Raw genomic sequence first — 102,158 nt, 5'->3', positions numbered from 1 at the left:
CGATAACCGTGAAAGGGGCGGGCCCAACAAGGTCCCCTTCATGGGCACTATCACTGCTTGCTGTCAGGGAGGCTGCCAGACAATTTTCCATGCACACTCTGGGCTGGGGGGCAGTCAACCACCAGTACACACAGCAGAACCTAAACCCATACCATTATTGCTAAGCAGCAAGACAGGGGCCCATTGCACTCCCACGGGGCCTTTTTAAATGCAATCCATAACCCGGATTTGCCAGGAACCCTTCTTACTCCTCCTACTTGCATGTGACACTGGGCTTAGGATCTGCATAGGAAACACACACACAAGCACACACCTACCTTTGTTGCCTGCAGATGCCTCCTTGGCTGTCCCCAAACGGTATCAAACCAACACCCACGGGAAGCTGTAAGCATAGAGGACATGCCTGCACCCCATTGGACTTACCTGTGTGGGTTAAATCCGGGTTATTTGACAACCTATGGCGGTGATGGTTCTGCTCAGGCAGAGCAGTGCTGATGCTCCTCATAAAGCTGTCGCTGCTGTGAAGGTTCTAGGTGACATCACAAATCCCTTTGGTTACATACACAACAAAGCTGGGTTGTTGTTGTTTACACTCTGCAAGGCCTGTGGAAGTGAGTGACATCATAGCACTGTAGTTCTGAGGGTTCAAGATGGATGCAACAATCTCCTGTTGCTTCTATGAAGGCCGTAATAGACGACATCACCAAACAGCTCCATAGTCACATACACAGCAAAGGAGAGATGTTGTTTACACCTAGTGATGTCAGTGGTATTGAGTGACATCACAGCACAGTGCTAAGGCTCCTGGGCCTGGACACAGCAGCGGCTGCAATATCTCAACGGAGAATACGTTTATATCTATGTGTGTGTGTGCGCATATATATATATATATATATATATATATATATATATATATATATATTCTCCGCCGAAATCACTTTTAAACCCATTTCCACCTTTTTTTCCCTTCTCTTCCTCTTACTTTTTTTTCACGTTTTTTTACGTTTTTCTCCTTTTCGCCTCTTTTCTGGGCGTATTATTCTTCTTTTTCTTCTTTTTTTTCGTCTAATGCATACCCCATCAGTGCAGCAATGCTTATTCAATACCGCCAGCAGATGGAGACACTGGGGGATAATTTTCTAAGGATTTATACTGATTTTTCCTGTCTGAATTTGTCGCACAGAAAGTTGCAGGCCAAATATGTGTGACATTTCTGCGACTTTAGCTTCTAGAGCATTTTTACAACATTATACATAGGTGCTGAATACATAAAAAGCGACTGTTCAGCGACAGACAAGTCGCATCGGCTGAAAGTAGGCCAGAATGTCAGTCCATGTTGGAGCAGGTTTAGATACAGTCTAAAGCATAGATCTCAAAGTCTGTGCACAGAATTTAGCAAGGGCCTCGCACCTTCTGATGCATCAGGTAGGTGCACAATAGCATAGCCTAACCCTCTGTACTTTGGTCTATATTGATGCGGGACATAGACAGCCAGCTGATGACCAATCCATTAGTGCAATGGATGGCTGGAAGCATTTGTCTTTGCCTTTGCAATACCACAGAAGCAATGCATGGTCAATGTACAGCAATGACACACCTGTGTGAACAGCCAGGAGACCCCCCCCCCCCCCATGTTATGTTACATAGTTACATAGTTAGTACGGTCGAAAAAAGACATATGTCCATCACGTTCAACCAGGGAATTAAGGGGTAGGGGTGTGGCGCGATATTGGGGAAGGGATGAGATTTTATATTTCTTCATAAGCATTAATCTTATTTTGTCAATTAGGAACATTCAGCACCCACCCGCTATCAAGGCAGCTGCCTATCATGTCATGCCCTACCTGCACAGGTGTGCTGGCTACTCAAATGATCCAATTAAGGAGGCCATTTAGTCAGCAGCAGCAGAAGTCCTGTGCCTGGACGCTCCAACAGGGGCCAGACACAAGCAGAAGCAGAAGCAGCAGAAGCAGCAGCAGCACCACCTTTTGTTTATTGGCTGCAGCAGCAGCAAGGCCCACAGGGCTGGCTAGCTGGCTAGCCAGCAAGCAGGTAGCAATGAAAGTAGGAATCTTTCTTTTTAACCCTGTAAGGGGGTGGTGCACTGTACCCGAAGATACTGCCATATCGGGTCAATGCATAGGGCGACGGAAGCAAGCTTCGAAATCGGCCCCCGTTCTCAAAAATCCATTTAATATATGGTCCCCAGATAGGGGACGTATCAGATATTAAACTGATAAGAACAGATACTACACTTGATCTTAGCCAAAAGGCCGAGAAGCGATAACCGTGAAAGGGGCGGGCCCAACAAGGTCCCCTTCATGGGCACTATCACTGCTTGCTGTCAGGGAGGCTGCCAGACAATTTTCCATGCACACTCTGGGCTGGGGGGCAGTCAACCACCAGTACACACAGCAGAACCTAAACCCATACCATTATTGCTAAGCAGCAAGACAGGGGCCCATTGCACTCCCACGGGGCCTTTTTAAATGCAATCCATAACCCGGATTTGCCAGGAACCCTTCTTACTCCTCCTACTTGCATGTGACACTGGGCTTAGGATCTGCATAGGAAACACACACACAAGCACACACCTACCTTTGTTGCCTGCAGATGCCTCCTTGGCTGTCCCCAAACGGTATCAAACCAACACCCACGGGAAGCTGTAAGCATAGAGGACATGCCTGCACCCCATTGGACTTACCTGTGTGGGTTAAATCCGGGTTATTTGACAACCTATGGCGGTGATGGTTCTGCTCAGGCAGAGCAGTGCTGATGCTCCTCATAAAGCTGTCGCTGCTGTGAAGGTTCTAGGTGACATCACAAATCCCTTTGGTTACATACACAACAAAGCTGGGTTGTTGTTGTTTACACTCTGCAAGGCCTGTGGAAGTGAGTGACATCATAGCACTGTAGTTCTGAGGGTTCAAGATGGATGCAACAATCTCCTGTTGCTTCTATGAAGGCCGTAATAGACGACATCACCAAACAGCTCCATAGTCACATACACAGCAAAGGAGAGATGTTGTTTACACCTAGTGATGTCAGTGGTATTGAGTGACATCACAGCACAGTGCTAAGGCTCCTGGGCCTGGACACAGCAGCGGCTGCAATATCTCAACGGAGAATACGTTTATATCTATGTGTGTGTGTGCGCATATATATATATATATATATATATATATATATATATATATATATATATATATTTCTCCGCCGAAATCACTTTTAAACCCATTTCCACCTTTTTTTCCCTTCTCTTCCTCTTACTTTTTTTTCACGTTTTTTTACGTTTTTCTCCTTTTCGCCTCTTTTCTGGGCGTATTATTCTTCTTTTTCTTCTTTTTTTTCGTCTAATGCATACCCCATCAGTGCAGCAATGCTTATTCAATACCGCCAGCAGATGGAGACACTGGGGGATAATTTTCTAAGGATTTATACTGATTTTTCCTGTCTGAATTTGTCGCACAGAAAGTTGCAGGCCAAATATGTGTGACATTTCTGCGACTTTAGCTTCTAGAGCATTTTTACAACATTATACATAGGTGCTGAATACATAAAAAGCGACTGTTCAGCGACAGACAAGTCGCATCGGCTGAAAGTAGGCCAGAATGTCAGTCCATGTTGGAGCAGGTTTAGATACAGTCTAAAGCATAGATCTCAAAGTCTGTGCACAGAATTTAGCAAGGGCCTCGCACCTTCTGATGCATCAGGTAGGTGCACAATAGCATAGCCTAACCCTCTGTACTTTGGTCTATATTGATGCGGGACATAGACAGCCAGCTGATGACCAATCCATTAGTGCAATGGATGGCTGGAAGCATTTGTCTTTGCCTTTGCAATACCACAGAAGCAATGCATGGTCAATGTACAGCAATGACACACCTGTGTGAACAGCCAGGAGACCCCCCCCCCCCCATGTTATGTTACATAGTTACATAGTTAGTACGGTCGAAAAAAGACATATGTCCATCACGTTCAACCAGGGAATTAAGGGGTAGGGGTGTGGCGCGATATTGGGGAAGGGATGAGATTTTATATTTCTTCATAAGCATTAATCTTATTTTGTCAATTAGGAACATTCAGCACCCACCCGCTATCAAGGCAGCTGCCTATCATGTCATGCCCTACCTGCACAGGTGTGCTGGCTACTCAAATGATCCAATTAAGGAGGCCATTTAGTCAGCAGCAGCAGAAGTCCTGTGCCTGGACGCTCCAACAGGGGCCAGACACAAGCAGAAGCAGAAGCAGCAGAAGCAGCAGCAGCACCACCTTTTGTTTATTGGCTGCAGCAGCAGCAAGGCCCACAGGGCTGGCTAGCTGGCTAGCCAGCAAGCAGGTAGCAATGAAAGTAGGAATCTTTCTTTTTAACCCTGTAAGGGGGTGGTGCACTGTACCCGAAGATACTGCCATATCGGGTCAATGCATAGGGCGACGGAAGCAAGCTTCGAAATCGGCCCCCGTTCTCAAAAATCCATTTAATATATGGTCCCCAGATAGGGGACGTATCAGATATTAAACTGATAAGAACAGATTTTTTTTTTAAGTTTCCCTCAGAACTAAATCATAGTTCTAAGATCTTATGTGAACTAGATTTTTGTGCTCATCATCAGGTAACTTTTTTATTTATTTCCAAAATAAAACAAATTAAAACAACATAACTAACAACAAAAACTCAAATAAACCTTATTCCAAAATCAAACCCTTTCTCCAAGCAAAAACTCCCAAATAATCAATTAATCCGAATTGAAGAGCTCCACTCTTCAAAGCTTTTTTAACTGGAACTGCCAACCATGGCGACACTTGGTAGGTCGCCATGAAGCGTCCCACATCAGGCTTTAAGGACTGCAATACTTTTTCCCTCGCAGTTTCAAGTCGAGTGTTCACTTTTATTTTAAATTTTAGTAAATCTTGCACAAATACTTCTCTTTCTTCCTTTGGGGCTTGGTCCAGCACCTCGCCCAAAAAACCAACAAAATATTCACCAAGAAATCTTTTCTTCAATTCCTCTGTTGGCTCCCCTTCAGAAGCCTCACTCCCACTTTCTTCTTCTTTTTTCTTCCTCTTCAACTTTACTTCACTTTCAAACTCCATAGCCACAGATTTTTCTGGGCAGTTTTTAGAGTAATGCCCAGTCTTCTTATTAATTTCTGGTTCATCTTGCAGCAAACCCACATCTTCTCTCTTCTTTTTCTTCTTTGGACAATTTGCGTACAAATGTCCACTTTGGTTACACAAATTACATTTACCCCTCAGGGTACACGACTCTGTTCCATGTCCTTCCTTCTGGCATTTATAACACCATAGATACGTACATTCATCTTTCAGGTGTCCATATTGTCTGCACTTACGGCAGAAATTCTGCATTCCAGCAAAAAACAGGTCCCCATTTATGGAACCTATCTTGAAACGGGAAGGAGGAAACACTGTTCCCCCTCCCGCCTCCTCCCTAAATTTTACTTTAAACTTCCATTTTGTTGTCCAAACCCCATACTGGTTAAATACTTTACCCAAAGGCACAATCTCTTCACAAAACTGGTCCAAAAAAACAACTATGTCCTCCTCAGGGATATATGGACTATACATTCTTACAGTCAATATTTTTTCTTTCCCTGGAAAATGGGGAATAACTTCCACGCCTTCCCAGATTACATGAGTCTTAGAGGCATCCACTTTCTTACAAAATGAATCACAATCTTCATCAGAGACAAAGATTATGTCATAACACCCCCTCTTGGGGAATTCCAGCATAGACAGAATCTGTACCTTGGATACGTGCAGAAGTCCAAACAGCATGTCCTCCACTACAAAAGAAAGTCCTCTTCCTCTCTTAGCAGAGTCCTTCAGCAGGATGCGAACGCCATTTTTAATCCTCCCGAAAAAGGGCATCTCCTCTTCTCTGGTTCCAGGCATCTCCGGTTCTTCTGCCATCTTGTAGAAAATCACGTCCAACAGGAACAAAAGACACTCCCCCACAGAATGTGGGCAGTGAAAGGGGATCGCTCCCCGTTGTCCGGGGACTAGGCCGGCTCCCCAATTGCAGCAAGGGGGTGAAGTCCCTCCGTTAGGAAGGACGATCCCCCAAGGCCAAGGAGCCGGGTACCCCAGACACCCTCTGGCCAGACCAAGTGAGCCGAAACTACACTTGATCTTAGCCAAAAGGCCGAGAAGCGATAACCGTGAAAGGGGCGGGCCCAACAAGGTCCCCTTCATGGGCACTATCACTGCTTGCTGTCAGGGAGGCTGCCAGACAATTTTCCATGCACACTCTGGGCTGGGGGGCAGTCAACCACCAGTACACACAGCAGAACCTAAACCCATACCATTATTGCTAAGCAGCAAGACAGGGGCCCATTGCACTCCCACGGGGCCTTTTTAAATGCAATCCATAACCCGGATTTGCCAGGAACCCTTCTTACTCCTCCTACTTGCATGTGACACTGGGCTTAGGATCTGCATAGGAAACACACACACAAGCACACACCTACCTTTGTTGCCTGCAGATGCCTCCTTGGCTGTCCCCAAACGGTATCAAACCAACACCCACGGGAAGCTGTAAGCATAGAGGACATGCCTGCACCCCATTGGACTTACCTGTGTGGGTTAAATCCGGGTTATTTGACAACCTATGGCGGTGATGGTTCTGCTCAGGCAGAGCAGTGCTGATGCTCCTCATAAAGCTGTCGCTGCTGTGAAGGTTCTAGGTGACATCACAAATCCCTTTGGTTACATACACAACAAAGCTGGGTTGTTGTTGTTTACACTCTGCAAGGCCTGTGGAAGTGAGTGACATCATAGCACTGTAGTTCTGAGGGTTCAAGATGGATGCAACAATCTCCTGTTGCTTCTATGAAGGCCGTAATAGACGACATCACCAAACAGCTCCATAGTCACATACACAGCAAAGGAGAGATGTTGTTTACACCTAGTGATGTCAGTGGTATTGAGTGACATCACAGCACAGTGCTAAGGCTCCTGGGCCTGGACACAGCAGCGGCTGCAATATCTCAACGGAGAATACGTTTATATCTATGTGTGTGTGTGCGCATATATATATATATATATATATATATATATATATATATATATATATATTCTCCGCCGAAATCACTTTTAAACCCATTTCCACCTTTTTTTCCCTTCTCTTCCTCTTACTTTTTTTTCACGTTTTTTTACGTTTTTCTCCTTTTCGCCTCTTTTCTGGGCGTATTATTCTTCTTTTTCTTCTTTTTTTTCGTCTAATGCATACCCCATCAGTGCAGCAATGCTTATTCAATACCGCCAGCAGATGGAGACACTGGGGGATAATTTTCTAAGGATTTATACTGATTTTTCCTGTCTGAATTTGTCGCACAGAAAGTTGCAGGCCAAATATGTGTGACATTTCTGCGACTTTAGCTTCTAGAGCATTTTTACAACATTATACATAGGTGCTGAATACATAAAAAGCGACTGTTCAGCGACAGACAAGTCGCATCGGCTGAAAGTAGGCCAGAATGTCAGTCCATGTTGGAGCAGGTTTAGATACAGTCTAAAGCATAGATCTCAAAGTCTGTGCACAGAATTTAGCAAGGGCCTCGCACCTTCTGATGCATCAGGTAGGTGCACAATAGCATAGCCTAACCCTCTGTACTTTGGTCTATATTGATGCGGGACATAGACAGCCAGCTGATGACCAATCCATTAGTGCAATGGATGGCTGGAAGCATTTGTCTTTGCCTTTGCAATACCACAGAAGCAATGCATGGTCAATGTACAGCAATGACACACCTGTGTGAACAGCCAGGAGACCCCCCCCCCCCCATGTTATGTTACATAGTTACATAGTTAGTACGGTCGAAAAAAGACATATGTCCATCACGTTCAACCAGGGAATTAAGGGGTAGGGGTGTGGCGCGATATTGGGGAAGGGATGAGATTTTATATTTCTTCATAAGCATTAATCTTATTTTGTCAATTAGGAACATTCAGCACCCACCCGCTATCAAGGCAGCTGCCTATCATGTCATGCCCTACCTGCACAGGTGTGCTGGCTACTCAAATGATCCAATTAAGGAGGCCATTTAGTCAGCAGCAGCAGAAGTCCTGTGCCTGGACGCTCCAACAGGGGCCAGACACAAGCAGAAGCAGAAGCAGCAGAAGCAGCAGCAGCACCACCTTTTGTTTATTGGCTGCAGCAGCAGCAAGGCCCACAGGGCTGGCTAGCTGGCTAGCCAGCAAGCAGGTAGCAATGAAAGTAGGAATCTTTCTTTTTAACCCTGTAAGGGGGTGGTGCACTGTACCCGAAGATACTGCCATATCGGGTCAATGCATAGGGCGACGGAAGCAAGCTTCGAAATCGGCCCCCGTTCTCAAAAATCCATTTAATATATGGTCCCCAGATAGGGGACGTATCAGATATTAAACTGATAAGAACAGATACTACACTTGATCTTAGCCAAAAGGCCGAGAAGCGATAACCGTGAAAGGGGCGGGCCCAACAAGGTCCCCTTCATGGGCACTATCACTGCTTGCTGTCAGGGAGGCTGCCAGACAATTTTCCATGCACACTCTGGGCTGGGGGGCAGTCAACCACCAGTACACACAGCAGAACCTAAACCCATACCATTATTGCTAAGCAGCAAGACAGGGGCCCATTGCACTCCCACGGGGCCTTTTTAAATGCAATCCATAACCCGGATTTGCCAGGAACCCTTCTTACTCCTCCTACTTGCATGTGACACTGGGCTTAGGATCTGCATAGGAAACACACACACAAGCACACACCTACCTTTGTTGCCTGCAGATGCCTCCTTGGCTGTCCCCAAACGGTATCAAACCAACACCCACGGGAAGCTGTAAGCATAGAGGACATGCCTGCACCCCATTGGACTTACCTGTGTGGGTTAAATCCGGGTTATTTGACAACCTATGGCGGTGATGGTTCTGCTCAGGCAGAGCAGTGCTGATGCTCCTCATAAAGCTGTCGCTGCTGTGAAGGTTCTAGGTGACATCACAAATCCCTTTGGTTACATACACAACAAAGCTGGGTTGTTGTTGTTTACACTCTGCAAGGCCTGTGGAAGTGAGTGACATCATAGCACTGTAGTTCTGAGGGTTCAAGATGGATGCAACAATCTCCTGTTGCTTCTATGAAGGCCGTAATAGACGACATCACCAAACAGCTCCATAGTCACATACACAGCAAAGGAGAGATGTTGTTTACACCTAGTGATGTCAGTGGTATTGAGTGACATCACAGCACAGTGCTAAGGCTCCTGGGCCTGGACACAGCAGCGGCTGCAATATCTCAACGGAGAATACGTTTATATCTATGTGTGTGTGTGCGCATATATATATATATATATATATATATATATATATATATATATATATTTCTCCGCCGAAATCACTTTTAAACCCATTTCCACCTTTTTTTCCCTTCTCTTCCTCTTACTTTTTTTTCACGTTTTTTTACGTTTTTCTCCTTTTCGCCTCTTTTCTGGGCGTATTATTCTTCTTTTTCTTCTTTTTTTTCGTCTAATGCATACCCCATCAGTGCAGCAATGCTTATTCAATACCGCCAGCAGATGGAGACACTGGGGGATAATTTTCTAAGGATTTATACTGATTTTTCCTGTCTGAATTTGTCGCACAGAAAGTTGCAGGCCAAATATGTGTGACATTTCTGCGACTTTAGCTTCTAGAGCATTTTTACAACATTATACATAGGTGCTGAATACATAAAAAGCGACTGTTCAGCGACAGACAAGTCGCATCGGCTGAAAGTAGGCCAGAATGTCAGTCCATGTTGGAGCAGGTTTAGATACAGTCTAAAGCATAGATCTCAAAGTCTGTGCACAGAATTTAGCAAGGGCCTCGCACCTTCTGATGCATCAGGTAGGTGCACAATAGCATAGCCTAACCCTCTGTACTTTGGTCTATATTGATGCGGGACATAGACAGCCAGCTGATGACCAATCCATTAGTGCAATGGATGGCTGGAAGCATTTGTCTTTGCCTTTGCAATACCACAGAAGCAATGCATGGTCAATGTACAGCAATGACACACCTGTGTGAACAGCCAGGAGACCCCCCCCCCCCCATGTTATGTTACATAGTTACATAGTTAGTACGGTCGAAAAAAGACATATGTCCATCACGTTCAACCAGGGAATTAAGGGGTAGGGGTGTGGCGCGATATTGGGGAAGGGATGAGATTTTATATTTCTTCATAAGCATTAATCTTTTTTTGTCAATTAGGAACATTCAGCACCCACCCGCTATCAAGGCAGCTGCCTATCATGTCATGCCCTACCTGCACAGGTGTGCTGGCTACTCAAATGATCCAATTAAGGAGGCCATTTAGTCAGCAGCAGCAGAAGTCCTGTGCCTGGACGCTCCAACAGGGGCCAGACACAAGCAGAAGCAGAAGCAGCAGAAGCACCACCTTTTGTTTATTGGCTGCAGCAGCAGCAAGGCCCACAGGGCTGGCTAGCTGGCTAGCCAGCAAGCAGGTAGCAATGAAAGTAGGAATCTTTCTTTTTAACCCTGTAAGGGGGTGGTGCACTGTACCCGAATATACTGCCATATCGGGTCAATGCATAGGGCGACGGAAGCAAGCTTCGAAATCGGCCCCCGTTCTCAAAAATCCATTTAATATATGGTCCCCAGATAGGGGACGTATCAGATATTAAACTGATAAGAACAGATACTACACTTGATCTTAGCCAAAAGGCCGAGAAGCGATAACCGTGAAAGGGGCGGGCCCAACAAGGTCCCCTTCATGGGCACTATCACTGCTTGCTGTCAGGGAGGCTGCCAGACAATTTTCCATGCACACTCTGGGCTGGGGGGCAGTCAACCACCAGTACACACAGCAGAACCTAAACCCATACCATTATTGCTAAGCAGCAAGACAGGGGCCCATTGCACTCCCACGGGGCCTTTTTAAATGCAATCCATAACCCGGATTTGCCAGGAACCCTTCTTACTCCTCCTACTTGCATGTGACACTGGGCTTAGGATCTGCATAGGAAACACACACACAAGCACACACCTACCTTTGTTGCCTGCAGATGCCTCCTTGGCTGTCCCCAAACGGTATCAAACCAACACCCACGGGAAGCTGTAAGCATAGAGGACATGCCTGCACCCCATTGGACTTACCTGTGTGGGTTAAATCCGGGTTATTTGACAACCTATGGCGGTGATGGTTCTGCTCAGGCAGAGCAGTGCTGATGCTCCTCATAAAGCTGTCGCTGCTGTGAAGGTTCTAGGTGACATCACAAATCCCTTTGGTTACATACACAACAAAGCTGGGTTGTTGTTGTTTACACTCTGCAAGGCCTGTGGAAGTGAGTGACATCATAGCACTGTAGTTCTGAGGGTTCAAGATGGATGCAACAATCTCCTGTTGCTTCTATGAAGGCCGTAATAGACGACATCACCAAACAGCTCCATAGTCACATACACAGCAAAGGAGAGATGTTGTTTACACCTAGTGATGTCAGTGGTATTGAGTGACATCACAGCACAGTGCTAAGGCTCCTGGGCCTGGACACAGCAGCGGCTGCAATATCTCAACGGAGAATACGTTTATATCTATGTGTGTGTGTGCGCATATATATATATATATATATATATATATATATATATATATATATTTCTCCGCCGAAATCACTTTTAAACCCATTTCCACCTTTTTTTCCCTTCTCTTCCTCTTACTTTTTTTTCACGTTTTTTTACGTTTTTCTCCTTTTCGCCTCTTTTCTGGGCGTATTATTCTTCTTTTTCTTCTTTTTTTTCGTCTAATGCATACCCCATCAGTGCAGCAATGCTTATTCAATACCGCCAGCAGATGGAGACACTGGGGGATAATTTTCTAAGGATTTATACTGATTTTTCCTGTCTGAATTTGTCGCACAGAAAGTTGCAGGCCAAATATGTGTGACATTTCTGCGACTTTAGCTTCTAGAGCATTTTTACAACATTATACATAGGTGCTGAATACATAAAAAGCGACTGTTCAGCGACAGACAAGTCGCATCGGCTGAAAGTAGGCCAGAATGTCAGTCCATGTTGGAGCAGGTTTAGATACAGTCTAAAGCATAGATCTCAAAGTCTGTGCACAGAATTTAGCAAGGGCCTCGCACCTTCTGATGCATCAGGTAGGTGCACAATAGCATAGCCTAACCCTCTGTACTTTGGTCTATATTGATGCGGGACATAGACAGCCAGCTGATGACCAATCCATTAGTGCAATGGATGGCTGGAAGCATTTGTCTTTGCCTTTGCAATACCACAGAAGCAATGCATGGTCAATGTACAGCAATGACACACCTGTGTGAACAGCCAGGAGACCCCCCCCCCCCATGTTATGTTACATAGTTACATAGTTAGTACGGTCGAAAAAAGACATATGTCCATCACGTTCAACCAGGGAATTAAGGGGTAGGGGTGTGGCGCGATATTGGGGAAGGGATGAGATTTTATATTTCTTCATAAGCATTAATCTTATTTTGTCAATTAGGAACATTCAGCACCCACCCGCTATCAAGGCAGCTGCCTATCATGTCATGCCCTACCTGCACAGGTGTGCTGGCTACTCAAATGATCCAATTAAGGAGGCCATTTAGTCAGCAGCAGCAGAAGTCCTGTGCCTGGACGCTCCAACAGGGGCCAGACACAAGCAGAAGCAGAAGCAGCAGAAGCAGCAGCAGCACCACCTTTTGTTTATTGGCTGCAGCAGCAGCAAGGCCCACAGGGCTGGCTAGCTGGCTAGCCAGCAAGCAGGTAGCAATGAAAGTAGGAATCTTTCTTTTTAACCCTGTAAGGGGGTGGTGCACTGTACCCGAAGATACTGCCATATCGGGTCAATGCATAGGGCGACGGAAGCAAGCTTCGAAATCGGCCCCCGTTCTCAAAAATCCATTTAATATATGGTCCCCAGATAGGGGACGTATCAGATATTAAACTGATAAGAACAGATACTACACTTGATCTTAGCCAAAAGGCCGAGAAGCGATAACCGTGAAAGGGGCGGGCCCAACAAGGTCCCCTTCATGGGCACTATCACTGCTTGCTGTCAGGGAGGCTGCCAGACAATTTTCCATGCACACTCTGGGCTGGGGGGCAGTCAACCACCAGTACACACAGCAGAACCTAAACCCATACCATTATTGCTAAGCAGCAAGACAGGGGCCCATTGCACTCCCACGGGGCCTTTTTAAATGCAATCCATAACCCGGATTTGCCAGGAACCCTTCTTACTCCTCCTACTTGCATGTGACACTGGGCTTAGGATCTGCATAGGAAACACACACACAAGCACACACCTACCTTTGTTGCCTGCAGATGCCTCCTTGGCTGTCCCCAAACGGTATCAAACCAACACCCACGGGAAGCTGTAAGCATAGAGGACATGCCTGCACCCCATTGGACTTACCTGTGTGGGTTAAATCCGGGTTATTTGACAACCTATGGCGGTGATGGTTCTGCTCAGGCAGAGCAGTGCTGATGCTCCTCATAAAGCTGTCGCTGCTGTGAAGGTTCTAGGTGACATCACAAATCCCTTTGGTTACATACACAACAAAGCTGGGTTGTTGTTGTTTACACTCTGCAAGGCCTGTGGAAGTGAGTGACATCATAGCACTGTAGTTCTGAGGGTTCAAGATGGATGCAACAATCTCCTGTTGCTTCTATGAAGGCCGTAATAGACGACATCACCAAACAGCTCCATAGTCACATACACAGCAAAGGAGAGATGTTGTTTACACCTAGTGATGTCAGTGGTATTGAGTGACATCACAGCACAGTGCTAAGGCTCCTGGGCCTGGACACAGCAGCGGCTGCAATATCTCAACGGAGAATACGTTTATATCTATGTGTGTGTGTGCGCATATATATATATATATATATATATATATATATATATATATATATATATTTCTCCGCCGAAATCACTTTTAAACCCATTTCCACCTTTTTTTCCCTTCTCTTCCTCTTACTTTTTTTTCACGTTTTTTTACGTTTTTCTCCTTTTCGCCTCTTTTCTGGGCGTATTATTCTTCTTTTTCTTCTTTTTTTTCGTCTAATGCATACCCCATCAGTGCAGCAATGCTTATTCAATACCGCCAGCAGATGGAGACACTGGGGGATAATTTTCTAAGGATTTATACTGATTTTTCCTGTCTGAATTTGTCGCACAGAAAGTTGCAGGCCAAATATGTGTGACATTTCTGCGACTTTAGCTTCTAGAGCATTTTTACAACATTATACATAGGTGCTGAATACATAAAAAGCGACTGTTCAGCGACAGACAAGTCGCATCGGCTGAAAGTAGGCCAGAATGTCAGTCCATGTTGGAGCAGGTTTAGATACAGTCTAAAGCATAGATCTCAAAGTCTGTGCACAGAATTTAGCAAGGGCCTCGCACCTTCTGATGCATCAGGTAGGTGCACAATAGCATAGCCTAACCCTCTGTACTTTGGTCTATATTGATGCGGGACATAGACAGCCAGCTGATGACCAATCCATTAGTGCAATGGATGGCTGGAAGCATTTGTCTTTGCCTTTGCAATACCACAGAAGCAATGCATGGTCAATGTACAGCAATGACACACCTGTGTGAACAGCCAGGAGACCCCCCCCCCCCCCATGTTATGTTACATAGTTACATAGTTAGTACGGTCGAAAAAAGACATATGTCCATCACGTTCAACCAGGGAATTAAGGGGTAGGGGTGTGGCGCGATATTGGGGAAGGGATGAGATTTTATATTTCTTCATAAGCATTAATCTTATTTTGTCAATTAGGAACATTCAGCACCCACCCGCTATCAAGGCAGCTGCCTATCATGTCATGCCCTACCTGCACAGGTGTGCTGGCTACTCAAATGATCCAATTAAGGAGGCCATTTAGTCAGCAGCAGCAGAAGTCCTGTGCCTGGACGCTCCAACAGGGGCCAGACACAAGCAGAAGCAGAAGCAGCAGAAGCAGCAGCAGCACCACCTTTTGTTTATTGGCTGCAGCAGCAGCAAGGCCCACAGGGCTGGCTAGCTGGCTAGCCAGCAAGCAGGTAGCAATGAAAGTAGGAATCTTTCTTTTTAACCCTGTAAGGGGGTGGTGCACTGTACCCGAAGATACTGCCATATCGGGTCAATGCATAGGGCGACGGAAGCAAGCTTCGAAATCGGCCCCCGTTCTCAAAAATCCATTTAATATATGGTCCCCAGATAGGGGACGTATCAGATATTAAACTGATAAGAACAGATACTACACTTGATCTTAGCCAAAAGGCCGAGAAGCGATAACCGTGAAAGGGGCGGGCCCAACAAGGTCCCCTTCATGGGCACTATCACTGCTTGCTGTCAGGGAGGCTGCCAGACAATTTTCCATGCACACTCTGGGCTGGGGGGCAGTCAACCACCAGTACACACAGCAGAACCTAAACCCATACCATTATTGCTAAGCAGCAAGACAGGGGCCCATTGCACTCCCACGGGGCCTTTTTAAATGCAATCCATAACCCGGATTTGCCAGGAACCCTTCTTACTCCTCCTACTTGCATGTGACACTGGGCTTAGGATCTGCATAGGAAACACACACACAAGCACACACCTACCTTTGTTGCCTGCAGATGCCTCCTTGGCTGTCCCCAAACGGTATCAAACCAACACCCACGGGAAGCTGTAAGCATAGAGGACATGCCTGCACCCCATTGGACTTACCTGTGTGGGTTAAATCCGGGTTATTTGACAACCTATGGCGGTGATGGTTCTGCTCAGGCAGAGCAGTGCTGATGCTCCTCATAAAGCTGTCGCTGCTGTGAAGGTTCTAGGTGACATCACAAATCCCTTTGGTTACATACACAACAAAGCTGGGTTGTTGTTGTTTACACTCTGCAAGGCCTGTGGAAGTGAGTGACATCATAGCACTGTAGTTCTGAGGGTTCAAGATGGATGCAACAATCTCCTGTTGCTTCTATGAAGGCCGTAATAGACGACATCACCAAACAGCTCCATAGTCACATACACAGCAAAGGAGAGATGTTGTTTACACCTAGTGATGTCAGTGGTATTGAGTGACATCACAGCACAGTGCTAAGGCTCCTGGGCCTGGACACAGCAGCGGCTGCAATATCTCAACGGAGAATACGTTTATATCTATGTGTGTGTGTGCGCATATATATATATATATATATATATATATATATATATATATATATTTCTCCGCCGAAATCACTTTTAAACCCATTTCCACCTTTTTTTCCCTTCTCTTCCTCTTACTTTTTTTTCACGTTTTTTTTACGTTTTTCTCCTTTTCGCCTCTTTTCTGGGCGTATTATTCTTCTTTTTCTTCTTTTTTTTCGTCTAATGCATACCCCATCAGTGCAGCAATGCTTATTCAATACCGCCAGCAGATGGAGACACTGGGGGATAATTTTCTAAGGATTTATACTGATTTTTCCTGTCTGAATTTGTCGCACAGAAAGTTGCAGGCCAAATATGTGTGACATTTCTGCGACTTTAGCTTCTAGAGCATTTTTACAACATTATACATAGGTGCTGAATACATAAAAAGCGACTGTTCAGCGACAGACAAGTCGCATCGGCTGAAAGTAGGCCAGAATGTCAGTCCATGTTGGAGCAGGTTTAGATACAGTCTAAAGCATAGATCTCAAAGTCTGTGCACAGAATTTAGCAAGGGCCTCGCACCTTCTGATGCATCAGGTAGGTGCACAATAGCATAGCCTAACCCTCTGTACTTTGGTCTATATTGATGCGGGACATAGACAGCCAGCTGATGACCAATCCATTAGTGCAATGGATGGCTGGAAGCATTTGTTGTCACGATGCCGGCTGGCAGGTAGTGGATCCTCTGTGCCAGAGAGGGATTGGCGTGGACCGTGCTAGAGGATCGGTTCTAAGTCACTACTGGTTTTCACCAGAGCCCGCCGCAAAGCGGGATGGTCTTGCTGCGGCGGTAGTGACCAGGTCGTATCCCCTAGCAACGGCTCAACCTCTCTGGCTGCTGAAGATAGGCGCGGTACAAGGGAGTAGACAGAAGCAAGGTCGGACGTAGCAGAAGGTCGGGGCAGGCAGCAAGGATCGTAGTCAGGGGCAACGGCAGGAGGTCTGGAACACAGGCTAGGAACACACAAGGAAACGCTTTCACTGGCACTAAGGCAACAAGATCCGGCGAGGGAGTGAAGGGGAAGTGAGGTGATATAGGGAAGTGCACAGGTGTAAACACTAATTGGAACCACTGCGCCAATCAGCGGCGCAGTGGCCCTTTAAATCGCAGAGACCCGGCGCGCGCGCGCCCTAGGGAGCGGGGCCGCGCGCGCCGGGACAGAACTGACGGAGAGCGAGTCAGGTACGGGAGCCGGGGTGCGCATCGCGAGCGGGCGCTACCCGCATCGCGAATCGCATCCCGGCCAGAGGCGGTATCGCAGCGCCCCGGGCCCGGAGCGCTGCAGTGAGAGGAGTGTAGCGAGCGCTCCGGGGAGGAGCGGGGACCCGGAGCGCTCGGCGTAACAGTACCCCCCCCCTTGGGTCTCCCCCTCTTCTTGGAGCCTGAGAACCTGAGGACCAGACTTTTGTCCAGGATATTGTCCTCAGGTTCCCAGGACCTCTCTTCAGGACCACAACCCTCCCAATCCACTAAAAAGAAGGTTTTCCCTCTGACCTTTTTAGATGCCAAAATTTCCTTGACGGAGAAGATGTCCGAGGAGCCGGAGACAGGAGTGGGGGGAACAGATTTGGGAGAGAAACGGTTAATGATAAGTGGTTTAAGAAGAGAAACATGAAAGGCATTAGGAATACGAAGAGAAGGAGGAAGAAGAAGTTTGTAAGAGACAGGATTAATCTGGCGCAAAATCTTGAAAGGACCAAGATAGCGTGGTCCCAACTTATAGCTAGGGACACGGAAGCGGACATATTTGGCGGAGAGCCATACCTTGTCTCCAGGGGAAAAAATGGGAGGAGCTCTTCTTTTCTTATCCGCGAATCTCTTCATGCGTGAAGAAGCCTGTAAGAGAGAATTTTGGGTCTCTCTCCATATGATGGAGAGATCACGAGAAATTTCATCCACAGCGGGCAGACCAGAGGGCAAGGGGGTAGGGAGGGGGGGAAGAGGGTGACGGCCGTACACCACGAAAAACGGGGATTTGGAGGAAGATTCAGAGATTCTGAAATTATACGAGAATTCGGCCCAAGGTAGAAGATCTGCCCAGTCATCCTGGCGGGAGGAAACAAAATGTCGTAAATAGTCACCCAAGATCTGGTTAATTCTTTCTACTTGTCCATTGGATTGAGGATGGTATGCAGAAGAAAAATTTAATTTAATCTTGAGTTGTTTACAGAGGGCCCTCCAGAATTTAGACACAAATTGGACGCCTCTATCCGAGACGATCTGCGTAGGCAACCCGTGAAGACGAAAAATGTGTACAAAAAATTGTTTAGCCAACTGAGGCGCTGAAGGAAGACCAGGAAGAGGGATGAAATGTGCCATTTTGGAGAATCGATCAACGACCACCCAAATAACAGTGTTGCCATGGGATGGGGGTAAGTCAGTAATAAAATCCATACCAATCAGAGACCAAGGTTGTTCGGGAACAGGCAGAGGAAGAAGAAAACCAGCGGGCTTCTGGCGAGGAGTCTTATCCCGGGCACAGATAGTGCAGGCTCGCACAAAGTCCACCACATCAGTCTCTAGAGTCGGCCACCAATAGAAGCGAGAGATGAGTTGCACAGATTTCTTGATGCCCGCATGACCTGCGAGATGGGAGGAGTGACCCCATTTGAGGATTCCGAGGCGTTGGCGTGGAGAAACAAAGGTCTTTCCTGGTGGAGTTTGCCTGATGGAGGCTGGAGAAGTGGAAATCAGGCAGTCAGGAGGAATGATGTGTTGAGGAGAGAGTTCAATTTCAGAAGCATCTGAGGAACGAGAGAGAGCATCGGCCCTAATGTTCTTATCAGCAGGCCGAAAGTGAATTTCAAAATTAAATCGGGCAAAGAACAGAGACCACCTGGCCTGACGAGGATTCAGCCGTTGGGCAGACTCGAGGTATGAGAGGTTCTTGTGATCGGTGTAAATAATAACTGGAAATCTTGATCCCTCCAGCAGATGCCTCCATTCCTCAAGTGCTAATTTAATGGCTAGAAGCTCTCGATCCCCGATGGAGTAGTTCCTCTCCGCCGGAGAGAAGGTCCTAGAAAAAAACCCACAAGTAACAGCATGCCCGGAAGAGTTTTTTTGTAGAAGGACAGCTCCAGCTCCCACTGAGGAGGCATCAACCTCCAATAGGAAGGGTTTAGATGGGTCAGGTCTGGAGAGCACGGGAGCCGAAGAGAAGGCGGACTTGAGTCGTTTAAAGGCGTCTTCCGCTTGAGGAGGCCAAGACTTGGGATCGGCATTTTTTTTGGTTAAAGCCACAATAGGAGCCACAATGGTAGAAAAATGTGGAATAAATTGCCTGTAATAATTGGCGAACCCCAAAAAACGTTGGATGGCACGGAGTCCGGAGGGGCGTGGCCAATCTAAGACGGCAGAGAGTTTATCTGGATCCATTTGTAGTCCCTGGCCAGAGACCAAGTATCCTAGAAAAGGAAGAGATTGGCATTCAAACAGACATTTCTCAATTTTAGCATAGAGTTGATTGTCACGAAGTCTCTGAAGAACCATACGGACATGCTGGCGGTGTTCTTCTAGATTGGCCGAAAAAATTAGGATATCATCAAGATATACAACAACACAGGAGTATAACAGATCACGAAAAATTTCATTAACAAAGTCTTGGAAGACAGCAGGGGCGTTGCACAGGCCAAAGGGCATGACCAGATACTCAAAGTGTCCATCTCTGGTGTTAAATGCTGTTTTCCACTCATCCCCCTCTCTGATGCGGATGAGGTTATAGGCGCCTCTTAAGTCCAATTTAGTAAAGATGTGGGCACCTTGGAGGCGATCAAAGAGTTCAGAGATGAGGGGTAAGGGGTAGCGGTTCTTAACCGTGATTTTATTAAGTCCGCGGTAGTCAATGCAAGGACGTAGGGAGCCATCTTTTTTGGACACAAAGAAAAATCCGGCTCCAGCAGGAGAGGAGGATTTACGGATAAAGCCCTTTTTTAGATTCTCCTGGACGTATTCAGACATGGCAAGAGTCTCTGGGGCAGAGAGAGGATAAATTCTGCCCCGGGGTGGAGTAGTGCCCGGGAGGAGGTCGATAGGACAGTCATAAGGCCTGTGAGGAGGTAGAGTCTCCGCTTGTTTTTTGCAGAAAACATCCGCGAAGTCCATATAGGCCTTAGGGAGACCGGTTACTGGAGGAAGCACAGAGTTACGGCAAGGGTTACTGGGAACCGGTTTTAGACAGTCCTTGGAACAAGAGAGCCCCCAACTCTTGATCTCCCCAGTGGACCAATCCAGGGTTGGGGAATGAAGTTGAAGCCAGGGAAGTCCAAGGAGAATTTCCGAGGTGCAATTGGGGAGGACCAAAAGTTCAATCCTCTCGTGATGAGATCCGATGCTCATTAGAAGGGGCTCCGTGCGGAAACGTATGGAACAGTCCAATCTTTCATTGTTTATACAATTGATGTAAAGGGGTCTGGTGAGACTGGTCACTGGGATGTTGAACCTGTTGACGAGAGAGGCCAAAATAAAATTTCCTGCAGATCCAGAGTCTAAGAAGGCCACAGAAGAGAAGGAGAAGGCAGAGGCAGACATCCGCACAGGCACAGTAAGACGTGGAGAAGCAGAGTGGACATCAAGGATTGTCTCACCTTTGTGCGGAGTCAGGGTACGTCTTTCCAGGCGGGGAGGGCGGATAGGACAATCCCTCAGGAAGTGTTCGGTACTAGCACAGTACAGGCAGAGGTTCTCCATGCGGCGTCGTGTCCTCTCTTGAGATGTCAGGCGAGACCGGTCGACCTGCATAGCCTCCACGGCGGGAGGCACAGGAACAGATTGCAGGGAACCAGAGGAGAGAGGAGCCGAGGAGAAGAAACGCCTCGTGCGAACAGAGTCCATATCTTGGCGGAGCTCCTGACGCCTTTCGGAAAAACGCATGTCAATGCGAGTGGCTAGGTGAATAAGTTCATGAAGATTAGCAGGCATTTCTCGTGCGGCCAGAACATCTTTAATGTTGCTGGATAGGCCTTTTTTAAAGGTCGCGCAGAGGGCCTCATTGTTCCAGGATAATTCAGAAGCAAGAGTACGGAATTGTACGGCATACTCGCCAACGGAAGAATTACCCTGGACCAGGTTCAACAGGGCAGTCTCAGCAGAAGAGGCTCGGGCAGGTTCCTCAAAGACACTTCGAATTTCCGAGAAGAAGGAGTGTACAGAGGCAGTGACGGGGTCATTGCGGTCCCAGAGCGGTGTGGCCCAAGCCAGGGCTTTTCCAGACAGCAGGCTGACTACGAAAGCCACCTTAGACCTTTCAGTGGGGAACTGGTCCGACATCATCTCCAAGTGTAATGAACATTGGGAAAGGAAGCCACGGCAAAGCTTAGAGTCCCCATCAAATTTATCCGGCAAGGATAGTCGTAGTCCAGAAGCGGCCACTCGCTGCGGAGGAGGTACAGGAGCTGGCGGAGGAGATGGTTGCTGGAGCTGTGGTAGTAACTGTTGTAGCATAACAGTCAGTTGAGACAGCTGTTGGCCTTGTTGCGCAATCTGTTGTGACTGCTGGGCGACCACCGTGGTGAGGTCAGCGACAACTGGCAGAGGAACTTCAGCGGGATCCATGGCCGGATCTACTGTCACGATGCCGGCTGGCAGGTAGTGGATCCTCTGTGCCAGAGAGGGATTGGCGTGGACCGTGCTAGAGGATCGGTTCTAAGTCACTACTGGTTTTCACCAGAGCCCGCCGCAAAGCGGGATGGTCTTGCTGCGGCGGTAGTGACCAGGTCGTATCCCCTAGCAACGGCTCAACCTCTCTGGCTGCTGAAGATAGGCGCGGTACAAGGGAGTAGACAGAAGCAAGGTCGGACGTAGCAGAAGGTCGGGGCAGGCAGCAAGGATCGTAGTCAGGGGCAACGGCAGGAGGTCTGGAACACAGGCTAGGAACACACAAGGAAACGCTTTCACTGGCACTAAGGCAACAAGATCCGGCGAGGGAGTGAAGGGGAAGTGAGGTGATATAGGGAAGTGCACAGGTGTAAACACTAATTGGAACCACTGCGCCAATCAGCGGCGCAGTGGCCCTTTAAATCGCAGAGACCCGGCGCGCGCGCGCCCTAGGGAGCGGGGCCGCGCGCGCCGGGACAGAACTGACGGAGAGCGAGTCAGGTACGGGAGCCGGGGTGCGCATCGCGAGCGGGCGCTACCCGCATCGCGAATCGCATCCCGGCCAGAGGCGGTATCGCAGCGCCCCGGGCCCGGAGCGCTGCAGTGAGAGGAGTGTAGCGAGCGCTCCGGGGAGGAGCGGGGACCCGGAGCGCTCGGCGTAACATTTGTCTTTGCCTTTGCAATACCACAGAAGCAATGCATGGTCAATGTACAGCAATGACACACCTGTGTGAACAGCCAGGAGACCCCCCCCCCCCCCCCATGTTATGTTACATAGTTACATAGTTAGTACGGTCGAAAAAAGACATATGTCCATCACGTTCAACCAGGGAATTAAGGGGTAGGGGTGTGGCGCGATATTGGGGAAGGGATGAGATTTTATATTTCTTCATAAGCATTAATCTTATTTTGTCAATTAGGAACATTCAGCACCCACCCGCTATCAAGGCAGCTGCCTATCATGTCATGCCCTACCTGCACAGGTGTGCTGGCTACTCAAATGATCCAATTAAGGAGGCCATTTAGTCAGCAGCAGCAGAAGTCCTGTGCCTGGACGCTCCAACAGGGGCCAGACACAAGCAGAAGCAGAAGCAGCAGAAGCAGCAGCAGCACCACCTTTTGTTTATTGGCTGCAGCAGCAGCAAGGCCCACAGGGCTGGCTAGCTGGCTAGCCAGCAAGCAGGTAGCAATGAAAGTAGGAATCTTTCTTTTTAACCCTGTAAGGGGGTGGTGCACTGTACCCGAAGATACTGCCATATCGGGTCAATGCATAGGGCGACGGAAGCAAGCTTCGAAATCGGCCCCCGTTCTCAAAAATCCATTTAATATATGGTCCCCAGATAGGGGACGTATCAGATATTAAACTGATAAGAACAGATACTACACTTGATCTTAGCCAAAAGGCCGAGAAGCGATAACCGTGAAAGGGGCGGGCCCAACAAGGTCCCCTTCATGGGCACTATCACTGCTTGCTGTCAGGGAGGCTGCCAGACAATTTTCCATGCACACTCTGGGCTGGGGGGCAGTCAACCACCAGTACACACAGCAGAACCTAAACCCATACCATTATTGCTAAGCAGCAAGACAGGGGCCCATTGCACTCCCACGGGGCCTTTTTAAATGCAATCCATAACCCGGATTTGCCAGGAACCCTTCTTACTCCTCCTACTTGCATGTGACACTGGGCTTAGGATCTGCATAGGAAACACACACACAAGCACACACCTACCTTTGTTGCCTGCAGATGCCTCCTTGGCTGTCCCCAAACGGTATCAAACCAACACCCACGGGAAGCTGTAAGCATAGAGGACATGCCTGCACCCCATTGGACTTACCTGTGTGGGTTAAATCCGGGTTATTTGACAACCTATGGCGGTGATGGTTCTGCTCAGGCAGAGCAGTGCTGATGCTCCTCATAAAGCTGTCGCTGCTGTGAAGGTTCTAGGTGACATCACAAATCCCTTTGGTTACATACACAACAAAGCTGGGTTGTTGTTGTTTACACTCTGCAAGGCCTGTGGAAGTGAGTGACATCATAGCACTGTAGTTCTGAGGGTTCAAGATGGATGCAACAATCTCCTGTTGCTTCTATGAAGGCCGTAATAGACGACATCACCAAACAGCTCCATAGTTACACAGCAAAGGAGAGATGTTGTTTACACCTAGTGATGTCAGTGGTATTGAGTGACATCACAGCACAGTGCTAAGGCTCCTGGGCCTGGACACAGCAGCGGCTGCAATATCTCAACGGAGAATACGTTTATATCTATGTGTGTGTGTGCGCATATATATATATATATATATATATATATATATATATATATTTCTCTGCCGAAATCACTTTTAAACCCATTTCCACCTTTTTTTCCCTTCTCTTCCTCTTACTTTTTTTTCACGTTTTTTTACGTTTTTCTCCTTTTCGCCTCTTTTCTGGGCGTATTATTCTTCTTTTTCTTCTTTTTTTTCGTCTAATGCATACCCCATCAGTGCAGCAATGCTTATTCAATACCGCCAGCAGATGGAGACACTGGGGGATAATTTTCTAAGGATTTATACTGATTTTTCCTGTCTGAATTTGTCGCACAGAAAGTTGCAGGCCAAATATGTGTGACATTTCTGCGACTTTAGCTTCTAGAGCATTTTTACAACATTATACATAGGTGCTGAATACATAAAAAGCGACTGTTCAGCGACAGACAAGTCGCATCGGCTGAAAGTAGGCCAGAATGTCAGTCCATGTTGGAGCAGGTTTAGATACAGTCTAAAGCATAGATCTCAAAGTCTGTGCACAGAATTTAGCAAGGGCCTCGCACCTTCTGATGCATCAGGTAGGTGCACAATAGCATAGCCTAACCCTCTGTACTTTGGTCTATATTGATGCGGGACATAGACAGCCAGCTGATGACCAATCCATTAGTGCAATGGATGGCTGGAAGCATTTGTCTTTGCCTTTGCAATACCACAGAAGCAATGCATGGTCAATGTACAGCAATGACACACCTGTGTGAACAGCCAGGAGACCCCCCCCCCCCCATGTTATGTTACATAGTTACATAGTTAGTACGGTCGAAAAAAGACATATGTCCATCACGTTCAACCAGGGAATTAAGGGGTAGGGGTGTGGCGCGATATTGGGGAAGGGATGAGATTTTATATTTCTTCATAAGCATTAATCTTATTTTGTCAATTAGGAACATTCAGCACCCACCCGCTATCAAGGCAGCTGCCTATCATGTCATGCCCTACCTGCACAGGTGTGCTGGCTACTCAAATGATCCAATTAAGGAGGCCATTTAGTCAGCAGCAGCAGAAGTCCTGTGCCTGGACGCTCCAACAGGGGCCAGACACAAGCAGAAGCAGAAGCAGCAGAAGCAGCAGCAGCACCACCTTTTGTTTATTGGCTGCAGCAGCAGCAAGGCCCACAGGGCTGGCTAGCTGGCTAGCCAGCAAGCAGGTAGCAATGAAAGTAGGAATCTTTCTTTTTAACCCTGTAAGGGGGTGGTGCACTGTACCCGAAGATACTGCCATATCGGGTCAATGCATAGGGCGACGGAAGCAAGCTTCGAAATCGGCCCCCGTTCTCAAAAATCCATTTAATATATGGTCCCCAGATAGGGGACGTATCAGATATTAAACTGATAAGAACAGATACTACACTTGATCTTAGCCAAAAGGCCGAGAAGCGATAACCGTGAAAGGGGCGGGCCCAACAAGGTCCCCTTCATGGGCACTATCACTGCTTGCTGTCAGGGAGGCTGCCAGACAATTTTCCATGCACACTCTGGGCTGGGGGGCAGTCAACCACCAGTACACACAGCAGAACCTAAACCCATACCATTATTGCTAAGCAGCAAGACAGGGGCCCATTGCACTCCCACGGGGCCTTTTTAAATGCAATCCATAACCCGGATTTGCCAGGAACCCTTCTTACTCCTCCTACTTGCATGTGACACTGGGCTTAGGATCTGCATAGGAAACACACACACAAGCACACACCTACCTTTGTTGCCTGCAGATGCCTCCTTGGCTGTCCCCAAACGGTATCAAACCAACACCCACGGGAAGCTGTAAGCATAGAGGACATGCCTGCACCCCATTGGACTTACCTGTGTGGGTTAAATCCGGGTTATTTGACAACCTATGGCGGTGATGGTTCTGCTCAGGCAGAGCAGTGCTGATGCTCCTCATAAAGCTGTCGCTGCTGTGAAGGTTCTAGGTGACATCACAAATCCCTTTGGTTACATACACAACAAAGCTGGGTTGTTGTTGTTTACACTCTGCAAGGCCTGTGGAAGTGAGTGACATCATAGCACTGTAGTTCTGAGGGTTCAAGATGGATGCAACAATCTCCTGTTGCTTCTATGAAGGCCGTAATAGACGACATCACCAAACAGCTCCATAGTCACATACACAGCAAAGGAGAGATGTTGTTTACACCTAGTGATGTCAGTGGTATTGAGTGACATCACAGCACAGTGCTAAGGCTCCTGGGCCTGGACACAGCAGCGGCTGCAATATCTCAACGGAGAATACGTTTATATCTATGTGTGTGTGTGCGCATATATATATATATATATATATATATATATATATATATATATATATATATTTCTCCGCCGAAATCACTTTTAAACCCATTTCCACCTTTTTTTCCCTTCTCTTCCTCTTACTTTTTTTTCACGTTTTTTTACGTTTTTCTCCTTTTCGCCTCTTTTCTGGGCGTATTATTCTTCTTTTTCTTCTTTTTTTTCGTCTAATGCATACCCCATCAGTGCAGCAATGCTTATTCAATACCGCCAGCAGATGGAGACACTGGGGGATAATTTTCTAAGGATTTATACTGATTTTTCCTGTCTGAATTTGTCGCACAGAAAGTTGCAGGCCAAATATGTGTGACATTTCTGCGACTTTAGCTTCTAGAGCATTTTTACAACATTATACATAGGTGCTGAATACATAAAAAGCGACTGTTCAGCGACAGACAAGTCGCATCGGCTGAAAGTAGGCCAGAATGTCAGTCCATGTTGGAGCAGGTTTAGATACAGTCTAAAGCATAGATCTCAAAGTCTGTGCACAGAATTTAGCAAGGGCCTCGCACCTTCTGATGCATCAGGTAGGTGCACAATAGCATAGCCTAACCCTCTGTACTTTGGTCTATATTGATGCGGGACATAGACAGCCAGCTGATGACCAATCCATTAGTGCAATGGATGGCTGGAAGCATTTGTCTTTGCCTTTGCAATACCACAGAAGCAATGCATGGTCAATGTACAGCAATGACACACCTGTGTGAACAGCCAGGAGACCCCCCCCCCCCCATGTTATGTTACATAGTTACATAGTTAGTACGGTCGAAAAAAGACATATGTCCATCACGTTCAACCAGGGAATTAAGGGGTAGGGGTGTGGCGCGATATTGGGGAAGGGATGAGATTTTATATTTCTTCATAAGCATTAATCTTATTTTGTCAATTAGGAACATTCAGCACCCACCCGCTATCAAGGCAGCTGCCTATCATGTCATGCCCTACCTGCACAGGTGTGCTGGCTACTCAAATGATCCAATTAAGGAGGCCATTTAGTCAGCAGCAGCAGAAGTCCTGTGCCTGGACGCTCCAACAGGGGCCAGACACAAGCAGAAGCAGAAGCAGCAGAAGCAGCAGCAGCACCACCTTTTGTTTATTGGCTGCAGCAGCAGCAAGGCCCACAGGGCTGGCTAGCTGGCTAGCCAGCAAGCAGGTAGCAATGAAAGTAGGAATCTTTCTTTTTAACCCTGTAAGGGGGTGGTGCACTGTACCCGAAGATACTGCCATATCGGGTCAATGCATAGGGCGACGGAAGCAAGCTTCGAAATCGGCCCCCGTTCTCAAAAATCCATTTAATATATGGTCCCCAGATAGGGGACGTATCAGATATTAAACTGATAAGAACAGATACTACACTTGATCTTAGCCAAAAGGCCGAGAAGCGATAACCGTGAAAGGGGCGGGCCCAACAAGGTCCCCTTCATGGGCACTATCACTGCTTGCTGTCAGGGAGGCTGCCAGACAATTTTCCATGCACACTCTGGGCTGGGGGGCAGTCAACCACCAGTACACACAGCAGAACCTAAACCCATACCATTATTGCTAAGCAGCAAGACAGGGGCCCATTGCACTCCCACGGGGCCTTTTTAAATGCAATCCATAACCCGGATTTGCCAGGAACCCTTCTTACTCCTCCTACTTGCATGTGACACTGGGCTTAGGATCTGCATAGGAAACACACACACAAGCACACACCTACCTTTGTTGCCTGCAGATGCCTCCTTGGCTGTCCCCAAACGGTATCAAACCAACACCCACGGGAAGCTGTAAGCATAGAGGACATGCCTGCACCCCATTGGACTTACCTGTGTGGGTTAAATCCGGGTTATTTGACAACCTATGGCGGTGATGGTTCTGCTCAGGCAGAGCAGTGCTGATGCTCCTCATAAAGCTGTCGCTGCTGTGAAGGTTCTAGGTGACATCACAAATCCCTTTGGTTACATACACAACAAAGCTGGGTTGTTGTTGTTTACACTCTGCAAGGCCTGTGGAAGTGAGTGACATCATAGCACTGTAGTTCTGAGGGTTCAAGATGGATGCAACAATCTCCTGTTGCTTCTATGAAGGCCGTAATAGACGACATCACCAAACAGCTCCATAGTCACATACACAGCAAAGGAGAGATGTTGTTTACACCTAGTGATGTCAGTGGTATTGAGTGACATCACAGCACAGTGCTAAGGCTCCTGGGCCTGGACACAGCAGCGGCTGCAATATCTCAACGGAGAATACGTTTATATCTATGTGTGTGTGTGCGCATATATATATATATATATATATATATATATATATATATATATATATATATTTCTCCGCCGAAATCACTTTTAAACCCATTTCCACCTTTTTTTCCCTTCTCTTCCTCTTACTTTTTTTTCACGTTTTTTTACGTTTTTCTCCTTTTCGCCTCTTTTCTGGGCGTATTATTCTTCTTTTTCTTCTTTTTTTTCGTCTAATGCATACCCCATCAGTGCAGCAATGCTTATTCAATACCGCCAGCAGATGGAGACACTGGGGGATAATTTTCTAAGGATTTATACTGATTTTTCCTGTCTGAATTTGTCGCACAGAAAGTTGCAGGCCAAATATGTGTGACATTTCTGCGACTTTAGCTTCTAGAGCATTTTTACAACATTATACATAGGTGCTGAATACATAAAAAGCGACTGTTCAGCGACAGACAAGTCGCATCGGCTGAAAGTAGGCCAGAATGTCAGTCCATGTTGGAGCAGGTTTAGATACAGTCTAAAGCATAGATCTCAAAGTCTGTGCACAGAATTTAGCAAGGGCCTCGCACCTTCTGATGCATCAGGTAGGTGCACAATAGCATAGCCTAACCCTCTGTACTTTGGTCTATATTGATGCGGGACATAGACAGCCAGCTGATGACCAATCCATTAGTGCAATGGATGGCTGGAAGCATTTGTCTTTGCCTTTGCAATACCACAGAAGCAATGCATGGTCAATGTACAGCAATGACACACCTGTGTGAACAGCCAGGAGACCCCCCCCCCCCATGTTATGTTACATAGTTACATAGTTAGTACGGTCGAAAAAAGACATATGTCCATCACGTTCAACCAGGGAATTAAGGGGTAGGGGTGTGGCGCGATATTGGGGAAGGGATGAGATTTTATATTTCTTCATAAGCATTAATCTTATTTTGTCAATTAGGAACATTCAGCACCCACCCGCTATCAAGGCAGCTGCCTATCATGTCATGCCCTACCTGCACAGGTGTGTTGGCTACTCAAATGATCCAATTAAGGAGGCCATTTAGTCAGCAGCAGCAGAAGTCCTGTGCCTGGACGCTCCAACAGGGGCCAGACACAAGCAGAAGCAGAAGCAGCAGAAGCAGCAGCAGCACCACCTTTTGTTTATTGGCTGCAGCAGCAGCAAGGCCCACAGGGCTGGCTAGCTGGCTAGCCAGCAAGCAGGTAGCAATGAAAGTAGGAATCTTTCTTTTTAACCCTGTAAGGGGGTGGTGCACTGTACCCGAAGATACTGCCATATCGGGTCAATGCATAGGGCGACGGAAGCAAGCTTCGAAATCGGCCCCCGTTCTCAAAAATCCATTTAATATATGGTCCCCAGATAGGGGACGTATCAGATATTAAACTGATAAGAACAGATACTACACTTGATCTTAGCCAAAAGGCCGAGAAGCGATAACCGTGAAAGGGGCGGGCCCAACAAGGTCCCCTTCATGGGCACTATCACTGCTTGCTGTCAGGGAGGCTGCCAGACAATTTTCCATGCACACTCTGGGCTGGGGGGCAGTCAACCACCAGTACACACAGCAGAACCTAAACCCATACCATTATTGCTAAGCAGCAAGACAGGGGCCCATTGCACTCCCACGGGGCCTTTTTAAATGCAATCCATAACCCGGATTTGCCAGGAACCCTTCTTACTCCTCCTACTTGCATGTGACACTGGGCTTAGGATCTGCATAGGAAACACACACACAAGCACACACCTACCTTTGTTGCCTGCAGATGCCTCCTTGGCTGTCCCCAAACGGTATCAAACCAACACCCACGGGAAGCTGTAAGCATAGAGGACATGCCTGCACCCCATTGGACTTACCTGTGTGGGTTAAATCCGGGTTATTTGACAACCTATGGCGGTGATGGTTCTGCTCAGGCAGAGCAGTGCTGATGCTCCTCATAAAGCTGTCGCTGCTGTGAAGGTTCTAGGTGACATCACAAATCCCTTTGGTTACATACACAACAAAGCTGGGTTGTTGTTGTTTACACTCTGCAAGGCCTGTGGAAGTGAGTGACATCATAGCACTGTAGTTCTGAGGGTTCAAGATGGATGCAACAATCTCCTGTTGCTTCTATGAAGGCCGTAATAGACGACATCACCAAACAGCTCCATAGTCACATACACAGCAAAGGAGAGATGTTGTTTACACCTAGTGATGTCAGTGGTATTGAGTGACATCACAGCACAGTGCTAAGGCTCCTGGGCCTGGACACAGCAGCGGCTGCAATATCTCAACGGAGAATACGTTTATATCTATGTGTGTGTGTGCGCATATATATATATATATATATATATATATATATATATATATATATATATATATATATTTCTCCGCCGAAATCACTTTTAAACCCATTTCCACCTTTTTTTCCCTTCTCTTCCTCTTACTTTTTTTTCACGTTTTTTTACGTTTTTCTCCTTTTCGCCTCTTTTCTGGGCGTATTATTCTTCTTTTTCTTCTTTTTTTTCGTCTAATGCATACCCCATCAGTGCAGCAATGCTTATTCAATACCGCCAGCAGATGGAGACACTGGGGGATAATTTTCTAAGGATTTATACTGATTTTTCCTGTCTGAATTTGTCGCACAGAAAGTTGCAGGCCAAATATGTGTGACATTTCTGCGACTTTAGCTTCTAGAGCATTTTTACAACATTATACATAGGTGCTGAATACATAAAAAGCGACTGTTCAGCGACAGACAAGTCGCATCGGCTGAAAGTAGGCCAGAATGTCAGTCCATGTTGGAGCAGGTTTAGATACAGTCTAAAGCATAGATCTCAAAGTCTGTGCACAGAATTTAGCAAGGGCCTCGCACCTTCTGATGCATCAGGTAGGTGCACAATAGCATAGCCTAACCCTCTGTACTTTGGTCTATATTGATGCGGGACATAGACAGCCAGCTGATGACCAATCCATTAGTGCAATGGATGGCTGGAAGCATTTGTCTTTGCCTTTGCAATACCACAGAAGCAATGCATGGTCAATGTACAGCAATGACACACCTGTGTGAACAGCCAGGAGACCCCCCCCCCCCCCATGTTATGTTACATAGTTACATAGTTAGTACGGTCGAAAAAAGACATATGTCCATCACGTTCAACCAGGGAATTAAGGGGTAGGGGTGTGGCGCGATATTGGGGAAGGGATGAGATTTTATATTTCTTCATAAGCATTAATCTTATTTTGTCAATTAGGAACATTCAGCACCCACCCGCTATCAAGGCAGCTGCCTATCATGTCATGCCCTACCTGCACAGGTGTGCTGGCTACTCAAATGATCCAATTAAGGAGGCCATTTAGTCAGCAGCAGCAGAAGTCCTGTGCCTGGACGCTCCAACAGGGGCCAGACACAAGCAGAAGCAGAAGCAGCAGAAGCAGCAGCAGCACCACCTTTTGTTTATTGGCTGCAGCAGCAGCAAGGCCCACAGGGCTGGCTAGCTGGCTAGCCAGCAAGCAGGTAGCAATGAAAGTAGGAATCTTTCTTTTTAACCCTGTAAGGGGGTGGTGCACTGTACCCGAAGATACTGCCATATCGGGTCAATGCATAGGGCGACGGAAGCAAGCTTCGAAATCGGCCCCCGTTCTCAAAAATCCATTTAATATATGGTCCCCAGATAGGGGACGTATCAGATATTAAACTGATAAGAACAGATACTACACTTGATCTTAGCCAAAAGGCCGAGAAGCGATAACCGTGAAAGGGGCGGGCCCAACAAGGTCCCCTTCATGGGCACTATCACTGCTTGCTGTCAGGGAGGCTGCCAGACAATTTTCCATGCACACTCTGGGCTGGGGGGCAGTCAACCACCAGTACACACAGCAGAACCTAAACCCATACCATTATTGCTAAGCAGCAAGACAGGGGCCCATTGCACTCCCACGGGGCCTTTTTAAATGCAATCCATAACCCGGATTTGCCAGGAACCCTTCTTACTCCTCCTACTTGCATGTGACACTGGGCTTAGGATCTGCATAGGAAACACACACACAAGCACACACCTACCTTTGTTGCCTGCAGATGCCTCCTTGGCTGTCCCCAAACGGTATCAAACCAACACCCACGGGAAGCTGTAAGCATAGAGGACATGCCTGCACCCCATTGGACTTACCTGTGTGGGTTAAATCCGGGTTATTTGACAACCTATGGCGGTGATGGTTCTGCTCAGGCAGAGCAGTGCTGATGCTCCTCATAAAGCTGTCGCTGCTGTGAAGGTTCTAGGTGACATCACAAATCCCTTTGGTTACATACACAACAAAGCTGGGTTGTTGTTGTTTACACTCTGCAAGGCCTGTGGAAGTGAGTGACATCATAGCACTGTAGTTCTGAGGGTTCAAGATGGATGCAACAATCTCCTGTTGCTTCTATGAAGGCCGTAATAGACGACATCACCAAACAGCTCCATAGTCACATACACAGCAAAGGAGAGATGTTGTTTACACCTAGTGATGTCAGTGGTATTGAGTGACATCACAGCACAGTGCTAAGGCTCCTGGGCCTGGACACAGCAGCGGCTGCAATATCTCAACGGAGAATACGTTTATATCTATGTGTGTGTGTGCGCATATATATATATATATATATATATATATATATATATATATATATATATTCTCCGCCGAAATCACTTTTAAACCCATTTCCACCTTTTTTTCCCTTCTCTTCCTCTTACTTTTTTTTCACGTTTTTTTACGTTTTTCTCCTTTTCGCCTCTTTTCTGGGCGTATTATTCTTCTTTTTCTTCTTTTTTTTCGTCTAATGCATACCCCATCAGTGCAGCAATGCTTATTCAATACCGCCAGCAGATGGAGACACTGGGGGATAATTTTCTAAGGATTTATACTGATTTTTCCTGTCTGAATTTGTCGCACAGAAAGTTGCAGGCCAAATATGTGTGACATTTCTGCGACTTTAGCTTCTAGAGCATTTTTACAACATTATACATAGGTGCTGAATACATAAAAAGCGACTGTTCAGCGACAGACAAGTCGCATCGGCTGAAAGTAGGCCAGAATGTCAGTCCATGTTGGAGCAGGTTTAGATACAGTCTAAAGCATAGATCTCAAAGTCTGTGCACAGAATTTAGCAAGGGCCTCGCACCTTCTGATGCATCAGGTAGGTGCACAATAGCATAGCCTAACCCTCTGTACTTTGGTCTATATTGATGCGGGACATAGACAGCCAGCTGATGACCAATCCATTAGTGCAATGGATGGCTGGAAGCATTTGTCTTTGCCTTTGCAATACCACAGAAGCAATGCATGGTCAATGTACAGCAATGACACACCTGTGTGAACAGCCAGGAGACCCCCCCCCCCCCCATGTTATGTTACATAGTTACATAGTTAGTACGGTCGAAAAAAGACATATGTCCATCACGTTCAACCAGGGAATTAAGGGGTAGGGGTGTGGCGCGATATTGGGGAAGGGATGAGATTTTATATTTCTTCATAAGCATTAATCTTATTTTGTCAATTAGGAACATTCAGCACCCACCCGCTATCAAGGCAGCTGCCTATCATGTCATGCCCTACCTGCACAGGTGTGCTGGCTACTCAAATGATCCAATTAAGGAGGCCATTTAGTCAGCAGCAGCAGAAGTCCTGTGCCTGGACGCTCCAACAGGGGCCAGACACAAGCAGAAGCAGAAGCAGCAGAAGCAGCAGCAGCACCACCTTTTGTTTATTGGCTGCAGCAGCAGCAAGGCCCACAGGGCTGGCTAGCTGGCTAGCCAGCAAGCAGGTAGCAATGAAAGTAGGAATCTTTCTTTTTAACCCTGTAAGGGGGTGGTGCACTGTACCCGAAGATACTGCCATATCGGGTCAATGCATAGGGCGACGGAAGCAAGCTTCGAAATCGGCCCCCGTTCTCAAAAATCCATTTAATATATGGTCCCCAGATAGGGGACGTATCAGATATTAAACTGATAAGAACAGATACTACACTTGATCTTAGCCAAAAGGCCGAGAAGCGATAACCGTGAAAGGGGCGGGCCCAACAAGGTCCCCTTCATGGGCACTATCACTGCTTGCTGTCAGGGAGGCTGCCAGACAATTTTCCATGCACACTCTGGGCTGGGGGGCAGTCAACCACCAGTACACACAGCAGAACCTAAACCCATACCATTATTGCTAAGCAGCAAGACAGGGGCCCATTGCACTCCCACGGGGCCTTTTTAAATGCAATCCATAACCCGGATTTGCCAGGAACCCTTCTTACTCCTCCTACTTGCATGTGACACTGGGCTTAGGATCTGCATAGGAAACACACACACAAGCACACACCTACCTTTGTTGCCTGCAGATGCCTCCTTGGCTGTCCCCAAACGGTATCAAACCAACACCCACGGGAAGCTGTAAGCATAGAGGACATGCCTGCACCCCATTGGACTTACCTGTGTGGGTTAAATCCGGGTTATTTGACAACCTATGGCGGTGATGGTTCTGCTCAGGCAGAGCAGTGCTGATGCTCCTCATAAAGCTGTCGCTGCTGTGAAGGTTCTAGGTGACATCACAAATCCCTTTGGTTACATACACAACAAAGCTGGGTTGTTGTTGTTTACACTCTGCAAGGCCTGTGGAAGTGAGTGACATCATAGCACTGTAGTTCTGAGGGTTCAAGATGGATGCAACAATCTCCTGTTGCTTCTATGAAGGCCGTAATAGACGACATCACCAAACAGCTCCATAGTCACATACACAGCAAAGGAGAGATGTTGTTTACACCTAGTGATGTCAGTGGTATTGAGTGACATCACAGCACAGTGCTAAGGCTCCTGGGCCTGGACACAGCAGCGGCTGCAATATCTCAACGGAGAATACGTTTATATCTATGTGTGTGTGTGCGCATATATATATATATATATATATATATATATATATATATATATATTCTCCGCCGAAATCACTTTTAAACCCATTTCCACCTTTTTTTCCCTTCTCTTCCTCTTACTTTTTTTTCACGTTTTTTTACGTTTTTCTCCTTTTCGCCTCTTTTCTGGGCGTATTATTCTTCTTTTTCTTCTTTTTTTTCGTCTAATGCATACCCCATCAGTGCAGCAATGCTTATTCAATACCGCCAGCAGATGGAGACACTGGGGGATAATTTTCTAAGGATTTATACTGATTTTTCCTGTCTGAATTTGTCGCACAGAAAGTTGCAGGCCAAATATGTGTGACATTTCTGCGACTTTAGCTTCTAGAGCATTTTTACAACATTATACATAGGTGCTGAATACATAAAAAGCGACTGTTCAGCGACAGACAAGTCGCATCGGCTGAAAGTAGGCCAGAATGTCAGTCCATGTTGGAGCAGGTTTAGATACAGTCTAAAGCATAGATCTCAAAGTCTGTGCACAGAATTTAGCAAGGGCCTCGCACCTTCTGATGCATCAGGTAGGTGCACAATAGCATAGCCTAACCCTCTGTACTTTGGTCTATATTGATGCGGGACATAGACAGCCAGCTGATGACCAATCCATTAGTGCAATGGATGGCTGGAAGCATTTGTCTTTGCCTTTGCAATACCACAGAAGCAATGCATGGTCAATGTACAGCAATGACACACCTGTGTGAACAGCCAGGAGACCCCCCCCCCCCCATGTTATGTTACATAGTTACATAGTTAGTACGGTCGAAAAAAGACATATGTCCATCACGTTCAACCAGGGAATTAAGGGGTAGGGGTGTGGCGCGATATTGGGGAAGGGATGAGATTTTATATTTCTTCATAAGCATTAATCTTATTTTGTCAATTAGGAACATTCAGCACCCACCCGCTATCAAGGCAGCTGCCTATCATGTCATGCCCTACCTGCACAGGTGTGCTGGCTACTCAAATGATCCAATTAAGGAGGCCATTTAGTCAGCAGCAGCAGAAGTCCTGTGCCTGGACGCTCCAACAGGGGCCAGACACAAGCAGAAGCAGAAGCAGCAGAAGCAGCAGCAGCACCACCTTTTGTTTATTGGCTGCAGCAGCAGCAAGGCCCACAGGGCTGGCTAGCTGGCTAGCCAGCAAGCAGGTAGCAATGAAAGTAGGAATCTTTCTTTTTAACCCTGTAAGGGGGTGGTGCACTGTACCCGAAGATACTGCCATATCGGGTCAATGCATAGGGCGACGGAAGCAAGCTTCGAAATCGGCCCCCGTTCTCAAAAATCCATTTAATATATGGTCCCCAGATAGGGGACGTATCAGATATTAAACTGATAAGAACAGATACTACACTTGATCTTAGCCAAAAGGCCGAGAAGCGATAACCGTGAAAGGGGCGGGCCCAACAAGGTCCCCTTCATGGGCACTATCACTGCTTGCTGTCAGGGAGGCTGCCAGACAATTTTCCATGCACACTCTGGGCTGGGGGGCAGTCAACCACCAGTACACACAGCAGAACCTAAACCCATACCATTATTGCTAAGCAGCAAGACAGGGGCCCATTGCACTCCCACGGGGCCTTTTTAAATGCAATCCATAACCCGGATTTGCCAGGAACCCTTCTTACTCCTCCTACTTGCATGTGACACTGGGCTTAGGATCTGCATAGGAAACACACACACAAGCACACACCTACCTTTGTTGCCTGCAGATGCCTCCTTGGCTGTCCCCAAACGGTATCAAACCAACACCCACGGGAAGCTGTAAGCATAGAGGACATGCCTGCACCCCATTGGACTTACCTGTGTGGGTTAAATCCGGGTTATTTGACAACCTATGGCGGTGATGGTTCTGCTCAGGCAGAGCAGTGCTGATGCTCCTCATAAAGCTGTCGCTGCTGTGAAGGTTCTAGGTGACATCACAAATCCCTTTGGTTACATACACAACAAAGCTGGGTTGTTGTTGTTTACACTCTGCAAGGCCTGTGGAAGTGAGTGACATCATAGCACTGTAGTTCTGAGGGTTCAAGATGGATGCAACAATCTCCTGTTGCTTCTATGAAGGCCGTAATAGACGACATCACCAAACAGCTCCATAGTCACATACACAGCAAAGGAGAGATGTTGTTTACACCTAGTGATGTCAGTGGTATTGAGTGACATCACAGCACAGTGCTAAGGCTCCTGGGCCTGGACACAGCAGCGGCTGCAATATCTCAACGGAGAATACGTTTATATCTATGTGTGTGTGTGCGCATATATATATATATATATATATATATATATATATATATATATATATATTCTCCGCCGAAATCACTTTTAAACCCATTTCCACCTTTTTTTCCCTTCTCTTCCTCTTACTTTTTTTTCACGTTTTTTTACGTTTTTCTCCTTTTCGCCTCTTTTCTGGGCGTATTATTCTTCTTTTTCTTCTTTTTTTTCGTCTAATGCATACCCCATCAGTGCAGCAATGCTTATTCAATACCGCCAGCAGATGGAGACACTGGGGGATAATTTTCTAAGGATTTATACTGATTTTTCCTGTCTGAATTTGTTGCACAGAAAGTTGCAGGCCAAATATGTGTGACATTTCTGCGACTTTAGCTTCTAGAGCATTTTTACAACATTATACATAGGTGCTGAATACATAAAAAGCGACTGTTCAGCGACAGACAAGTCGCATCGGCTGAAAGTAGGCCAGAATGTCAGTCCATGTTGGAGCAGGTTTAGATACAGTCTAAAGCATAGATCTCAAAGTCTGTGCACAGAATTTAGCAAGGGCCTCGCACCTTCTGATGCATCAGGTAGGTGCACAATAGCATAGCCTAACCCTCTGTACTTTGGTCTATATTGATGCGGGACATAGACAGCCAGCTGATGACCAATCCATTAGTGCAATGGATGGCTGGAAGCATTTGTCTTTGCCTTTGCAATACCACAGAAGCAATGCATGGTCAATGTACAGCAATGACACACCTGTGTGAACAGCCAGGAGACCCCCCCCCCCCCATGTTATGTTACATAGTTACATAGTTAGTACGGTCGAAAAAAGACATATGTCCATCACGTTCAACCAGGGAATTAAGGGGTAGGGGTGTGGCGCGATATTGGGGAAGGGATGAGATTTTATATTTCTTCATAAGCATTAATCTTATTTTGTCAATTAGGAACATTCAGCACCCACCCGCTATCAAGGCAGCTGCCTATCATGTCATGCCCTACCTGCACAGGTGTGCTGGCTACTCAAATGATCCAATTAAGGAGGCCATTTAGTCAGCAGCAGCAGAAGTCCTGTGCCTGGACGCTCCAACAGGGGCCAGACACAAGCAGAAGCAGAAGCAGCAGAAGCAGCAGCAGCACCACCTTTTGTTTATTGGCTGCAGCAGCAGCAAGGCCCACAGGGCTGGCTAGCTGGCTAGCCAGCAAGCAGGTAGCAATGAAAGTAGGAATCTTTCTTTTTAACCCTGTAAGGGGGTGGTGCACTGTACCCGAAGATACTGCCATATCGGGTCAATGCATAGGGCGACGGAAGCAAGCTTCGAAATCGGCCCCCGTTCTCAAAAATCCATTTAATATATGGTCCCCAGATAGGGGACGTATCAGATATTAAACTGATAAGAACAGATAAGGTTTCAACAAAATTTTATTGAATAAATAAGAAACCATACAAAATTTAAAATGCAAAATAATAAAAGGTTCACAAAAGTTTTAAAATACAAATAATAAAACCAGTAATAAAAGGAGAAAAAATAAAAATGGCAGGATAAAACATTATACAAATGTCATAAAAACTGATTATACTGTTATTTCGTTCCATAGAGGCAGACACCACATGGATGCTGCCTCGCTGGCCCCCAACTGTTTCTTGTCTCTTAGGTAATAGATGTACATCTCACTCAGGGCCAGCTTTATACAGTTTTTAACATCAATAAAATCATGTTTAAAAAGTAAGATGTTCCTAACTTTCCAGATGGCATTTTTAAAACAATTAATAATCATCCAGCAGATCATCTGCTGTTTAAAATTGGGGCAGTTAAAAAGACCGTAAAAGACACATTCGTGATTAAAATCTTTTAGGCCGCAGGCCCACTTCAAAAGTGGGCCTACCTTCCTCCAAAGCTCCCGTGCAAAAGGGCAGTTCCAAAATATGTGCAGCACCGTTTCGTCCACTCCGCAGCCATCTCTCGGGCACTTGGCTCTCGCCACCAGTCCTCGCCTGTGCTGAAACTCACGAGTAGGGAGGCACTGGTGGACGATTGCCCAGGCAAGATCCCTGTGTACATTCGCCAGAAACTTCCCGTACACGTTCCGCCATACCTTTTTGGATCTTGCCTGTGTGAAATTGGACACTGCCAGGGTAACCTCACTCCGCCTGAGGACCTTTGATACCTTTCTCTGGTCCCCCAGTATGTCAGGCTCCAAATCTTGGAGACCTAGGAGCCTGACTGTCTTTTCCAACACCACATAATGTTTTGGGGGACACAGAAGCACCGGAGCGTTCAGAGGGATGCGCAACCATCTTTTAAAAACCATGCCCGCAGCGTACCTTAAAAAGCAGCTAAAAATGCCATCGGATTTAATAATTTTAAAACAGAAACAGAAATACTTTATGTAAAAGAAAGTAAAAAGGTTAGGAACATCTTTCCCGCCATTATCTTTACTTTTGTACATAAAATCACGCTTTAATTTCTCCATTTTTGAACCCCATAAAAAAGTAAAAACAATTCTAGTTACTTTTTTAATGTATAAAATAGATGGAGGAAATACCATGGCAATGTATAGCATAATAGGGAGTAAAACCATCTTTATTATTAAAATCTTCCCCTCCATGGTAAGGTTTCTAAGATTCCACATTAAAATCTTCTTCTCCATCTTAGCTATAGCTGAATCCCAGTTAGGGCTCCCATCATTGACCTGGTTAAAAACAATACCTAAAACTTTAATTTGATCCTGTTGCATTGTGACTCCTGGGGTGATGGATGAATCCCAGGAGCCAATATAAAAACAGTCACATTTATCTGTGTTTAGCTTAAAACCAGAGACCTCGCAGAAATAGCTGGTGTTCCTCAATGCCCCCCTCATGGATGGAGAGTCCGGGCACAGTATGGTGACATCATCCATGTACCCCAACACCTTTAGATGGGTCCCTCCTCCACCAGGTATCGGTACGCCTCTTACTACCCGGTCTTTTCTGAGGAGGGCCATCAGTGGTTCGATTGCGCAAATAAAAAGGAGTGGGGACAGGGGGCAGCCCTGTTTGACACCTGATAAAAGAGGAACACCGCTGGTTAAAAAGCCATTAACAGAGACTTGACTAAAACAGGATCGGTATAAAAGCATGATTCGGCTTAAAATCGTTTCAGGCACTGCCATCTTTTTAAGAACTAAAAACAGGTATTCATGGGAGACCCTATCAAAGGCTTTTTCAAAGTCTAAGGATAAAATTGCTACAGTTTGATTTCTATCCTTAAAATACCATAAAACATCTCTTAAAATATTTAGGGATTCAGCTATAGACCTTCCAGGTACCCCACAAACCTGATTTGGGTGAATTAATTTATGAATAAAAGGTTTAAAACGGACAGCTAATAACTTGGCTAAAACTTTATAATCGACATTTAAAAGTGTGATGGGGCGCCAATTTTTTAGCATATCCTTTTCACCCTTTTTAAAAAGTAATGATACAATCCCCCTCCTCCAGGAAGGGGGAAGTTCATTAACAATAAAAGTTTCTTTATACAATAAAACCATATCATCCTTTAAAATATCCCAAAAAGCTAAATAAAATTCGATGGGTAAACCATCTTCCCCAGGGGCCTTCCCACTAGAAAAACTTTTAAAAACAAATAAAAGTTCATCTAAGTTAAGATCACGGGATAAAACCTCCTGGTCTAAAACATCTAGCTTAAAATCAAGGGAATTAAGAACATGTTCTAAAAAGGATGGATTAAGATCTTTCTTATTAAAAAGAAGCTGGTAGAAGTTAAAAACTGCATCTAACATGCCTTTTGGAGTGGATTCACCCTCAAGGTTTTGGATGATATCCCTCCTATTCATCACTTTTTTAAAAAAGAAACGGGAACATTTCTCGCCCTCCTCCAGGTGCTGCACATGTGAGTTAAAAATGATTTGTTTCCCTTTCTTTTCTATGGCATGTTTTATTTCAGTTTTAAGGTTTAAAATATCATTTTCTACATCCATACCAGCTTCTTTCAATTTAAAAAGTACATTTAAACGCATGTTAAGAACATAAAACCACTGTTTTTCCATTTTTGCCTTCTTCTTACCTGCTTTGATAAAAAAAAATCTGATTTTAGATTTGGTGCCCTCCCACCAGTGCAGCATAGGCTCGTGGGGTTTTCTTTGTGATTGCCAGCATTGGTAGGTCCGCACAAACTCCTCTTTTATCTCAGGGTCCTCTAGGAGTGTGGTGTTTAATCTCCAGAGGCCCCTTTTTGCTTTTTGCTCCCCCTCTAGCTCCAGGACCACCAAGAGGAGCTTATGATCAGAGAAGATATTCTGCTCGAGCGTGCATTTCAGGGGTTTAAAAGCTCTAGAGGAAAAAATAAAATCGATTCTGGAGCTCACTCTTCCATTGGACCATGTGGCGCCTGGGTCCTCCGGCAAGAGATCCTTCCAGCAATCTTTCAAATTAAAATCATCAATAAAATTTTTAAGCAGGTAAGAAGTGCGGTCTTTACGATTAATATCCCCACCCTGCCGGTGTTCCCCATCACGTATGCAGTTAAAATCACCTCCCACCAGCAGGGGGGAAGACCCAACACAAAACAGTGGTAAAATTTCAAATAGTTCTGCCCGCTCCTGTTTATCAGGAGGGGCATACACATTTAAAACACGAATTAAAAGTCCATTAAAATATAGATGAATTAAAAGAGCTCTGCCAGGCACAATCTCAGTTACTGTATGAATAGAAAAGGACTGGCCTCGGCAGAGCAGCCCAACACCCACAGAACGACAGTCATTTGCACCGGACCATATGGATGGGCCCAGCTTCCAGTCTTCTTTTAAGTCTTTATAGTCCATTTTACTAGGGATTCCACATTCTTGTAGCAGGCAAAGGTCAAAGTCACATGTCTCTAGATAAGAAAATAAAGCAGCCCTGCGATCAGGGCTCTTTAAGGACCTCACATTGAGTGAGGCAATTTTTACAGGGATAGGCATAGTTTATGGAGAGTCCGTGCTTGGAGAATCAAAGTCAATAATAAGCTGCGTACCGTCATCCCCCGCCTGCGGGGTCATCAGCTCCTTGATGTTCTGAGGGTCGGAGCTTGAGATCGATGATGCCCCGACCCTGAGCTCGCTCTCGTCCGAACTACGGCACGCCGCTTTCCTTTGAATGTCTTCCTCTTCTTCTTCTCTTTGTCTTTTAAATGTCACACTGCTGTCCATATCCTCTGTGTTGCTCTCACTCGATGTAATCTCTGGCCCCCGGCTGATGGATCTGCGTCTTCTTTCATCATTTGATGACTGGAACTGCTGCACAGGGGCCTGTGAGGCCTCTTTTCCGGAACCTTTGCCGCTACCTTGGGAAGTTTTCATCGCTTGTTCCCCAGCAAGCGTTGCTGAGGACTGTTGCTCCAACTTCCCCATCGATCGACGATGGCCAGTTTTACCCACCGGGTCCACTGCTGGCGGGGCAGCAAACCCTGGTTTGGCGCCACTTGTCTTCTTGGCCCTGTCCTGTATAGGCGGAGTAACAGGACCGGGCTCAGACCTGGCCACCTGGCTCCCCTTCCGGCGGGCTTTCACCGGGGCCTCTTCGTCCGGAGCAGGGCGACCCTGGGCCAAGCCAGTACCTGGCTTATGCTGCAATTTTGGGTCCACTTTTGCCCCCACCGAGGCCCGTCGGCTGCCACCCGCCACAGGTGAGCCCCCTTCAGAAGTTTCGGCGGGCTCTTGAGCCAGGTAGGAAGTCGATCGACGTCTTTCAATTTCCCGGGCAGTAAACTCGATCACCCGCCCGGGCTTCGTGGAATTCCCATGGCCTCCCCCTAGCACTACCACCGGTGGGCCCCCCGATGGAGCACCAGAGGTCTTGGGCCTGGACCCATCAGTACCTGCCATCTGGGGTTTGGGCATCTTAAAAAAGGACGTCTTTTGTCCTGTCCCCTCTTTGGGTGGGCCCAGCCTTGACCCACCCATCGTAGTTTTTGCTTTATGGGGACAGGAATTAAAATCGTGATTTTCCTCTCCGCAGAGGTTGCACCTTATCGTATGGCTACATCTTGAGGCTATGTGACCTTCTTGGCCACACCTATTGCAGCGAATCACACGCTCCGCGCCGCAGGTCTCCTGGGTGTGGCCAAACCTCAAGCAATTTCGGCAATACATAGGCATTTGAGGATAGAACAGGAAGCCCCGAACTCTCCCGATGGCAAAATTTGGGGGCGGATGGCAAAGACCCCCAATACCACCGGGATCCTTACGGAGCTTGACCCAGAACTTCCTCTTGCCGTTCCAGAACCGCACGGAGTTCAAGATTTTGTTTGCGAATCGCACCTCTTCGCAGTATCGCCGAAGAAAAGTGGCTATATCCTCCGTGGTCACATGAGGGCTGTGCATAGCCACCACCAACGGTATATGTTCCTCACCATAGAGGAACTGGAACGAAAGACCGTCGAGTCGATCGTCCCTCTGGTCCGCACCAGACAAGGTTGCATAGATGTTATCGCAACACGCCGTGGCCGTGAAGGTGACGGTATACAGGCCACGGCTTTCCTGGTCATTTAGACACAGGATGTCCTCCCTATTGAGGCGGAAGTAGTCAAGAAGAATCACCTCCGCAATGAAGCGGAGGTTCTTCAACTGACGATGGCTCTCCGACACCTCTATGCGGATGGTATTTCGCATCGACATTTCCCCAGAGGGGAAAGCCCAGGAGAACGGCATCTTCCACACCCAGGGACTAAGCCCCTTCCCCAATAGCAGCAGGGGCTCGGAATCCCGCTATAAAAGCGGAACCCTTACCCAAGGCAGAGGTCGGGGGTACCCTAGGTGCTTCCGAAGCTACAGGTAACGCTCAACGTACCGAAAATGCCTTCTGAGACACAAGGTCCCAGAGACAGGGGGATCGCAACCCGTTGTCCGTGGACTAAGCCCGCTCCCCAATAGCAGCAAGGGGGTGAAGTCCCTCCGTAAGGAGAGACAATCCCCCAAGGCCGAGAAGCGGGGTACCACAGACACCTTCCGACCAGACCAAATGCAGATACTACACTTGATCTTAGCCAAAAGGCCGAGAAGCGATAACCGTGAAAGGGGCGGGCCCAACAAGGTCCCCTTCATGGGCACTATCACTGCTTGCTGTCAGGGAGGCTGCCAGACAATTTTCCATGCACACTCTGGGCTGGGGGGCAGTCAACCACCAGTACACACAGCAGAACCTAAACCCATACCATTATTGCTAAGCAGCAAGACAGGGGCCCATTGCACTCCCACGGGGCCTTTTTAAATGCAATCCATAACCCGGATTTGCCAGGAACCCTTCTTACTCCTCCTACTTGCATGTGACACTGGGCTTAGGATCTGCATAGGAAACACACACACAAGCACACACCTACCTTTGTTGCCTGCAGATGCCTCCTTGGCTGTCCCCAAACGGTATCAAACCAACACCCACGGGAAGCTGTAAGCATAGAGGACATGCCTGCACCCCATTGGACTTACCTGTGTGGGTTAAATCCGGGTTATTTGACAACCTATGGCGGTGATGGTTCTGCTCAGGCAGAGCAGTGCTGATGCTCCTCATAAAGCTGTCGCTGCTGTGAAGGTTCTAGGTGACATCACAAATCCCTTTGGTTACATACACAACAAAGCTGGGTTGTTGTTGTTTACACTCTGCAAGGCCTGTGGAAGTGAGTGACATCATAGCACTGTAGTTCTGAGGGTTCAAGATGGATGCAACAATCTCCTGTTGCTTCTATGAAGGCCGTAATAGACGACATCACCAAACAGCTCCATAGTCACATACACAGCAAAGGAGAGATGTTGTTTACACCTAGTGATGTCAGTGGTATTGAGTGACATCACAGCACAGTGCTAAGGCTCCTGGGCCTGGACACAGCAGCGGCTGCAATATCTCAACGGAGAATACGTTTATATCTATGTGTGTGTGTGCGCATATATATATATATATATATATATATATATATATATATATATATATTTCTCCGCCGAAATCACTTTTAAACCCATTTCCACCTTTTTTTCCCTTCTCTTCCTCTTACTTTTTTTTCACGTTTTTTTACGTTTTTCTCCTTTTCGCCTCTTTTCTGGGCGTATTATTCTTCTTTTTCTTCTTTTTTTTCGTCTAATGCATACCCCATCAGTGCAGCAATGCTTATTCAATACCGCCAGCAGATGGAGACACTGGGGGATAATTTTCTAAGGATTTATACTGATTTTTCCTGTCTGAATTTGTCGCACAGAAAGTTGCAGGCCAAATATGTGTGACATTTCTGCGACTTTAGCTTCTAGAGCATTTTTACAACATTATACATAGGTGCTGAATACATAAAAAGCGACTGTTCAGCGACAGACAAGTCGCATCGGCTGAAAGTAGGCCAGAATGTCAGTCCATGTTGGAGCAGGTTTAGATACAGTCTAAAGCATAGATCTCAAAGTCTGTGCACAGAATTTAGCAAGGGCCTCGCACCTTCTGATGCATCAGGTAGGTGCACAATAGCATAGCCTAACCCTCTGTACTTTGGTCTATATTGATGCGGGACATAGACAGCCAGCTGATGACCAATCCATTAGTGCAATGGATGGCTGGAAGCATTTGTCTTTGCCTTTGCAATACCACAGAAGCAATGCATGGTCAATGTACAGCAATGACACACCTGTGTGAACAGCCAGGAGACCCCCCCCCCCCCATGTTATGTTACATAGTTACATAGTTAGTACGGTCGAAAAAAGACATATGTCCATCACGTTCAACCAGGGAATTAAGGGGTAGGGGTGTGGCGCGATATTGGGGAAGGGATGAGATTTTATATTTCTTCATAAGCATTAATCTTATTTTGTCAATTAGGAACATTCAGCACCCACCCGCTATCAAGGCAGCTGCCTATCATGTCATGCCCTACCTGCACAGGTGTGCTGGCTACTCAAATGATCCAATTAAGGAGGCCATTTAGTCAGCAGCAGCAGAAGTCCTGTGCCTGGACGCTCCAACAGGGGCCAGACACAAGCAGAAGCAGAAGCAGCAGAAGCAGCAGCAGCACCACCTTTTGTTTATTGGCTGCAGCAGCAGCAAGGCCCACAGGGCTGGCTAGCTGGCTAGCCAGCAAGCAGGTAGCAATGAAAGTAGGAATCTTTCTTTTTAACCCTGTAAGGGGGTGGTGCACTGTACCCGAAGATACTGCCATATCGGGTCAATGCATAGGGCGACGGAAGCAAGCTTCGAAATCGGCCCCCGTTCTCAAAAATCCATTTAATATATGGTCCCCAGATAGGGGACGTATCAGATATTAAACTGATAAGAACAGATACTACACTTGATCTTAGCCAAAAGGCCGAGAAGCGATAACCGTGAAAGGGGCGGGCCCAACAAGGTCCCCTTCATGGGCACTATCACTGCTTGCTGTCAGGGAGGCTGCCAGACAATTTTCCATGCACACTCTGGGCTGGGGGGCAGTCAACCACCAGTACACACAGCAGAACCTAAACCCATACCATTATTGCTAAGCAGCAAGACAGGGGCCCATTGCACTCCCACGGGGCCTTTTTAAATGCAATCCATAACCCGGATTTGCCAGGAACCCTTCTTACTCCTCCTACTTGCATGTGACACTGGGCTTAGGATCTGCATAGGAAACACACACACAAGCACACACCTACCTTTGTTGCCTGCAGATGCCTCCTTGGCTGTCCCCAAACGGTATCAAACCAACACCCACGGGAAGCTGTAAGCATAGAGGACATGCCTGCACCCCATTGGACTTACCTGTGTGGGTTAAATCCGGGTTATTTGACAACCTATGGCGGTGATGGTTCTGCTCAGGCAGAGCAGTGCTGATGCTCCTCATAAAGCTGTCGCTGCTGTGAAGGTTCTAGGTGACATCACAAATCCCTTTGGTTACATACACAACAAAGCTGGGTTGTTGTTGTTTACACTCTGCAAGGCCTGTGGAAGTGAGTGACATCATAGCACTGTAGTTCTGAGGGTTCAAGATGGATGCAACAATCTCCTGTTGCTTCTATGAAGGCCGTAATAGACGACATCACCAAACAGCTCCATAGTCACATACACAGCAAAGGAGAGATGTTGTTTACACCTAGTGATGTCAGTGGTATTGAGTGACATCACAGCACAGTGCTAAGGCTCCTGGGCCTGGACACAGCAGCGGCTGCAATATCTCAACGGAGAATACGTTTATATCTATGTGTGTGTGTGCGCATATATATATATATATATATATATATATATATATATATATATATATATTTCTCCGCCGAAATCACTTTTAAACCCATTTCCACCTTTTTTTCCCTTCTCTTCCTCTTACTTTTTTTTTCACGTTTTTTTACGTTTTTCTCCTTTTCGCCTCTTTTCTGGGCGTATTATTCTTCTTTTTCTTCTTTTTTTTCGTCTAATGCATACCCCATCAGTGCAGCAATGCTTATTCAATACCGCCAGCAGATGGAGACACTGGGGGATAATTTTCTAAGGATTTATACTGATTTTTCCTGTCTGAATTTGTCGCACAGAAAGTTGCAGGCCAAATATGTGTGACATTTCTGCGACTTTAGCTTCTAGAGCATTTTTACAACATTATACATAGGTGCTGAATACATAAAAAGCGACTGTTCAGCGACAGACAAGTCGCATCGGCTGAAAGTAGGCCAGAATGTCAGTCCATGTTGGAGCAGGTTTAGATACAGTCTAAAGCATAGATCTCAAAGTCTGTGCACAGAATTTAGCAAGGGCCTCGCACCTTCTGATGCATCAGGTAGGTGCACAATAGCATAGCCTAACCCTCTGTACTTTGGTCTATATTGATGCGGGACATAGACAGCCAGCTGATGACCAATCCATTAGTGCAATGGATGGCTGGAAGCATTTGTCTTTGCCTTTGCAATACCACAGAAGCAATGCATGGTCAATGTACAGCAATGACACACCTGTGTGAACAGCCAGGAGACCCCCCCCCCCCCCATGTTATGTTACATAGTTACATAGTTAGTACGGTCGAAAAAAGACATATGTCCATCACGTTCAACCAGGGAATTAAGGGGTAGGGGTGTGGCGCGATATTGGGGAAGGGATGAGATTTTATATTTCTTCATAAGCATTAATCTTATTTTGTCAATTAGGAACATTCAGCACCCACCCGCTATCAAGGCAGCTGCCTATCATGTCATGCCCTACCTGCACAGGTGTGCTGGCTACTCAAATGATCCAATTAAGGAGGCCATTTAGTCAGCAGCAGCAGAAGTCCTGTGCCTGGACGCTCCAACAGGGGCCAGACACAAGCAGAAGCAGAAGCAGCAGAAGCAGCAGCAGCACCACCTTTTGTTTATTGGCTGCAGCAGCAGCAAGGCCCACAGGGCTGGCTAGCTGGCTAGCCAGCAAGCAGGTAGCAATGAAAGTAGGAATCTTTCTTTTTAACCCTGTAAGGGGGTGGTGCACTGTACCCGAAGATACTGCCATATCGGGTCAATGCATAGGGCGACGGAAGCAAGCTTCGAAATCGGCCCCCGTTCTCAAAAATCCATTTAATATATGGTCCCCAGATAGGGGACGTATCAGATATTAAACTGATAAGAACAGATACTACACTTGATCTTAGCCAAAAGGCCGAGAAGCGATAACCGTGAAAGGGGCGGGCCCAACAAGGTCCCCTTCATGGGCACTATCACTGCTTGCTGTCAGGGAGGCTGCCAGACAATTTTCCATGCACACTCTGGGCTGGGGGGCAGTCAACCACCAGTACACACAGCAGAACCTAAACCCATACCATTATTGCTAAGCAGCAAGACAGGGGCCCATTGCACTCCCACGGGGCCTTTTTAAATGCAATCCATAACCCGGATTTGCCAGGAACCCTTCTTACTCCTCCTACTTGCATGTGACACTGGGCTTAGGATCTGCATAGGAAACACACACACAAGCACACACCTACCTTTGTTGCCTGCAGATGCCTCCTTGGCTGTCCCCAAACGGTATCAAACCAACACCCACGGGAAGCTGTAAGCATAGAGGACATGCCTGCACCCCATTGGACTTACCTGTGTGGGTTAAATCCGGGTTATTTGACAACCTATGGCGGTGATGGTTCTGCTCAGGCAGAGCAGTGCTGATGCTCCTCATAAAGCTGTCGCTGCTGTGAAGGTTCTAGGTGACATCACAAATCCCTTTGGTTACATACACAACAAAGCTGGGTTGTTGTTGTTTACACTCTGCAAGGCCTGTGGAAGTGAGTGACATCATAGCACTGTAGTTCTGAGGGTTCAAGATGGATGCAACAATCTCCTGTTGCTTCTATGAAGGCCGTAATAGACGACATCACCAAACAGCTCCATAGTCACATACACAGCAAAGGAGAGATGTTGTTTACACCTAGTGATGTCAGTGGTATTGAGTGACATCACAGCACAGTGCTAAGGCTCCTGGGCCTGGACACAGCAGCGGCTGCAATATCTCAACGGAGAATACGTTTATATCTATGTGTGTGTGTGCGCATATATATATATATATATATATATATATCTATATATATATATATATATATATATATATATATATTTCTCCGCCGAAATCACTTTTAAACCCATTTCCACCTTTTTTTCCCTTCTCTTCCTCTTACTTTTTTTTCACGTTTTTTTACGTTTTTCTCCTTTTCGCCTCTTTTCTGGGCGTATTATTCTTCTTTTTCTTCTTTTTTTTCGTCTAATGCATACCCCATCAGTGCAGCAATGCTTATTCAATACCGCCAGCAGATGGAGACACTGGGGGATAATTTTCTAAGGATTTATACTGATTTTTCCTGTCTGAATTTGTCGCACAGAAAGTTGCAGGCCAAATATGTGTGACATTTCTGCGACTTTAGCTTCTAGAGCATTTTTACAACATTATACATAGGTGCTGAATACATAAAAAGCGACTGTTCAGCGACAGACAAGTCGCATCGGCTGAAAGTAGGCCAGAATGTCAGTCCATGTTGGAGCAGGTTTAGATACAGTCTAAAGTATAGATCTCAAAGTCTGTGCACAGAATTTAGCAAGGGCCTCGCACCTTCTGATGCATCAGGTAGGTGCACAATAGCATAGCCTAACCCTCTGTACTTTGGTCTATATTGATGCGGGACATAGACAGCCAGCTGATGACCAATCCATTAGTGCAATGGATGGCTGGAAGCATTTGTCTTTGCCTTTGCAATACCACAGAAGCAATGCATGGTCAATGTACAGCAATGACACACCTGTGTGAACAGCCAGGAGACCCCCCCCCCCCCCATGTTATGTTACATAGTTACATAGTTAGTACGGTCGAAAAAAGACATATGTCCATCACGTTCAACCAGGGAATTAAGGGGTAGGGGTGTGGCGCGATATTGGGGAAGGGATGAGATTTTATATTTCTTCATAAGCATTAATCTTATTTTGTCAATTAGGAACATTCAGCACCCACCCGCTATCAAGGCAGCTGCCTATCATGTCATGCCCTACCTGCACAGGTGTGCTGGCTACTCAAATGATCCAATTAAGGAGGCCATTTAGTCAGCAGCAGCAGAAGTCCTGTGCCTGGACGCTCCAACAGGGGCCAGACACAAGCAGAAGCAGAAGCAGCAGAAGCAGCAGCAGCACCACCTTTTGTTTATTGGCTGCAGCAGCAGCAAGGCCCACAGGGCTGGCTAGCTGGCTAGCCAGCAAGCAGGTAGCAATGAAAGTAGGAATCTTTCTTTTTAACCCTGTAAGGGGGTGGTGCACTGTACCCGAAGATACTGCCATATCGGGTCAATGCATAGGGCGACGGAAGCAAGCTTCGAAATCGGCCCCCGTTCTCAAAAATCCATTTAATATATGGTCCCCAGATAGGGGACGTATCAGATATTAAACTGATAAGAACAGATACTACACTTGATCTTAGCCAAAAGGCCGAGAAGCGATAACCGTGAAAGGGGCGGGCCCAACAAGGTCCCCTTCATGGGCACTATCACTGCTTGCTGTCAGGGAGGCTGCCAGACAATTTTCCATGCACACTCTGGGCTGGGGGGCAGTCAACCACCAGTACACACAGCAGAACCTAAACCCATACCATTATTGCTAAGCAGCAAGACAGGGGCCCATTGCACTCCCACGGGGCCTTTTTAAATGCAATCCATAACCCGGATTTGCCAGGAACCCTTCTTACTCCTCCTACTTGCATGTGACACTGGGCTTAGGATCTGCATAGGAAACACACACACAAGCACACACCTACCTTTGTTGCCTGCAGATGCCTCCTTGGCTGTCCCCAAACGGTATCAAACCAACACCCACGGGAAGCTGTAAGCATAGAGGACATGCCTGCACCCCATTGGACTTACCTGTGTGGGTTAAATCCGGGTTATTTGACAACCTATGGCGGTGATGGTTCTGCTCAGGCAGAGCAGTGCTGATGCTCCTCATAAAGCTGTCGCTGCTGTGAAGGTTCTAGGTGACATCACAAATCCCTTTGGTTACATACACAACAAAGCTGGGTTGTTGTTGTTTACACTCTGCAAGGCCTGTGGAAGTGAGTGACATCATAGCACTGTAGTTCTGAGGGTTCAAGATGGATGCAACAATCTCCTGTTGCTTCTATGAAGGCCGTAATAGACGACATCACCAAACAGCTCCATAGTCACATACACAGCAAAGGAGAGATGTTGTTTACACCTAGTGATGTCAGTGGTATTGAGTGACATCACAGCACAGTGCTAAGGCTCCTGGGCCTGGACACAGCAGCGGCTGCAATATCTCAACGGAGAATACGTTTATATCTATGTGTGTGTGTGCGCATATATATATATATATATATATATATATATATATATATATATATATATATATATATATTTCTCCGCCGAAATCACTTTTAAACCCATTTCCACCTTTTTTTCCCTTCTCTTCCTCTTACTTTTTTTTCACGTTTTTTTACGTTTTTCTCCTTTTCGCCTCTTTTCTGGGCGTATTATTCTTCTTTTTCTTCTTTTTTTTCGTCTAATGCATACCCCATCAGTGCAGCAATGCTTATTCAATACCGCCAGCAGATGGAGACACTGGGGGATAATTTTCTAAGGATTTATACTGATTTTTCCTGTCTGAATTTGTCGCACAGAAAGTTGCAGGCCAAATATGTGTGACATTTCTGCGACTTTAGCTTCTAGAGCATTTTTACAACATTATACATAGGTGCTGAATACATAAAAAGCGACTGTTCAGCGACAGACAAGTCGCATCGGCTGAAAGTAGGCCAGAATGTCAGTCCATGTTGGAGCAGGTTTAGATACAGTCTAAAGCATAGATCTCAAAGTCTGTGCACAGAATTTAGCAAGGGCCTCGCACCTTCTGATGCATCAGGTAGGTGCACAATAGCATAGCCTAACCCTCTGTACTTTGGTCTATATTGATGCGGGACATAGACAGCCAGCTGATGACCAATCCATTAGTGCAATGGATGGCTGGAAGCATTTGTCTTTGCCTTTGCAATACCACAGAAGCAATGCATGGTCAATGTACAGCAATGACACACCTGTGTGAACAGCCAGGAGACCCCCCCCCCCCCATGTTATGTTACATAGTTACATAGTTAGTACGGTCGAAAAAAGACATATGTCCATCACGTTCAACCAGGGAATTAAGGGGTAGGGGTGTGGCGCGATATTGGGGAAGGGATGAGATTTTATATTTCTTCATAAGCATTAATCTTATTTTGTCAATTAGGAACATTCAGCACCCACCCGCTATCAAGGCAGCTGCCTATCATGTCATGCCCTACCTGCACAGGTGTGCTGGCTACTCAAATGATCCAATTAAGGAGGCCATTTAGTCAGCAGCAGCAGAAGTCCTGTGCCTGGACGCTCCAACAGGGGCCAGACACAAGCAGAAGCAGAAGCAGCAGAAGCAGCAGCAGCACCACCTTTTGTTTATTGGCTGCAGCAGCAGCAAGGCCCACAGGGCTGGCTAGCTGGCTAGCCAGCAAGCAGGTAGCAATGAAAGTAGGAATCTTTCTTTTTAACCCTGTAAGGGGGTGGTGCACTGTACCCGAAGATACTGCCATATCGGGTCAATGCATAGGGCGACGGAAGCAAGCTTCGAAATCGGCCCCCGTTCTCAAAAATCCATTTAATATATGGTCCCCAGATAGGGGACGTATCAGATATTAAACTGATAAGAACAGATACTACACTTGATCTTAGCCAAAAGGCCGAGAAGCGATAACCGTGAAAGGGGCGGGCCCAACAAGGTCCCCTTCATGGGCACTATCACTGCTTGCTGTCAGGGAGGCTGCCAGACAATTTTCCATGCACACTCTGGGCTGGGGGGCAGTCAACCACCAGTACACACAGCAGAACCTAAACCCATACCATTATTGCTAAGCAGCAAGACAGGGGCCCATTGCACTCCCACGGGGCCTTTTTAAATGCAATCCATAACCCGGATTTGCCAGGAACCCTTCTTACTCCTCCTACTTGCATGTGACACTGGGCTTAGGATCTGCATAGGAAACACACACACAAGCACACACCTACCTTTGTTGCCTGCAGATGCCTCCTTGGCTGTCCCCAAACGGTATCAAACCAACACCCACGGGAAGCTGTAAGCATAGAGGACATGCCTGCACCCCATTGGACTTACCTGTGTGGGTTAAATCCGGGTTATTTGACAACCTATGGCGGTGATGGTTCTGCTCAGGCAGAGCAGTGCTGATGCTCCTCATAAAGCTGTCGCTGCTGTGAAGGTTCTAGGTGACATCACAAATCCCTTTGGTTACATACACAACAAAGCTGGGTTGTTGTTGTTTACACTCTGCAAGGCCTGTGGAAGTGAGTGACATCATAGCACTGTAGTTCTGAGGGTTCAAGATGGATGCAACAATCTCCTGTTGCTTCTATGAAGGCCGTAATAGACGACATCACCAAACAGCTCCATAGTCACATACACAGCAAAGGAGAGATGTTGTTTACACCTAGTGATGTCAGTGGTATTGAGTGACATCACAGCACAGTGCTAAGGCTCCTGGGCCTGGACACAGCAGCGGCTGCAATATCTCAACGGAGAATACGTTTATATCTATGTGTGTGTGTGCGCATATATATATATATATATATATATATATATATATATATATATTTCTCCGCCGAAATCACTTTTAAACCCATTTCCACCTTTTTTTCCCTTCTCTTCCTCTTACTTTTTTTTCACGTTTTTTTACGTTTTTCTCCTTTTCGCCTCTTTTCTGGGCGTATTATTCTTCTTTTTCTTCTTTTTTTTCGTCTAATGCATACCCCATCAGTGCAGCAATGCTTATTCAATACCGCCAGCAGATGGAGACACTGGGGGATAATTTTCTAAGGATTTATACTGATTTTTCCTGTCTGAATTTGTCGCACAGAAAGTTGCAGGCCAAATATGTGTGACATTTCTGCGACTTTAGCTTCTAGAGCATTTTTACAACATTATACATAGGTGCTGAATACATAAAAAGCGACTGTTCAGCGACAGACAAGTCGCATCGGCTGAAAGTAGGCCAGAATGTCAGTCCATGTTGGAGCAGGTTTAGATACAGTCTAAAGCATAGATCTCAAAGTCTGTGCACAGAATTTAGCAAGGGCCTCGCACCTTCTGATGCATCAGGTAGGTGCACAATAGCATAGCCTAACCCTCTGTACTTTGGTCTATATTGATGCGGGACATAGACAGCCAGCTGATGACCAATCCATTAGTGCAATGGATGGCTGGAAGCATTTGTCTTTGCCTTTGCAATACCACAGAAGCAATGCATGGTCAATGTACAGCAATGACACACCTGTGTGAACAGCCAGGAGACCCCCCCCCCCCCATGTTATGTTACATAGTTACATAGTTAGTACGGTCGAAAAAAGACATATGTCCATCACGTTCAACCAGGGAATTAAGGGGTAGGGGTGTGGCGCGATATTGGGGAAGGGATGAGATTTTATATTTCTTCATAAGCATTAATCTTATTTTGTCAATTAGGAACATTCAGCACCCACCCGCTATCAAGGCAGCTGCCTATCATGTCATGCCCTACCTGCACAGGTGTGCTGGCTACTCAAATGATCCAATTAAGGAGGCCATTTAGTCAGCAGCAGCAGAAGTCCTGTGCCTGGACGCTCCAACAGGGGCCAGACACAAGCAGAAGCAGAAGCAGCAGAAGCAGCAGCAGCACCACCTTTTGTTTATTGGCTGCAGCAGCAGCAAGGCCCACAGGGCTGGCTAGCTGGCTAGCCAGCAAGCAGGTAGCAATGAAAGTAGGAATCTTTCTTTTTAACCCTGTAAGGGGGTGGTGCACTGTACCCGAAGATACTGCCATATCGGGTCAATGCATAGGGCGACGGAAGCAAGCTTCGAAATCGGCCCCCGTTCTCAAAAATCCATTTAATATATGGTCCCCAGATAGGGGACGTATCAGATATTAAACTGATAAGAACAGATACTACACTTGATCTTAGCCAAAAGGCCGAGAAGCGATAACCGTGAAAGGGGCGGGCCCAACAAGGTCCCCTTCATGGGCACTATCACTGCTTGCTGTCAGGGAGGCTGCCAGACAATTTTCCATGCACACTCTGGGCTGGGGGGCAGTCAACCACCAGTACACACAGCAGAACCTAAACCCATACCATTATTGCTAAGCAGCAAGACAGGGGCCCATTGCACTCCCACGGGGCCTTTTTAAATGCAATCCATAACCCGGATTTGCCAGGAACCCTTCTTACTCCTCCTACTTGCATGTGACACTGGGCTTAGGATCTGCATAGGAAACACACACACAAGCACACACCTACCTTTGTTGCCTGCAGATGCCTCCTTGGCTGTCCCCAAACGGTATCAAACCAACACCCACGGGAAGCTGTAAGCATAGAGGACATGCCTGCACCCCATTGGACTTACCTGTGTGGGTTAAATCCGGGTTATTTGACAACCTATGGCGGTGATGGTTCTGCTCAGGCAGAGCAGTGCTGATGCTCCTCATAAAGCTGTCGCTGCTGTGAAGGTTCTAGGTGACATCACAAATCCCTTTGGTTACATACACAACAAAGCTGGGTTGTTGTTGTTTACACTCTGCAAGGCCTGTGGAAGTGAGTGACATCATAGCACTGTAGTTCTGAGGGTTCAAGATGGATGCAACAATCTCCTGTTGCTTCTATGAAGGCCGTAATAGACGACATCACCAAACAGCTCCATAGTCACATACACAGCAAAGGAGAGATGTTGTTTACACCTAGTGATGTCAGTGGTATTGAGTGACATCACAGCACAGTGCTAAGGCTCCTGGGCCTGGACACAGCAGCGGCTGCAATATCTCAACGGAGAATACGTTTATATCTATGTGTGTGTGTGCGCATATATATATATATATATATATATATATATATATATATATATATATTTCTCCGCCGAAATCACTTTTAAACCCATTTCCACCTTTTTTTCCCTTCTCTTCCTCTTACTTTTTTTTCACGTTTTTTTACGTTTTTCTCCTTTTCGCCTCTTTTCTGGGCGTATTATTCTTCTTTTTCTTCTTTTTTTTCGTCTAATGCATACCCCATCAGTGCAGCAATGCTTATTCAATACCGCCAGCAGATGGAGACACTGGGGGATAATTTTCTAAGGATTTATACTGATTTTTCCTGTCTGAATTTGTCGCACAGAAAGTTGCAGGCCAAATATGTGTGACATTTCTGCGACTTTAGCTTCTAGAGCATTTTTACAACATTATACATAGGTGCTGAATACATAAAAAGCGACTGTTCAGCGACAGACAAGTCGCATCGGCTGAAAGTAGGCCAGAATGTCAGTCCATGTTGGAGCAGGTTTAGATACAGTCTAAAGCATAGATCTCAAAGTCTGTGCACAGAATTTAGCAAGGGCCTCGCACCTTCTGATGCATCAGGTAGGTGCACAATAGCATAGCCTAACCCTCTGTACTTTGGTCTATATTGATGCGGGACATAGACAGCCAGCTGATGACCAATCCATTAGTGCAATGGATGGCTGGAAGCATTTGTCTTTGCCTTTGCAATACCACAGAAGCAATGCATGGTCAATGTACAGCAATGACACACCTGTGTGAACAGCCAGGAGACCCCCCCCCCCCCCATGTTATGTTACATAGTTACATAGTTAGTACGGTCGAAAAAAGACATATGTCCATCACGTTCAACCAGGGAATTAAGGGGTAGGGGTGTGGCGCGATATTGGGGAAGGGATGAGATTTTATATTTCTTCATAAGCATTAATCTTATTTTGTCAATTAGGAACATTCAGCACCCACCCGCTATCAAGGCAGCTGCCTATCATGTCATGCCCTACCTGCACAGGTGTGCTGGCTACTCAAATGATCCAATTAAGGAGGCCATTTAGTCAGCAGCAGCAGAAGTCCTGTGCCTGGACGCTCCAACAGGGGCCAGACACAAGCAGAAGCAGAAGCAGCAGAAGCAGCAGCAGCACCACCTTTTGTTTATTGGCTGCAGCAGCAGCAAGGCCCACAGGGCTGGCTAGCTGGCTAGCCAGCAAGCAGGTAGCAATGAAAGTAGGAATCTTTCTTTTTAACCCTGTAAGGGGGTGGTGCACTGTACCCGAAGATACTGCCATATCGGGTCAATGCATAGGGCGACGGAAGCAAGCTTCGAAATCGGCCCCCGTTCTCAAAAATCCATTTAATATATGGTCCCCAGATAGGGGACGTATCAGATATTAAACTGATAAGAACAGATACTACACTTGATCTTAGCCAAAAGGCCGAGAAGCGATAACCGTGAAAGGGGCGGGCCCAACAAGGTCCCCTTCATGGGCACTATCACTGCTTGCTGTCAGGGAGGCTGCCAGACAATTTTCCATGCACACTCTGGGCTGGGGGGCAGTCAACCACCAGTACACACAGCAGAACCTAAACCCATACCATTATTGCTAAGCAGCAAGACAGGGGCCCATTGCACTCCCACGGGGCCTTTTTAAATGCAATCCATAACCCGGATTTGCCAGGAACCCTTCTTACTCCTCCTACTTGCATGTGACACTGGGCTTAGGATCTGCATAGGAAACACACACACAAGCACACACCTACCTTTGTTGCCTGCAGATGCCTCCTTGGCTGTCCCCAAACGGTATCAAACCAACACCCACGGGAAGCTGTAAGCATAGAGGACATGCCTGCACCCCATTGGACTTACCTGTGTGGGTTAAATCCGGGTTATTTGACAACCTATGGCGGTGATGGTTCTGCTCAGGCAGAGCAGTGCTGATGCTCCTCATAAAGCTGTCGCTGCTGTGAAGGTTCTAGGTGACATCACAAATCCCTGTGGTTACATACACAACAAAGCTGGGTTGTTGTTGTTTACACTCTGCAAGGCCTGTGGAAGTGAGTGACATCATAGCACTGTAGTTCTGAGGGTTCAAGATGGATGCAACAATCTCCTGTTGCTTCTATGAAGGCCGTAATAGACGACATCACCAAACAGCTCCATAGTCACATACACAGCAAAGGAGAGATGTTGTTTACACCTAGTGATGTCAGTGGTATTGAGTGACATCACAGCACAGTGCTAAGGCTCCTGGGCCTGGACACAGCAGCGGCTGCAATATCTCAACGGAGAATACGTTTATATCTATGTGTGTGTGTGCGCATATATATATATATATATATATATATATATATATATATATATATATTTCTCCGCCGAAATCACTTTTAAACCCATTTCCACCTTTTTTTCCCTTCTCTTCCTCTTACTTTTTTTTCACGTTTTTTTACGTTTTTCTCCTTTTCGCCTCTTTTCTGGGCGTATTATTCTTCTTTTTCTTCTTTTTTTTCGTCTAATGCATACCCCATCAGTGCAGCAATGCTTATTCAATACCGCCAGCAGATGGAGACACTGGGGGATAATTTTCTAAGGATTTATACTGATTTTTCCTGTCTGAATTTGTCGCACAGAAAGTTGCAGGCCAAATATGTGTGACATTTCTGCGACTTTAGCTTCTAGAGCATTTTTACAACATTATACATAGGTGCTGAATACATAAAAAGCGACTGTTCAGCGACAGACAAGTCGCATCGGCTGAAAGTAGGCCAGAATGTCAGTCCATGTTGGAGCAGGTTTAGATACAGTCTAAAGCATAGATCTCAAAGTCTGTGCACAGAATTTAGCAAGGGCCTCGCACCTTCTGATGCATCAGGTAGGTGCACAATAGCATAGCCTAACCCTCTGTACTTTGGTCTATATTGATGCGGGACATAGACAGCCAGCTGATGACCAATCCATTAGTGCAATGGATGGCTGGAAGCATTTGTCTTTGCCTTTGCAATACCACAGAAGCAATGCATGGTCAATGTACAGCAATGACACACCTGTGTGAACAGCCAGGAGACCCCCCCCCCCCCCATGTTATGTTACATAGTTACATAGTTAGTACGGTCGAAAAAAGACATATGTCCATCACGTTCAACCAGGGAATTAAGGGGTAGGGGTGTGGCGCGATATTGGGGAAGGGATGAGATTTTATATTTCTTCATAAGCATTAATCTTATTTTGTCAATTAGGAACATTCAGCACCCACCCGCTATCAAGGCAGCTGCCTATCATGTCATGCCCTACCTGCACAGGTGTGCTGGCTACTCAAATGATCCAATTAAGGAGGCCATTTAGTCAGCAGCAGCAGAAGTCCTGTGCCTGGACGCTCCAACAGGGGCCAGACACAAGCAGAAGCAGAAGCAGCAGAAGCAGCAGCAGCACCACCTTTTGTTTATTGGCTGCAGCAGCAGCAAGGCCCACAGGGCTGGCTAGCTGGCTAGCCAGCAAGCAGGTAGCAATGAAAGTAGGAATCTTTCTTTTTAACCCTGTAAGGGGGTGGTGCACTGTACCCGAAGATACTGCCATATCGGGTCAATGCATAGGGCGACGGAAGCAAGCTTCGAAATCGGCCCCCGTTCTCAAAAATCCATTTAATATATGGTCCCCAGATAGGGGACGTATCAGATATTAAACTGATAAGAACAGATACTACACTTGATCTTAGCCAAAAGGCCGAGAAGCGATAACCGTGAAAGGGGCGGGCCCAACAAGGTCCCCTTCATGGGCACTATCACTGCTTGCTGTCAGGGAGGCTGCCAGACAATTTTCCATGCACACTCTGGGCTGGGGGGCAGTCAACCACCAGTACACACAGCAGAACCTAAACCCATACCATTATTGCTAAGCAGCAAGACAGGGGCCCATTGCACTCCCACGGGGCCTTTTTAAATGCAATCCATAACCCGGATTTGCCAGGAACCCTTCTTACTCCTCCTACTTGCATGTGACACTGGGCTTAGGATCTGCATAGGAAACACACACACAAGCACACACCTACCTTTGTTGCCTGCAGATGCCTCCTTGGCTGTCCCCAAACGGTATCAAACCAACACCCACGGGAAGCTGTAAGCATAGAGGACATGCCTGCACCCCATTGGACTTACCTGTGTGGGTTAAATCCGGGTTATTTGACAACCTATGGCGGTGATGGTTCTGCTCAGGCAGAGCAGTGCTGATGCTCCTCATAAAGCTGTCGCTGCTGTGAAGGTTCTAGGTGACATCACAAATCCCTTTGGTTACATACACAACAAAGCTGGGTTGTTGTTGTTTACACTCTGCAAGGCCTGTGGAAGTGAGTGACATCATAGCACTGTAGTTCTGAGGGTTCAAGATGGATGCAACAATCTCCTGTTGCTTCTATGAAGGCCGTAATAGACGACATCACCAAACAGCTCCATAGTCACATACACAGCAAAGGAGAGATGTTGTTTACACCTAGTGATGTCAGTGGTATTGAGTGACATCACAGCACAGTGCTAAGGCTCCTGGGCCTGGACACAGCAGCGGCTGCAATATCTCAACGGAGAATACGTTTATATCTATGTGTGTGTGTGCGCATATATATATATATATATATATATATATATATATATATATATATATTTCTCCGCCGAAATCACTTTTAAACCCATTTCCACCTTTTTTTCCCTTCTCTTCCTCTTACTTTTTTTTCACGTTTTTTTACGTTTTTCTCCTTTTCGCCTCTTTTCTGGGCGTATTATTCTTCTTTTTCTTCTTTTTTTTCGTCTAATGCATACCCCATCAGTGCAGCAATGCTTATTCAATACCGCCAGCAGATGGAGACACTGGGGGATAATTTTCTAAGGATTTATACTGATTTTTCCTGTCTGAATTTGTCGCACAGAAAGTTGCAGGCCAAATATGTGTGACATTTCTGCGACTTTAGCTTCTAGAGCATTTTTACAACATTATACATAGGTGCTGAATACATAAAAAGCGACTGTTCAGCGACAGACAAGTCGCATCGGCTGAAAGTAGGCCAGAATGTCAGTCCATGTTGGAGCAGGTTTAGATACAGTCTAAAGCATAGATCTCAAAGTCTGTGCACAGAATTTAGCAAGGGCCTCGCACCTTCTGATGCATCAGGTAGGTGCACAATAGCATAGCCTAACCCTCTGTACTTTGGTCTATATTGATGCGGGACATAGACAGCCAGCTGATGACCAATCCATTAGTGCAATGGATGGCTGGAAGCATTTGTCTTTGCCTTTGCAATACCACAGAAGCAATGCATGGTCAATGTACAGCAATGACACACCTGTGTGAACAGCCAGGAGACCCCCCCCCCCCCATGTTATGTTACATAGTTACATAGTTAGTACGGTCGAAAAAAGACATATGTCCATCACGTTCAACCAGGGAATTAAGGGGTAGGGGTGTGGCGCGATATTGGGGAAGGGATGAGATTTTATATTTCTTCATAAGCATTAATCTTATTTTGTCAATTAGGAACATTCAGCACCCACCCGCTATCAAGGCAGCTGCCTATCATGTCATGCCCTACCTGCACAGGTGTGCTGGCTACTCAAATGATCCAATTAAGGAGGCCATTTAGTCAGCAGCAGCAGAAGTCCTGTGCCTGGACGCTCCAACAGGGGCCAGACACAAGCAGAAGCAGAAGCAGCAGAAGCAGCAGCAGCACCACCTTTTGTTTATTGGCTGCAGCAGCAGCAAGGCCCACAGGGCTGGCTAGCTGGCTAGCCAGCAAGCAGGTAGCAATGAAAGTAGGAATCTTTCTTTTTAACCCTGTAAGGGGGTGGTGCACTGTACCCGAAGATACTGCCATATCGGGTCAATGCATAGGGCGACGGAAGCAAGCTTCGAAATCGGCCCCCGTTCTCAAAAATCCATTTAATATATGGTCCCCAGATAGGGGACGTATCAGATATTAAACTGATAAGAACAGATACTACACTTGATCTTAGCCAAAAGGCCGAGAAGCGATAACCGTGAAAGGGGCGGGCCCAACAAGGTCCCCTTCATGGGCACTATTGCTTGCTGTCAGGGAGGCTGCCAGACAATTTTCCATGCACACTCTGGGCTGGGGGGCAGTCAACCACCAGTACACACAGCAGAACCTAAACCCATACCATTATTGCTAAGCAGCAAGACAGGGGCCCATTGCACTCCCACGGGGCCTTTTTAAATGCAATCCATAACCCGGATTTGCCAGGAACCCTTCTTACTCCTCCTACTTGCATGTGACACTGGGCTTAGGATCTGCATAGGAAACACACACACAAGCACACACCTACCTTTGTTGCCTGCAGATGCCTCCTTGGCTGTCCCCAAACGGTATCAAACCAACACCCACGGGAAGCTGTAAGCATAGAGGACATGCCTGCACCCCATTGGACTTACCTGTGTGGGTTAAATCCGGGTTATTTGACAACCTATGGCGGTGATGGTTCTGCTCAGGCAGAGCAGTGCTGATGCTCCTCATAAAGCTGTCGCTGCTGTGAAGGTTCTAGGTGACATCACAAATCCCTTTGGTTACATACACAACAAAGCTGGGTTGTTGTTGTTTACACTCTGCAAGGCCTGTGGAAGTGAGTGACATCATAGCACTGTAGTTCTGAGGGTTCAAGATGGATGCAACAATCTCCTGTTGCTTCTATGAAGGCCGTAATAGACGACATCACCAAACAGCTCCATAGTCACATACACAGCAAAGGAGAGATGTTGTTTACACCTAGTGATGTCAGTGGTATTGAGTGACATCACAGCACAGTGCTAAGGCTCCTGGGCCTGGACACAGCAGCGGCTGCAATATCTCAACGGAGAATACGTTTATATCTATGTGTGTGTGTGCGCATATATATATATATATATATATATATATATATATATATATATATATATTTCTCCGCCGAAATCACTTTTAAACCCATTTCCACCTTTTTTTCCCTTCTCTTCCTCTTACTTTTTTTTCACGTTTTTTTACGTTTTTCTCCTTTTCGCCTCTTTTCTGGGCGTATTATTCTTCTTTTTCTTCTTTTTTTTCGTCTAATGCATACCCCATCAGTGCAGCAATGCTTATTCAATACCGCCAGCAGATGGAGACACTGGGGGATAATTTTCTAAGGATTTATACTGATTTTTCCTGTCTGAATTTGTCGCACAGAAAGTTGCAGGCCAAATATGTGTGACATTTCTGCGACTTTAGCTTCTAGAGCATTTTTACAACATTATACATAGGTGCTGAATACATAAAAAGCGACTGTTCAGCGACAGACAAGTCGCATCGGCTGAAAGTAGGCCAGAATGTCAGTCCATGTTGGAGCAGGTTTAGATACAGTCTAAAGCATAGATCTCAAAGTCTGTGCACAGAATTTAGCAAGGGCCTCGCACCTTCTGATGCATCAGGTAGGTGCACAATAGCATAGCCTAACCCTCTGTACTTTGGTCTATATTGATGCGGGACATAGACAGCCAGCTGATGACCAATCCATTAGTGCAATGGATGGCTGGAAGCATTTGTCTTTGCCTTTGCAATACCACAGAAGCAATGCATGGTCAATGTACAGCAATGACACACCTGTGTGAACAGCCAGGAGACCCCCCCCCCCCCCATGTTATGTTACATAGTTACATAGTTAGTACGGTCGAAAAAAGACATATGTCCATCACGTTCAACCAGGGAATTAAGGGGTAGGGGTGTGGCGCGATATTGGGGAAGGGATGAGATTTTATATTTCTTCATAAGCATTAATCTTATTTTGTCAATTAGGAACATTCAGCACCCACCCGCTATCAAGGCAGCTGCCTATCATGTCATGCCCTACCTGCACAGGTGTGCTGGCTACTCAAATGATCCAATTAAGGAGGCCATTTAGTCAGCAGCAGCAGAAGTCCTGTGCCTGGACGCTCCAACAGGGGCCAGACACAAGCAGAAGCAGAAGCAGCAGCAGCACCACCACCTTTTGTTTTTTGGCTGCAGCAGCAGCAAGGCCCACAGGGCTGGCTAGCTGGCTAGCCAGCAAGCAGGTAGCAATGAAAGTAGGAATCTTTCTTTTTAACCCTGTAAGGGGGTGGTGCACTGTACCCGAAGATACTGCCATATCGGGTCAATGCATAGGGCGACGGAAGCAAGCTTCGAAATCGGCCCCCGTTCTCAAAAATCCATTTAATATATGGTCCCCAGATAGGGGACGTATCAGATATTAAACTGATAAGAACAGATACTACACTTGATCTTAGCCAAAAGGCCGAGAAGCGATAACCGTGAAAGGGGCGGGCCCAACAAGGTCCCCTTCATGGGCACTATCACTGCTTGCTGTCAGGGAGGCTGCCAGACAATTTTCCATGCACACTCTGGGCTGGGGGGCAGTCAACCACCAGTACACACAGCAGAACCTAAACCCATACCATTATTGCTAAGCAGCAAGACAGGGGCCCATTGCACTCCCACGGGGCCTTTTTAAATGCAATCCATAACCCGGATTTGCCAGGAACCCTTCTTACTCCTCCTACTTGCATGTGACACTGGGCTTAGGATCTGCATAGGAAACACACACACAAGCACACACCTACCTTTGTTGCCTGCAGATGCCTCCTTGGCTGTCCCCAAACGGTATCAAACCAACACCCACGGGAAGCTGTAAGCATAGAGGACATGCCTGCACCCCATTGGACTTACCTGTGTGGGTTAAATCCGGGTTATTTGACAACCTATGGCGGTGATGGTTCTGCTCAGGCAGAGCAGTGCTGATGCTCCTCATAAAGCTGTCGCTGCTGTGAAGGTTCTAGGTGACATCACAAATCCCTTTGGTTACATACACAACAAAGCTGGGTTGTTGTTGTTTACACTCTGCAAGGCCTGTGGAAGTGAGTGACATCATAGCACTGTAGTTCTGAGGGTTCAAGATGGATGCAACAATCTCCTGTTGCTTCTATGAAGGCCGTAATAGACGACATCACCAAACAGCTCCATAGTCACATACACAGCAAAGGAGAGATGTTGTTTACACCTAGTGATGTCAGTGGTATTGAGTGACATCACAGCACAGTGCTAAGGCTCCTGGGCCTGGACACAGCAGCGGCTGCAATATCTCAACGGAGAATACGTTTATATCTATGTGTGTGTGTGCGCATATATATATATATATATATATATATATATATATATATATATATATTTCTCCGCCGAAATCACTTTTAAACCCATTTCCACCTTTTTTTCCCTTCTCTTCCTCTTACTTTTTTTTCACGTTTTTTTACGTTTTTCTCCTTTTCGCCTCTTTTCTGGGCGTATTATTCTTCTTTTTCTTCTTTTTTTTCGTCTAATGCATACCCCATCAGTGCAGCAATGCTTATTCAATACCGCCAGCAGATGGAGACACTGGGGGATAATTTTCTAAGGATTTATACTGATTTTTCCTGTCTGAATTTGTCGCACAGAAAGTTGCAGGCCAAATATGTGTGACATTTCTGCGACTTTAGCTTCTAGAGCATTTTTACAACATTATACATAGGTGCTGAATACATAAAAAGCGACTGTTCAGCGACAGACAAGTCGCATCGGCTGAAAGTAGGCCAGAATGTCAGTCCATGTTGGAGCAGGTTTAGATACAGTCTAAAGCATAGATCTCAAAGTCTGTGCACAGAATTTAGCAAGGGCCTCGCACCTTCTGATGCATCAGGTAGGTGCACAATAGCATAGCCTAACCCTCTGTACTTTGGTCTATATTGATGCGGGACATAGACAGCCAGCTGATGACCAATCCATTAGTGCAATGGATGGCTGGAAGCATTTGTCTTTGCCTTTGCAATACCACAGAAGCAATGCATGGTCAATGTACAGCAATGACACACCTGTGTGAACAGCCAGGAGACCCCCCCCCCCCCATGTTATGTTACATAGTTACATAGTTAGTACGGTCGAAAAAAGACATATGTCCATCACGTTCAACCAGGGAATTAAGGGGTAGGGGTGTGGCGCGATATTGGGGAAGGGATGAGATTTTATATTTCTTCATAAGCATTAATCTTATTTTGTCAATTAGGAACATTCAGCACCCACCCGCTATCAAGGCAGCTGCCTATCATGTCATGCCCTACCTGCACAGGTGTGCTGGCTACTCAAATGATCCAATTAAGGAGGCCATTTAGTCAGCAGCAGCAGAAGTCCTGTGCCTGGACGCTCCAACAGGGGCCAGACACAAGCAGAAGCAGAAGCAGCAGAAGCAGCAGCAGCACCACCTTTTGTTTTTTGGCTGCAGCAGCAGCAAGGCCCACAGGGCTGGCTAGCTGGCTAGCCAGCAAGCAGGTAGCAATGAAAGTAGGAATCTTTCTTTTTAACCCTGTAAGGGGGTGGTGCACTGTACCCGAAGATACTGCCATATCGGGTCAATGCATAGGGCGACGGAAGCAAGCTTCGAAATCGGCCCCCGTTCTCAAAAATCCATTTAATATATGGTCCCCAGATAGGGGACGTATCAGATATTAAACTGATAAGAACAGATACTACACTTGATCTTAGCCAAAAGGCCGAGAAGCGATAACCGTGAAAGGGGCGGGCCCAACAAGGTCCCCTTCATGGGCACTATCACTGCTTGCTGTCAGGGAGGCTGCCAGACAATTTTCCATGCACACTCTGGGCTGGGGGGCAGTCAACCACCAGTACACACAGCAGAACCTAAACCCATACCATTATTGCTAAGCAGCAAGACAGGGGCCCATTGCACTCCCACGGGGCCTTTTTAAATGCAATCCATAACCCGGATTTGCCAGGAACCCTTCTTACTCCTCCTACTTGCATGTGACACTGGGCTTAGGATCTGCATAGGAAACACACACACAAGCACACACCTACCTTTGTTGCCTGCAGATGCCTCCTTGGCTGTCCCCAAACGGTATCAAACCAACACCCACGGGAAGCTGTAAGCATAGAGGACATGCCTGCACCCCATTGGACTTACCTGTGTGGGTTAAATCCGGGTTATTTGACAACCTATGGCGGTGATGGTTCTGCTCAGGCAGAGCAGTGCTGATGCTCCTCATAAAGCTGTCGCTGCTGTGAAGGTTCTAGGTGACATCACAAATCCCTTTGGTTACATACACAACAAAGCTGGGTTGTTGTTGTTTACACTCTGCAAGGCCTGTGGAAGTGAGTGACATCATAGCACTGTAGTTCTGAGGGTTCAAGATGGATGCAACAATCTCCTGTTGCTTCTATGAAGGCCGTAATAGACGACATCACCAAACAGCTCCATAGTCACATACACAGCAAAGGAGAGATGTTGTTTACACCTAGTGATGTCAGTGGTATTGAGTGACATCACAGCACAGTGCTAAGGCTCCTGGGCCTGGACACAGCAGCGGCTGCAATATCTCAACGGAGAATACGTTTATATCTATGTGTGTGTGTGCGCATATATATATATATATATATATATATATATATATATATATATATATATTCTCCGCCGAAATCACTTTTAAACCCATTTCCACCTTTTTTTCCCTTCTCTTCCTCTTACTTTTTTTTCACGTTTTTTTACGTTTTTCTCCTTTTCGCCTCTTTTCTGGGCGTATTATTCTTCTTTTTCTTCTTTTTTTTCGTCTAATGCATACCCCATCAGTGCAGCAATGCTTATTCAATACCGCCAGCAGATGGAGACACTGGGGGATAATTTTCTAAGGATTTATACTGATTTTTCCTGTCTGAATTTGTCGCACAGAAAGTTGCAGGCCAAATATGTGTGACATTTCTGCGACTTTAGCTTCTAGAGCATTTTTACAACATTATACATAGGTGCTGAATACATAAAAAGCGACTGTTCAGCGACAGACAAGTCGCATCGGCTGAAAGTAGGCCAGAATGTCAGTCCATGTTGGAGCAGGTTTAGATACAGTCTAAAGCATAGATCTCAAAGTCTGTGCACAGAATTTAGCAAGGGCCTCGCACCTTCTGATGCATCAGGTAGGTGCACAATAGCATAGCCTAACCCTCTGTACTTTGGTCTATATTGATGCGGGACATAGACAGCCAGCTGATGACCAATCCATTAGTGCAATGGATGGCTGGAAGCATTTGTCTTTGCCTTTGCAATACCACAGAAGCAATGCATGGTCAATGTACAGCAATGACACACCTGTGTGAACAGCCAGGAGACCCCCCCCCCCCCCCATGTTATGTTACATAGTTACATAGTTAGTACGGTCGAAAAAAGACATATGTCCATCACGTTCAACCAGGGAATTAAGGGGTAGGGGTGTGGCGCGATATTGGGGAAGGGATGAGATTTTATATTTCTTCATAAGCATTAATCTTATTTTGTCAATTAGGAACATTCAGCACCCACCCGCTATCAAGGCAGCTGCCTATCATGTCATGCCCTACCTGCACAGGTGTGCTGGCTACTCAAATGATCCAATTAAGGAGGCCATTTAGTCAGCAGCAGCAGAAGTCCTGTGCCTGGACGCTCCAACAGGGGCCAGACACAAGCAGAAGCAGAAGCAGCAGAAGCAGCAGCAGCACCACCTTTTGTTTTTTGGCTGCAGCAGCAGCAAGGCCCACAGGGCTGGCTAGCTGGCTAGCCAGCAAGCAGGTAGCAATGAAAGTAGGAATCTTTCTTTTTAACCCTGTAAGGGGGTGGTGCACTGTACCCGAAGATACTGCCATATCGGGTCAATGCATAGGGCGACGGAAGCAAGCTTCGAAATCGGCCCCCGTTCTCAAAAATCCATTTAATATATGGTCCCCAGATAGGGGACGTATCAGATATTAAACTGATAAGAACAGATACTACACTTGATCTTAGCCAAAAGGCCGAGAAGCGATAACCGTGAAAGGGGCGGGCCCAACAAGGTCCCCTTCATGGGCACTATCACTGCTTGCTGTCAGGGAGGCTGCCAGACAATTTTCCATGCACACTCTGGGCTGGGGGGCAGTCAACCACCAGTACACACAGCAGAACCTAAACCCATACCATTATTGCTAAGCAGCAAGACAGGGGCCCATTGCACTCCCACGGGGCCTTTTTAAATGCAATCCATAACCCGGATTTGCCAGGAACCCTTCTTACTCCTCCTACTTGCATGTGACACTGGGCTTAGGATCTGCATAGGAAACACACACACAAGCACACACCTACCTTTGTTGCCTGCAGATGCCTCCTTGGCTGTCCCCAAACGGTATCAAACCAACACCCACGGGAAGCTGTAAGCATAGAGGACATGCCTGCACCCCATTGGACTTACCTGTGTGGGTTAAATCCGGGTTATTTGACAACCTATGGCGGTGATGGTTCTGCTCAGGCAGAGCAGTGCTGATGCTCCTCATAAAGCTGTCGCTGCTGTGAAGGTTCTAGGTGACATCACAAATCCCTTTGGTTACATACACAACAAAGCTGGGTTGTTGTTGTTTACACTCTGCAAGGCCTGTGGAAGTGAGTGACATCATAGCACTGTAGTTCTGAGGGTTCAAGATGGATGCAACAATCTCCTGTTGCTTCTATGAAGGCCGTAATAGACGACATCACCAAACAGCTCCATAGTCACATACACAGCAAAGGAGAGATGTTGTTTACACCTAGTGATGTCAGTGGTATTGAGTGACATCACAGCACAGTGCTAAGGCTCCTGGGCCTGGACACAGCAGCGGCTGCAATATCTCAACGGAGAATACGTTTATATCTATGTGTGTGTGTGCGCATATATATATATATATATATATATATATATATATATATATATATATTTCTCCGCCGAAATCACTTTTAAACCCATTTCCACCTTTTTTTCCCTTCTCTTCCTCTTACTTTTTTTTCACGTTTTTTTACGTTTTTCTCCTTTTCGCCTCTTTTCTGGGCGTATTATTCTTCTTTTTCTTCTTTTTTTTCGTCTAATGCATACCCCATCAGTGCAGCAATGCTTATTCAATACCGCCAGCAGATGGAGACACTGGGGGATAATTTTCTAAGGATTTATACTGATTTTTCCTGTCTGAATTTGTCGCACAGTAAGTTGCAGGCCAAATATGTGTGACATTTCTGCGACTTTAGCTTCTAGAGCATTTTTACAACATTATACATAGGTGCTGAATACATAAAAAGCGACTGTTCAGCGACAGACAAGTCGCATCGGCTGAAAGTAGGCCAGAATGTCAGTCCATGTTGGAGCAGGTTTAGATACAGTCTAAAGCATAGATCTCAAAGTCTGTGCACAGAATTTAGCAAGGGCCTCGCACCTTCTGATGCATCAGGTAGGTGCACAATAGCATAGCCTAACCCTCTGTACTTTGGTCTATATTGATGCGGGACATAGACAGCCAGCTGATGACCAATCCATTAGTGCAATGGATGGCTGGAAGCATTTGTCTTTGCCTTTTGCAATACCACAGAAGCAATGCATGGTCAATGTACAGCAATGACACACCTGTGTGAACAGCCAGGAGACCCCCCCCATGTTATGTTACATAGTTACATAGTTAGTACGGTCGAAAAAAGACATATGTCCATCACGTTCAACCAGGGAATTAAGGGGTAGGGGTGTGGCGCGATATTGGGGAAGGGGATGAGATTTTATATTTCTTCATAAGCATTAATCTTATTTTGTCAATTAGGAACATTCAGCACCCACCCGCTATCAAGGCAGCTGCCTATCATGTCATGCCCTACCTGCACAGGTGTGCTGGCTACTCAAATGATCCAATTAAGGAGGCCATTTAGTCAGCAGCAGCAGAAGTCCTGTGCCTGGACGCTCCAACAGGGGCCAGACACAAGCAGAAGCAGAAGCAGCAGAAGCAGCAGCAGCACCACCTTTTGTTTTTTGGCTGCAGCAGCAGCAAGGCCCACAGGGCTGGCTAGCTGGCTAGCCAGCAAGCAGGTAGCAATGAAAGTAGGAATCTTTCTTTTTAACCCTGTAAGGGGGGTGGTGCACTGTACCCGAAGATACTGCCATATCGGGTCAATGCATAGGGCGACGGAAGCAAGCTTCGAAATCGGCCCCCGTTCTCAAAAATCCATTTAATATATGGTCCCCAGATAGGGGACGTATCAGATATTAAACTGATAAGAACAGATACTACACTTGATCTTAGCCAAAAGGCCGAGAAGCGATAACCGTGAAAGGGGCGGGCCCAACAAGGTCCCCTTCATGGGCACTATCACTGCTTTGCTGTCAGGGAGGCTGCCAGACAATTTTCCATGCACACTCTGGGCTGGGGGGGGCAGTCAACCACCAGTACACACAGCAGAACCTAAACCCATACCATTATTGCTAAGCAGCAAGACAGGGGGCCCATTGCACTCCCACGGGGCCTTTTTAAATGCAATCCATAACCCGGATTTGCCAGGAACCCTTCTTACTCCTCCTACTTGCATGTGACACTGGGCTTAGGATCTGCATAGGAAACACACACACAAGCACACACCTACCTTTGTTGCCTGCAGATGCCTCCTTGGCTGTCCCCAAACGGTATCAAACCAACACCCACGGGAAGCTGTAAGCATAGAGGACATGCCTGCACCCCATTGGACTTACCTGTGTGGGTTAAATCCGGGTTATTTGACAACCTATGGCGGTGATGGTTCTGCTCAGGCAGAGCAGTGCTGATGCTCCTCATAAAGCTGTCGCTGCTGTGAAGGTTCTAGGTGACATCACAAATCCCTTTGGTTACATACACAACAAAGCTGGGTTGTTGTTGTTTACACTCTGCAAGGCCTGTGGAAGTGAGTGACATCATAGCACTGTAGTTCTGAGGGTTCAAGATGGATGCAACAATCTCCTGTTGCTTCTATGAAGGCCGTAATAGACGACATCACCAAACAGCTCCATAGTCACATACACAGCAAAGGAGAGATGTTGTTTACACCTAGTGATGTCAGTGGTATTGAGTGACATCACAGCACAGTGCTAAGGCTCCTGGGCCTGGACACAGCAGCGGCTGCAATATCTCAACGGAGAATACGTTTATATCTATGTGTGTGTGTGCGCATATATATATATATATATATATATATATATATATATATATATATTTCTCCCGCCGAAATCACTCCACCTTTTTTTCCCTTCTCTTCCTCTTACTTTTTTTTCACGTTTTTTTACGTTTTTCTCCTTTTCGCCTCTTTTCTGGGCGTATTATTCTTCTTTTTCTTCTTTTTTTTCGTCTAATGCATACCCCATCAGTGCAGCAATGCTTATTCAATACCGCCAGCAGATGGAGACACTGGGGGATAATTTTCTAAGGATTTATACTGATTTTTCCTGTCTGAATTTGTCGCACAGAAAGTTGCAGGCCAAATATGTGTGACATTTCTGCGACTTTAGCTTCTAGAGCATTTTTACAACATTATACATAGGTGCTGAATACATAAAAAGCGACTGTTCAGCGACAGACAAGTCGCATCGGCTGAAAGTGGGCCAGAATGTCAGTCCATGTTGGAGCAGGTTTAGATACAGTCTAAAGCATAGATCTCAAAGTCTGTGCACAGAATTTAGCAAGGGCCTCGCACCTTCTGATGCATCAGGTAGGTGCACAATAGCATAGCCTAACCCTCTGTACTTTGGTCTATATTGATGCGGGACATAGACAGCCAGCTGATGACCAATCCATTAGTGCAATGGATGGCTGGAAGCATTTGTCTTTGCCTTTGCAATACCACAGAAGCAATGCATGGTCAATGTACAGCAATGACACACCTGTGTGAACAGCCAGGAGACCCCCCCCCCCCCCCCCCCATGTTATGTTACATAGTTACATAGTTAGTACGGTCGAAAAAAGACATATGTCCATCACGTTCAACCAGGGAATTAAGGGGTAGGGGTGTGGCGCGATATTGGGGAAGGGATGAGATTTTATATTTCTTCATAAGCATTAATCTTATTTTGTCAATTAGGAACATTCAGCACCCACCCGCTATCAAGGCAGCTGCCTATCATGTCATGCCCTACCTGCACAGGTGTGCTGGCTACTCAAATGATCCAATTAAGGAGGCCATTTAGTCAGCAGCAGCAGAAGTCCTGTGCCTGGACGCTCCAACAGGGGCCAGACACAAGCAGAAGGCAGAAGCAGCAGCAGCACCACCTTTTGTTTTTTGGCTGCAGCAGCAGCAAGGCCCACAGGGCTGGCTAGCTGGCTAGCCAGCAAGCAGGTAGCAATGAAAGTAGGAATCTTTCTTTTTAACCCTGTAAGGGGGTGGTGCACTGTACCCGAAGATACTGCCATATCGGGTCAATGCATAGGGCGACGGAAGCAAGCTTCGAAATCGGCCCCCGTTCTCAAAAATCCATTTAATATATGGTCCCCAGATAGGGGACGTATCAGATATTAAACTGATAAGAACAGATACTACACTTGATCTTAGCCAAAAGGCCGAGAAGCGATAACCGTGAAAGGGGCGGGCCCAACAAGGTCCCCTTCATGGGCACTATCACTGCTTGCTGTCAGGGAGGCTGCCAGACAATTTTCCATGCACACTCTGGGCTGGGGGGCAGTCAACCACCAGTACACACAGCAGAACCTAAACCCATACCATTATTGCTAAGCAGCAAGACAGGGGCCCATTGCACTCCCACGGGGCCTTTTTAAATGCAATCCATAACCCGGATTTGCCAGGAACCCTTCTTACTCCTCCTACTTGCATGTGACACTGGGCTTAGGATCTGCATAGGAAACACACACACAAGCACACACCTACCTTTGTTGCCTGCAGATGCCTCCTTGGCTGTCCCCAAACGGTATCAAACCAACACCCACGGGAAGCTGTAAGCATAGAGGACATGCCTGCACCCCATTGGACTTACCTGTGTGGGTTAAATCCGGGTTATTTGACAACCTATGGCGGTGATGGTTCTGCTCAGGCAGAGCAGTGCTGATGCTCCTCATAAAGCTGTCGCTGCTGTGAAGGTTCTAGGTGACATCACAAATCCCTTTGGTTACATACACAACAAAGCTGGGTTGTTGTTGTTTACACTCTGCAAGGCCTGTGGAAGTGAGTGACATCATAGCACTGTAGTTCTGAGGGTTCAAGATGGATGCAACAATCTCCTGTTGCTTCTATGAAGGCCGTAATAGACGACATCACCAAACAGCTCCATAGTCACATACACAGCAAAGGAGAGATGTTGTTTACACCTAGTGATGTCAGTGGTATTGAGTGACATCACAGCACAGTGCTAAGGCTCCTGGGCCTGGACACAGCAGCGGCTGCAATATCTCAACGGAGAATACGTTTATATCTATGTGTGTGTGTGCGCATATATATATATATATATATATATATATATATATATATATATATATATTTCTCCGCCGAAATCACTTTTAAACCCATTTCCACCTTTTTTTCCCTTCTCTTCCTCTTACTTTTTTTTCACGTTTTTTTACGTTTTTCTCCTTTTCGCCTCTTTTCTGGGCGTATTATTCTTCTTTTTCTTCTTTTTTTTCGTCTAATGCATACCCCATCAGTGCAGCAATGCTTATTCAATACCGCCAGCAGATGGAGACACTGGGGGATAATTTTCTAAGGATTTATACTGATTTTTCCTGTCTGAATTTGTCGCACAGAAAGTTGCAGGCCAAATATGTGTGACATTTCTGCGACTTTAGCTTCTAGAGCATTTTTACAACATTATACATAGGTGCTGAATACATAAAAAGCGACTGTTCAGCGACAGACAAGTCGCATCGGCTGAAAGTAGGCCAGAATGTCAGTCCATGTTGGAGCAGGTTTAGATACAGTCTAAAGCATAGATCTCAAAGTCTGTGCACAGAATTTAGCAAGGGCCTCGCACCTTCTGATGCATCAGGTAGGTGCACAATAGCATAGCCTAACCCTCTGTACTTTGGTCTATATTGATGCGGGACATAGACAGCCAGCTGATGACCAATCCATTAGTGCAATGGATGGCTGGAAGCATTTGTCTTTGCCTTTGCAATACCACAGAAGCAATGCATGGTCAATGTACAGCAATGACACACCTGTGTGAACAGCCAGGAGACCCCCCCCCCCCCCCCCCCATGTTATGTTACATAGTTACATAGTTAGTACGGTCGAAAAAAGACATATGTCCATCACGTTCAACCAGGGAATTAAGGGGTAGGGGTGTGGCGCGATATTGGGGAAGGGATGAGATTTTATATTTCTTCATAAGCATTAATCTTATTTTGTCAATTAGGAACATTCAGCACCCACCCGCTATCAAGGCAGCTGCCTATCATGTCATGCCCTACCTGCACAGGTGTGCTGGCTACTCAAATGATCCAATTAAGGAGGCCATTTAGTCAGCAGCAGCAGAAGTCCTGTGCCTGGACGCTCCAACAGGGGCCAGACACAAGCAGAAGCAGAAGCAGCAGAAGCAGCAGCAGCACCACCTTTTGTTTTTTGGCTGCAGCAGCAGCAAGGCCCACAGGGCTGGCTAGCTGGCTAGCCAGCAAGCAGGTAGCAATGAAAGTAGGAATCTTTCTTTTTAACCCTGTAAGGGGGTGGTGCACTGTACCCGAAGATACTGCCATATCGGGTCAATGCATAGGGCGACGGAAGCAAGCTTCGAAATCGGCCCCCGTTCTCAAAAATCCATTTAATATATGGTCCCCAGATAGGGGACGTATCAGATATTAAACTGATAAGAACAGATACTACACTTGATCTTAGCCAAAAGGCCGAGAAGCGATAACCGTGAAAGGGGCGGGCCCAACAAGGTCCCCTTCATGGGCACTATCACTGCTTGCTGTCAGGGAGGCTGCCAGACAATTTTCCATGCACACTCTGGGCTGGGGGGCAGTCAACCACCAGTACACACAGCAGAACCTAAACCCATACCATTATTGCTAAGCAGCAAGACAGGGGCCCATTGCACTCCCACGGGGCCTTTTTAAATGCAATCCATAACCCGGATTTGCCAGGAACCCTTCTTACTCCTCCTACTTGCATGTGACACTGGGCTTAGGATCTGCATAGGAAACACACACACAAGCACACACCTACCTTTGTTGCCTGCAGATGCCTCCTTGGCTGTCCCCAAACGGTATCAAACCAACACCCACGGGAAGCTGTAAGCATAGAGGACATGCCTGCACCCCATTGGACTTACCTGTGTGGGTTAAATCCGGGTTATTTGACAACCTATGGCGGTGATGGTTCTGCTCAGGCAGAGCAGTGCTGATGCTCCTCATAAAGCTGTCGCTGCTGTGAAGGTTCTAGGTGACATCACAAATCCCTTTGGTTACATACACAACAAAGCTGGGTTGTTGTTGTTTACACTCTGCAAGGCCTGTGGAAGTGAGTGACATCATAGCACTGTAGTTCTGAGGGTTCAAGATGGATGCAACAATCTCCTGTTGCTTCTATGAAGGCCGTAATAGACGACATCACCAAACAGCTCCATAGTCACATACACAGCAAAGGAGAGATGTTGTTTACACCTAGTGATGTCAGTGGTATTGAGTGACATCACAGCACAGTGCTAAGGCTCCTGGGCCTGGACACAGCAGCGGCTGCAATATCTCAACGGAGAATACGTTTATATCTATGTGTGTGTGTGCGCATATATATATATATATATATATATATATATATATATATATATATTTCTCCGCCGAAATCACTTTTAAACCCATTTCCACCTTTTTTTCCCTTCTCTTCCTCTTACTTTTTTTTCACGTTTTTTTACGTTTTTCTCCTTTTCGCCTCTTTTCTGGGCGTATTATTCTTCTTTTTCTTCTTTTTTTTCGTCTAATGCATACCCCATCAGTGCAGCAATGCTTATTCAATACCGCCAGCAGATGGAGACACTGGGGGATAATTTTCTAAGGATTTATACTGATTTTTCCTGTCTGAATTTGTCGCACAGAAAGTTGCAGGCCAAATATGTGTGACATTTCTGCGACTTTAGCTTCTAGAGCATTTTTACAACATTATACATAGGTGCTGAATACATAAAAAGCGACTGTTCAGCGACAGACAAGTCGCATCGGCTGAAAGTAGGCCAGAATGTCAGTCCATGTTGGAGCAGGTTTAGATACAGTCTAAAGCATAGATCTCAAAGTCTGTGCACAGAATTTAGCAAGGGCCTCGCACCTTCTGATGCATCAGGTAGGTGCACAATAGCATAGCCTAACCCTCTGTACTTTGGTCTATATTGATGCGGGACATAGACAGCCAGCTGATGACCAATCCATTAGTGCAATGGATGGCTGGAAGCATTTGTCTTTGCCTTTGCAATACCACAGAAGCAATGCATGGTCAATGTACAGCAATGACACACCTGTGTGAACAGCCAGGAGACCCCCCCCCCCCCCATGTTATGTTACATAGTTACATAGTTAGTACGGTCGAAAAAAGACATATGTCCATCACGTTCAACCAGGGAATTAAGGGGTAGGGGTGTGGCGCGATATTGGGGAAGGGATGAGATTTTATATTTCTTCATAAGCATTAATCTTATTTTGTCAATTAGGAACATTCAGCACCCACCCGCTATCAAGGCAGCTGCCTATCATGTCATGCCCTACCTGCACAGGTGTGCTGGCTACTCAAATGATCCAATTAAGGAGGCCATTTAGTCAGCAGCAGCAGAAGTCCTGTGCCTGGACGCTCCAACAGGGGCCAGACACAAGCAGAAGCAGAAGCAGCAGAAGCAGCAGCAGCACCACCTTTTGTTTTTTGGCTGCAGCAGCAGCAAGGCCCACAGGGCTGGCTAGCTGGCTAGCCAGCAAGCAGGTAGCAATGAAAGTAGGAATCTTTCTTTTTAACCCTGTAAGGGGGTGGTGCACTGTACCCGAAGATACTGCCATATCGGGTCAATGCATAGGGCGACGGAAGCAAGCTTCGAAATCGGCCCCCGTTCTCAAAAATCCATTTAATATATGGTCCCCAGATAGGGGACGTATCAGATATTAAACTGATAAGAACAGATACTACACTTGATCTTAGCCAAAAGGCCGAGAAGCGATAACCGTGAAAGGGGCGGGCCCAACAAGGTCCCCTTCATGGGCACTATCACTGCTTGCTGTCAGGGAGGCTGCCAGACAATTTTCCATGCACACTCTGGGCTGGGGGGCAGTCAACCACCAGTACACACAGCAGAACCTAAACCCATACCATTATTGCTAAGCAGCAAGACAGGGGCCCATTGCACTCCCACGGGGCCTTTTTAAATGCAATCCATAACCCGGATTTGCCAGGAACCCTTCTTACTCCTCCTACTTGCATGTGACACTGGGCTTAGGATCTGCATAGGAAACACACACACAAGCACACACCTACCTTTGTTGCCTGCAGATGCCTCCTTGGCTGTCCCCAAACGGTATCAAACCAACACCCACGGGAAGCTGTAAGCATAGAGGACATGCCTGCACCCCATTGGACTTACCTGTGTGGGTTAAATCCGGGTTATTTGACAACCTATGGCGGTGATGGTTCTGCTCAGGCAGAGCAGTGCTGATGCTCCTCATAAAGCTGTCGCTGCTGTGAAGGTTCTAGGTGACATCACAAATCCCTTTGGTTACATACACAACAAAGCTGGGTTGTTGTTGTTTACACTCTGCAAGGCCTGTGGAAGTGAGTGACATCATAGCACTGTAGTTCTGAGGGTTCAAGATGGATGCAACAATCTCCTGTTGCTTCTATGAAGGCCGTAATAGACGACATCACCAAACAGCTCCATAGTCACATACACAGCAAAGGAGAGATGTTGTTTACACCTAGTGATGTCAGTGGTATTGAGTGACATCACAGCACAGTGCTAAGGCTCCTGGGCCTGGACACAGCAGCGGCTGCAATATCTCAACGGAGAATACGTTTATATCTATGTGTGTGTGTGCGCATATATATATATATATATATATATATATATATATATATATATATATTTCTCCGCCGAAATCACTTTTAAACCCATTTCCACCTTTTTTTCCCTTCTCTTCCTCTTACTTTTTTTTCACGTTTTTTTACGTTTTTCTCCTTTTCGCCTCTTTTCTGGGCGTATTATTCTTCTTTTTCTTCTTTTTTTTCGTCTAATGCATACCCCATCAGTGCAGCAATGCTTATTCAATACCGCCAGCAGATGGAGACACTGGGGGATAATTTTCTAAGGATTTATACTGATTTTTCCTGTCTGAATTTGTCGCACAGAAAGTTGCAGGCCAAATATGTGTGACATTTCTGCGACTTTAGCTTCTAGAGCATTTTTACAACATTATACATAGGTGCTGAATACATAAAAAGCGACTGTTCAGCGACAGACAAGTCGCATCGGCTGAAAGTAGGCCAGAATGTCAGTCCATGTTGGAGCAGGTTTAGATACAGTCTAAAGCATAGATCTCAAAGTCTGTGCACAGAATTTAGCAATGGCCTCGCACCTTCTGATGCATCAGGTAGGTGCACAATAGCATAGCCTAACCCTCTGTACTTTGGTCTATATTGATGCGGGACATAGACAGCCAGCTGATGACCAATCCATTAGTGCAATGGATGGCTGGAAGCATTTGTCTTTGCCTTTGCAATACCACAGAAGCAATGCATGGTCAATGTACAGCAATGACACACCTGTGTGAACAGCCAGGAGACCCCCCCCCCCCCCCCCCATGTTATGTTACATAGTTACATAGTTAGTACGGTCGAAAAAAGACATATGTCCATCACGTTCAACCAGGGAATTAAGGGGTAGGGGTGTGGCGCGATATTGGGGAAGGGATGAGATTTTATATTTCTTCATAAGCATTAATCTTATTTTGTCAATTAGGAACATTCAGCACCCACCCGCTATCAAGGCAGCTGCCTATCATGTCATGCCCTACCTGCACAGGTGTGCTGGCTACTCAAATGATCCAATTAAGGAGGCCATTTAGTCAGCAGCAGCAGAAGTCCTGTGCCTGGACGCTCCAACAGGGGCCAGACACAAGCAGAAGCAGAAGCAGCAGAAGCAGCAGCAGCACCACCTTTTGTTTTTTGGCTGCAGCAGCAGCAAGGCCCACAGGGCTGGCTAGCTGGCTAGCCAGCAAGCAGGTAGCAATGAAAGTAGGAATCTTTCTTTTTAACCCTGTAAGGGGGTGGTGCACTGTACCCGAAGATACTGCCATATCGGGTCAATGCATAGGGCGACGGAAGCAAGCTTCGAAATCGGCCCCCGTTCTCAAAAATCCATTTAATATATGGTCCCCAGATAGGGGACGTATCAGATATTAAACTGATAAGAACAGATACTACACTTGATCTTAGCCAAAAGGCCGAGAAGCGATAACCGTGAAAGGGGCGGGCCCAACAAGGTCCCCTTCATGGGCACTATCACTGCTTGCTGTCAGGGAGGCTGCCAGACAATTTTCCATGCACACTCTGGGCTGGGGGGCAGTCAACCACCAGTACACACAGCAGAACCTAAACCCATACCATTATTGCTAAGCAGCAAGACAGGGGCCCATTGCACTCCCACGGGGCCTTTTTAAATGCAATCCATAACCCGGATTTGCCAGGAACCCTTCTTACTCCTCCTACTTGCATGTGACACCGGGCTTAGGATCTGCATAGGAAACACACACACAAGCACACACCTACCTTTGTTGCCTGCAGATGCCTCCTTGGCTGTCCCCAAACGGTATCAAACCAACACCCACGGGAAGCTGTAAGCATAGAGGACATGCCTGCACCCCATTGGACTTACCTGTGTGGGTTAAATCCGGGTTATTTGACAACCTATGGCGGTGATGGTTCTGCTCAGGCAGAGCAGTGCTGATGCTCCTCATAAAGCTGTCGCTGCTGTGAAGGTTCTAGGTGACATCACAAATCCCTTTGGTTACATACACAACAAAGCTGGGTTGTTGTTGTTTACACTCTGCAAGGCCTGTGGAAGTGAGTGACATCATAGCACTGTAGTTCTGAGGGTTCAAGATGGATGCAACAATCTCCTGTTGCTTCTATGAAGGCCGTAATAGACGACATCACCAAACAGCTCCATAGTCACATACACAGCAAAGGAGAGATGTTGTTTACACCTAGTGATGTCAGTGGTATTGAGTGACATCACAGCACAGTGCTAAGGCTCCTGGGCCTGGACACAGCAGCGGCTGCAATATCTCAACGGAGAATACGTTTATATCTATGTGTGTGTGTGCGCATATATATATATATATATATATATATATATATATTTCTCCGCCGAAATCACTTTTAAACCCATTTCCACCTTTTTTTCCCTTCTCTTCCTCTTACTTTTTTTTCACGTTTTTTTACGTTTTTCTCCTTTTCGCCTCTTTTCTGGGCGTATTATTCTTCTTTTTCTTCTTTTTTTTCGTCTAATGCATACCCCATCAGTGCAGCAATGCTTATTCAATACCGCCAGCAGATGGAGACACTGGGGGATAATTTTCTAAGGATTTATACTGATTTTTCCTGTCTGAATTTGTCGCACAGAAAGTTGCAGGCCAAATATGTGTGACATTTCTGCGACTTTAGCTTCTAGAGCATTTTTACAACATTATACATAGGTGCTGAATACATAAAAAGCGACTGTTCAGCGACAGACAAGTCGCATCGGCTGAAAGTAGGCCAGAATGTCAGTCCATGTTGGAGCAGGTTTAGATACAGTCTAAAGCATAGATCTCAAAGTCTGTGCACAGAATTTAGCAAGGGCCTCGCACCTTCTGATGCATCAGGTAGGTGCACAATAGCATAGCCTAACCCTCTGTACTTTGGTCTATATTGATGCGGGACATAGACAGCCAGCTGATGACCAATCCATTAGTGCAATGGATGGCTGGAAGCATTTGTCTTTGCCTTTGCAATACCACAGAAGCAATGCATGGTCAATGTACAGCAATGACACACCTGTGTGAACAGCCAGGAGACCCCCCCCCCCCCCCATGTTATGTTACATAGTTACATAGTTAGTACGGTCGAAAAAATACATATGTCCATCACGTTCAACCAGGGAATTAAGGGGTAGGGGTGTGGCGCGATATTGGGGAAGGGATGAGATTTTATATTTCTTCATAAGCATTAATCTTATTTTGTCAATTAGGAACATTCAGCACCCACCCGCTATCAAGGCAGCTGCCTATCATGTCATGCCCTACCTGCACAGGTGTGCTGGCTACTCAAATGATCCAATTAAGGAGGCCATTTAGTCAGCAGCAGCAGAAGTCCTGTGCCTGGACGCTCCAACAGGGGCCAGACACAAGCAGAAGCAGAAGCAGCAGAAGCAGCAGCAGCACCACCTTTTGTTTTTTGGCTGCAGCAGCAGCAAGGCCCACAGGGCTGGCAAGCTGGCTAGCCAGCAAGCAGGTAGCAATGAAAGTAGGAATCTTTCTTTTTAACCCTGTAAGGGGGTGGTGCACTGTACCCGAAGATACTGCCATATCGGGTCAATGCATAGGGCGACGGAAGCAAGCTTCGAAATCGGCCCCCGTTCTCAAAAATCCATTTAATATATGGTCCCCAGATAGGGGACGTATCAGATATTAAACTGATAAGAACAGATACTACACTTGATCTTAGCCAAAAGGCCGAGAAGCGATAACCGTGAAAGGGGCGGGCCCAACAAGGTCCCCTTCATGGGCACTATCACTGCTTGCTGTCAGGGAGGCTGCCAGACAATTTTCCATGCACACTCTGGGCTGGGGGGCAGTCAACCACCAGTACACACAGCAGAACCTAAACCCATACCATTATTGCTAAGCAGCAAGACAGGGGCCCATTGCACTCCCACGGGGCCTTTTTAAATGCAATCCATAACCCGGATTTGCCAGGAACCCTTCTTACTCCTCCTACTTGCATGTGACACTGGGCTTAGGATCTGCATAGGAAACACACACACAAGCACACACCTACCTTTGTTGCCTGCAGATGCCTCCTTGGCTGTCCCCAAACGGTATCAAACCAACACCCACGGGAAGCTGTAAGCATAGAGGACATGCCTGCACCCCATTGGACTTACCTGTGTGGGTTAAATCCGGGTTATTTGACAACCTATGGCGGTGATGGTTCTGCTCAGGCAGAGCAGTGCTGATGCTCCTCATAAAGCTGTCGCTGCTGTGAAGGTTCTAGGTGACATCACAAATCCCTTTGGTTACATACACAACAAAGCTGGGTTGTTGTTGTTTACACTCTGCAAGGCCTGTGGAAGTGAGTGACATCATAGCACTGTAGTTCTGAGGGTTCAAGATGGATGCAACAATCTCCTGTTGCTTCTATGAAGGCCGTAATAGACGACATCACCAAACAGCTCCATAGTCACATACACAGCAAAGGAGAGATGTTGTTTACACCTAGTGATGTCAGTGGTATTGAGTGACATCACAGCACAGTGCTAAGGCTCCTGGGCCTGGACACAGCAGCGGCTGCAATATCTCAACGGAGAATACGTTTATATCTATGTGTGTGTGTGCGCATATATATATATATATATATATATATATATATATATATATATATATTTCTCCGCCGAAATCACTTTTAAACCCATTTCCACCTTTTTTTCCCTTCTCTTCCTCTTACTTTTTTTTCACGTTTTTTTACGTTTTTCTTTTTTCTCCTTTTCGCCTCTTTTCTGGGCGTATTATTCTTCTTTTTCTTCTTTTTTTTCGTCTAATGCATACCCCATCAGTGCAGCAATGCTTATTCAATACCGCCAGCAGATGGAGACACTGGGGGATAATTTTCTAAGGATTTATACTGATTTTTCCTGTCTGAATTTGTCGCACAGAAAGTTGCAGGCCAAATATGTGTGACATTTCTGCGACTTTAGCTTCTAGAGCATTTTTACAACATTATACATAGGTGCTGAATACATAAAAAGCGACTGTTCAGCGACAGACAAGTCGCATCGGCTGAAAGTAGGCCAGAATGTCAGTCCATGTTGGAGCAGGTTTAGATACAGTCTAAAGCATAGATCTCAAAGTCTGTGCACAGAATTTAGCAAGGGCCTCGCACCTTCTGATGCATCAGGTAGGTGCACAATAGCATAGCCTAACCCTCTGTACTTTGGTCTATATTGATGCGGGACATAGACAGCCAGCTGATGACCAATCCATTAGTGCAATGGATGGCTGGAAGCATTTGTCTTTGCCTTTGCAATACCACAGAAGCAATGCATGGTCAATGTACAGCAATGACACACCTGTGTGAACAGCCAGGAGACCCCCCCCCATGTTATGTTAAATAGTTACATAGTTAGTACGGTCGAAAAAAGACATATGTCCATCACGTTCAACCAGGGAATTAAGGGGTAGGGGTGTGGCGCGATATTGGGGAAGGGATGAGATTTTATATTTCTTCATAAGCATTAATCTTATTTTGTCAATTAGGAACATTCAGCACCCACCCGCTATCAAGGCAGCTGCCTATCATGTCATGCCCTACCTGCACAGGTGTGCTGGCTACTCAAATGATCCAATTAAGGAGGCCATTTAGTCAGCAGCAGCAGAAGTCCTGTGCCTGGACGCTCCAACAGGGGCCAGACACAAGCAGAAGCAGAAGCAGCAGAAGCAGCAGCAGCACCACCTTTTGTTTTTTGGCTGCAGCAGCAGCAAGGCCCACAGGGCTGGCTAGCTGGCTAGCCAGCAAGCAGGTAGCAATGAAAGTAGGAATCTTTCTTTTTAACCCTGTAAGGGGGTGGTGCACTGTACCCGAAGATACTGCCATATCGGGTCAATGCATAGGGCGACGGAAGCAAGCTTCGAAATCGGCCCCCGTTCTCAAAAATCCATTTAATATATGGTCCCCAGATAGGGGACGTATCAGATATTAAACTGATAAGAACAGATACTACACTTGATCTTAGCCAAAAGGCCGAGAAGCGATAACCGTGAAAGGGGCGGGCCCAACAAGGTCCCCTTCATGGGCACTATCACTGCTTGCTGTCAGGGAGGCTGCCAGACAATTTTCCATGCACACTCTGGGCTGGGGGGCAGTCAACCACCAGTACACACAGCAGAACCTAAACCCATACCATTATTGCTAAGCAGCAAGACAGGGGCCCATTGCACTCCCACGGGGCCTTTTTAAATGCAATCCATAACCCGGATTTGCCAGGAACCCTTCTTACTCCTCCTACTTGCATGTGACACTGGGCTTAGGATCTGCATAGGAAACACACACACAAGCACACACCTACCTTTGTTGCCTGCAGATGCCTCCTTGGCTGTCCCCAAACGGTATCAAACCAACACCCACGGGAAGCTGTAAGCATAGAGGACATGCCTGCACCCCATTGGACTTACCTGTGTGGGTTAAATCCGGGTTATTTGACAACCTATGGCGGTGATGGTTCTGCTCAGGCAGAGCAGTGCTGATGCTCCTCATAAAGCTGTCGCTGCTGTGAAGGTTCTAGGTGACATCACAAATCCCTTTGGTTACATACACAACAAAGCTGGGTTGTTGTTGTTTACACTCTGCAAGGCCTGTGGAAGTGAGTGACATCATAGCACTGTAGTTCTGAGGGTTCAAGATGGATGCAACAATCTCCTGTTGCTTCTATGAAGGCCGTAATAGACGACATCACCAAACAGCTCCATAGTCACATACACAGCAAAGGAGAGATGTTGTTTACACCTAGTGATGTCAGTGGTATTGAGTGACATCACAGCACAGTGCTAAGGCTCCTGGGCCTGGACACAGCAGCGGCTGCAATATCTCAACGGAGAATACGTTTATATCTATGTGTGTGTGTGCGCATATATATATATATATATATATATATATATATATATATATATTTCTCCGCCGAAATCACTTTTAAACCCATTTCCACCTTTTTTTCCCTTCTCTTCCTCTTACTTTTTTTTCACGTTTTTTTACGTTTTTCTCCTTTTCGCCTCTTTTCTGGGCGTATTATTCTTCTTTTTCTTCTTTTTTTTCGTCTAATGCATACCCCATCAGTGCAGCAATGCTTATTCAATACCGCCAGCAGATGGAGACACTGGGGGATAATTTTCTAAGGATTTATACTGATTTTTCCTGTCTGAATTTGTCGCACAGAAAGTTGCAGGCCAAATATGTGTGACATTTCTGCGACTTTAGCTTCTAGAGCATTTTTACAACATTATACATAGGTGCTGAATACATAAAAAGCGACTGTTCAGCGACAGACAAGTCGCATCGGCTGAAAGTAGGCCAGAATGTCAGTCCATGTTGGAGCAGGTTTAGATACAGTCTAAAGCATAGATCTCAAAGTCTGTGCACAGAATTTAGCAAGGGCCTCGCACCTTCTGATGCATCAGGTAGGTGCACAATAGCATAGCCTAACCCTCTGTACTTTGGTCTATATTGATGCGGGACATAGACAGCCAGCTGATGACCAATCCATTAGTGCAATGGATAGCTGGAAGCATTTGTCTTTGCCTTTGCAATACCACAGAAGCAATGCATGGTCAATGTACAGCAATGACACACCTGTGTGAACAGCCAGGAGACCCCCCCCCCCCCCCCATGTTATGTTACATAGTTACATAGTTAGTACGGTCGAAAAAAGACATATGTCCATCACGTTCAACCAGGGAATTAAGGGGTAGGGGTGTGGCGCGATATTGGGGAAGGGATGAGATTTTATATTTCTTCATAAGCATTAATCTTATTTTGTCAATTAGGAACATTCAGCACCCACCCGCTATCAAGGCAGCTGCCTATCATGTCATGCCCTACCTGCACAGGTGTGCTGGCTACTCAAATGATCCAATTAAGGAGGCCATTTAGTCAGCAGCAGCAGAAGTCCTGTGCCTGGACGCTCCAACAGGGGCCAGACACAAGCAGAAGCAGCAGCAGCACCACCTTTTGTTTTTTGGCTGCAGCAGCAGCAAGGCCCACAGGGCTGGCTAGCTGGCTAGCCAGCAAGCAGGTAGCAATGAAAGTAGGAATCTTTCTTTTTAACCCTGTAAGGGGGTGGTGCACTGTACCCGAAGATACTGCCATATCGGGTCAATGCATAGGGCGACGGAAGCAAGCTTCGAAATCGGCCCCCGTTCTCAAAAATCCATTTAATATATGGTCCCCAGATAGGGGACGTATCAGATATTAAACTGATAAGAACAGATACTACACTTGATCTTAGCCAAAAGGCCGAGAAGCGATAACCGTGAAAGGGGCGGGCCCAACAAGGTCCCCTTCATGGGCACTATCACTGCTTGCTGTCAGGGAGGCTGCCAGACAATTTTCCATGCACACTCTGGGCTGGGGGGCAGTCAACCACCAGTACACACAGCAGAACCTAAACCCATACCATTATTGCTAAGCAGCAAGACAGGGGCCCATTGCACTCCCACGGGGCCTTTTTAAATGCAATCCATAACCCGGATTTGCCAGGAACCCTTCTTACTCCTCCTACTTGCATGTGACACTGGGCTTAGGATCTGCATAGGAAACACACACACAAGCACACACCTACCTTTGTTGCCTGCAGATGCCTCCTTGGCTGTCCCCAAACGGTATCAAACCAACACCCACGGGAAGCTGTAAGCATAGAGGACATGCCTGCACCCCATTGGACTTACCTGTGTGGGTTAAATCCGGGTTATTTGACAACCTATGGCGGTGATGGTTCTGCTCAGGCAGAGCAGTGCTGATGCTCCTCATAAAGCTGTCGCTGCTGTGAAGGTTCTAGGTGACATCACAAATCCCTTTGGTTACATACACAACAAAGCTGGGTTGTTGTTGTTTACACTCTGCAAGGCCTGTGGAAGTGAGTGACATCATAGCACTGTAGTTCTGAGGGTTCAAGATGGATGCAACAATCTCCTGTTGCTTCTATGAAGGCCGTAATAGACGACATCACCAAACAGCTCCATAGTCACATACACAGCAAAGGAGAGATGTTGTTTACACCTAGTGATGTCAGTGGTATTGAGTGACATCACAGCACAGTGCTAAGGCTCCTGGGCCTGGACACAGCAGCGGCTGCAATATCTCAACGGAGAATACGTTTATATCTATGTGTGTGTGTGCGCATATATATATATATATATATATATATATATATATATATATATATTTCTCCGCCGAAATCACTTTTAAACCCATTTCCACCTTTTTTTCCCTTCTCTTCCTCTTACTTTTTTTTCACGTTTTTTTACGTTTTTCTCCTTTTCGCCTCTTTTCTGGGCGTATTATTCTTCTTTTTCTTCTTTTTTTTCGTCTAATGCATACCCCATCAGTGCAGCAATGCTTATTCAATACCGCCAGCAGATGGAGACACTGGGGGATAATTTTCTAAGGATTTATACTGATTTTTCCTGTCTGAATTTGTCGCACAGAAAGTTGCAGGCCAAATATGTGTGACATTTCTGCGACTTTAGCTTCTAGAGCATTTTTACAACATTATACATAGGTGCTGAATACATAAAAAGCGACTGTTCAGCGACAGACAAGTCGCATCGGCTGAAAGTAGGCCAGAATGTCAGTCCATGTTGGAGCAGGTTTAGATACAGTCTAAAGCATAGATCTCAAAGTCTGTGCACAGAATTTAGCAAGGGCCTCGCACCTTCTGATGCATCAGGTAGGTGCACAATAGCATAGCCTAACCCTCTGTACTTTGGTCTATATTGATGCGGGACATAGACAGCCAGCTGATGACCAATCCATTAGTGCAATGGATGGCTGGAAGCATTTGTCTTTGCCTTTGCAATACCACAGAAGCAATGCATGGTCAATGTACAGCAATGACACACCTGTGTGAACAGCCAGGAGACCCCCCCCCCCCCCCCATGTTATGTTACATAGTTACATAGTTAGTACGGTCGAAAAAAGACATATGTCCATCACGTTCAACCAGGGAATTAAGGGGTAGGGGTGTGGCGCGATATTGGGGAAGGGATGAGATTTTATATTTCTTCATAAGCATTAATCTTATTTTGTCAATTAGGAACATTCAGCACCCACCCGCTATCAAGGCAGCTGCCTATCATGTCATGCCCTACCTGCACAGGTGTGCTGGCTACTCAAATGATCCAATTAAGGAGGCCATTTAGTCAGCAGCAGCAGAAGTCCTGTGCCTGGACGCTCCAACAGGGGCCAGACACAAGCAGAAGCAGAAGCAGCAGAAGCAGCAGCAGCACCACCTTTTGTTTTTTGGCTGCAGCAGCAGCAAGGCCCACAGGGCTGGCTAGCTGGCTAGCCAGCAAGCAGGTAGCAATGAAAGTAGGAATCTTTCTTTTTAACCCTGTAAGGGGGTGGTGCACTGTACCCGAAGATACTGCCATATCGGGTCAATGCATAGGGCGACGGAAGCAAGCTTCGAAATCGGCCCCCGTTCTCAAAAATCCATTTAACCCCTTAAGGACACATGACGTACTGGAACGTCATGTGTCCACTCCCGATCTATAACGCGGGGCCACGGCGTGGCCCCGCGTCATAGCGGGTCGGGCCCGGCCTCTAACAACGGCCGGGACCCGTGGCTAATAGCGCGCGGCATTGATCGCTGTGCCGCGCGCTATTAACCCTTTAGACGCGGCGTTCAAAGTTGAACGCCGCGTCTAAAGTGAAACCGAAAGCATCCCGGCTAGCTCAGTGGGCTGTTCGGGATAGCCGCGGTGAAATCGCGGCATCCCGAACAGCTGACAGGACAGCGGGAGGGCCCCTTCCTGCCTCCTCGCTGTCCGATCGCCGAATGACTGCTCAGTGCCTGAGATCCAGGCATGAGCAGTCATCCGGCAGAATCGTTGATCACTGGTTTCTTATGAGAAACCAGTGATCAACATAGAAGATCAGTGTGTGCAGTTTTATAGGTCCCTATGGGACCTATAACACTGCAAAAAAAAAGTGAAAAAAAAAAGTGAATAAAGATCATTTAACTCCTCCCCTATTAAAAGTTTGAATCACCCCCCTTTTCCAATAAAAAAAAAAACACAGTGTAAATAAAAATAAAAATAAACATATGTGGTATCACCGCGTGCGGAAATGTCCGAATTATAAAAATATATCATTAATTAAACCGCTCGGTCAATGGTGTGCGCGCAAAAAAATTCCAAAGTCCAAAATAGTGCATTTTTGGTCACTTTTTATATCATTTAAAAATGAATAAAAAGTGATCAATAAGTCCTATCAATGCAAAAATGGTACCGTTAAAAACTTCAGATCACAGCGCAAAAAATGAGCCCTCATACCGCCCCATACACGGAAAAATAAAAAAGTTATAGGGGTCAGAAGATGACAATTTTAAACGTATTAATTTTCCTGCATGTAGTTATGATTTTTTCCAGAAGTCCGACAAAATCAAACCTATATAAGTAGGGTATAATTTTAATCGTATGGACCTACAGAATACATATCAGGTGTCATTTTTACCGAAAAATGTACAACGTAGAAACGGAAGCCCCCAAAAGTTACAAAACAGCGTTTTTTTTTTCAATTTTGTCGCACAATGATTTTTTTTCCCGCTTCACCATAGATTTTTGGGCAAAATGACTGACGTCATTACAAAGTAGAATTGGTGGCGCAAAAAATAAGCCATCATATGGATTTTTAGGTGTAAATTTGAAAGAGTTATGATTTTTTAAAGGCAAGGAGCAAAAAACGAAAATGCAAAAACGGAAAAACCTCCGGTCCTTAAGGGGTTAATATATGGTCCCCAGATAGGGGACGTATCAGATATTAAACTGATAAGAACAGATACTACACTTGATCTTAGCCAAAAGGCCGAGAAGCGATAACCGTGAAAGGGGCGGGCCCAACAAGGTCCCCTTCATGGGCACTATCACTGCTTGCTGTCAGGGAGGCTGCCAGACAATTTTCCATGCACACTCTGGGCTGGGGGGCAGTCAACCACCAGTACACACAGCAGAACCTAAACCCATACCATTATTGCTAAGCAGCAAGACAGGGGCCCATTGCACTCCCACGGGGCCTTTTTAAATGCAATCCATAACCCGGATTTGCCAGGAACCCTTCTTACTCCTCCTACTTGCATGTGACACTGGGCTTAGGATCTGCATAGGAAACACACACACAAGCACACACCTACCTTTGTTGCCTGCAGATGCCTCCTTGGCTGTCCCCAAACGGTATCAAACCAACACCCACGGGAAGCTGTAAGCATAGAGGACATGCCTGCACCCCATTGGACTTACCTGTGTGGGTTAAATCCGGGTTATTTGACAACCTATGGCGGTGATGGTTCTGCTCAGGCAGAGCAGTGCTGATGCTCCTCATAAAGCTGTCGCTGCTGTGAAGGTTCTAGGTGACATCACAAATCCCTTTGGTTACATACACAACAAAGCTGGGTTGTTGTTGTTTACACTCTGCAAGGCCTGTGGAAGTGAGTGACATCATAGCACTGTAGTTCTGAGGGTTCAAGATGGATGCAACAATCTCCTGTTGCTTCTATGAAGGCCGTAATAGACGACATCACCAAACAGCTCCATAGTCACATACACAGCAAAGGAGAGATGTTGTTTACACCTAGTGATGTCAGTGGTATTGAGTGACATCACAGCACAGTGCTAAGGCTCCTGGGCCTGGACACAGCAGCGGCTGCAATATCTCAACGGAGAATACGTTTATATCTATGTGTGTGTGTGCGCATATATATATATATATATATATATATATATATATATATATATATTTCTCCGCCGAAATCACTTTTAAACCCATTTCCACCTTTTTTTCCCTTCTCTTCCTCTTACTTTTTTTTCACGTTTTTTTACGTTTTTCTCCTTTTCGCCTCTTTTCTGGGCGTATTATTCTTCTTTTTCTTCTTTTTTTTCGTCTAATGCATACCCCATCAGTGCAGCAATGCTTATTCAATACCGCCAGCAGATGGAGACACTGGGGGATAATTTTCTAAGGATTTATACTGATTTTTCCTGTCTGAATTTGTCGCACAGAAAGTTGCAGGCCAAATATGTGTGACATTTCTGCGACTTTAGCTTCTAGAGCATTTTTACAACATTATACATAGGTGCTGAATACATAAAAAGCGACTGTTCAGCGACAGACAAGTCGCATCGGCTGAAAGTAGGCCAGAATGTCAGTCCATGTTGGAGCAGGTTTAGATACAGTCTAAAGCATAGATCTCAAAGTCTGTGCACAGAATTTAGCAAGGGCCTCGCACCTTCTGATGCATCAGGTAGGTGCACAATAGCATAGCCTAACCCTCTGTACTTTGGTCTATATTGATGCGGGACATAGACAGCCAGCTGATGACCAATCCATTAGTGCAATGGATGGCTGGAAGCATTTGTCTTTGCCTTTGCAATACCACAGAAGCAATGCATGGTCAATGTACAGCAATGACACACCTGTGTGAACAGCCAGGAGACCCCCCCCCCCCCCCCATGTTATGTTACATAGTTACATAGTTAGTACGGTCGAAAAAAGACATATGTCCATCACGTTCAACCAGGGAATTAAGGGGTAGGGGTGTGGCGCGATATTGGGGAAGGGATGAGATTTTATATTTCTTCATAAGCATTAATCTTATTTTGTCAATTAGGAACATTCAGCACCCACCCGCTATCAAGGCAGCTGCCTATCATGTCATGCCCTACCTGCACAGGTGTGCTGGCTACTCAAATGATCCAATTAAGGAGGCCATTTAGTCAGCAGCAGCAGAAGTCCTGTGCCTGGACGCTCCAACAGGGGCCAGACACAAGCAGAAGCAGAAGCAGCAGAAGCAGCAGCAGCACCACCTTTTGTTTTTTGGCTGCAGCAGCAGCAAGGCCCACAGGGCTGGCTAGCTGGCTAGCCAGCAAGCAGGTAGCAATGAAAGTAGGAATCTTTCTTTTTAACCCTGTAAGGGGGTGGTGCACTGTACCCGAAGATACTGCCATATCGGGTCAATGCATAGGGCGACGGAAGCAAGCTTCGAAATCGGCCCCCGTTCTCAAAAATCCATTTAATATATGGTCCCCAGATAGGGGACGTATCAGATATTAAACTGATAAGAACAGATACTACACTTGATCTTAGCCAAAAGGCCGAGAAGCGATAACCGTGAAAGGGGCGGGCCCAACAAGGTCCCCTTCATGGGCACTATCACTGCTTGCTGTCAGGGAGGCTGCCAGACAATTTTCCATGCACACTCTGGGCTGGGGGGCAGTCAACCACCAGTACACACAGCAGAACCTAAACCCATACCATTATTGCTAAGCAGCAAGACAGGGGCCCATTGCACTCCCACGGGGCCTTTTTAAATGCAATCCATAACCCGGATTTGCCAGGAACCCTTCTTACTCCTCCTACTTGCATGTGACACTGGGCTTAGGATCTGCATAGGAAACACACACACAAGCACACACCTACCTTTGTTGCCTGCAGATGCCTCCTTGGCTGTCCCCAAACGGTATCAAACCAACACCCACGGGAAGCTGTAAGCATAGAGGACATGCCTGCACCCCATTGGACTTACCTGTGTGGGTTAAATCCGGGTTATTTGACAACCTATGGCGGTGATGGTTCTGCTCAGGCAGAGCAGTGCTGATGCTCCTCATAAAGCTGTCGCTGCTGTGAAGGTTCTAGGTGACATCACAAATCCCTTTGGTTACATACACAACAAAGCTGGGTTGTTGTTGTTTACACTCTGCAAGGCCTGTGGAAGTGAGTGACATCATAGCACTGTAGTTCTGAGGGTTCAAGATGGATGCAACAATCTCCTGTTGCTTCTATGAAGGCCGTAATAGACGACATCACCAAACAGCTCCATAGTCACATACACAGCAAAGGAGAGATGTTGTTTACACCTAGTGATGTCAGTGGTATTGAGTGACATCACAGCACAGTGCTAAGGCTCCTGGGCCTGGACACAGCAGCGGCTGCAATATCTCAACGGAGAATACGTTTATATCTATGTGTGTGTGTGCGCATATATATATATATATATATATATATATATATATATATATATATATTTCTCCGCCGAAATCACTTTTAAACCCATTTCCACCTTTTTTTCCCTTCTCTTCCTCTTACTTTTTTTTCACGTTTTTTTACGTTTTTCTCCTTTTCGCCTCTTTTCTGGGCGTATTATTCTTCTTTTTCTTCTTTTTTTTCGTCTAATGCATACCCCATCAGTGCAGCAATGCTTATTCAATACCGCCAGCAGATGGAGACACTGGGGGATAATTTTCTAAGGATTTATACTGATTTTTCCTGTCTGAATTTGTCGCACAGAAAGTTGCAGGCCAAATATGTGTGACATTTCTGCGACTTTAGCTTCTAGAGCATTTTTACAACATTATACATAGGTGCTGAATACATAAAAAGCGACTGTTCAGCGACAGACAAGTCGCATCGGCTGAAAGTAGGCCAGAATGTCAGTCCATGTTGGAGCAGGTTTAGATACAGTCTAAAGCATAGATCTCAAAGTCTGTGCACAGAATTTAGCAAGGGCCTCGCACCTTCTGATGCATCAGGTAGGTGCACAATAGCATAGCCTAACCCTCTGTACTTTGGTCTATATTGATGCGGGACATAGACAGCCAGCTGATGACCAATCCATTAGTGCAATGGATGGCTGGAAGCATTTGTCTTTGCCTTTGCAATACCACAGAAGCAATGCATGGTCAATGTACAGCAATGACACACCTGTGTGAACAGCCAGGAGACCCCCCCCCCCATGTTATGTTACATAGTTACATAGTTAGTACGGTCGAAAAAAGACATATGTCCATCACGTTCAACCAGGGAATTAAGGGGTAGGGGTGTGGCGCGATATTGGGGAAGGGATGAGATTTTATATTTCTTCATAAGCATTAATCTTATTTTGTCAATTAGGAACATTCAGCACCCACCCGCTATCAAGGCAGCTGCCTATCATGTCATGCCCTACCTGCACAGGTGTGCTGGCTACTCAAATGATCCAATTAAGGAGGCCATTTAGTCAGCAGCAGCAGAAGTCCTGTGCCTGGACGCTCCAACAGGGGCCAGACACAAGCAGAAGCAGAAGCAGCAGAAGCAGCAGAAGCAGCACCACCTTTTGTTTTTTGGCTGCAGCAGCAGCAAGGCCCACAGGGCTGGCTAGCTGGCTAGCCAGCAAGCAGGTAGCAATGAAAGTAGGAATCTTTCTTTTTAACCCTGTAAGGGGGTGGTGCACTGTACCCGAAGATACTGCCATATCGGGTCAATGCATAGGGCGACGGAAGCAAGCTTCGAAATCGGCCCCTGTTCTCAAAAATCCATTTAATATATGGTCCCCAGATAGGGGACGTATCAGATATTAAACTGATAAGAACAGATACTACACTTGATCTTAGCCAAAAGGCCGAGAAGCGATAACCGTGAAAGGGGCGGGCCCAACAAGGTCCCCTTCATGGGCACTATCACTGCTTGCTGTCAGGGAGGCTGCCAGACAATTTTCCATGCACACTCTGGGCTGGGGGGCAGTCAACCACCAGTACACACAGCAGAACCTAAACCCATACCATTATTGCTAAGCAGCAAGACAGGGGCCCATTGCACTCCCACGGGGCCTTTTTAAATGCAATCCATAACCCGGATTTGCCAGGAACCCTTCTTACTCCTCCTACTTGCATGTGACACTGGGCTTAGGATCTGCATAGGAAACACACACACAAGCACACACCTACCTTTGTTGCCTGCAGATGCCTCCTTGGCTGTCCCCAAACGGTATCAAACCAACACCCACGGGAAGCTGTAAGCATAGAGGACATGCCTGCACCCCATTGGACTTACCTGTGTGGGTTAAATCCGGGTTATTTGACAACCTATGGCGGTGATGGTTCTGCTCAGGCAGAGCAGTGCTGATGCTCCTCATAAAGCTGTCGCTGCTGTGAAGGTTCTAGGTGACATCACAAATCCCTTTGGTTACATACACAACAAAGCTGGGTTGTTGTTGTTTACACTCTGCAAGGCCTGTGGAAGTGAGTGACATCATAGCACTGTAGTTCTGAGGGTTCAAGATGGATGCAACAATCTCCTGTTGCTTCTATGAAGGCCGTAATAGACGACATCACCAAACAGCTCCATAGTCACATACACAGCAAAGGAGAGATGTTGTTTACACCTAGTGATGTCAGTGGTATTGAGTGACATCACAGCACAGTGCTAAGGCTCCTGGGCCTGGACACAGCAGCGGCTGCAATATCTCAACGGAGAATACGTTTATATCTATGTGTGTGTGTGCGCATATATATATATATATATATATATATATATATATATATATATATATATATTTCTCCGCCGAAATCACTTTTAAACCCATTTCCACCTTTTTTTCCCTTCTCTTCCTCTTACTTTTTTTTCACGTTTTTTTACGTTTTTCTCCTTTTCGCCTCTTTTCTGGGCGTATTATTCTTCTTTTTCTTCTTTTTTTTCGTCTAATGCATACCCCATCAGTGCAGCAATGCTTATTCAATACCGCCAGCAGATGGAGACACTGGGGGATAATTTTCTAAGGATTTATACTGATTTTTCCTGTCTGAATTTGTCGCACAGAAAGTTGCAGGCCAAATATGTGTGACATTTCTGCGACTTTAGCTTCTAGAGCATTTTTACAACATTATACATAGGTGCTGAATACATAAAAAGCGACTGTTCAGCGACAGACAAGTCGCATCGGCTGAAAGTAGGCCAGAATGTCAGTCCATGTTGGAGCAGGTTTAGATACAGTCTAAAGCATAGATCTCAAAGTCTGTGCACAGAATTTAGCAAGGGCCTCGCACCTTCTGATGCATCAGGTAGGTGCACAATAGCATAGCCTAACCCTCTGTACTTTGGTCTATATTGATGCGGGACATAGACAGCCAGCTGATGACCAATCCATTAGTGCAATGGATGGCTGGAAGCATTTGTCTTTGCCTTTGCAATACCACAGAAGCAATGCATGGTCAATGTACAGCAATGACACACCTGTGTGAACAGCCAGGAGACCCCCCCATGTTATGTTACATAGTTACATAGTTAGTACGGTCGAAAAAAGACATATGTCCATCACGTTCAACCAGGGAATTAAGGGGTAGGGGTGTGGCGCGATATTGGGGAAGGGATGAGATTTTATATTTCTTCATAAGCATTAATCTTATTTTGTCAATTAGGAACATTCAGCACCCACCCGCTATCAAGGCAGCTGCCTATCATGTCATGCCCTACCTGCACAGGTGTGCTGGCTACTCAAATGATCCAATTAAGGAGGCCATTTAGTCAGCAGCAGCAGAAGTCCTGTGCCTGGACGCTCCAACAGGGGCCAGACACAAGCAGAAGCAGAAGCAGCAGAAGCAGCAGCAGCACCACCTTTTGTTTTTTGGCTGCAGCAGCAGCAAGGCCCACAGGGCTGGCTAGCTGGCTAGCCAGCAAGCAGGTAGCAATGAAAGTAGGAATCTTTCTTTTTAACCCTGTAAGGGGGTGGTGCACTGTACCCGAAGATACTGCCATATCGGGTCAATGCATAGGGCGACGGAAGCAAGCTTCGAAATCGGCCCCCGTTCTCAAAAATCCATTTAATATATGGTCCCCAGATAGGGGACGTATCAGATATTAAACTGATAAGAACAGATACTACACTTGATCTTAGCCAAAAGGCCGAGAAGCGATAACCGTGAAAGGGGCGGGCCCAACAAGGTCCCCTTCATGGGCACTATCACTGCTTGCTGTCAGGGAGGCTGCCAGACAATTTTCCATGCACACTCTGGGCTGGGGGGCAGTCAACCACCAGTACACACAGCAGAACCTAAACCCATACCATTATTGCTAAGCAGCAAGACAGGGGCCCATTGCACTCCCACGGGGCCTTTTTAAATGCAATCCATAACCCGGATTTGCCAGGAACCCTTCTTACTCCTCCTACTTGCATGTGACACTGGGCTTAGGATCTGCATAGGAAACACACACACAAGCACACACCTACCTTTGTTGCCTGCAGATGCCTCCTTGGCTGTCCCCAAACGGTATCAAACCAACACCCACGGGAAGCTGTAAGCATAGAGGACATGCCTGCACCCCATTGGACTTACCTGTGTGGGTTAAATCCGGGTTATTTGACAACCTATGGCGGTGATGGTTCTGCTCAGGCAGAGCAGTGCTGATGCTCCTCATAAAGCTGTCGCTGCTGTGAAGGTTCTAGGTGACATCACAAATCCCTTTGGTTACATACACAACAAAGCTGGGTTGTTGTTGTTTACACTCTGCAAGGCCTGTGGAAGTGAGTGACATCATAGCACTGTAGTTCTGAGGGTTCAAGATGGATGCAACAATCTCCTGTTGCTTCTATGAAGGCCGTAATAGACGACATCACCAAACAGCTCCATAGTCACATACACAGCAAAGGAGAGATGTTGTTTACACCTAGTGATGTCAGTGGTATTGAGTGACATCACAGCACAGTGCTAAGGCTCCTGGGCCTGGACACAGCAGCGGCTGCAATATCTCAACGGAGAATACGTTTATATCTATGTGTGTGTGTGCGCATATATATATATATATATATATATATATATATATATATATATATTTCTCCGCCGAAATCACTTTTAAACCCATTTCCACCTTTTTTTCCCTTCTCTTCCTCTTACTTTTTTTTCACGTTTTTTTACGTTTTTCTCCTTTTCGCCTCTTTTCTGGGCGTATTATTCTTCTTTTTCTTCTTTTTTTTCGTCTAATGCATACCCCATCAGTGCAGCAATGCTTATTCAATACCGCCAGCAGATGGAGACACTGGGGGATAATTTTCTAAGGATTTATACTGATTTTTCCTGTCTGAATTTGTCGCACAGAAAGTTGCAGGCCAAATATGTGTGACATTTCTGCGACTTTAGCTTCTAGAGCATTTTTACAACATTATACATAGGTGCTGAATACATAAAAAGCGACTGTTCAGCGACAGACAAGTCGCATCGGCTGAAAGTAGGCCAGAATGTCAGTCCATGTTGGAGCAGGTTTAGATACAGTCTAAAGCATAGATCTCAAAGTCTGTGCACAGAATTTAGCAAGGGCCTCGCACCTTCTGATGCATCAGGTAGGTGCACAATAGCATAGCCTAACCCTCTGTACTTTGGTCTATATTGATGCGGGACATAGACAGCCAGCTGATGACCAATCCATTAGTGCAATGGATGGCTGGAAGCATTTGTCTTTGCCTTTGCAATACCACAGAAGCAATGCATGGTCAATGTACAGCAATGACACACCTGTGTGAACAGCCAGGAGACCCCCCCCCCATGTTATGTTACATAGTTACATAGTTAGTACGGTCGAAAAAAGACATATGTCCATCACGTTCAACCAGGGAATTAAGGGGTAGGGGTGTGGCGCGATATTGGGGAAGGGATGAGATTTTATATTTCTTCATAAGCATTAATCTTATTTTGTCAATTAGGAACATTCAGCACCCACCCGCTATCAAGGCAGCTGCCTATCATGTCATGCCCTACCTGCACAGGTGTGCTGGCTACTCAAATGATCCAATTAAGGAGGCCATTTAGTCAGCAGCAGCAGAAGTCCTGTGCCTGGACGCTCCAACAGGGGCCAGACACAAGCAGAAGCAGAAGCAGCAGAAGCAGCAGCAGCACCACCTTTTGTTTTTTGGCTGCAGCAGCAGCAAGGCCCACAGGGCTGGCTAGCTGGCTAGCCAGCAAGCAGGTAGCAATGAAAGTAGGAATCTTTCTTTTTAACCCTGTAAGGGGGTGGTGCACTGTACCCGAAGATACTGCCATATCGGGTCAATGCATAGGGCGACGGAAGCAAGCTTCGAAATCGGCCCCCGTTCTCAAAAATCCATTTAATATATGGTCCCCAGATAGGGGACGTATCAGATATTAAACTGATAAGAACAGATACTACACTTGATCTTAGCCAAAAGGCCGAGAAGCGATAACCGTGAAAGGGGCGGGCCCAACAAGGTCCCCTTCATGGGCACTATCACTGCTTGCTGTCAGGGAGGCTGCCAGACAATTTTCCATGCACACTCTGGGCTGGGGGGCAGTCAACCACCAGTACACACAGCAGAACCTAAACCCATACCATTATTGCTAAGCAGCAAGACAGGGGCCCATTGCACTCCCACGGGGCCTTTTTAAATGCAATCCATAACCCGGATTTGCCAGGAACCCTTCTTACTCCTCCTACTTGCATGTGACACTGGGCTTAGGATCTGCATAGGAAACACACACACAAGCACACACCTACCTTTGTTGCCTGCAGATGCCTCCTTGGCTGTCCCCAAACGGTATCAAACCAACACCCACGGGAAGCTGTAAGCATAGAGGACATGCCTGCACCCCATTGGACTTACCTGTGTGGGTTAAATCCGGGTTATTTGACAACCTATGGCGGTGATGGTTCTGCTCAGGCAGAGCAGTGCTGATGCTCCTCATAAAGCTGTCGCTGCTGTGAAGGTTCTAGGTGACATCACAAATCCCTTTGGTTACATACACAACAAAGCTGGGTTGTTGTTGTTTACACTCTGCAAGGCCTGTGGAAGTGAGTGACATCATAGCACTGTAGTTCTGAGGGTTCAAGATGGATGCAACAATCTCCTGTTGCTTCTATGAAGGCCGTAATAGACGACATCACCAAACAGCTCCATAGTCACATACACAGCAAAGGAGAGATGTTGTTTACACCTAGTGATGTCAGTGGTATTGAGTGACATCACAGCACAGTGCTAAGGCTCCTGGGCCTGGACACAGCAGCGGCTGCAATATCTCAACGGAGAATACGTTTATATCTATGTGTGTGTGTGCGCATATATATATATATATATATATATATATATATATATATATATTTCTCCGCCGAAATCACTTTTAAACCCATTTCCACCTTTTTTTCCCTTCTCTTCCTCTTACTTTTTTTTCACGTTTTTTTACGTTTTTCTCCTTTTCGCCTCTTTTCTGGGCGTATTATTCTTCTTTTTCTTCTTTTTTTTCGTCTAATGCATACCCCATCAGTGCAGCAATGCTTATTCAATACCGCCAGCAGATGGAGACACTGGGGGATAATTTTCTAAGGATTTATACTGATTTTTCCTGTCTGAATTTGTCGCACAGAAAGTTGCAGGCCAAATATGTGTGACATTTCTGCGACTTTAGCTTCTAGAGCATTTTTACAACATTATACATAGGTGCTGAATACATAAAAAGCGACTGTTCAGCGACAGACAAGTCGCATCGGCTGAAAGTAGGCCAGAATGTCAGTCCATGTTGGAGCAGGTTTAGATACAGTCTAAAGCATA

The 102,158-nt window shown here is 46.3% G+C and overlaps 37 non-coding genes and 3 pseudogenes across 37 annotated transcripts; all 40 read right to left on the bottom strand.

Annotated features, from left to right (window-relative positions):
• Positions 1-2,094: 2,094 nt before the first annotated feature.
• On the bottom strand, positions 2,095-2,285 carry LOC130304943 (U2 spliceosomal RNA). The gene has a single exon (XR_008854650.1). It is a non-coding gene; the product is annotated as a U2 spliceosomal RNA (small nuclear RNA).
• Positions 2,286-4,381: 2,096 nt separating this feature from the next.
• On the bottom strand, positions 4,382-4,563 carry LOC130304949 (U2 spliceosomal RNA). Its single transcript, XR_008854654.1, has one exon. It is a non-coding gene; the product is annotated as a U2 spliceosomal RNA (small nuclear RNA).
• A 3,703-nt stretch (positions 4,564-8,266) lies between these two features.
• On the bottom strand, positions 8,267-8,457 carry LOC130304942 (U2 spliceosomal RNA). The gene has a single exon (XR_008854649.1). It is a non-coding gene; the product is annotated as a U2 spliceosomal RNA (small nuclear RNA).
• Positions 8,458-10,538: 2,081 nt separating this feature from the next.
• LOC130304944 (U2 spliceosomal RNA) lies at positions 10,539-10,729 on the bottom strand. The gene has a single exon (XR_008854651.1). It is a non-coding gene; the product is annotated as a U2 spliceosomal RNA (small nuclear RNA).
• A 2,087-nt stretch (positions 10,730-12,816) lies between these two features.
• Positions 12,817-13,007, bottom strand: LOC130304941 (U2 spliceosomal RNA). Its single transcript, XR_008854647.1, has one exon. It is a non-coding gene; the product is annotated as a U2 spliceosomal RNA (small nuclear RNA).
• A 2,093-nt stretch (positions 13,008-15,100) lies between these two features.
• LOC130304940 (U2 spliceosomal RNA) lies at positions 15,101-15,291 on the bottom strand. The gene has a single exon (XR_008854646.1). It is a non-coding gene; the product is annotated as a U2 spliceosomal RNA (small nuclear RNA).
• Positions 15,292-22,996: 7,705 nt separating this feature from the next.
• On the bottom strand, positions 22,997-23,187 carry LOC130304939 (U2 spliceosomal RNA). Its single transcript, XR_008854645.1, has one exon. It is a non-coding gene; the product is annotated as a U2 spliceosomal RNA (small nuclear RNA).
• A 2,080-nt stretch (positions 23,188-25,267) lies between these two features.
• Positions 25,268-25,458, bottom strand: LOC130304938 (U2 spliceosomal RNA). The gene has a single exon (XR_008854644.1). It is a non-coding gene; the product is annotated as a U2 spliceosomal RNA (small nuclear RNA).
• Positions 25,459-27,552: 2,094 nt separating this feature from the next.
• LOC130304937 (U2 spliceosomal RNA) lies at positions 27,553-27,743 on the bottom strand. The gene has a single exon (XR_008854643.1). It is a non-coding gene; the product is annotated as a U2 spliceosomal RNA (small nuclear RNA).
• Positions 27,744-29,836: 2,093 nt separating this feature from the next.
• LOC130304935 (U2 spliceosomal RNA) lies at positions 29,837-30,027 on the bottom strand. The gene has a single exon (XR_008854642.1). It is a non-coding gene; the product is annotated as a U2 spliceosomal RNA (small nuclear RNA).
• A 2,101-nt stretch (positions 30,028-32,128) lies between these two features.
• Positions 32,129-32,319, bottom strand: LOC130304934 (U2 spliceosomal RNA). The gene has a single exon (XR_008854641.1). It is a non-coding gene; the product is annotated as a U2 spliceosomal RNA (small nuclear RNA).
• Positions 32,320-34,411: 2,092 nt separating this feature from the next.
• LOC130304932 (U2 spliceosomal RNA) lies at positions 34,412-34,602 on the bottom strand. The gene has a single exon (XR_008854639.1). It is a non-coding gene; the product is annotated as a U2 spliceosomal RNA (small nuclear RNA).
• A 2,087-nt stretch (positions 34,603-36,689) lies between these two features.
• Positions 36,690-36,880, bottom strand: LOC130304931 (U2 spliceosomal RNA). The gene has a single exon (XR_008854638.1). It is a non-coding gene; the product is annotated as a U2 spliceosomal RNA (small nuclear RNA).
• Positions 36,881-38,971: 2,091 nt separating this feature from the next.
• Positions 38,972-39,157, bottom strand: LOC130304948 (U2 spliceosomal RNA). The gene has a single exon (XR_008854653.1). It is a non-coding gene; the product is annotated as a U2 spliceosomal RNA (small nuclear RNA).
• Positions 39,158-44,546: 5,389 nt separating this feature from the next.
• Positions 44,547-44,764, bottom strand: LOC130304951 (U2 spliceosomal RNA; annotated as a pseudogene).
• A 2,090-nt stretch (positions 44,765-46,854) lies between these two features.
• On the bottom strand, positions 46,855-47,045 carry LOC130304930 (U2 spliceosomal RNA). Its single transcript, XR_008854636.1, has one exon. It is a non-coding gene; the product is annotated as a U2 spliceosomal RNA (small nuclear RNA).
• A 2,094-nt stretch (positions 47,046-49,139) lies between these two features.
• LOC130304929 (U2 spliceosomal RNA) lies at positions 49,140-49,330 on the bottom strand. The gene has a single exon (XR_008854635.1). It is a non-coding gene; the product is annotated as a U2 spliceosomal RNA (small nuclear RNA).
• A 2,109-nt stretch (positions 49,331-51,439) lies between these two features.
• LOC130304928 (U2 spliceosomal RNA) lies at positions 51,440-51,630 on the bottom strand. The gene has a single exon (XR_008854634.1). It is a non-coding gene; the product is annotated as a U2 spliceosomal RNA (small nuclear RNA).
• A 2,102-nt stretch (positions 51,631-53,732) lies between these two features.
• Positions 53,733-53,923, bottom strand: LOC130304927 (U2 spliceosomal RNA). The gene has a single exon (XR_008854633.1). It is a non-coding gene; the product is annotated as a U2 spliceosomal RNA (small nuclear RNA).
• A 2,086-nt stretch (positions 53,924-56,009) lies between these two features.
• On the bottom strand, positions 56,010-56,200 carry LOC130304926 (U2 spliceosomal RNA). The gene has a single exon (XR_008854632.1). It is a non-coding gene; the product is annotated as a U2 spliceosomal RNA (small nuclear RNA).
• Positions 56,201-58,291: 2,091 nt separating this feature from the next.
• On the bottom strand, positions 58,292-58,482 carry LOC130304925 (U2 spliceosomal RNA). The gene has a single exon (XR_008854631.1). It is a non-coding gene; the product is annotated as a U2 spliceosomal RNA (small nuclear RNA).
• Positions 58,483-60,573: 2,091 nt separating this feature from the next.
• On the bottom strand, positions 60,574-60,764 carry LOC130304924 (U2 spliceosomal RNA). The gene has a single exon (XR_008854630.1). It is a non-coding gene; the product is annotated as a U2 spliceosomal RNA (small nuclear RNA).
• A 2,090-nt stretch (positions 60,765-62,854) lies between these two features.
• Positions 62,855-63,045, bottom strand: LOC130304923 (U2 spliceosomal RNA). The gene has a single exon (XR_008854629.1). It is a non-coding gene; the product is annotated as a U2 spliceosomal RNA (small nuclear RNA).
• Positions 63,046-65,129: 2,084 nt separating this feature from the next.
• Positions 65,130-65,320, bottom strand: LOC130304921 (U2 spliceosomal RNA). Its single transcript, XR_008854627.1, has one exon. It is a non-coding gene; the product is annotated as a U2 spliceosomal RNA (small nuclear RNA).
• A 2,090-nt stretch (positions 65,321-67,410) lies between these two features.
• On the bottom strand, positions 67,411-67,601 carry LOC130304920 (U2 spliceosomal RNA). The gene has a single exon (XR_008854626.1). It is a non-coding gene; the product is annotated as a U2 spliceosomal RNA (small nuclear RNA).
• Positions 67,602-69,694: 2,093 nt separating this feature from the next.
• On the bottom strand, positions 69,695-69,885 carry LOC130304919 (U2 spliceosomal RNA). The gene has a single exon (XR_008854625.1). It is a non-coding gene; the product is annotated as a U2 spliceosomal RNA (small nuclear RNA).
• A 2,088-nt stretch (positions 69,886-71,973) lies between these two features.
• On the bottom strand, positions 71,974-72,164 carry LOC130304918 (U2 spliceosomal RNA). The gene has a single exon (XR_008854624.1). It is a non-coding gene; the product is annotated as a U2 spliceosomal RNA (small nuclear RNA).
• A 2,078-nt stretch (positions 72,165-74,242) lies between these two features.
• LOC130304917 (U2 spliceosomal RNA) lies at positions 74,243-74,433 on the bottom strand. The gene has a single exon (XR_008854623.1). It is a non-coding gene; the product is annotated as a U2 spliceosomal RNA (small nuclear RNA).
• Positions 74,434-76,531: 2,098 nt separating this feature from the next.
• Positions 76,532-76,722, bottom strand: LOC130304916 (U2 spliceosomal RNA). The gene has a single exon (XR_008854622.1). It is a non-coding gene; the product is annotated as a U2 spliceosomal RNA (small nuclear RNA).
• A 2,089-nt stretch (positions 76,723-78,811) lies between these two features.
• Positions 78,812-79,002, bottom strand: LOC130304915 (U2 spliceosomal RNA). Its single transcript, XR_008854621.1, has one exon. It is a non-coding gene; the product is annotated as a U2 spliceosomal RNA (small nuclear RNA).
• A 2,095-nt stretch (positions 79,003-81,097) lies between these two features.
• LOC130304914 (U2 spliceosomal RNA) lies at positions 81,098-81,288 on the bottom strand. Its single transcript, XR_008854620.1, has one exon. It is a non-coding gene; the product is annotated as a U2 spliceosomal RNA (small nuclear RNA).
• A 2,080-nt stretch (positions 81,289-83,368) lies between these two features.
• On the bottom strand, positions 83,369-83,559 carry LOC130304913 (U2 spliceosomal RNA). The gene has a single exon (XR_008854619.1). It is a non-coding gene; the product is annotated as a U2 spliceosomal RNA (small nuclear RNA).
• Positions 83,560-85,652: 2,093 nt separating this feature from the next.
• Positions 85,653-85,843, bottom strand: LOC130304912 (U2 spliceosomal RNA). Its single transcript, XR_008854618.1, has one exon. It is a non-coding gene; the product is annotated as a U2 spliceosomal RNA (small nuclear RNA).
• Positions 85,844-87,917: 2,074 nt separating this feature from the next.
• LOC130304952 (U2 spliceosomal RNA) lies at positions 87,918-88,108 on the bottom strand. Its single transcript, XR_008854655.1, has one exon. It is a non-coding gene; the product is annotated as a U2 spliceosomal RNA (small nuclear RNA).
• A 2,091-nt stretch (positions 88,109-90,199) lies between these two features.
• On the bottom strand, positions 90,200-90,338 carry LOC130304950 (U2 spliceosomal RNA; annotated as a pseudogene).
• A 1,240-nt stretch (positions 90,339-91,578) lies between these two features.
• On the bottom strand, positions 91,579-91,678 carry LOC130304946 (U2 spliceosomal RNA; annotated as a pseudogene).
• A 2,091-nt stretch (positions 91,679-93,769) lies between these two features.
• LOC130304945 (U2 spliceosomal RNA) lies at positions 93,770-93,960 on the bottom strand. The gene has a single exon (XR_008854652.1). It is a non-coding gene; the product is annotated as a U2 spliceosomal RNA (small nuclear RNA).
• A 2,091-nt stretch (positions 93,961-96,051) lies between these two features.
• Positions 96,052-96,242, bottom strand: LOC130304911 (U2 spliceosomal RNA). Its single transcript, XR_008854617.1, has one exon. It is a non-coding gene; the product is annotated as a U2 spliceosomal RNA (small nuclear RNA).
• Positions 96,243-98,330: 2,088 nt separating this feature from the next.
• LOC130304933 (U2 spliceosomal RNA) lies at positions 98,331-98,521 on the bottom strand. The gene has a single exon (XR_008854640.1). It is a non-coding gene; the product is annotated as a U2 spliceosomal RNA (small nuclear RNA).
• Positions 98,522-100,606: 2,085 nt separating this feature from the next.
• LOC130304922 (U2 spliceosomal RNA) lies at positions 100,607-100,797 on the bottom strand. The gene has a single exon (XR_008854628.1). It is a non-coding gene; the product is annotated as a U2 spliceosomal RNA (small nuclear RNA).
• Between the last annotated feature and the right edge of the window lie 1,361 nt (positions 100,798-102,158).

This window comes from Hyla sarda, unplaced genomic scaffold, assembly GCF_029499605.1.
Source record: "Hyla sarda isolate aHylSar1 unplaced genomic scaffold, aHylSar1.hap1 scaffold_1299, whole genome shotgun sequence".
In the NCBI taxonomy this organism is placed as follows: domain Eukaryota; kingdom Metazoa; phylum Chordata; class Amphibia; order Anura; family Hylidae; genus Hyla; species Hyla sarda.
The sequence above is the reverse complement of the archived record's forward strand: the minus strand, read 5'-3'. Positions and strand labels throughout refer to the sequence as shown.